This window comes from Dama dama, chromosome 17, assembly GCF_033118175.1.
Source record: "Dama dama isolate Ldn47 chromosome 17, ASM3311817v1, whole genome shotgun sequence".
NCBI classification, from domain to species: Eukaryota; Metazoa; Chordata; class Mammalia; order Artiodactyla; family Cervidae; genus Dama; species Dama dama.
Genome location: NC_083697.1, coordinates 56,685,343 through 56,829,521, shown reverse-complemented (window position 1 = coordinate 56,829,521; position 144,179 = coordinate 56,685,343).

Here is a 144,179-nt window from a genome sequence, read left to right as displayed (position 1 = left end):
TGCTCCGTCACTTCAGTCATTTCCTACTCTTCTGTGACCCCAGGGACTGTAGCCCGCCAGGCTCCTCTGTCCATGGGATTCTCCAGGCAAGAATACTGGAGTGAGTTGCTATGCCCTCCAGAGGTTATCTTCCCCACCCAAGGACTGAACCTGCGTCTCCTATGTCTCCTGCATTGTAGGCAGATTCTTTGCCCACTGAACCACATAGGAAGCAATTGAAATGGTATAAATATTTAATCAAATTCACATATCATTTTACTTACAATTTATTTTAAATTAATGATTACTCTCTTTAAGTGTCAACTTCTGTATTTGTAACCAAAAATAAACTTGAAGAAAAAAAAAAATCAAGTGGATATTGATAATGTTTTTGGTTTACAGTTACAAAGGGAGGTTATTTGTCGAAATAAGAATGGAAAATGTGTCTGTTGTTTATCCTTTTATTGTTTCAATTCTTTAACAAATATTTGAGCATTTGCTATTTTTCAAGTCCCTTTATACTCCCTGAAGAAACATTGTGTTACAGGCTTTAGTGACAAACACCCAGAGCAAGGGAGCCATAAGTTTTCAACAAATGTAAAAAAAAAGTTACAGTTGTAGAGGTTAGGAGAAAGCTTTGCTTTCTTCACTGAGATTGAAAAGGAGGTCACTAACCGGGACATGGTTTTAACGATTTATCATGAACTTTGGGGCTTCCCAGGTGGCTCAGTGAAGAATTTGCCTGAAATGCAGGAGATGCAGGAGACGTGGGTTTGATCCCTGGGTTGGGAAGATCCTCTGGAGGAGGGCATGGGAACCCACTCCAGTATTCTTGCCTGGAGAATCCTATGGACAGAGGAGCCTGGTGGGCTACAGTCCATGGGGTTGCAAAGAGTCGGACACGACTGAAGTGGCTGAGCGTGCACATGAGCTTTAAGTTGCATACGGTGGAAAGAAATGGACTGATACCTGTGGAAGGGTGGTAAGATCCATGCTTTCAGTTTCCAGTGTGTTGAATGACTATAGGAAATTGGGGTACTGAGGGAAAAACTGGAACACTGCAATGAGTTGGTCAGAGAGCAGAACATATGGGACTGAGATGATGAGGAGAGTACTGAAGCTACTGCAGAGAAAAATTGTGGGCCGTGAGCAAGTGGGTAGTTGAAGTGAAGGTAGAGACAACATCATTGAAGGAGAAATGGGAAGGAAAGTAAGAAGTCAGACTTTGGAACACCTGCCTCGTAGATTTTTAAATCATCAATATTTCCGTAGATCTCTTCATTACACTTAAATGCCGAATGCTAAAAATCCAATCGGTTGTCCCTAATTTTGATTGTATCTACTATTCATGTAGATCACCAACTCAATGGATTTGAGCCAACTCAGGGAGACAAGGAGGCCAGGGGAGCCTGATGTGCTGCAATCCATGGGGTTGCAAAAAGACAAACACAACTTTGTGACTAAACAACGATTCATTCACAATTCAAGCACATTATATAAAATTTTGAATTAGAATGCTACATACATATTTCCTTTTAGGTAACATCAAAACAATGTCTTATACAAAATATTGTCCATCAAATTGACTCTAGAATGACAAATGTTTTCAACTCTTTTAAATGTATACTTATATAATTAATATATCATGGTACTCTAAAGCAAAGATGTCCAGTAGAAATATAATGTGAACCACATATATAACTTAAATTTTTTGATTAGCCACAGTTAAAGATGTAAAATAAGATAGGTAATATATAACATACAATAAAATAATAATACATTTAACTCAATAGAGCCAAAATTTTATCCTTTCTTATGCAATCAATATAAAAATCACTAGTGATAGTTTACATTCATCTTTGATTATTTGCGTCCTTCTTGCATATCATATATTTTATATATTACCAGCATATCATAATTTAGACCAACACCCTTTCAAGGGTTTAATCTCCAAACGTGACAGTTGGCTATGGTAGTAAACAGAAACAGGTCCAAACATCATGTTTGATATTATTTTAAGTATAAATATAAATAATAAGTCATTACATAAGTTTTCTTTGATTCATTTGTATGTTCTAACTAATGTTGAAACACTTTATTTTTTCATGAAAAGGAAAGAGAGAGAAAGAAGAAACAAGGAAAAAATGACATCCTGTATGCATACTGCATCCAGGTGAATTAATCAAATAGGTTTATTTAAACCTTGATTACCTCCATTTTTACCAGACCTTAATTACATCAATAATCTATCCCACTAGACCTAGTTTTATTTACTCTTTCCTTTTCTAATCCATAGTGACAGAATAAAAATGGCTTTGTTTCTCTGCATCTTTTCATTCATAGCATTAGCTTTTTTTTTTTTTTTTTCTGATTCTGTGACTCAATTTAAAATAGAAAATACTATGAAGATTGTACTTCAGTACAAAATAACTAAGTCAGCTAGATGTGTTCCAATTTAGTAGTTGAATGCTGATTATTCTACTTAAAAGCCACCCTTGATTTTAAATCATTGAATGTTAATTTGCTGAGATTATTTTAGGACACATTGGCTTTATATATTTTAATTTGGTTGTGAATTGAAAAAATGGTCATTCAGCTTTTGCCTAAGTGTTTTAACATGAGAATCATATAATTGGTGAAAGCAAACTTCAGCCTCCTGAGAAATCTGTATGTAGGTCAAGAAGCAACAGTTAGAGCTGGACAAGGAACAACAGACTGGTTCCAAATCAGGAAAGGGGTATGTCAAAGCTGTATATTGTCACCCTGCTTGCTTAACTTATATGCAGAGTACATCATGAGAAACCCTAGCTTGGAAGAAGCACTAGCTGGAATCAAGTTTGCCAGGAGATATATCAATAACCTCAGATATGCAAATAACACCACCTGTATGGCAGAAAGCTGAGTGCCAAAGAATTGATGCTTTTGAACTGTGGTGTTGGGGAAGACTCTTGAGAGTCTCTTGGACTGCAAGGAGATCCAACCAGTCAACGCTAAAGTAAATTAGTCCTGAATATTCATTGGAAGGACTGATGCTGAAGCTGAAACTCCAATACTTTAGTCACCTGATGCGAAGAACTGACTTAGTGGAAAAGACTCTGATGCTGGGAAAGATTGAAGGTGGGAGGAGAAGGGGACCACAGAGGATGAGATGGTTGGATGGCATTACTGACTGGATGGATATGAGTTAAGCAAGCTCTGGGAGTTGGTGATGAACAAGTAAGCCTGGCGTGCTGCAGTCCATGGGGTCGCAAAGAGTCGGACACAACTCAGTGACTGAACTGAACTGAACTGAACTTTCAGCTCAGTCATCCTCTGTTATTTAAAGCATGTGTGGTAATATATTTCTCCAGTATACTTATTTCCAGTGTCCTAGATCCTTTTTTGAGACGTTATTCATGAAAAACCCTCTGTTAGGTTGATTGCTATCTCTATTATTTGAATATTTTCTGAATGTTTTCTTCCTAAGCCCATCAAATTGTTCTATTGCATTGTTTAGATGTTAGATATCTTTAGTAGGCATCCTAGATTTTTCAGTTTAGATGGCATTATTTACTAAAGGCTTTGTATCACTTCACTGTTCTCTTGTGTAATCTAAATATGAGTACTGCTAACAACTTAGAGTCCTGGCATCTTCCTCATGTCCGCCTTCTGTGCAGTGGTTCCAGAGTCACTCAAATTACAGCTTCCCTCCTTGTTATTCACCACTGTTTCCAAGGGAGGTGAACTGACCTCTGTAAGGTGTGGAGTTGAAGAAGGATGAATTCACATTGATGTAAGAGGCATGTGCTACATGAAGACCAAGACTGCTACAGCTTTAGATAAAGTCCTCTTAAAATATATATATATATATGAAAGGTTTACAGCACATGAATATTAGGTAGCTTTTCAGGAATTCAATATTAAGAGGTGATGTGTCAACCAAGTCTGAAGATACAAATAGACAGAATGCATGTTCTGTGGACTTCTCTGCCTGTGACATGGTATTTATTTCACACTTTTTCCTTTACATTCTTTCATCAGTATTTTAAAAATCTTTACATCTAAACAGTGCCTTTAAAAATTGTTTACAAAAAAAGGAAAAAAAAAAAAAAAAAGAAAAAAAATTGTTTACAATGTAACACTTCCATTTCTCCAGCTAAGAATAAGCACCTGCTCAACTGTTCACCAGATTTCTGAAACTTTTCCAGACTTTTGTGTGTGTGTGCAACATTCCTGAATGTTCCACATGAGAGAAAAGAAATGAATGAACTTAGAAATAAAACTAAGAAAACTACTCACACTACTCACATATGGTTCTTCATCCTAATTGTGTAAATGTTTTAGCTTCTTTCAGTTCAGTTCAGTTGCTCAGTAGTGTCCAATTCTTTGCGACCCCAAGGATTGCAGGCCTCCCCGTTCATCACCAACTCCTGGAGTCAATTCAACTCAATAAACAAAAACACTGTTAAAAACTGATGAAGACATGTCATGGGACTTAATAGACCTATAAGCAAACTAATGACCCCAAACAGTATTTTTTTCTTGTATATAATAAAATTATTATCTTAAACCATGGGTAAAAGCATAGCCATCTAAGGCTCAAAATTAACTTTCATATTAGTTAGGATTTTATTATGCTAAATTTGAGTGCTTTTGGACTAGCTACTCCAGAGTTTACTGGACCCTAATCATTCATAATAAAAATGTCACACCTGTAATCCACTTGGACATCAAAGATTTAGAGTAGGTACTAAAGTTAGAGAGGATTTACCTTCTTAGTAAAACTGAACAGGTTTAGGGAGGCAATCCTTCTGTTTTCGGCATCACCTCTAGCTACAGTGAAGCCATTAAGCAATCAAACGTTCATGTTTAAACTACTTAATCTCACCACACAGTATGAAATGATATTCATGTGGATGGCATCATAATGGTGTGTAAGTCTTGATACTCCTAAAATAGTTACAATGACTTGGCCTCACTCAACCACCTATAGTCAGAGTTGATTTGCCAATTCTGAGCACCTAGTAACATATTGTCAATGACAAACATAAATGGACACCCATTACTGTAATAGGAAAGAGGGTCCAGCATGATTTGAACTCGGAACTGTGAAACAAAAGGCTGGAAACTTTTAAGACTGTTCTCTGTAAGGGAGAGGCACTGTGACCTGGCTACCAGCTTTTGTTCACTGGTGCTTAGCCAGAGGAGAAACAAACTTCTCCTATCTTTATGACAAAATGAAGTTGAAACAAGGTGCCCATATCCTTCCCTAAGGACGGAGAGATTCTGAGAGTCATCTTCCTGAATGTTTGCTTAGGTTACAAGTAGCCAGTTCTCTAGGTCCTTGAGGAAGCAGTTTTGAGTAAAAGATTTACATCTGAAAGGACAGAGAAAGGATTTAAAATTTCAAGATTTCGAAAGTAACGGCTCCAAGAGGGAATTCAGAGATTGACCTCGTTATCACCAAGTTTTGGCTGGAACAAACAGCAAATTTTCCTGGGAGCACTGAGCTTTCTTGGGCAGGCAAGGAGGGGAGGGATTGGAGGAACCTGGGATCATCCTTGAGTCAATGCTTTAAGCTGTTGGAAACTCTGCTTGACTCTGGTTAGGGCTCTGTTTACAGAGGTTTGAACATAATCACTATCTGCTGGGAGTGTGCAGTCGTCAATATTTTAAGTATTTATTATGTATTTTTCCCATCATAACTTTGTATTTGATTGGCCTTTCTTGATGGCTCAGATGGTAAAGTGTCTGCCTGTAATGCTGGAGACCCCGGTTTGATCCCTGGGTCAGGAAGATCTCCTGGAGAAGGAAATGGCAACCCACTCCAGTACTCTTGCCTGGAAAATTCCTCCAGAGGAGCCTGGTAGGCTACAGTCCTTAGGGTCGCAAAGAGTCGGACCCAAGTGAGCGACTTTATTTACTTACTTACTAAGTATTTATTATGTATTTTTCCTATCATAACTTTGTATTTGACTGGTATATCTCAATTTTAGTTATGGATTATAACTACAATACACAAAGTGAAAGTGGTAATGGGTTCCATATAAGGTAATAAATTTGTCAATACATACACCAGACCAGGCTTCCCTGGTGGCTCAGTGGTTAATGCAGGAGACTTGCAGGAGACATGAGTTCAATCCTTCGGTCAGCAAGATTCCTTGAAGAAGGAAATCGCAACCCACTCCAGTATTCTTGCTTGGGAAATTCCATGAACAGCGAAGGTTGGCAGACTAGAGTTCATGGGGTTGCAGAGTGGGGCATGACTAAGGGACTAAACAACCACCACCAATATTTTTTCCATTTTTTTCTGCTTTATTTATTTGATTAAATAGTGTATTGATCAAATTTTCATTTTTAACTAAAATTGCAGATCAGTTTACGTATTTTTATCCTGCCAATGTGTATTTGTGTGTCCTTAAGGAAAACAGATTCATTATAGTGTAGGGACCAAAGATTGAGCGGGAATAGTGCAGGGTTCTAACCAAAACTCCTAATTAAGTCATTGTGTGAACTGAGGAAATATCGTTAAGTGTTTATTGCTCTGCTTTTTGACCCAACAGATGAGAGATTAGATTAAATGGTGTCTAGAATATACTTTTAGCCTCAAAACTCAGTGAATCTATGAGTCTAATTTAATGAGTTTATCAATCCTGTTTATATGCCATATGTATACTAAAAGTTGTGTAGCAGGCCAGAAGAGGCACTGTTTTCCCAAACTTTCAGAAGTAAAGCATTATGACCTTATGGACAATGCCTTCTGTGGTAATTTCTCACTTAAAAATAATTGAGGTCAGTCACAGGGTAACCTGAATTCCTTCAATTATTTGGAACATCTGTTCTGCACTACCCATACATGGCATAATTTATTTTCAAGTCAGGTATTAGCAACTAGAATACATTATTAATTTATTTGTACAGTCACTCAGTTCTTTATTTAGTCATTTTTATTCCACAACTTTTAAAAAATTTGTGATTTGTTCCACAAATTTTATTTTATTGAATAGAGATATAGAAACATTTCAACACTAATGACAGTCCATATTTTTCACAACTATATATACTCAGGAACACAAAAATTAATATTTGGGACATAAAATATGGACAATTGCCCAATTCAATCCACTTTTGGCTTGTTGTTTTTGTTTTCAATTAACCAAATAAGAAAGTTATTTTACTGATTTCATTTTCAGTATTTCCCTCATTTGTCAGGACTTAAAAAAAAAACATATATATATACTATTTTTTAGTAGCATGAATTATTTTGGATTTAAAAAGCCATACATGTTCATTGAAGAGCATTAGGAATATACGGCAAACATAAAACAAGGTTATTTCCAATAAAAATATTAACAAAAAGACATAGCATAGCATTAACCATTAAAATCTTTATATTAAGTCCATTACCAATATAATATTTTCAACTCAAGAGACACAATCTGCAGAACATTGATGTATTGTCAGCTAAAGAATGAGAACTAGAGTCATTTTAGTGAGACAGATCCAAATAGCAGGTCCTCTAAGGCACACATCTGTATGTCAATCCATTCTATATATGTGTGCCCAGATTTTAACACAGCTGTAAAACATTTTTTTACTTACATGAATTTTTCAGTGTCTAGATTCCAATCTCTAAGCATCCACATTTAAGCCCATCAAGTTGTAATACTCTCTCTTGGATATTTCCTTCAACTTGGCCCTGTCTGTATGTGTTGGGTATTGCTTGTCAATTACCATTCAGCTTTACTTGAATCACCATTGCTTCCTTCCTTATATATGATTTTCAGAACTGGACTATGGACAAGAGGTTTAATAAACATATTTTTCTGAGGGTCTAATGATGAAACTCTGTTTTCTGTAGAGGAGAAAGAGGTTGTGAAAAAACAAACAAACAAAAAAAAAACAGCAAAGAACTTTTTATTACCTGGGATAAGATGTAATTTCACCAGGAAATGAGTTCAACGAGCTTTAGAAAATCACGTAAAATGAAAAATAACAGTTTCATTGGCATATCTTCTTAACAAAAGTTTGGATAAGGTGATGGGTTTGTGATGCTGCCCATTTCATTTAGACAGATTTAAATTAATCAAAACCATGCATATATCATATTTTGTAATTACATTTATATATATGTTCATTTTTTCATTTTCTTTTTTAATCTTGGTGTTTTCTGAAGACCTGAGTGTGCCTTTGGAGGAAAAATCATAGAGTACGTGTTAGGAGATAAAATGCCAAAAAAAAAAAAAAAAAAAAAAGAAAGAAAAAATAACCCTCATAAGACACTCAAAATAATAAAGAAGGACATGGTTTGGACTGCATATTTCTTTTGGAATTATTACTATGGTTCACAGTAATTTAAGACTAAAGACAATATAAAAAACATTAAACTTTTAATTTGTTGGTGTTTTTGCTGAGAGGAGTTTGTGTTCTCTTATAATATTTGGTGCAAAATTATATTGATTATGTTGTATAACATAACTATGTTTCCAATAACTTTATTAGGTTGAGAGTATAAAAATTAATAACCGTGCTAAAATGGAGTCAGGAGGCCAGAAGGGGGCGCTCTCATTCAAGTACCACTTGACCTCCATACAGATCCCAACAAGAAGAGACACACACTGCATCTTTAGCAGGAAGTGACATTATTACCATCAGTAGGAGGAAGAAATATTTTTTTCTCCCCTGGCAACAGCTCAGCCAATCAGAGACTTTCACAACTCAGTCAATGAAAAGCTACTATGCTTTGAACTCCCAGTTTTCTTCAATGGGCTTTTTGTTATAAACCGCCCCTCCCAACTTCTGCTCCTCTATAAAAGAGTCACCTTAGTTTCACTGGAATTGCACATGTTTTGCCATCATGCCTCAAATTATAATTCTCTGCTCTCTAATAAGCCTATTTTGCTAATAAATTCAGTGATTGTTTCATTTTTTAAGGTTAACAGGAGCTTGTGTGTGGACCTCATTTACTTAAAAATAATATATAGACTATGACTATCATGAAATAGTGCATGCTAAGTCACTTCAGTTCTATCCGACTCTTTGTGATCCTATGCACTATAGCCCACCAGGCTCCACAGTCCATGGAATCTCCCGGCAAGAATACTGGAGTGGGTTGTCATGCCCTTCTCAAGGGGAAGATCCCCTTGAGATCTTCCCAGGAATCAGACCCAAGTCTCTTCCGTCTCCTGTATTGGCGGGCAGGTTCTTTACCATTAGCACCACCTGGGAAGCCCCTCATGAAATAGAGTCATGAACCAAATAGTTCTCTTCTGGTTGCAGCCACTGAGGCGATGGAACACCAATGGAATGGGAAATCAATATTGAATAATGGTAGCAGGTATGGGTTCTGCTACTTTCTAATCTTTCTCACCTATTGAACAATAATGTTTACATCATATGATATCCGTATCACAGGATTATAAAAATTTAAATTGTGTGTTTTAAAGCCAGTGCAAATTTCCTGACACTTAGCAAACATTCAGTAAAATTTGAGACAGTTTTCTGAATTACAAGTGTTCTGGAAACTTTTTCAAAAACTAAGAAACGGCAGTTTTAAGGACATAGAATAGATGCAGAGAAAACATTCATAGGAAACTGACAGCAGTGACAAACATTCGGCGGTGTTTTAAAGGGAATCAGATCTCTGCTGGTTCAATACAATTAAGACAGACAACTATGAATACCTATACATTCGATAGGGTCTCTATTTAAATCATGGTTTTATGATATTACAGAGACAAAAGACAAAATGTCTGCTATTGATGCTAAGTTCCTAAAAGAAGGATATGCCCATCCTGAGGCAGGTCTTTGTGGGTCGTGAAGAGAAATCAGCATTAAATGAAGGAGTAGATGGAGATTATATTAAACCTAGAAGACAAATGAGGTCAGGCAGATGCTTGTGGCTAATCAAATCACCATTTCCCTACTGACACAAGAATGCTTTTTAATGATTCTGCATTAGATTTCCTCTCTGCTTATAGATTTGTATAAAAGTTAGTGTGATTGAGTAACCCTTAGCTATTTAAATGTCTACATACACTTCCTTAAAGATTTTTCAGAAGTTGTACAGAATAATTATCTAGACATAGTGGACAGAATGTTAGTAAGAATTTGCAATTAACATTCTGAAGTTCCATTTTAGAGCAGATAATAATTCATTCTTTTTGCTTGTTTGTTTTGGCAGCTATTTCAAAACTTATCCTTCTCTGTATGGGCCAACTGTTAACTGTAAATATTCTGTTAATGATTGTATTAAGAGAATTATGGAATGTGACCAAAGTTAGAGAAACTACTATAATCATAAACAAAGCTATATACAGAAAAAAAAAAAAAAGTGTCTTGGGCTAACATCATTCAGGGACCCCTCATGATGACCACATATGTTTATAGAAAGATGAAAAGAAAACAAAAAAAAGCTGCAGTTACTTGGCCCTAAAGACCTATCTGGCTCAATTTACATCATTAGTCTGAGGTTTCTATATTCCTAAAATAAATTATCATTTTAATCATTGATTTTTTTAATGCAAAAAAAATTAAGCAAAGTTTACTTTTCCTTTTTAAATTAATGACCGGTTATGTAAACAAGACTCAATTTGCTAATTGTGTTACAGCCAATACCTATTTATCTCTTGTTTTATTGTTAATATTTTAAATTGTATTTTTACTTTAATCTTTCTGCCTTTCACATCTAACAACTTATTTTATTCTTTGAAGTATATGATAGAAAAAAAAATTGTGACACTAATGTTATGATGCATGTGGCAATGCAAAGTCTGCACCAAATGCAATTGAACAGGTAAGAAGGATTTTATTCAATGCTATTGAAACAGGAGAGAGAGAAAGTTTGAACTTAACTCCATTTAAATGAAAGGTTGGGAGAAATTTTAAGAGTTGGGCTTGAGGGAGATCACAAGCATCACAAGATCAAAAATCTTTGTTTGCTACCTAGCTTTGCTAAAAGAAGAAGTAAACTTCCTCTTCTTGATGGGAGGCAGTTTTACAATTTGCAATGAGCTGTTCTAGGAAGTTAGGAGTTAGGCTCCTACCCTCCTATAGAGACTAGAAGATGGGACACTGTTTTCCTTGATGATTTTATTTCAAAAGGCTAGCTCCTATGACTTTGAGAAAGATAGTCCTGGGCTGTAAACTGGCAAGACACTTTTTAAAGGGTTTAGATCCAAAGGGTCAGAGAAAGAATTTATAATTACAAGTTTTCTAAATTAAATGTTCTATGAAAAAATGGTGAGAATCCCAGAGTTGGGAAGAAAGATGCCTAAAGTTCAGTCAGGCTGAGGGGAAAGTTAAGGTTGTGTTAATCAAAAAATTAATGAACAATTGATCTAAGGCAGAAATGGAAAATTTTATTTGAGCCAACCTGAAGATTATAACTCAAGAGATAGTCTTTCAGGAAACTCTGAGGACTATTCTCATTAGAAGTCAAAGCACAGTTATACAAGTTTTTAAAACAAAGGATTATAACTCAAATTATATAATATTGACAGTTTACACAATCCAGATCTATGCAACAATCCTGTATATGACCCCTTACAGGATTAACAGGGAAGATTATCTTCTAAAGAGTTGTGACTGTTTAGGAGATTAAGAAGGAATGTTATCTCTGAAGGCTATCTGGTTAATGAGGTTATACAACACACACTAAAGAGGGGAGAGGAGGTCCAGATGGGCAAAGAAAAATTTTATACTGAAATTTTTCTTGTCTTGCCACAAATAGGAATTTTATGTCCTCAGTAATCTTGGTCATTGTTTTCCCAACAGAGAATACCTTCCTTAAGGGCAGTGAGAGACTGAATATACACAGGCACAAAGGCCAGACCATTTATTAAAATAGGACTCTGACTGAAAACTTCTGTAGCAGCAGATCAGGACTTGATGCTGGCAGCTTCCCTAAGTTTTGTCCCACTTCTGAAACGGGAATCCAAGTTCTTGTTCGTGGAGCCAAAGAATGAATTTTACAAATGTGCAAATACAGTAACAGGCAAGCAGAGTTTATTTTAGAGAGAGAGAGAGTGTAAAGGTCTCCGCATAGACATTGAGAGGGGTGACATGCCCAGTAGAGTGGGGATTTTATAGTGAAGGAGGAAACAGACAGAACAAGCTCCATCTTGAAAGCAGGACTCCATCTTGGCCATACTGTGGACTTTGAGCTATATGCCCAATATCTATGGAAACAACATACCAGCTGGAAAACCAGAACCCCCAGAAGGAAGAGCCCCAGGGCTCCTACCTAGACACTCAGCCGCCTAAAAGAATACCCTAATTATATGTGTAACCAAATAGAATCATAAATTCTATTATGCTTATTGGGATATGACCATAGGCCTATTGATAATCGTCCCACTGTTAACTACCTAGGCTTAAGGCATATGAATCACGGGTTAACTTTGTATCTTTCTTTTCTTTTTTCCGACTAATTTCAGGGAATCTGGGGAGGTGGGTTTAGGCACCGTACACTTAGGGTATATAAGGTTTTCACAAAAACTGGTCAGGGTTGTTGGCTAAGAGAAGACTGTGCCTTGGGCCACCTGGTGTAATAAACTGCACTCCACTATCTGCATTGTCCTTCTGAGTGAGTTTGTTTCCCGGAACTACAACAAATCCATCACAGGGAGTTAGTTCCTATGTGAAGAAAGACTTCGATATTAGCATGGTTTACTGGAGAAAGAAGTCAATAACATAGTTTAGTACTTAGCCTGAATCGCTTTCTTTAGACAATTTAACATGTAGGATCCTCAATTCTTACCTCATCTTTGGAATATTCATTAAATTTTGGAATTATTTGAATGTAAGTTAGATGATATTTGTGAACACTGTTTTTCTTTCTCTGTGAGGAAAGTGAAGTGTTTGGAAGGAGCCATGGACTTAATGCTAAAAAGATATAAATTAACCTTAAAGTACTGTTCAATAAATTGGTTAGTGATTCTTTGTTTCTATCTACAGAAGCTGTACCCAAAGTAGTTTAAATTCTTGTACCTTAGCTCAGAAAAGGCTCAAGGGAAAAATGGTCAAGAAAGAGGAAAAGACAAAAAACCCCCTCAGGCAGGCCACTGTTACGTAACTGAACCTGCAAAGGTGCAAATAGTATTCCTGGGCAATGATCAAAGCTGCCAAGTTGTCCTGCTGCTAAAGACCTGAAGCCACTGGGTCAGCTGTGCAGTTTGGGTTTTGGTTTTTTTTTTTGGTTTTTTCTTTTCTCTAAGCTATATTTTAATAGATACTGCAACCACCCAATTCACAAAGGCAAACAGGTAAAAAATATAAAGAACTCTTGTTCTCCGTCCTCTCTGGTCCTGACCCTCCATCTGGGAATACCACCAGAGATAAGCCCTTGTGTTAGTTTCTTATTGAATTTTACAGTTTTTTGTTTCTTTTTAAATATAATTTCTTTATTTGTAGCTGTGCTGAGTCTGCTTGGAGCTGCATGGGCTTTTCTCTAGTTGTGGCAAGCGGGGGGCTACCCTCTAGTTGTGGTGCGCAGGCTTATTGCAGTGGCTTCTCTTTGGGGAGCATGGGCTCTGGGCCGAGTGGGCTTCAGCAGTTGCGGCTCTCTAGCTCTAGAGCAGAGGCTCAGTAGCTGTACTTGAGATGCACTTCGTTGCTCCAAGTCTCATGAGATCTTCTCGGATCAGGGATCAAACCCATATTTCATGCATTGGCAGGCATATTCGTTTAACACTGAACCACCAGGGAAGCCCCTCCAGGGTATTTTTTAAATGATGAAAATATATATTTATGCCTTCACTTTTTTATGGAACATAGGATAGAATACCCTTGTTGGACACCTTGCTTTTACACTTAACAGTCTTTACTTATCTGTATCTAAAAATCCTCCTTCATCTTCACTTATTTGTGTATATGCGTGTGCATGTAGTGTTTAAAAAAAAAGATTGTAACTATGTACTACATTTTATGTTACAGATATCCATTCTTGTGCATTTAAGTTGTTTCCAGGCTTTTGTTACTGTGAGCAATGCTACTGTGAATAAAAATATCCATCAGTCATTTCAGTGCTGTGCACTCCTGTTCCTTCCTGAATGCATGAATATGTACCTAATATCTATAGGATCAATTCTCGGTGAGAGAATTGCTGAGTTAGAAGATAGAGACCACTTCTGGGCTTCCCTTGTGGCTCAGCTGGTAAAGAACCCGCCTGCAATGCAGGGGGCATGGGTTTGATCCCTGGGTTGAAAAGAACCCCTGAAGAAGGGAAAGGCTAGGCTACCCACTCCAGTATTCTGGCCTGGAGAATTCCATGGACTGTATATGGTCCATGGGATCGCAAAGAGTCAGACATGGCTGAGCGACTTTCACTCAAACCACTTCTGGTTTAGTGTTGCCCAATTTGATTCCATTTTTGCTCAAATATACTCAACATTTTTATATTCCTTTTTAGTTTATCTTGTAATAATAATTTTAAAGTATGTATTTTTTGTTTTCTTATTTTTATTTTCTCAAAGTTTGTTTTATTCTGAGAGATATTCAGTACTTGTTAATGTATTGCTATTTGAAACCTGTGTTTTCATAACTCTGTTAGTGTCTATTAAAAAAATCAATTTGTAGGGGGGGAGGGGAAAAATCAATTTGTAAAAGCTCCTTATGCACTAGGGATAATAACCTTTTGTATTAATAAGTGTAGTAACTTTTCTCTACCAATTTCTATAAATATATCTACATTTATCGCTATATATTGAATGAATATTTCAACCTTTTCTTTATGGCTTTAGGAATTTTTCCTCCCTTCATAAGTAAAAATGGAGTCTCCCACAGTTTCTTTACATTGTTATGTTTATTGTTTGAAATAATTGAGTAGTTTTGAAGTTTTGCTTCATCTTTTAAGTTATTGATATGAATAATTTTTTTCCACAATGCCAATTAGTCATCTCAAGCATATTTATTTCCACATACTGGGATAATACTTAAACATACTCTAAATTGGCAAATATATTTAAGTGTATTTATAAATTTTCTTTTTTCCCATTATTCTGTCTTTATATGCTAGTAATATACAGCTTTAAGTGATTGGTCCTATTTCATGTATTTAATTCTGCTATAAGAATTTTACTTTTTGATACTATTAGTCATATATTTATACTTAAATTGGCTCTTTATAATTATATGTGTCAAATATTTTAAAAATATGTATATTTTAAGCTAATAGAAACAAACTATAAACTCATGGATGCTTTCTGATTTAGGGAAAATAAAACTATGCTTTATAGCTCAAAAATGAGATACAGAGTCTGTTCACGCTGTTTCTCAAAATTGGTTTGGAAAGGAATAAAATTAAGAGTAAGTAAATTTAACTTAATATAATATATTCATTAAAGTAAATAATTCTGTCAAAGAAAAGTGCCTAAGTAAATCTCTCAGGTTACACAACCTTGGTTTCTGATTGGATATTACCTTGAAATGGAGGAGTTTATAAAAAAGGCATTTTTACTCTTATATAGACACTGATTCAGTGTCAACTAATATTGATTAATGCTTTCAGATTGATAGTGTGCTGATAAGCACTTCATATATTATACATTTAAATCTGACTGTGACTGTGTGACAAAGGGAATATTTTCAGTATGTTATGAATTATTAAAGTAAACTAGGGAAGTTAATCAGCAGCTCCCAAGTGGAGGAGCTAAGATTTTAATCATTGTTCTGGAATTTCAACCAAATAATTTCTCCATCACAACATTTCCTTATTTTTTGAGAGGTTAAAGTGATAGAAAACATCGCACTTTGTTCTTTCTCTAGTGATGTTTCAAGTGATTATCAGCATTGACAAGGAAAAATATTCTTTGTCTATTTGTTTTCTTAATCCAGGCATTCTGAAACTTAAATAACTGCATCTATTGTTTACTAGTCAAATAAACTGTCCATTTTCTAGCTCACAATGGAGACTAAAAATTTGCAACTGGTATCATTGTAGTGCCCAATTAATGGAATAAAATCTGTTCTCCTTTATCAATTCCACATTTAAAGTTAGGTTTTTTGTGAGGATATAGGTGTTGACAATTTTTTTTAATGTATCTTTTGCAGAGTGGCAAAATATGAGAAATTTCAAATACATTAGGATTTGTAACCATTCCATTAAAAGATTGTAACCTTTCAACATCTAAATTTCTTTCTTTGCATTCGAGCCTAAGATCTGAACTCAGTCGTGTCCAACTCTTTACACACAGACATAAATTAATAAATAACTTTAGATGTTGATCAGTTGTGTATGAATCTGTATATGATTTTATTTTTTATGAATTTGGTATTTGAGTAAGTTATATATTTACATAATTCAAATTTAAAATAAGAACTAAAATGTAATCAGTGAAGAGTGGAGTCTCTGCACCCCCACCCATGATGCCCAGTGAGCAATTAGAGCTCAATGAGAATTGAAAGGTAATCAGTGCAGAGCTGTGTCTTCCTCTCACTGTCTTCATGGAATCACTACCAATTTTCAATATATCTCTTTAGAAAATTAAAAGTAAATATATATTATTTCTGAAAAGGATAACTTTTCATATGCACTCTTTTTTTTTTTTTTAATAATCTGGCTCTTTGCAATTAACAATATATATTGGAAATGTAGCCATATCAATGCATAGGAACATTTTTTTTATGCTTAAGTTGATTGAATTTCATTGTGTCAATGTCACAATAATTGCACCTATTCCAATTGTAAACTTTTGCTATTACCAAAAATAAAAAAGATAGAAAACAAAGTCTCACCTAGAACATATATCAATTTACAAATATCTAATATATCATGGGATAATTAGAAGTATAATTGGTAGACATTGCTAGTTGCCTTCAACAGGGTTCTGTGCCAATTTATTATTATTTTTCTTTTTTTAATTTTTAATTTATTTTTTTGTTGAAGGATAATTGCTTTACAGAATTTTGTTGTCTTCTGTCAAACCTCAACATGAATCAGCCCTAAGTACACACATATCCCCTTTTGAACCTCCCGCCCATCTACCTCCCCATCCCACACCTCTAGGTCGATAGAGAGCCCTTACTGAGTTTCCTCAGCCATACAGAAAATGCCCATTGGCTGTCTATTTTACATGTGGTAATATAAGTTTCCATGTTACTCCTTCCATACATCTCACCCTCTCCTCCCCTCTCCCAATGTCCATAGGTCTATTCTCTATGTCTGTTTCTCCATTGCTTCCCTGTAAATAAATTCTTCAGTACAATTTTTCTAGATTCCATATATGTGTGTTAGAATGCTGTATTTATCTTTCTCGATCTGACTCACTTCACTCAGTATAATAGATTCTAGGCTCATCCAGTTCACCAGAACAGACTCAAATGCCTTCATTTTTATGGCTGAGTGCCTCTTGAGAAATCTATATTCACGTCAGGAAGCAACAGTTAGAACTGGGCAAGGAACAACAGACTGGTTCCCAATAGGAAAAGGAGTACATCAAGGCTATATATTGTCACCCTGCTTATTTAAATTATATACAGAGTACATCATGGGAAACGCTGGACTGGAGGAAGCACAAGCTGGAATCAAGATTGCTGGGAGAAATATCAATAACCTGGAGTAACAGGACTATTTGGCCTTAGAGTGCAGAATGAAGCAGGGCAAAGGCTAATAGAGTTTTGCCGAGAGAATGCACTTGTTATAACAAACGCCCACTTCCAACAACACAAGAGAAGACTGTACACATGGACATCACCAGATGGTCAACAACAGAATCAGATTGATTATATTCTTTGCAGCCAAAGATGGAGAAGATCTATACAGTCAGCAAAAACAAGACCGGGAGCTGACTGTGGCTCAGATCATGAACTCCTTATTGCCAAATTCAGACTTAAACTGAAGAAAGTAGGGAAAACCACTAGACCATTCAGGCATGACCTAAATCAAATCACTTATGATTTTACAGTGGAAGTGAGAAATAGATTTAAGGGACTATTCTGATAGAGTGTCTGATGAACTATAGATAAAGGTTCATGACATTGTACAGGAGACAGGAATCAAGACCATCCCCAAGAAAAAGAAATGAATAGAAGCAAAATGGCTGTCTGAGGAGGACTTACAAATAGCTGTGAAAATAAGGGAAGCAAAAGCAAAAGAGAAATTGAAAGATATTCCCATTTGAATTCAGCATTCCAAAGAATAGCCAGGAGAGATAAGAAAGACTTCCTCAGTGATCAGTGCAAAGAAATCGAGAAAAATAATAGAATGGGAAAGACTAGAAATCTCTTCAACAAATTATAGATACCAAGGGAACATTTCATGCAAAGATGGGCTCAGTAAAGGACAGAAATTGTATGAACCTAACAGAAGCAGAAGATATTAAGTAGAGTGGCAAGAATACACAGAAGAACTGTAAAAAAAAAAAAAAAAAAAAAAAAAAAACTTTATGACCCAGATAACCATGATGGTGTGATCACTCACCTATATCCAGACATCCTGGAATGTGAAGTCAAGTGGGCCTTAGAAAGCATCACTACAAACAAAGCTAGTGGAGGTGAGGGATTCCAGTTGAGCTATTTCAAATTATAAAAGATGATGCTGTGGTGCACTCAATATGCCAGCAAATTTGGAAAACGCAGCAGTGGCCACGAGACTGGAAAAATTAAGTTTTCATTTCAATTCCAAAGAAAGGCAATGCCAAAGAATACTCAAACTACCACAGAATTGCACTCATCTCACACCCTAGCAAACTAATACTAAAAATTTCCCAAACCAGCCTTCAGCAATAGGTGAACCGTGAACTTCCATATGTTCAACCTGGATTTAGAAAAGGCAGAGGAACCAGTGATCAAATTGCTAACATCCATTGGATCATCAAAAAAGCAAGGGAGTGCCAGAAAAGCAGCTATTTCTGCTTTATTGACTATGCCAAAGCCTTCAACTGTGTGGATCACAATAAACTGTGGAAAATTCTGAAAGAGATGGGAATACCAGACCACCTAACCTGCCTCTTGAGAAACCTGTGTGCAGGTCAGGAAGTAATAGTTAGAACTGGACATGGAACAACAGACTGGTTCCAAATAGGAAAAGGAGTACTTCAAGGCTGTATATTGTCACCCTGCTTATTTAACTTATGTGCAGAGTACATCATGAGAAACGCTGGGCTGGAAGAAGCACTCGTTGGAATCAAGTTTGCCAGTAGATATATCAATAACTTCAGATACGCAAATGACACCACCCTTATGGCAGAAAGTGAACAACTAAAGAGCCTTTTGATGAAAGTGAAAGAGGAGAGTGAAAAAGTTGGCTTAAAGCTCAACACTCAGAATACTAAGACATGTCATATGGTCCCATCACTTCATGGCAAATAGATGGGGAAACAATGGCTGACTTTATTTTGGGGGCTCCAAAATTACTGCAGATGGTGATTGCAGCCATGAAATTAAAATACGCTTACTCCTTAGAAGGAAAGTCATGACCAACCTTGACAGCATATTAAAAAGCAGAGGCATTATTTTGCCAACAAAGGTCCATCCCGCCAAAGCTATGGTTTTTCCAGTGGTCATGTATGGATGTGAGAGTTGGACTGTAAAGAAAGTTGAGCACGAAAGAATTGATGCTTTGAACTGTGGTGTTGGAGAAGACTCTTGAGAGTCCCTGGGACTTCAAGGAGATCCAATAAGTCCATCCTAAAGGAGAGCTGTCCTGGGTGTTCACTGGAAGGACTGATGTTGAAGCTGAAACTCCAGTACTTTGGCCACCTGGTGGGAAGAGGTGACTCATTTGAAAAGACCCTGATGCTGGGAAAGATTGAGGGCAGGAGGAGAAGGGGGCAACAGAGGATGACATGGTTGCCTGGCATCACAGACCCATTGGACTTGAGTTTGGGTGAACTCAGGGAGTTGGTGATGAACAGGGAGGCCTGGCGTGCTGCAGTCCATTGGGCCACAGAGTCAGACACGACTGAAAGACTGAACTGAACTGAACTGATTCTTCTCTTGTATTTCTTGACTATATAAGTCCCTTTAACATTTGTTGTAAAGCTGGTTTGGTGGTACTTAATTCTCTTAACTTTTGCTTTTCTGAAAAGCTGTTTATTTCTCTATCAATTTTGAATGCGATCCTTGCTGGGTACAGTAATCTTGATTGTAGAGTTTTCCCTTTCAATACTTTAAATATATCCTGCCATTCCCTTCTCGCCTGCAGAATTTCTGTTGAAAGATCGGCTGTTAAGCTTATGGGGTTTCCCTTGAATGTTACTTGTGGCTTTTCACTTGCTCCTTTTAATATTCTTTCTTTGTGTTTAGTCTTTGTTAGTTCGATTAATATGTGTCTTGACATGTTTCTCCTTGGGCTTACCTGTTTGGAACTCTCTGTGCCTCTTGGACTTGATGGACTATTTCCTTTTCCATATGGGGAAAAATGTCTCATACCCTTTCTTTTTCTCTTCATCTGGGACCCCTATAATTCAAATGTTGGTGGGTTTGATATTGTCCCAGAGGTCTCTAAGATTATCTTCAGTTCTTTTCATTCTTTTTACTTTATTCTGCACTTCAGAAATTATTTCCACCTTTTTATCTTCCAACTCACTGATTCATTCTTCTTCTTCAGGTATTCTGCTATGGACTCCTTCCAGAGTATTTTTAATTTCAGTAATTGTGTTGTTTGTCTATGTTTATTCTTTAATCCTTCTAGGTCTTTGTTAACTGATTCTTGCATTTTCTCCCTTTTGTTTTCAAGGTCTTTCATTATCTTTACTATCATTATTCTGAATTCTTTTTCAGGTAGTTTTCCTATTTCCTCTTCATTTATTTGGACTTCTGTGTTTATAGTTGTTCCTTCATTTGTGAAGTATTTCTCTGCATTTTCTTTTTCTTTTTTTAACTTATTGTGTTTGAGGTCTCTCTTTCCCAGGGTTAAGGGAAAGTTGAATTGTTTTTTTGATGAAGGTTGAATTCTTCTTCCCTTTTGGTTTCTGCCCTCCTAAGGTTGGTCCAGTGGTTTGTGTGAGCTTCATGTAGGGTGAGATTTGTGATGAGATTTGTGTTTGTTTGGTTTCAGTCTGATGGGCAAGGCTGAGTGAGGTGGTAATCCTGTCTGCTGATTATTGGATTTGTACTTTTCTTTTGTTTGTTGTTTAGATGAGGTGTCCTGCACAGTTTGCAACTGGTGGTTGGGTGATGCTGGATCTTACATTCAAGTGGTTTCCTTTGTGTGAGTTCTCACTCTCTGATACTCCCTAGGGTTAGTTCTCTGGTATTCTAGGTCTTGGAGTCAGTGCTCCCACTCCAAAGCCTCAGGGATTAATCCCTGGTCAGGAACGAAGATTCCACAAGTGGTTTGTTATGGCATTAAGTGAGATTAAAACAAATATCCAAAAGTGAGAAACCAAAGATGAACCTCAGATAAATGGCAGTAAAAAATCAGGCAATTAATAATAAAAATAGTGGAATATACAAATATACATATACACTCATGAGTAAAGTCAAAACAGTCCAACTAAAATAAAGTACAAGAGTTTGACCTGGTGAACAAAGGAAATCAAAAATTATATTTACCAGTTAAGAACAAAACTATCTAAAGAACAAACTGGAAAGCAAATCTAAAGCAAGATGCCAATTGGGGAATGAAGCAATTAAAAGAAAACTAACAAATATTTTGAGAGGAAAGAAAGGACAGATATGCAAAGTTAAATAGAGGTAGATGAAGATTTATATACAGTAAAGATTAACTGCAAGGGGAAAAGAACAGTTGGAAAGGCAAACAAAGGAATAAGTGTAGTAAAAATAAAATAGGTTTAAAAAATTAAAAATTAAAATTATAGAAAAAGAGAAGGAAAATAATTGGAGAAGAAAGAAAAAAGGAAAGCTCCACTGAACTGCAAAAGCACACCATAGAAGCAAAGGTTTATAACAAAAATAAAAAGTGTGACTGAATATACACATATACATAAACACCCATAAGTAGAATCAAAACAGCCCAACAAAAATGAAGTACAATACATTGACCTGGCAAACAAAGGAAACCAAAAATCATATCTATCAATTAAGAACAAAACTAACTAAAGCACAAACTGGAAAATGAAACTAAAGCAAGGTGCCAATTGGGGAATAAAGCAATAAAAATAAAATTAACAAATGCCTTGAGAAGAAAGGAAAGAAGGAAAAGAAAGAGTAGATATGCAAAGTGAAATAGAGGTAGATAAAGGAGATTTTTATATATTAAAGATGAACTGTAAGGGGATAAGAACAGGAGGAAAAGCAAATAAAGGAATAAATGAAGAAAAACAATAATAGGTTTTAAAAATTAAAATTAAAAGAAGAGAAAAGGAAAAAGAAAAAAGAGAGAGAGAGAGAGAGAACTACCAGAACTGCAAAAGCCCAACGTAGAGGCAGAGGTTTATAACAACAATTTAAAAACGTGACTGAGAAAAAAATGAAGAAAACAAACAAAAAATTCAAAAGCTTAATTAGATTTCATAGTGCCAATAAAATCGACAACTACAAAAGGGTGGGGGGTGGAGAAAAAAAGAAAGAAAGGAAGAAATCCAAAAGAATCTACAGTACAAGTCAAATAGTAACAGTGAATGTTTTTCTTGAGTCCCTGCTGTCAGAGTCCTTTCCCTCCCCAGGAGTCACAGCCCACCTCACCCCCCGAGGACGCCCTCCAACACTGTGCTGGTCTCTGGACCTGCTGTGGGGGCGGCTCAGATTCTAACCTGGCCCCACTCCTCTGTGTCCTTGCCTCCAGTGTCCACAGCTATCAGAACTAGTGCATTTTCTTTTGTGGGCTCTCTCTATGACCTTTTATATATAACATAGACACAGTCTGCCTAGTTGATCGTGTGGATTTATCTGCAGCTTGACTAGCTGGTGGGAAGGTTTGGGGTCTTCTTCCCTAGCCACACTGCCCCTGGGTCTCAACTGTGGTTTTATTTCCACCTCTGCATGTGTGTTTCCACTGGGGTTTGCCCCTGAGGCTGCCCTGGAGGACTGGGTTTGCCCCTGTGAGGGCCAGATGAGGGGGTGGTGCAGCTGCTTGGGTCGCAGGGGCTCTGGCAGCACCAGGTACTCAGGGGAGCTGGCGGCTCGGGCAGCAGGAAATACAGTGCTCTGGAAGGGGATGGCAACCAGTTTTGGCCAATACGCTCCAGTATGCTTGCCTGGAGAACCCCCTCCCTGACAGAGAAGCCTGGCGGGCCACAGTCTACAGGGTCGCAAAGAGTCAGACACGACCAAAGCGACCCTGTGCGCATAGACACAAGACCTTTTTTGCCCGCGGCAGCGCTGCCCCAGTGAGAGCTGAGCGTGAAGGTGGCTCAGCTGCTTGGCTTGCAGGGACCCTGGCAGCGCGGAGCGCGCAGGGACACGGGCTGCCTCTGCCGCAGGAGTTATGGCCCTGTCAGTCTTTCTTCCAGCCTCTTGTAGCTGGCGACCAGAAGGCCTCTGGCCAGTCTTTCTCCGCGGCTCTGGGCTCTGTCTGCACAGGCACTTAGAGGGCTCCCTTGCCTGGGGTCCTTCTCTGCCGTTCAGCACGTCCGGCACACAGAGGGGCCCCGTGGCCGGGGTCTTCCTCTGTAAATTGGCATATCAGGCGCTCAAAGGGGCACCTGAGTGGGTCCTACTCTAGGGTTAGGTCCCACACTCTCTATTGTTCCGCTTGCAACGCTGGCCTGTGGGGGAGAGAGGCTGTGGTGATGGCTCCACCCCCTAGGCGTGTCTCTGCTGTATCACCCTGTTTCCATGGCTGCCCAGCTTTCCTCCACAGGCGTTTCCCACCACGGCCTCCTTCCTCACATCCCCTTGATCTGGCTCTCCACCGTCAACAACAGCCCTCGCCCTGGGATCGCTCCACAGTCCCTAAACTCCAGCTCCCAGCCGCTGCACCTTCCAGGAGATCTAAATCCCTGTCCGGGGTGTGTATGGCTGCAGCAAGGACTGTCTGATTCTCACCCCATTTAGGCCGCCCCAGAGCAGCTGTTTCACTCTCAGCCTTAAATGTTTCTCCTCTGACTCAGACAATTGCCCCGATGTGGGGACCGGACGTCCCCCACCTGCCAAGGGTGAGTCCGGTCCTACTAACACTGCTTCCCCCGCCCTAGTTCATCCTAATGAGTTTTGCGTGGGTCTATATATTCTTTTCCACCGGTCAGGTACCCCTGTCCGCTCTCACCTGATGTTCTCCATGAACTTCCGTGTCTGAAGGTGTAATCTTGATGTAGCCGTGGAGAGGGATGTACTCCACGTCCACCTACTCCTCTGCCATCTTGTTCTCACTAATTTATTTTTGATCAACAGTTAAACTGACTATTTTTCCATGTGTGCATTTGTGCTAAGTCACTTCGGTTATCTGACTCTTTGTGACTCTATGGACTTTAGCCCCCCCAGGCTCCTCTGTGCCTGTGGATTCTATAGGCAAGAATACTGGAGTAGGTTCGCGTGCCCTCCTCCAGGGGATCTTCTGAACCAGGGATCGAACCCACACTTCTTACATCTCCTGCATTGGCAGGCAGGTTCTTTACCACTGGTGCTGCCGGGGAAGCCCCTATTTTTCCATAGTCTGGCCTATAAAAATATAATCTAGCTTTTAGAATACAGTAAGACTGACTGAACATATGTATGCATATATGTATGTATACATATATACATATATATATATATGCTATATATATAGTATACTTTTAGTTTGAATCTTAACTGACACATACTAATAAACTGAAAAATTGGTAAACTAAAATCTCTTTGTAATTAATGAAGCTGAATATATTTCACGTGTTTAAGGGCTACTTATTTTTCATTTTCTGTGAAATATGTATATAATTTGCTGATATTTTTCTGTGAAGTAGTGGGGGTTTTGTTTATTTGCTTTGTAGATATGCTTTAATTATTAAAGCAATTAATATTTATTTATGATTTGTGTTTGAAACCTATATTTCTAGTTGTTTCTTGCCTTTGATTTTGCTCATGATACTTCTTTGAGCTTGTAATAGTTCCTTCCTCATTCTTCATTGCATTGTCTCCTTTCTCTAATTTTTTCTATTTTCTGTGTTGTATTTTTTATGTGTATGTGTTTTGGGTCTGTGTATTATAAGTAAATTTTTTATATAGACAGATTGGCAAACTGTCTCATGGGACAAATCTGGTCCATTGCCTGTTTCTATAAATAAATTTTTATTGGAACACAACCATATATATTAGAATATGCATTATTATGCTGTAATAGCAGAGTTGAGTAGTTGCAGTAAAAGCTTTATGTCCTGCAAAGCCTAAAATATTTACTATCTGGTCCTTTCAGGAAAAAATTTTATCACCCTCTTCTTTATCCTCTCCCTGAACTACTTGTTATCTTTATCCATATTTTGCAGACACAAACCCTCAAACCAAGTGAGGCTAAGAAAAACTTTCATGAATTTGAAGAATTTTCAAACAAAAATTTTCCAAATGGGAGATCCTGGGTTTTAATCAAGTCTGTATGACTCCAGAACTGAACTTTCAATAACTGTGCACTTGTTCCAATTATCTAATGATGCATTTGTGCTGTTAAAGTACAAATAAACTCTCTTTGGATACACAAAATTCAAATCTGGTCACATAAGACAACATAAAATGGGGGCTTTTTGGAATATATACTTTTTTTTATAAGTGTATAAGCAATTTGAAAGTTATGGATATCTTTATGGAATTTCTGCATGTCCCAAAGATACCTAAAAATCCTTATGTATCATTCACAAAGAAATGATGTCTGCTATAACTACAGCATGTCAAAAATCTCAAGGCCATATAAATGCTTGAAATAATAACCAGTGCCATGGCTACAGGCTACAAGGCTACTTATCAGGAATACGACCTTAATAATGAAATGGAGAATGAAAAGAATTGAGTTTTCATACACAGTTCATAAAGATCAGCAAGAAAGACACTTTTTGATAAATTTTTAGTAAAATTGTGGTTGACTTTCATTATTTTTTGTAAAATGTACTTTGTAATAGAGAAACGCTTCTGACCTTCCTAGAAAAACACAATAAAACAGATCAACTAAACAACTGCAAAAACTGTTTTTTCCTTATCCTCTGATTTAGTTATAGCCTCTAATTAACAGTAAGGGAAATCAAAATGTTACTGATAATTCAATCTGTTAAATATTTCCCAGAATCCATTTAACTGAGCTTGTAAATCAAGCAGTCCCCATTATTCAATGTTACCATTGAATGGGAAAGTAATTATTTTTCAACATACAGTTTGGTTATACTTAACCTGACTAGTTTGTGTTTTCATCTTCCTTAATGAATGGAGACCATTATTTTCAATAAACTTAAATTGAAAAATAATAATGTTCATGGGACAACATTAGAATAAAAACATTTTGAAACATTTATTGGATTTTTTTATAGTGAAAATATACTTTATTTTTTAATACAATAGCTGCCAGCAATATACTGGTTCCAGAGAGAGAAAAGAAAATACAAGCATTCTATAATAAGCTTTCATTTTCGTTTTCAAATAATTTGATTGCCGAGTTTCAAGCTGCCTATGTGGAACTTGAATATCTGTACTTTGTAGCAAATAGCAACATTGTTGTTCAGTAGCCAAGTTGTTTCCAGCTCTCTCTGACCCCATGAACTGCTGCAAACCAGGCTTCCCTGTCCTTCACTATCTCCCTCAGTTTGTCAAACTCATGTCCATTGAGTCAGAGATGTCATCCAACGGTCTTATCCTCTGTCACCCCCTTCTCCTCTTGCCCTCACAGCATCAGCGTCTTTTCCAGTGAATCAGCTCTTTGCATCAGTTGACCAAAGTATTGGAGCTTCAGGTTTAGCATCAGTCCTTCCAATGAATATTCGGGGTTGATATCCTTTAGGATTGACAGTTTTGATCTCCTTGCTGTTCAAGGGACACTCAGGAGTCTTCTCCAGCGCCACAGTCCAAAAGTTTAAAAACATCAGTTCTTCGGTGCTCAGCCTTTATTATGGTCCAACTCTCACCTTCACACAATATTGAGGTGGAAATTTAGATTAAGACCACCTCTACTATATTATGGCCCTTGTACATTTGACAGTATTGGAGTTGATTATTTTTACTGTTTTCCTCAGCTGATTGCATTAACTTCAGTAATGATGAAGAAATTATAAACTATAAAACACTGAATAATTATATGGACGTGGCATTCCAAAAGAATTTGGCACAACTCGGAAATCTCTTGCATCAAAACATTAAAATTGAATGATGCGTTGCTTGCATCTGCCAAGTATTCTGCAGATAAGTAAAATAGTTAAGTAGTTAAGCAGTTAAGTAGGGAAAAACAAATGAAGTTACTTAGTTTTTGTTAAGGATATAGTAATCCCCACATATTTTTCTCTTATTTTTATTTTGCCCCATATTTTTAGAAAATGTTATTAAATATTTAAATGATTTCCAAGATCAAAATGAATTGTATGTTATCTTTGAAGCTGTTTATAAGTGTGTATATGTTTTGCCTTTTAAGGTGCCTTGCAATTTTTTTGTTGAAAGGTGGACATGATATATCAGGTAATAGAAACTGAGATAGATGGTCTTTCAATGACAAGTTTAATGTTTGTCCAAGAATTAGTCTAAGTTTACAGTTTGCTAGAACTGTAGGTTTCAGAGGTGCCTCTTTTCTTCAGAGTCCTTGTCTGGCTCCCTTGTTGTCTTAGTTTTCCCTAGGACTCCTTCTTAAGTGGCGTCTGGGCCTTGAATTATATCCAGCTATATCCCCATGTTATTATACCGAATCCCTGTTGATGTGTTCCTAAGATACTGATTAGGTTTCAGTCCTTTTAACTGATATGTGTCCACTCCAGGGAACTTTAGAAGTGCTTCTTAGCTTTTCTTTCCCTCCTTAGTTGAGGCAGAAAGGCTAGAAGGAGCTAAAGTTGGGTAATTTCCTTTCCCTTAAATTGAATCAGGCTTTGGTGAAGTCTTGTCTCTCTAGGTTGGCATTTGTTGTGAAGAACACTTTGAGCTTGTTTCAAAATGGTCATCTTTCCCATGGATATATTTCAAAGTAATTACTTTCCCCCTTTCCCTGGGCAAATAAAAGGGGATTTTTCTCAGATCTTCACTGGAAGAACTTGGTGGGGTTCTTGGAAGTTAAACCTCCCAGTATGTGGCATCTCCTTGGGCTGGGCAACTCCCAAGGAGTATTTAACTCTCAAACAAGTCCACATTCAGCTTTCAGCAATTCATTAAAATTACCATTCAGAGGTTTCAGTGACTTCTGCTTCAGATAAGCTGTTCTGTGTTCCCTGAATTCACCTGTCTACAGTTTTTACAGTGGCAGCATGTGCTGCGACCTCAATTCTCTGATGGATCAAAAAAACATGTTGTACTTCAATTTGTTTGGTTTTTACTCTTGTTGTGGGAGTAGAAATAACGATCTGCAAACTCTTTACATCTTGGAAGGGAAACTGGAATCCAACAGTGATGTTTTTAAATAACTTGCCAATTAAAATGATTACTTAGAAAATTTCAGAGTGAAATATGTATTTCAGTAAGGTATGTCAAGTATGCTCTCAGAATTTAGTATCTCTTTGCATTCTTCTCATTATCCAGAGAGTACTTGTATTCAAAGTGTCAGCCTTAAATTTAAGTACCTATAGTAATAGGTAAAAAATTATTGAAGCATTCCATACGTACAAGTTGCTTACTTGGGACCATTTAAGAGTAAGAGAATTTCCACGTTGGTTCTAGAGACCATTTCTGCCTTTGAATCCTTGAGTATTATATGTGAATTTGGGGTTTTTTATTGACTTTCAGAAAAGAGGAAATGGAATATGATGAATATAAGAGAAGATATTGTAATTCATAATGAAAACCCAAAAGTATTCCCTAAAGTGTGATAGTAAAAATGATGTTTGGTGACTTTAAAATATATGATTATAATACTAATACTTTACAGTGCTTAGGACATTTTGTTCCAAAGCATATATATATTTAGTTAATTCCACAGCAAGATAAATTTCTTCATGAATACTGGAAGTATAATTGTATAGTGGACCAGAAGAAAAAAAAATGAATATAAAGTTGCTTACTTACATTGCTGTATAAATTACCAATTAGATCTCACAAGTATGTTTCCTTAAAATTCAAACTCTTAGAGTCCAAAAGTCTATTCTATACATCTATCGGAGAAGGTGAGGGTGGGATGATCTGAGAGAATAGCATCAAAACATGTGTATTATCAAGTGTGAAACAGATCGCCAGTCCAGGTTGGATGCATGAGACACGTGCTCGGGGCTGGTGCACTGGGATGACTCAGAGGGATGGGATGGGGAGGGAGGTGGGAGGGGGGTTCAGGAAGGGGAACACATGTAAATCCATGGCTGATTCATGTCAATGTATGGCAAAAACCACTACAATATTGTAAAGTAATTAGCCTCCACCTAATAAAAATAAATGAAAAAAAAAAATCGAACTTGTGAATTTGCCTTAAGAGTTCAGAATTAATGAAGCCTTGAAAAACATTATTTACTACTTTCATAAATTATTTTCTGGAAAAAAATTGAATATTTCTAAGACCTGCTAAGAGTAACTAAGTAGTAAATTATTTCAGTTAAGTATAATCTTCCTCAAACTAGGTTGTGAGCCCAACTAGCGTATATAAGTTGTGGTAAAATATACCACCTACTCATAAATGATCTTCTGTTTTGTTAATAATTAATAATTCTTGAATTTTAAGTTTTACATGTGTCAAAAAATAAAACTTCCCTTTACTTTCTTGTGTTTTCTTATTAGAAAAGTTGCATTTACTTGGCAAAGATGACATTTATTGTAATCCTTAATACCTAGAAAATTCAGTTTTCTTGCAGGAATCACAAAAGTCAAGAAATGTTCATTTTCTTAATAAATGAAAACCAACAGACTTACAAAAGGCAATTTAAAACTCCTATGATTCTAGAATAAAACACCAAAACATGGAATAGTAATTACATTCTATTAGCATTGCAATGTATGTTAAAGTCTATCCTCAGAAGTAAGTTATTAAATTTTGAAAAAGAGATTTTACTTTATATTACAGAATACAAGGTGAATATTAATTTGTAGGCAGTTAAATTTTGATTATAAATTATTAGTGTCTTAAATTCCTATTTTAAATAGCTTCAAAGGAGAAAATAAATAGTGTATCTTCATTTTCTTTGTTTCCCAGTGGTTTGCAGAAATAGGATTAATAATATATAAGTTTAGATTTTTGATATCCATTTTGTATGTTGTTAATACAATACCTTATTCCAAATTTTCAGTTGGAATTTTCTCTGGTGTGCATTTGATTTTAGGTCAATTGATGGCCTCATTCTCTCATTCTTTTAAATTTCTACCAGATATTAAGTAACAGAGCAGATAGAAACTCTCAAGGTATTAAAGTTACAGATAAATCAGATAGAAAAAAACAACAGCAACCCAAAGCCTCTGAAATCAACCTTAAAGGAACAAGATCCACAATGCACGAAGTATGTCAGTTTTGCTGAGAAAAATAGCAAGAAATACAAACAGAAAAAAAAAAAAAAGGCCAAAATCATAAAATACTGCTGACTATGAAGATTCTTTGTTGACATTCCTCTATTTATAGAAATAACTTGTTGTGCAACTATTAATCATGGATCATTCTGATGCCTAATAAAACAGAAAGCAATATTTCAGTGTGCATTAAGACAATATTTCTTGAAAGGTTAAGAAAGGTATAGGACTTCTTTCCAATATTGTTTTGATGTATTTCAATTCAAAATATAGATATGGAAATCTAGCATATGTTCATAAGTATATGAAGATAATTAAATATTAGTGACCTCATAAAGGGATTTAATGGTGAGCTTTGGTAACAGTAGTGTTTCAGTGGTGATAACTGTTTCATTTTATGGTAAGACCATCCAAAACAAATCCAGAAATAAAACTCACAGATTATGTAAATAAAATCCAGAAATTTAAAATTTCACCATCTGAGGTAAAGGAAACATATTGGAGAATTAATTCAATTTGTTTCTATATTTGAGCCTTAAAGAATAACTTTGTGTTGTCTTCTGTGTTGAACTCTCTTTCCAGAAAGAGAACATATAGTTTTACAAATTATTATCCAAGATTATCTGGATTAGACTGATAATATAAATTCTAGGAACTGTTCAGCATAAGTTAAGAGTATATCCTTTAAAAAAAACAAAGAGTATATCCTTTTTTGTGAAGAAAATTTAAATTTTTTTTTCTTGTTTTTAGTTTTAAGAGTCCGAATGCTAAGTATAATGTTTAATTTTATGTGTCATCTTGTACATACCATCACCATGGTATGTACACCATGGTGTATGTACATGGTATGTACACCAATTTCTTGTCACACACCAGTCTAATTGCTGCTCTGAAGGTATATTTTAAATGTGATTGATGTTTAAGAATTCAAGTAAATGTGAATGAGCCTCATCCAGTCGGTTGGCCCTAGAAAAAAGACTAAGATCCCCCAAGAAAGAATGAAATCTGTCTCCAGACCCTGCTTTGAACTCAAGCATCAGTTCTTACCTGTATTTCAAAACCACCAGTCTGCTTTTACAGAGCTTGAACTTGACAGTCCCCACAATTGTGAACTAATACCTTAATTTGCCAATATTTTTTATATGTTAGCTTCATTTCCTCCTCTAATCTGCCTTGCTTTCTGGTTTCATTTGATGCTTTTTACTGTGATATGTTAGAGGATGAGATAGCTGGATGGCATCACCAACTCAGTGGACATGAGTTTGAGTAAACTCTGGTGTTTGGTGATGGACAGGGAGGCCTGGCGTGCTGCAATTCATGGGGTCTCAAAGAGTCGGACACGACTGAGCGACTGAACTGAACTGAACTGTGATATGTTATAGATGTGTCTTCATTTATTTCTTGATATTTTGTATCAAGTGTAAACTCATCTCTATGTTTAATTCTGAAAATATTTCAAGTATTATCATTCTTTTGAATATTACCTCTCTCTTTTTTTTTTTTTTTTACCTTCTTAAACACTAGTTAGTCATAGCATGGACATTATCATTCTCTTTTCTGGACTTTTTCAAGCTTTTTAGGCACTAATTCAAATCTTTAAAAAAAAAAACTAAACTAAGTTTTTCATTTCAGTTTTATTGATATATAATTGACATACAGCACTATGTAAGTTTCAAGTATACAGCATGATGATTTGACTTACAGTTACCATTAAATGATCACCGCAATTAGTTTAATCAACATCCATCATCTCATTCTTTCAGATCTTTAATCCTTCTGACCTCAAGGCAACATTTTCTCTTTCAGATCCTTCCAGTTGATTGATTTCCTCATCATCTGTGTCTAATTTACTTTTTAACCATGGACAGAGGAGCCTAGCAGGCTACAGTCCAAAGGGTCGCAAAGAGTCGAACACAACTGCTTGACTAAACACACACACACACATTATACTTTACTTTGATAACCAGAGATAACTTTAAATATGTCAGCCTACTGATATGCTGATCTTTCCTCTAAATGTATATTCTATTCCTAATTTTTCTCTTATGAATTTGAACACTTTAATGTAATATTGTTTAAATATCATATTTAATGTAGAAACTAATTCCTTTTCAATTTTCTCTCTCTTTGTCACTGATAATTCCTTTCATACTCAGTTATTTCTGTATGTATTATAATTTTAAGTTCTGAGCTCATCATTGTGGAGAGGTCATTTTCTGAATTGAAGTCATAACTCCTGTCCTGGGAAAGTGTCTCAAACAGCAATTTCATGTTTGTTTCTCCTGCAGCAATAGCAGTTCTAATGATCCTGGAATATTTGTATGGTAATTTCTTAATTAGGTTTATGTTCCATGCAGTTTCTGTAATTGGAAGGCATATAGATCTATGGTTTAATTTCCACAAGGAAGCTTTTTTAACATTGCTTTTGAAGGACTTTATTATTTATAATTAACTTTTACTCCATCATTTCTATTATGGTTTAGTTGGGATGGTGGATATATGTATCTCCTCAATTCACTATGTTATTGGAAGTTGACTTTAAACTATATATTTTATGATCTATAATACATTCTAAAATATCAGAATAATTCTGACATGTCTTGTTCATACTTTACTGTTTATAGGCAAAGAGTCTGTTTGCCTTTTTCTCTAATTTAATTATAATCTAATTGCATTTGTGTATATCAGATATATTAGGGGATTCCCTGGTGTCTCAGATAGTAAAGAATCAACCTGCAATGCTTAATACTAAGGTTCAGTCCCTAGGTCAGGAAGATCCCCTGCATAAAGGAATGGCTACCCACTCCAATGTTCTTGCCTAGAAAATTTTATGGACAGAGGAACCTAGCAGGCTACAGTCCATGGGGTTGCAAAGAGTCAGACATGACTGAGTAACTAACACATATCAAATATATTGCTATTTTGTGATATCACTTGACATACATCAAATCTATATTTTTCCCTTGACCAAGTTCCCATTGCTTTTGGAATATTATATATCAAAAAATGTAGTGTTTTCCATACAGAAGAAAGTCACATAAAAATAGAGACTTTATTTTATCCAATTTTCTATCTATGGCACTTACTGTAATGCCAGGCACACATAGTTCATATTTAATATAATTGTAAGTGGACAACAGAAGGTCAAGTTACCACAGAGCTTACTGTGGAAATTACATAACTTGCCTACAGGATGTGCTTGTGTTTCTAAGTATCCAAAGTTCTCTGTAGTCTTTTATGGTCCTCCTAAATTGAAAAATAAATAAATATAAACAAAATATTTTTAAAATTTTATTATATGCTTAATAGATCACCATTCTTCACTTAAAGTTGTAGTTCATTGCACTGTTTTAGTTTCATTTAAAGAGAGTACTTTTAGTATGTATATTTTACTCAGGTTTTTTTTGTACTCCAGAAAGAAAACAAAAAATTCTTAAAATGTTTCCATTAAAACATAGCCACATCAACATAACTTTAGTAATTCAGGATCTATTCAATTTAAAACATACAGTAATATACTATTTTTTCTAGCCTGAAAAAATAAAACCATGGTACTATTTAATATATTTTTATTATAATTTATATAATAAATTTTATAATAAATTTATATAATAAATTTATTTTTATTATAATTTAAAATATTATTCAATTCAGTTCAGTTCAGTCACTCAGTCATGTCCAACTCTTTATAACCCCATGAATCGCAGCACGCCAGGCCTCCCTGTCCATCACCAACTCCCAGAGTTTACCCAAACTCATGTCCATTGAGTCAGTGATGCCATCCAGCCATCTCATCCTCTGTCGTCTCCTTCTCCTCCTGCCCCCAATCCCTCCCAGCATCAGGGTCTTTTTCAATGAGCCAACTCTTCACACGAGGTAGCCAAATTATTGGAGTTTCAGCTTCAGCATCAGTTCTTCCAAAGGACTGATCTTTAGGATGGACTGGTTGGATCTCCTTGCAGTCCAAGGGACTCTCAAGAGTCTTCTCCAACACCACAGTTCAAAAGCATCAATTTCTCTGTGCTCAGCTTTCTTCACAGTCCAACTCTCACATCCATACATGACCACTGGAAAAACCATAGCCTTGACCAGATGGACCTTTGTTGGCAAAGTAATGTCTCTGCTTTTTAATATGCTGTCTAGGTTGGTCATAGACTACTGCTATTGAAAAGAGTGTTTGCTATATTCACAGATCCTGGAAGTATGGAGCACTCCACACCTTGGGAGGACCACATAGGGAAGCATTGAACTCAGTTAAAATTTAGAGGGAGGAATGTTAACTGTGGGAAGAACCTATACTGTGGTTTCCATGGAAAGAAATTAATGAGGCATGGTAAGCAGGTTTAGGATTGCCTAGTTTGAATAATTTCAGTGGACTCTGGGGTGTAGGTCCTTTGGCTGTTTTCAGCATGATTAGGGCAGGTAGAGTATGGCCCTGAGTGTGAAAGTTCAATAAAAGAGGTGGTTGGGAATAGAAGTGTTTGGTCATAGTGGCTCTGAGCTGGCTGGTTTGATTTGATTAATGTTCACTTGGCTTCCCTTGTAGCTCAGTTGGTAAAGAATCTGCCTATAGTGCAGCAGACCTGGGTTTGATCTCTGGGTCAGGAAGATCCCCTGGAGAAGGAAATGGCAACCCACTCAAGCGTTCTTGCCTGGAAAATCCCATGGGCAGAGGAGCCTGGTGGGCTGCAGTCCATGGGGTCAAAAAGAGTAGGAACGACTGAGCAACTAACCCTTATCTTACCTCTTGGCTAAGTTGTTTATTATTTCTAGGAATTTGTTAACCTATAAGGGGCAGTTCTTCCAGGGTCTTCAAGACCCCAAATGTTAAAGCATCAGTGCAGGAAATAAAAGACCTGGTAAATACAGATATATTCTAGAATATAGACATATTTTCTTCCCAAATAAAACATTGCAATTTACATTCTGCCTCATTTCAAGCAATCAGTTGGGTTTTGTGAGTCCTGCCACTGCATGGTAGCTGTTTTTTGTTTGTTTGTTTCATTTGTTAATAGCAAATTCAGCAACAAACATTTCTGAGTATTTATTAAGTCAAATGTCTTTGAGAGGTTAATGAAATGAGTGTAAATATGTATTTTGCATGTTGTAAAGATCAGTAAGCTGTGCTACCTTGCTGTCTTAAGTCACAATAAAATTTCAGGAGTCCACTGTTGAAAAATAATACATTTTAAATGATGCTGAATATAATTTGACCATGGTAAAAAAAAAAATACAACAAGCAACAACAATAAAAGACAACAACAACAACAAAAAAAACAGGTGAATAAAATCTGCCTACAGAAAGAAATATTATTTAGATAATAGTAGGTTTAATGTCTCTAAAATACTAGGGAGTTCTCCATCTAGGTCTTAACCGCCGTAGTAAGATCTAAAATTATGGACATCTTTAATTTCTTTTTCCTGAATATCTTTAGAGAAAAGGAAACATAGGTTATAGAATCCTATGAATTATAGATATGGTATATGTTTTATCTGTACTGAGTTTTCCTTTAGCCAGACACAACATCACTGCCAGTGTTATATATATATATATAGATAGATAGATAGATAGATATACTTTTATAAGTCACTCTCACAAACCATAGTTCCCTCTTTCTTTTCATGCTCCCAAAGCACATATGAGTATTTCCAGATCCGTTGGGTTTCTTTGTAGAAATTGTATTTAGTTTTACTATATTGTTTCCTTTAGGATGTGATAGTCAATTCTCTGAAATTAATGGCACCTTCTTAGTGTTTTCCACATTATAATATGATATTGTGGAAGAAAAGTGTAGATTTTAAAATGTTGACACAAAACACTAAGACTTAGGTGCAAATATATTTCATTTTCTTTGCATTTTACCCATGATATTAAATTATTTTATGCTATGTGTGTGTGTTAGTTGCTCAGTCATGTCCGACTCTTTGTGACCCCACGGACTGCAGCCCGCCAGGTTTCTCAGTCCATAGAATTCTCCAGGAAAGAATACTGGAGTGGATTGCCATTCCCTTCTCCAGAGGAACTTCCCAACCAAGGGATTGAACCCTGGTCTCCTGCATCACAGGCAGATTCTTTACCGTTTGAACTACAGGGAAATCTGTAAATTATTTTATAAAGTTAACTAAATCATTTGGTCCTTAAAGGCAAATAATTGTTCAATAAGAATTTATGGACTTCTGTGATCTGTAATGTGCTTCCCAAGTAGCTCAATGGGTAAAGAACCCACCTGCTAATGCAGGAGACATGTTTGATCCGTGGGTCAGAAAGGTTCCCTAGAGAAGGAAACAGCAACCCACTCCAACATTCTTACTTGGGAAATCCCATGGACAGAGGAGCCTGGTGGGCTATGGTCCATGGGACCACAAAAGAGTTGGACACAACTTAGCGACTGAACAACAATGGTCTTTAGTATCATTGACTATATATCTATCAGTGATAGATATATATTTGTGATAGCTTTTATTTAATTTTCTAGAGTTAAGAAAACGGACTAAATACTCTTAATTATCTCTTCCAAGCAAATAAATATAATTTAACAGCTAATTGATACTGCAGTAACACACATTTACATTTGGACATCTTGCTATTGTGAATTAATAAAATCAGTCAGAAGGCATCTTTTTTTGTAAAGATTGCTATTAAATCTGTGTTTCCCTGGTGACTCAGATGGTAAAGAATCCACCTGCAACAACATAGACCTAATTCAATATCTGGGTCAGGAAGATCCCCTGGAGAAGGGAATGGCTACTCACACCAGCTGGGCTGGATGAAGCACAAGCTGGAATCAAGATTGCCAGGAGAAATATCAGTAACCTCAGATATGCAGATGACACCACCCATATGGCAGAAAATGAAGAAGAACTAAAGAACCTCTTGAAAAAAGTGAAAGAGGTGATTGAAAAAGTTGGCTTAAAATTCAACATTCAGAAAACTAAGATCATGGCATTCAGTCTCATCACTTTACGGCAAAGATGGGGAAACAATGGAAACAGTGAGAGACTATATTTTGAGCTCCAAAAGCACTGCAGATGGTGACCGTAGCCATGAAATTAAAAGACACTTGCTCCTTGGAAGAAAAGCTATGACTAACTTAGACAGCATATTAAAAAACAGAGACATGACTTTGCCAACCAGCGTCTATATAGTCAAAGCTATGGTTTTTCCAGTAGTCATGTATGGATCTGAGAGTTGGATTATAAAGAAAGCAGAGTACTAAAGAATTGATGCTCTTGAACCGCGGTATTGGAGAAAACTTTTCAAAGTCCCTTGGGCTTCAAGGAGATCACCTGTCAATCCTAAAGGAAATCAGTCCTGAATATTCATTGGAAGGACTGATGCTGAAGCTGAAACTCCAATACTTTGGCAACCTGATGCGAAGAACTGACTCATTGGAAAATACCCCAGTTCTGTGAAAGCTTGAAGGCAGGAGGAGAAGGGGATGACAGAGGATGAGATGGTTGGATGGCATCACCAACTCAATGGACATGAGTTTGAGCAAGCTCCAGGAGTTGGCAACGGACAGGGAAGCCTGGCGTGCTGCAGTCCATGAGGTCACAAAGAGTGAGACACAGTTGAGTGACTGAACTGAACTAAATTGAACTGATTCTTGCCTGGAGAATTCCATGGACAGAGGAGCCACAGTCCATGGCATTGCAAAGAGTTGGACAGGACTGAGCAACTAGCACTTTCACTTCACTACTAAATTTAAACTTAGCTAAAGGCCTAACTTTCTTCTGCCTTCTCTATTTACAAATCTATATATTCAGAATATTATGTACTTTTTTTGTTGATGTATATTGCATGTTTGACAGCATAAATTTCACTTAAGCAATCAGTCAGCTCAGTTCAGTCACTCAGTCACGTCTGACTCTTTGAGACCCCATGGACTGTAGCACACCAGGCCTTCCTGTCCAATACTAACTCCCAGAGTTTACTCATCCATCTAATATGCTACTGGAGATCTGTGGAGAGATAACTCCAGAAAGAATGAAGAGATGGAGCCAAAGCAACAACAACACCCAGTTGTGGATGTGACTGGTGATGGAAGTAAAGTACAATGCTGTAAAGAGCAATATTGCATAGGAACCTGGAATGTTAGGTCTGTGAATCAAGGCAAATTGGAAGTGGTCAAATAGGAGATGACAAGAGTGAACATCGATGTGTTAGAAATCAGCACACTAAGATGGACTGGAATGGGTGAATGTAACTCAGATGACCATTGTATCAACTACTGTGGGCAGGAATCCCTGAGAAGAAATGGAGTAGCCATCATAGTCAACAAAAGAGTGCAAAACGCAGTACTTGGATGCAATCTCAAAAACGACAGAATGATCTCTGTTCGTTTCCAAGGCAAACAGTTCAATATCACGGTAATCCAAGTCTATGCCCCGACCAGTAATGCTGAAGAAGCTGAAGTTGAACAGTTCTATGAAGACTTACAAGACTTTCTAAGACTAACACCCAAAAAAGATGTCCTTTTCATTATAGGGGACTGGAATGCAAAAGTAGGAAGTCAAGAAACACATGGAATAATAGGCAAATTTGGCCTTGGAGTACGGAATGAAGCAGGGCAAAGGCTAATAGAGTTTTGCCAAGAGAACGCACTGGTCATAGCAAACACGCTCTTCCAATGACACAGGAGAAGACTCTACACATGGACATCACAGGTGGTCAACACTGAAATCAGATTGATTATATTCTTTTCAGCCAAAGATGGAGAAGCTCTATACAGTCAGCAAAAACAAGACCAGGAGCTGACTGTGGTTCAGCTCATGAACTCCTTATTGGCAAATTCAGACTTGAATTGAAGAAAGTAGGGAAAACCACTAGACCATTCAGGCATGACCTATATCAAATGCCTTATGATTATACAGTAGAAGTGAGAAATAGATTCAAGATATTAGATCTGATAGAGTGCCAGAAGAATCATGGACAGAGGTTCGTGACATTGTACTTAAGCTATAACCAACTTTAAATATCAGTCAGATTTTTGTCTACACTCTACTGGCATTCATCCACCCACTCTGGTTCTTCATATATGTATATTTTATGACAGACACCCTGGCATTTCTATACTTTCTTATGATTAAGTGACAGTCGTCCTTTTTCATTGATGAATACTGAGACATTAGTTGACAATCTTCTCATTTGTTAAGTGATATATAATAAATCTCAAAGTATGTTGTTGTAACCATCTTTGCTTTTAAATTATTTTTTCTTTACACAGAATAATTAAAAAATTTCCTTTGTATTTAATAATCTGTAGTGGTGAATTGGCATATAACAAATAACAAAATGGTATTCAAATCTTATTTTGATTTTATATATGGTTTCCTACTTATAATTCATAAAGATTACAGGGAAATATTTTATAAAGTTTGAAAATTTATAGAAATATTTTGAAGTCTTGGATTAAACTGTCTTGCACTCCCCATAGCATTTATAGTTTATTCAATGCCTATTTGAAACTTGTTTGGTAAGGGAAAGAGAGGCCCCTGGTGTTCAGAAAAAAGCTAGTTATATTTATTTGTTGCATAATATCAGCTAAGTATTTAATTTTTTTAACTTTGTTTTCCCATGAAATTTCTAACTGTTGCATAGAAATAATAGGCAAATTTCTCAAGGTTGTTTTAAGACAGATATGAGATAACAGTGCCTGTAAAATATAAATTTCTAAGTAAAGATTAAAAACTTGACATTCAATAAATAAAAGCTAATGTGTGTGTGTGTGTCATAGTCTTCATAGCCTGAAAAGTTATTTCATATACTTTGAATGTTATTTCCTCATTATTCTAGTGATTAATTCTTTATCATCTTTTACTTCCTTGATTTAAACATTACCTCCTCAGAGTTGGCTTCCTTAGCTTTCATATGTGAATAATTTTCAGTAATATCTCAGTCTCTTTATTACTTTATTTTTATTTAATTCCTTCATAGCACATATTACTAGATGGTAATGTATTTGTGAAGGAATTAAATAAAAATGTGGCTTGATTGTGTTACATTAAACTGACACCCCTTATTGAATTGAAGACTTGGTTTGCGTTGTTCATACAATAAAGATTTCTCAAAGCAGTGGATAAAAGAAGAAATGGTGTTACCCTCTTTTAAAAAAAATGAAACCTTAGGTTGTTCCTAGATTTCCCAGCATTCCATGCTGAACACATGAAAGCTAATCTTGTGAAATAAATTTACCATAGCATACCATTTTTCTTTTGAAGCAGGTGTTTCATGATGAATTTCTTTCTAACCCCCTCTAAAGCTATGCACCAAGCATTTTCTGGCTCTTTAAATATTTGTGAACCCATAGTTTCAACATTAGACCATTAAAGACTAGTGACAGTAGAACAGAATAGCTTCAGTATTATTTGAAGTGCTATGAAATTTCATCTTTTGAGAAGCTGTATTCTGTTTGAGAACTGAATTTTCAGGAGAGATTTTAGTACAACCTATCAATATCAAGAATGAATGAATCTCTATGGGACAGAGGAATCTTCAGTTTGAACTTGCAGTCAAAGGAGGAACTGCTTATCTATGTGTTCAAACATTTAAGACTTTTGAATTTTTTTCACCCAAGTGGAATCAAAGATGTCTTTTTTCCCCCATGTTCAACAGAATTCCGTCATTTGTTTGATTTCAAACAGGAAATTTCTTTGTTGTCCTTCAAACATTTCTCAGCCTTATTTTGGAAAACCCTTAGGCAGAATAGGGCAACTCCAATAAAAGTAAATGTTTCTATATTTATTCATGTTTTCTCATGTAAAATAGTCTTCTGAGATCTTTTTCAATGTTGGTATTAAGAATTGGCATGGGGTATGCTCGGAGGGGCTGACCTGGTGGGGAGGGGGCAGAACACATCACCCATGTGGAAAGAGAGAGAGAGAGAGGAAAAAAAAAAAAGAATTGGCATGAGAAATAAGAAATGGTTAACATAAATGACAAAATGAAAGAACAAATCCCCATATCTTCATAGATGGCCTTGCACTTTAGTGTGTTTTATCTTTAGATGATACATATTCTAATGTAATTTGACAATCATGTGCATTACAATTTCTCATGTGTGTTATAGAATGATATTCTCTGACACTATTTCATTTTTGTATTTTTAATTAATTGTCACAATTAGCAAATTCTCTTCAAACAAATGCAATGAGTTGTTAGGCAAAGCGATGACCGGTGGGGGGAGCGGGGAGAGCTCTTATTTAACATCATTAAAGAGTCCAGAAATCACCTACACTTAAAATTCTAGTCTTAGTTTTTACCTAGTTCAATTCGCCAAGCATTCAATTGATCAAAACACTGAAGTTTGACTTTTCCCTGCATTTTTGTCATTCATTTTAAGCCTCTTATTTTACCCCAAAACTGCTTTCACTGCAAAACAAGTAAAACAAATACTCTTAAATGTTTATCATGATTTCTGCTCACCAGGCTGAATGAGTGCAGGTTTGTAGAGGTATGATACAGTATAAAAAGAACTAGACTCATTTTTTTTCAAATGCTATATCATACATGCATATGTATCACGTGGGAAATATGTTCAAAGGCAGAATGTGATTCTGTATGCCTGAAATCTAAGATGTTGCATTTCCAAGGCATGCTATTGATCCAAAGACAGTATTTTGAAAAATCAGACTGCCAAATTTTCTTGATTTAATTTTTTATACCTTTTTTATGAAAGTCCCTTAAATTTTTGAGATTTACTTTGCTTAACTGTGAAATGGGAGTAACAGAATCAGACCTACTTTTGCAATATTCTTCTGAGCATCAAAAGCTACTATTCTCAAATATATTTTATAACCCATAAAGTTCTATATAAATTAGGGATACTGTTAGTGTTTTTTTTTTTCCTTTTAGTTTTATTATTTTTTTCTGTAATCTACTTAAAGCTATCCCTGATTGATTTGCATCCACCAGCAAATTCCTAAGAGTTTATTTTTGGATTTTGACCAGACTAATTGGTCTAAGAGCAAATATGTGGCTCCTGAGTCTTATTATACTGATATGGATTTTGGCTTGCCCAATATTATCAGTAGAAAATATTATTGGACAGTAGTGTCAAGCCATATTTTGTTTACAACTATGTATACATTTCCTAGTATAGCTCTCTGTTCTCAATAGTTTCTTAAAATATTTTCTGAGTAAAATGAATAACATATCAGTTTTTATTTCAATCATTTATCCATTTAGCAAATATTTATAGGCCTTAAGCTATATAAATATAGGTGATAGATGAGTAATGCAGTTTACTATTATTAAGTTGTAATAGGATGCAAGGTCATTCATAAGCATTATTACAATGCATTGTGAAGAGGCAAAATAGTCAATATTGAATACATATATAGGGTGATGTTGGTGCACAGAAGATCCTGTCCTGTTTTCATGGTTAGATTGTTCAATAAGATCAAGATAGACAACAAGTTGCCAGTCAAACTACAATCACTGAATTTCTCAATAGTGGTATTTGGCAGTCTTTTATAAAATGAATAAACAGTTAAACCCTTTTATTTTCAAGTTTTCTTTCAATCCTGTACTTCTATGAATTGAATTTGTTTTTTCTTTTTTGGTCAAGACATGAGAAACTCAGAGTAATAGCAGTTATGATGTCAGAAACTTTTGTATAACCCAAGAAAAGAATTTGATCAATGGGAAAAGACAAATTAATCATAAATGAGATATCTTATAAAGGATTAATTAATAAGATTAGACAATAATTTTGGGAAAGAAAGATAGAAAAGAGGTTAAGACATCATCCAAATAGACCCATTGGGACTACAAATAGGTATAATTGTCATAAATATGAATATAAAGATGACAGATATAATCACCATTAAAAGCATGATCATCTAACTTGTTGACCCTTTTATTCTGAGCGCTTCATAAAGTAGAATGATATTAAATCCTACCCCTTCAGGGAAGACAATAAATATAAACTGTCAATGATTTTCATAAGAACAGAGTGGTGTTTTCTCTGATCTCAGCCAAGGTATTATGAATAAGTCAAGAAGAGTTATTTTTATACCTATTGAAAACATTTGCTTAAAAAAAGAAAGGCTGTGTTCTGTTCTTGTTTTCTTTTTAGCTCAGTGGTTTAGTCAGATGAGATAGCTTTTTGTGTTTAATGCTACTGAGTTTGAAATGACACATATCTCCTCGGTAGTTGAACTCTTTTATAAGAAGTCAAATATCTTTGTCTAACTGCTATTCCTCCCTTGAATGTGAGTAATTTGAGTCTCAAAGATAGATTTGTAATATGAGAGAATATACCTGATTTCTGTGTAAATTGAAGCTTTTAATTCCCTTTTAGCTGTCACCATGTTCTTTAAGCAATTAAAAAAAAAAAAAAGGGACTACATTATTTTTCTGGGATAATGTTAAAGATATATTTATTTTCACACTTAAGTTCTGCAGCTTTTTCTTCAATTGAAAAAGTTAAGATTTTAGATCAAAGCATTATAAAAGTGTGTGTTGATAAACATAATTCTTTCCTCAAGGGAATTAACTTTTATAATTGACCTAGCAACAAGACACCAAATTAATTGTTTTTCATAAGGGCTGTTAATCATAATGTTGACAATTCCACACAATGAACCCACTAGTAATTGAATATCGCTGTTCGCTTTAAGTATAATTTAAATTACCCAGCATGTTTAAATGCTGCGGACGGAAGAGGTTCTAAGTGGTTGGGGATGATCCATAAGCTAATTGCTAGGCAGTGGTGGCATTTTCATTTATTATAGACCACTCAGCCATTAATTGTGTGTGGTGATACAGTTCACTGGAGTTTCTCATTGAACAACTTACAAAGGTTAACTGGAGCCAAGTTGAAAAGAAGTCAAAACTAAGGAAGAAACATGGATTCTATCTACTACCACACATAGAAACAATAGCAATTTTTAAAATCGCAGAAGCCAAGTAATGTTTTTACAATAAAAAATAAATTATCTACTTATTTTACAGTCCACAGGGTCGAAAGAGTTGAACACAACTTAGTGACTATGTACTCAAATTCCTTGAGATTAAAATGTATAATACCAGCTGTTATTTTTATATATATTTTCACTTGAGAGAATTTAAACTCTCCAATAAATTAACTCTTTTGAATAAAAAATGTGTGATTTAATACTTAGGCATTTCAGAACTGAATGTATTAAATAATTAACTATAAGATTAGAAAGAGCTGTATATCATTCTTAAGTATTTTGGCATTCTTTCTTGTTATTTTGATTGTCCTTTGTACATATATTGGAAAATATCTCATGGGTGGGCCTTCATTCCAAAGCCTTTACTCCATTTCTTCCATTGTGATTAATCAGACCGACATGAAAGTAAAAATATCACCAATGTTTCTTATGATCTCACATGTGATAAATCATTTGGAATTCCCTAGTTAGAAGAATATAGCACTTTAGATGAACTTCACTTGGCAGAACTTCTACTGGTGGAAAAATCAGTCATGATTATTTCTTCCTAAAAAGCATGCACACACATCACCAGACACCAGACTGCCCACACCTAAATCTTGAACTGCCTGACCTCCAGCACTCTGAGCAATAACTACTGTAGTATTTTCTTATAGCAGCCTGAACAGACTAAGAAAATCCCAAAGTCCATTGTGTTGTTATTACATAAAATCTATCTTCAGTATTTTTATACCTACTGGGATAGTTAATTTTACGTGCCAACTTAAAAGCTCATAAGTCTGTTTATTTCAGGATGTGTCTGTGAATTAGCGTTTCCAGAAGAGCCTAATATTTAAATCAGTAAAGTGAGTCAAACAATTAATAAAGTAGTAAACCTTGTTAGCCTCTTAGTCACTCTCACTAATCATATTTTATAATGGCCTCATGTATTTTTTCCCTTTGTTCAGATATTTCTTCAAATTTATTTCCAAGAATAAGGTGTCATTAAATTTCTGAACTGAATATGACCCTCAATATTTAATAAATTTATTTTTCATGATATTCAAATTACTCTACTGCATACAAAATTTCAGTTATTTTCTTTTGATATTTTGAAAATATTCCTTCAATGTCTTTTTCTAGTCCATATTTTCACTGAGAAGCATGTCAGTGTAATTCTTATTATTTATAGCTTACATTCTTCAGAAGATTTTTGGAATTTTGTCTTTGTCTAATTTTTTTTTATTTGATTCTGTTGTTTTACACTACGAATTCTTTCTTATTTATACTGTTTGACATGCCAATTATCTTTTCAGTATAAACCCTTACATTTTCCATTGTAATGATTTTTTAATATACAATATGTGCCTGAATATTTATATTTTTCATTTACTCTTAAATTTGTTTTGCATGTAAATGAATACATTTATTTATGTCCTTCCTATCTCCTTACTGTATATTTATATTTTCTCATCACTGGTGCACAGTACTTAACTATATTAAGAGCAGGATACTATGTTGATTAAGAGAATGGAGTCTGAGATTCACACTTAAGATTAGATCGGAGCTACATGTATACTGTGTGACTGATGCCTTAAGCTTGGCCCCTGCACCAGAGCCAAATCAAATCTTAGGGACAGATTTTTGGGTGAAGTAGGAATAAATAGCTATTGCTTTACCAGACAAATGGGAGACAGCAGGCTCTGCCCTCGAAAACTGTGTGTCCCAATCAGTGGGGTTTGGTGAGGAGTTTTATAACTAAGGTTCGAGTGGAGATGCTGATAATAGGGTACGTGCAGGGGCCTGTGCTCATTTAATCTCCTCTCAGGTGATCTTGATGATCTTCTCTGGTTCCTTTAGTCTGGCTTCAGGTGACCATATCCAGTAATACTGACATCTTCTGTTTGTTGGCTTTTAATTTTTATAGGGCTTATAGACATTATTTATCCCTTGAGGTGGAACCTTATGTATGGATGTGAGATTTGGGCTATAAAGACAGCTGAGCACTGAAGAATCAATGCTTTTGAACTGTGGTGTTGGAGAAGACTCTTGAGAGTCCGTTGGGCTGCAAGGAGATCCAATCTTGCATGAGTCCATCCTAAAGGAGATCATTCCTGAATATTCATTGGAAGGACTGATGCCGAAGCTAAACTCCAATACCTTGGCTACCTGATGTGAAGAGCTGACTCTTTTGAAAAGACCCTGATGCTGGGAAAGATTGAAGGCGGGAGGAGAAGGGGATGACAGAGGATGAGATAGCTGGATGGCATCACCGACTCAATGGACATGAGTTTGAGTAAACTCCGGAAGTTGGTGATGGACAGGGAGGCCTGGCGTGAACTGAACTGAGGTGGACCCAGTGCTCTACCCTCAAGGCCACACTATTGTTTCTTGGCTGCACCTCCCTTGACTTCGGGCTTTCCAGGTGGCCCGGCATAAAGAATCTTCCTGCAATGCAGGAGCCCTGGATTGGGAAGATGCCCTGGAGAAGGACATGGCTACCTACACCAATACTTTTGTCTGGAGAATTCCATGGACAGAAGGGCATGGTGGGCTACAGTCCATGGAGTCACAAAGAGTTGGACATGACTGAAGTAACTTAGCATGGGCAGCGTGGATCCTTGACTTTGTATTCCTTAGCTTCCTGAATCAGTATCTGTTCAGAATCAGTTCAGAATCTGCCCTTTGGAACTCAGGGAAGGTCATGCAGGCTGGAGGGGAACAGAAAAGCTTCATTGCTCAAGAGGCCCATCAGGTCCTGCTGGGTTTTCTCAACTACAAATTGGCACTTGCCAAAATCGTTGCTGACGACTGAACAAGGGCATTCACCATCTGCCTCTGCTGAGACAGCCCTGCACTGTTGCAGCTGCTGACCTTCAATACACCCTGAGGGAGTTCAGGGTGGAGTAAGGCGCTCTGTGCTCCAGATAATCTGGTGGGACAGGTCTTTAGACAGATGTTTTAGGAACAGATTTTATAATCACAATCTTTGCATCTCCTCATATCTAGAAAAGCAACGAATCCCTTCATGGTGACATCAGATCCTTGTGCTAGCAGAAAACGTTTTGTAAATGAATGCTTAGTGGTATTGAACTCCCCCCTTCACCAAAGTCAATAGGTAAGATTGACTTTCCCCTATTATCTCTTTTGAGCAGTCTCTCAGAGCTGAGGTGCTGCTTCCCAGGCTGCAGCCCTCGTTTTGCCTCAGATAAAACTCAACTCACAACTCTCAAGTTGTGCATCTTTTTAGCCGGCAGTTTCATGATCTTGTGAAATTTTTTCACTTCTCTGTACCTCAATTTCCTTACATGTAAAAACGAGGTTGTTAATATTTACCTTACTGAGTTGTAGGAGATAAATGAGTTATTATACTACAGCACTTAAAATAGTACCTGACAAAGTCACTGTCTGGGCAAGCGCTAGCTGCTATTAATATTGTCAGAAGCCAGAAGTTACTCTTTGAAAATTTAAAAATAATTTCTTAATAATATTTGTTCTTACCTGGAGCACAGCATTGTTATTTCCATCTCAGTAAGGAACATAATTTGTCTACTTTGTCAAAAATACATATAACACACAACTTGGACTCTAAGAATAAGGGTAGTAATCTGTTGGATGTGTGTGCTCAGTCACGTAGGACTCTTTGCAACACTATGGACTGTAGCCTGCCAGGCTCCTCTGTCCGTGGGATTTCCCAGTAAGAATACAGGAGTGGGTTGCTATTTCCTTCTCTAGAGTAATCTGTTAACTGGCAATAAAAGTGGAATTATTCCACTTGCTACACTGATATTTATGGTGATGAAAAATTTCCTAGATTTCTCAATGTTTTCTGTAAAAAGCCCAGCTCCTAAAGATCCTTCACAAAGTGTGAGAATTCTATCCATAGCCATTTGTCTAGCTAATTGTTTTTATCCAAAAGGATAATAAAACATATCTTATCTCTAGGAGACCATGGTTACAGAGTAGTCTCCTAGATGGAATTCTCAGAGTGTCAGGAAGACTGGAGCTGCTATTTTTCTGAGTATTTACATTCAAGGAGCAACAAAATCAGATTAGTTTGAGATATCTTAGGTGACAAAAACAGAAGAACTGAGGAATATTTGGCTCCTGGAAAGATTCTAATTTTATATCCAAGAGCTGGAGTAGGGAAGAGACTCTCAGGAAAGTAGCTTCTTTTTCTTCACAAGCAAAATTAAATCATTCTTCCTTATCTCTCACCTGCAGGTTGACCAGTTGTTTGCATAGGACCATCGACCTGACCCTTATTCCCCTGTTCCAAGGGTAAGGACAAGGATAAAAGAGGGTGGGGCTTGGCAGATACTTAACAGTCACTGTGAGATATTTAATGAGAATTACAGAATATTTCTGATACAGAACACCTCATATACTTTTAAGGTAAATTAATAAAGATGAATGTTAAAAACTCCAAAATAGGTCTATGGTGAAACACTCTATATCCCAAATCAAGCAATTAATTTTTACTTCTTTTAAAGTCAAGATATTATTAATTCTATTCCAATAAGATACAAATTCAAAATCTCAGTGGCTTAAGATTATAAATATTTATTTTTCTTTTATATAAAGCCTGATATTGTTCCAGATTTTCAGAAAGAAACTGTCCTTCATGCAGAGAAAATGATCTAATTGACAGAGTTTCCACCTTCCTGCAGCTGCACTGTTTGGAACAATTTCCTCCCATGTCATAAGAAAGAATAAGAAACAGTTGGAGTTTTGTGGGTGTGTGATCTTATCCCTTGTCCCACAAGTTTCATGTTATTTCTGCTCACAGTCTATTAGCCAAAATAAGTCACATGATCTTGTCTACCTCACTGAAAGAAGGCTGAGTTGTATAAATTTCCAGTGCAGCTAGTTCTTCCTAAAAATCATCATGCTATATAAAGTCATGAAACAAAAACCACAAGACTTACATAAAAAAATAAGATTAAGTTACTGGCACTCAAAAACTTCATCAGTGACACATAGCTTTTAAAAAAGAGACATCTGACGGTTGCTTGCAGAGGTGTGCATTAAAATTAACACATGTTGAGGATCTGACCTGCCTCTTGAGAAACCTGTATGCAGGTCAGGAAGCAACAGTTAGAACTAGACATGGAACAACAGACTGGTTGCAAATAGGAAAAGGAGTACGTCAAGGCTGTATATTGTCACCCTGCTTATTTAACTTATATGCAGAGTACATCATGAGAAATGCTGGGCTGGAAGAAGCATAAGCTGGAATCAAGATTGCCGCGAGAAATGTCAATAACCTGATATGCAGATGACACCACCCTTATGGCAGAAAGTGAAGAGGAGCTAAAAAGCCTCTTGATGAAAGTAAAAGAGGAGAGTGAAAAAGTTGGCCTAAAGCTTAACATGCAGGCCAAGATCATGGCATCTGGTCCCATTACCCCATGGGAAATAGATGGGGAGACAGTGGAAACACTGTCAGACTTTATTTTTTGGAGCTCCAAAATCACTGCAGATGGTGACTACAGCCATGAAATTAAGCGATGCTTACTCCTTGGAAGGAAAGTTATGACCAACCTAGATAGCATATTAAGAAGCAGAGACATTACTTTGCCAACAAAGGTCCATCTGGTCAAGGCTATGGTTTTTCCAGTAGTCATGTATGGATGTGAGAGTTGGACTGTGAAGAAAGCTGAGCACTGAAAAATTGATGCTTTTGAACTGTGGTGTTGGAGAAGACTCTTGAGAGTCACTTGGACTGCAAGGAGATCCAACCAGTCCATCCTAAAGGAGATCAGTCCTGGGTGTTCATTGGAAGGACTGATGCTGAAGCTGAAACTCCAGTACTTTGGCCACCTCATGCGAGGAGTTGACTCATTGGAAAAGACCCTGATGCCTGATGCTGGGAGGGATTGAGGGCAGGAGGAGAAGAGGACGACAGAGAATGAGATGGCTGGATGGCATCACCGACTCGATAGGCATGAATGTGAGTAAACTCCGGGAGTTGGTGATGGACAGGGAGGCCTGGTGTGCTGTGATTCATGGGGTCACAAAGAGTCGGACACGACTGAGCGACTGAACTGAACTGAACTGAGGTTTACTGGGAAGCGGTGAAAGGAGGATTCTCTGAAATAGGATGGAAAGTTCTAACACATTGGGAGCCAAGGAAGTTTGCAGAGATGTTAGAAGGAGTACAGTTTGTATAAGCCCTAGTGGCTTGATACAGCTAGCTAGTTTTCTGTGTTTACCTAGTGTTTCTCTTGATAAGTTTAAACATAAACAAATGCAAAATTTGCATTTTGTTCAAACAGTTCTCTAGTATATCAGTCAAATTGGAGCCAATTTGTATTTTCCAAACAAGTATTTTAGCACAACCAACTGTACCTTGAAAGAAAAGAGAACTGGTAGTGATTACTACCAATGGAGACTACAAAACCATTGTATTAAGTATTGGGTGGTTTAAATCTTAATAAAATACTGATTTTTGTTATTCATATTTTATCTTATTATTATATAACATTTCATCATTCCTATTAGTAAAGATCAATAAGAACAAGCATTAATTAAAACCTTGATGGTATTTTTTTTATTCCAGTCCTGCATTTATTTGCCATACTTGTCTCTCTTTAGGACTATGACAACCCTTAATAAATTAACAAAATATTATAATTTTTTAAGCTTTAAATCACTGCAAGATCTGTTAGTATTTCCAAATACCGATGATTCTAGTCACAGGAAAATGATCCACTTGATTTTAGATAACAATTTATTTTCTTTCACAAGAAGACCATTGACCAAAAAACACAAAAATCCTTATACTTACATAAACTAAATTTAATTATGATGCATATGACATTTTTATAGATTTACCTTCTGGCCTCAAGTATTATGCATGTGATTTATCTTCCAGGTTATATCTCCTTTTTTGTTTGTGTGTGTATGTAGCTAAGTGTGTAGCTTTGTGAGATTGAACTGTTAGCTGAACAAAGGGACAGAGCTCCAGAGAGAGCTGCGAAAAGATACAAAGTAACAATGAACTGCTCAACACTGATGAAATTAATTACTTCCCTAATATCTTCCCTCATTAACAAGACTCTCATCCTGAAATAACTCGGTAAATACCTCATCTGACTCAATCTGACTTCTCTGGACAATAATGAATCTTTTATTTGACTGTTTTTGACTGTATTTGACCATATATTCATGCTTTTCCACAGCAAAATTCCTTGTTTCTAGTGTTCCTTCACTACTTTGTTATAAAATCCTTACTGTGCTCTGAGGCTTCACTTTATTTTCAGCTAATGATAGCTGCTTTTTCTCTCAAATGGATCACTGCCTAAAGATTGAATAGGCATCTTCCTCACCTTCTTTGTCACTTACAAATGACCCTCTGCAGTCTATAAAACTCTTGAAAATCATAGTCATCCACAGTCTCCCAGTCTAATCCTCTATCACTTGAAGATATAGCCCCTGAAACTATTTCTCCTGTCAATAGTTCATACTTATTTCAACATTCTTGTAGAGGTTACTTCCAATATTTTCACCCCTAATGATCCTCTCCTTTACCCCATCTCTAATTGTCCTACCCAATTATAAGCCCTTTACTCCCTGACCACAGTTTCTGCATTTCTACTTCATTCCCTCTGGTCCCTGACTCAACAATTTTTTCTTTTTCTCAATTGGACCATCAATCTGTTGAACATATAATCTTTACGTTGTTACTCACAGAGTTTTTGTCTTTATTTGCTATTATTCCCTATTGAGCTTGGATTCCTATCAATTCTCTAATCACTCCTTTGTTTATTCCCATATTTCTGTTGCCTCCTTCATTCGAAACTTCCCAACAAAAGTCTAATGTATTTAAGTTCAACTCTTATCCTATTTACCCACAGACAGAAGCATCATAACCAAACTGATTATACTATCTTTAAAACCAGGACCATAACTTTAAGAACTAATATTAGACTATGCTAAATATACTCACTTTAAATCTATGAATCTCAAGGGAGACTTTCGTTCTGCTCAGCAGTTTTCCTATATCTAGTAATCTTTATTTTCTTAATGACTTACAATAATATGTCCCCTTAAATCTCTGACCTTACTCTAGCAAAGATAATCCAGATGCTCACTAAAGCCATTTCCTAGGCCTGGTTGTAGAACTTGGCCTTGTCACAGTTGAGCGAAACCAAGTGATTCATTCTTAATATTAAAACGTGAATACAAATTATGGGTCACTTGAGGATCAATGAACTAACAATTGTTCTTTCTCTACATTCCACCTACCTATTCCTTCTACAATCTGGATGAAGCCTCTTGTTGCAAGTCTATAGGAGCCAAATGTTGGACAGAGGCTGGATCAAAGAACCACTTGAAAATAGTCCACTCAGTAGATTAGCTTAAAGAAAATTATTCAGACAAACTGGTAAGAAGACCTTCCCTGTGTCCTTTTGTTAAGGCTCTGCAATTTGAACTTTAATTTTTAATGCTTCCATTAAGTACCCTTATTTTCACAACCTCCTCCCAGTCCTCACTCTCAGCTGGTAATTTTTTTTTTTTTTTCCACTGTGAAAAAATAAAAGCTTAACAAAAGAGAATTTTTACATATTACCAATACTATATCTATGGACATATCTGAGTCTGTACCTATCAACAGTCTTTCCTTCTTTAAAAATGATCAAACGTTTAAACTTTTGCTTTGTATGTATAGGATCAAATTCAATATTTCCTATTTAAATACTTCTTTATTGTATTAAAAATTAGCCTTGTAAAAAATTAATAATCTTTTCTTACACTGTCAGTATTTCTCTTTATATTTGATGTCAGCCTCAGCCCTCACTAGATGGTTCTTTTCTATCTCTTTGCTGAATTATTATCTTCCCAGATTCTGAATGATAGATGCTTCCAGTGATAACAAAGCTACAGTCAATTTCTAGATAATCTTCTCAAAAACCATGACTTTAGATACTCTGTATTTTTATGACACCCAAATAAATGATTCCTGGCTACAATTTGTTCCATGAATTCCAGTCTCATATATCTAGCTGCAAGTATTCAACACAAGGACAAGAGTGGAAAACTGGCAGAACTAAAAAGTCTATAATTTTTAAACAGTATTTTAATAATATTAAGTACATACTTTTAATAAATGTACTACAACTAATAACATATTAACACTGAGAAGAATGGAAAAAGGAATAGGACTTCTTTACTCTTTGCAGTGTTTCTGTAAGTTTAAAATTAATTTAAAATAAAATGTTAAGAAATTAAAAAGTAAAAGTAAAAAAATAAAAATTGAAGAGCTGAGGAAATGCTTCATGTAAGTGATGGCCTTTGTGATAATCTAAAAAAAAAAAAAAAAAAACTGGAGGAAAATGTTATGGAAAAAAGAGAGAGGCCATTTCAACAGTATGAAAAGCTATGAAAAGGCACAGAACAGATAAAACTGATTATGGTTCAGAAAGGGCAATATTTTTTGAGAGCTCCAGGTACACACTGGAGCATGTTTGTGATAAAAGCGATGTGTTAGGTTGGGATGATACTGAATTAAAATGAGGAAGAGCAAATCTTTACTTCTCAAAAGATTTCAAACTAGAGAAGAAGAACCATCCATCATTCTTGCTCTAAACAAGCTTTCATTGGGTGTGAGATGAACCTGATGGCCTTAGTAAATCTTTTGTGTTTTCAATTTTCGCGACTCTATGAACTTGCCTGGTGCCGTGTCTGCTGCAAATGTTCATGATATAAACAAAATTAATTTCTGTCACTATCACCTTTGATATTTTTACATTCAGTTGCAGTATGTCCTCCATCACTAAGAAGGGATTTCGCCATTTGCGATGTGCTTCTAAATTTAATTGCCAGTTGTGTGTGTGTTTGCTTGCTTTCTAAACCACTGCCTTCTGACCTTTAGTTAATCTTTGATCATCATTTTGGGTATAATACAAACACTGAATAACAATGGCATTTTAATTATGAACTCTTTTCAATAGCCCTAATTTCATCTCCCAGGTAATATAGAGAAAACAAATGGGTGAAGGAGTTCATTAGGAAAAGTCACACTGTTCAAAACCCAACCAGCATTGTTTTCTGAATAGTTTCCACTCACAGTGAATTTCAGAAATTGGCCTGACATGATTAGCAGGTTAATAAAGTTGTGAGCTGGTCAACTTCCTAGAAGTTAGAGGTTTCTAAGAAAGTAAGTCTTCTATTAAGTTATAAATGTAGTTCATCCTGATTTTAAAAATATATAAAATGCAAAGTGTTCATCCTGTATATAAATAAAATTTATCATATATTTCAAATACACACACAGACTTGAAATTCATCTAAAATGTTAAAGTATCAATTGTTGCCATTTTAAAGAAATATTATAAGATATAAGATTGAACACATAAGCCCACTGTGTGTTTCCTCATGTGGAAACACATTCATCCACCTAGGAAGAAGACATAAGTGTCTTAGGGAAAAGTTTTCAAATTATCAACATCAACAGTGCTGCACATTGGTCTATCAAGTGTATATTACATCACTGAATACTCAGAAATGTTAATAACAAATATATTATTTTAAACCTGATTTTTTAGATAACACTGTTAGAAAATGACAAAATTTGTAATTTTCCACCTAAGCATCAATGACCTACTGCACAGTAAATAGTTTAAGCTGTAAATCAGGTTACATATATCATTAGTTAAGCATTTCTTATTTTTTTAATCTGTAGTAAATTAAAAGTGCCTATCAAAGAATTATAAATATCCAGGAATAGCAGAAACTGTTTTGGTTCAAGAGATGAAATTACAGTAAGGAATTATGTATTTCATTCTTCCTAAGGATTAAGGTTAAATCACACATTAAGACAAGAGGCATAACACATTTCAAGGCTTGGTGTTTGCATGTTTCAACATGACAGGTTGACGTAGAGTGAATTTCTAATATACTCTTGGATTCCTTGGTCTTTAGGCTATATTTGTCAGTTTTTATTTCAGAATTTGAACATGAATTTAACAGTGCTCATTACAAAGAATAGACTTTAATTTCTTTCTACAATGAGTAAAGAAAATAATTGGTGAGGAATAATGGAAGTCTCACTGATTAAACCATTTGAAAGATTATCATTTTTAAATTAAATAAAGAAACTGACAAACAAAAACCCAAATGTCCATTTCTATTAATCTGGCAGGCTAGTTATCTGGATCACCCCTGAGCTGAAGCAGCTAATAATTCTGGATAAAATACAAAATATATCTCTTAAAAATCCTCAGTTATCTAATAAGAATGTCAAAGACCTGAGTAGAGAGGAAGTCAAGGCATAACAGTGTTTTCCTGAAGCAATGTTTCACCAGAGGTCTCCCAAACCCTTTGAGCTTGAATTCAGTTCTTTAAGGCATCATAGCTAGCAGATAAGGCCCAACACTAGACCATCCATGGGGGGGCACAGCAAAGGAGCTGCTGAATACCTAAGCCAGAATCTGTAATATTGGGGCTTTGAAATATACTCCGAGTATTATATGAAAAATTAATCCTTGTAACTTCCTGCCAATTGGAAAGACAATAACAATAAACAAAAATATGTAAAGTGTTATACTGACAATTTATATTCACACAGTTCATTATGAAAATCTGTAGCCAAAATCCACAATTTGTAAGAAGTCAAGAAGCAAAACAAACAAAAAAATCACAAATTGGAAATCTTGCAAGGTACCTCTGGGTGTTTGGCAGATAGAAAGGCAAAGCAACTTTGGAGGAACCCAATTTTACTCAAGGGTCATGAAGAATTTCTAAATTAAATTTCAAAGGAAAATGGAAAAAAGATATAATAAAAAGGAAGTATGAAGGGAGCTTGTACACACACACACATAAAAGCAGAAATAGATACACAAATAGTATATTTTTGCATTACTAGACAAAGATATTAAAAATGAGCACAGTAATATGTTTAGAACTTAAATATGTGCAGGGATTTATAAACAATAAAAATACTAAACAGAAAATAATAAAATGATGAATTAAAATATAATAGATGATTTTACTAATAATTATATAATATTAACTAATCAAGGATTAATGAACCAGAGACTATAGTGGAATATTGAAGACCTGAAGGAAATTGGTATTGGGGAGGGTCTTCAAAGTCATTTCATCTATTTTTTAACTTCGGTATTGAGTGCAATGGTGATTTTATTCTTATAAAAGCAAATATATATTTTCTGCATTTTTTTCTGGAAGAATTAAATATTTTACAATATAAACACACTATTAATGGTAAAGTCCTATTATCTTATACTAAACATTAAAATTTATTTGGAAAAATTTATCCTATATGTAAAATAAGTTACACTTATTAATTAAAGGCTATGAAAATATTGAAAAAATTTGCATAGTGTTCAACTGATAAAGTTTTTGTAATCATAGAGGTGGTCTTTTCTATATTATCAGTTTCATTAAGAAGCATTTTCCATATTCTTAATTAAAACGAATATACAAAAAAACCCACAGAATTAGAGGCTTTTATCTCAATTTTGCCTTGATATACAGTTAAATTTAGAATAAAATTGCATATTTTTGTAGTTTCTACACATTTCTGCTCATTGGTTGTGGAAAGGTAACACAATGTAATTCATTTATATTAAAGTTTACAAAATTTACTTCAATACTGAATAAAAATTGCCTTTGTTGTTGCCGTTCAGTTTCTCAGGTGTGTGCAACTCTCGTGCCACCCCAAGGACTGCAGCATGCCAGGCTTACCTGGGGCTTGCATTTACTGGAGCTTTCTCAAACTCATGTCCATTGAGTCCGTGATGTCATCAAATCACCTCATCCTCTGACATCCCCTTCTCCGGCCTTCAAGGTTTCCCAGCATCAGGGTCTTTTCTAATGAGTCAGTTCTTTGCATCAGGTGGCCAAACTATTGGAGCTTCAGCTTCAGTATCAGTCTTTCCGGTGAATATTCAGGGTTGATTTCTTTCCGGGTTGACTGGTTTGATCTCCTTGCAGTCCAAGGGACTCTCTAGAGTCTTCTCCAACACCAAAGTTCAAAAGAATCAATTATTTGATGCTCAACCTTCTTTATCATCCAAATTTCACATCCATACCTGACTGCTGGAAAAACCATAGCTTTGACTAGCTTTGTTGGTGAAGTAATGTGTCTTTAATATGCTGTCTAGGTTTGTCATAGTTTTTCTTCCAAAGAGCAAGCATCTTTTAATTTCATGGCTGCAGTCACCATCTGCAGTGATTTTGAAGCCTCAGAAAATACATCTAAGCCACCAGGGAAGCCCATGAATACTGGAGTGGGTATCTATTCCTTCTCCAGGGGATCTTCCCAACCCAGGAATTGAACCTGGGTCTCCTGCATTGCAGATGGCTTCTTTACCAGCTGAGCTACCAGGCTGTAGAAAAATTGCATAGTTACCTTTAATATCCACTACTCTTTTTCAGTGAGATGAAAAGGAATTGACATGCAGGTATTATTTAATTTTTCTAGTCATCATCAAAATCACAAAATAAATTTTAATTTAGAAAAAAAGTGCTTTGAGTGTATATTAGATATAAGCTAAGTATTGATTTGTACACTCACTCATCTTTCCCTGTTGTAAAAAGAGCATCAAAATTGTCATGAACAAAGACCATACTATTATTTTCAACATTACAGATCATTGGTATATAACTTTTAATTAGATAAATTTCCTATTGTTGCTTATGCTCTCTTTATGGGTGTATTGTTATCAGCCTTGTGATTGGATTTAAAAGAATCCCAGTGACACAATAAAGCATTCTTGTTTTCCCACACATGTTACAAATCTTAATTATTTCTTTGTGGTTTGAGCTTTTTTGTTTTTATAGATAACATTTATAAATTTCACAAAATACTTGTGCCAGAACATCCCTATTCATTTTTCCTAGTGGTTACTGTGCTCCTGTTGAACATAATGTGATTTAATTAATAAATAATACCATTTGATTATATCTCATAAAGAGAAAGAAACTGAGAGTCATTAGGTCATTGGTTCAATTGTGAGATATACATTATCATTCTCCATTTCAGCTACTTGTGCAAATCATTATACTTGTGGATTGTCTTGTTTTTTGCATATAGATTCACATTCTACAATAAAATCAGAGTTCAGTGTTTTAGGTTTATCTTATGTTTTTCTACAATCAAAATTATATAATCCTTTGATATTTCTTACCCCAGATACTCTTGAGAGTCCCTTGGACTGCAAGGAGGTCAACCAGTCCATCCTAAAGGAAATCAGTCCTGGGTGTTCATTGGAAGCACTGATGTTGAAGCTGAAACTCCAGTACTTTGACCACCTGATGTGAAGAACTGACTCATTTGAAAAGACCCTGATGCTGGGAAAGATTGAAGGTGGGAGGAAAAGGGGAGGACAGGGATGAGATGGTTGAATGGCATCACTGACTCAATGGACATGAGTTTGAGTAAATTTCAGGAGTTGGTGATGGACAGGGAGGGCTGGTGTGCTGCAGTCCATGGGGTCACAAAGAGTCGGACATGACTGAGTGACTGAACTGACTGACTGACCCCAGATACTGACATCATCTAGATTTATGTACAATCACATGATATTAATTTTGCAATATGTTCTGTTTATTGACCTATATTATAAATTAGACTATTTTAAACATGTTTTATTTGTTCAAACTTATACCTTTCATATTATCTCTATTATGTGAAACTCTTTTCAGCTGTCCTCGGCATCTTTTGTTACAACTTATTTCAATCTACATTAGACCTTTCCTTTAGAGGGATAAATCATTCAAATATATATATTTTTCCAAAAGTACTATTGTGTACTTTCTCAGCAAAATCATGAAAAATGGCATATTTCCTGGTATTCAAGCATATTTTGTATAATAATGACGCTCTGCCAGGTAATTTTTCTCTTTACACATTTGCTCAAATATCAGACTTTGAAGTAATAAAGTCTTTGTCAACTATAAATACTAGTTTTAAATCATCCTATTCATGCTTTCTGCTGAAAAAATTCATAAAGTTCTGAAAGTGTGCTTCTCTTTTTAAATTTTTTTTTTCTGCAAATATGCAGTGTGATCTGTCGCTCAATTGTGTCTGACCCTTTGTGACCCTATGGACTGTAGACTGCCAGGATTCTCTGTCCATGGAATTTTCCAGGCACAAATAATGGAGTAGGTTGCCATTTCCTACTATGGGGGAATCTTCCTAACCCTAACCCTAACCCAAACCCTACTCTTGTCTCTTGCATCTCCTGCATTGACAGGTGGGTTCTTTTACCACTGGGACAGCTGGGAAGCCACAGTGATATAGTAAGGATAGCCTTTAAAAACAACCTTTACTTTTCTTAGGAGAGAATAGCTTCTAATCTGAGCCATCCCTGAAAGAATGTATTGCACCTATTTCCTCATGTAACTTTAATTCTTTTTCAAAATTACTGATAGGTATTAATATACTGAAAGTTGGCCTTAGCATTAGAAAAAAATTTGTGAGTTTACTAAATATACAATTGTTTTGAAGAGAAAAGACTTGGGAATTGATTAGATTTCTCAATTCAGGGAAGCTTAAAACAGGCTACACACATACACATTCACATACAGATATTCTTTGCATTTTAACTACTGATCTTTCTCCCATATGAGCTGTATTGATATGGTCTCTGAATTATTCTGGATATTATCGAGAAATCAGAATTATTATTTCTAGTCTGTGCTTCTCTGCAAATATCAGCTTTATTCATTGCTCTAGCAGAGTCAGTCTCACAGCCTCTCTGGTCCTCATGATCAGTGATTGACTACACATTTATATGTCTCATCTCCAGTTCCATGTAGAAGCCATCTTTCAATCTCATCATCACAATTCCAGATTCTCAAGAGAGTATAATTAGTCTCTTAAGACTTACTCAGATATTCTTCTATTGTTCATACTTTCATTGAGAGGATAGCAATATTCACTCAATAAAAATTCCTGAGATCTACCACCATGGTTACTGACAAGGAATTGATTTCTCATTAAAAAAAAAAAAAGGTGTAAATTTTAAGTTTGGTTGAAACCAAAATGTAATTTATTCGATTAAAATATAATTCAGGAATTTCTGGCACAAGTCATGTAGCTTTGAACTGCAAATATCTGGAGAAATGGGTGAATGTTCATGAAGTTTTTGTTCTAATTCAAAATTGGATTGAATTTTATTTTAATGCAACTCTTATTCTTAATAAATCCCTGAGAAATATGTATTAGTTTTTTATGATACTTCAATCAATTAGAAAAAAAAAAAGTATACTAAGAAATGGTCCGATATCAAGGAATTATGCAAGCATGTTCTAAGAATTTGGTCTTGAATCATTGAATGAATGAATGTGGTCAAAACAGACAGTGAATAATTATACTCTAAGATAGTACCTGTCTCTGTCAGTTCCCAGCATTTTATTCATAAACCAAGTAAAACGTGAAAACACTGCTTTGCAATGGATGTGATATTGTATTTGGGTGAATTTAGGTAGGATAGTTGCTTGGGAATGTGATAGGGATTAGGTATTGAGATTTATATAGCTGAGAGAGATTATATTTTTTTTAATACCACCTCACTGGAAAAGAAACAGTTGAGAAACTGGTCTTGGAAAAATGATAGTCGATTTCTTGGAAAATAAACAGGTTGAAACCAGCTTGGTAGTTAAAAGCTCTGAGTGATTCCTCAGCTCAGGCCGCAGTCGGATGCTTCTCCATTCAGTGACTGGATGAACTCATCTGATGTGCACCACGTAATGCAATTTGAATTAGGAAATGTTTTGATTAGACAGGAGACGAGATGTAAAGGGATGAGAAGCCAGGCTATTCCTTTCTAGAAAGTTTCAATATATATGAGCATTAAGAGGTAGACTGACTTCTTTTCAGACTGGGGAAAAATTTTAACAGTTGATAAATTGCAGAGTCTCTGATAATGTCTGTCTCATTAGGGATAGCATTTTTAGTAATCATGTTTTTCTGGAAGCAAACTAAGATTTTAAGTAGGCCCAGACTAGTTTTTGATACAGTCCATCACACTATATTGTTGTCACCACAGATATGAAGCAATTTCTAACCAAGCATTTGTGTCTATGTGTGTGTACATATGCATGCGGTCAGTTGTGTCTGATTCTTCCTCTGTCCATGGGATTTTCCAGGCCAACAATACTGAAGTGGGTTGCAGTTTCCTTCTCCAGTGGATCTTCCCGACTCAGGGAAAGAAATTAACTCTCTTGGGTCTCCTGCATTGCCAGGTGGATTTTTCTTTCTTTCCTTTTTTTTTTTTTTTTACCACCACCAAGGCCACCTGGGAAGACTTAACCAAGTATTTAGTGATACTTAAAGGTGATAGCACAATATCCTGAGATAGAGATTATACTTGGTTATCTTTTATTCAAATTTAGTAATCCTTTATTCAAATTTAGTAATCCTTTATTCAAATAAAGTAAATTTGAATCCTACTATACACTATTGCAAAATAAACTTGTATTTTTGAGATATACAAATTTAAAATTATTATAGCTTCTTGGTGAATTTTACTATACCCTTGTCTGGTAAATCCAACCAATATTTATTAAACAGTTGTCACTTACTAATTCACCTTATAGTTGTACTTTGAAGTCATGGTAAGACTCTCCCTTTTTATGTGACTTTTACTGTGACAGTGCACTTGAGAAAATAACTTTTATATCCACTTTCTAATATTTCCATCATTATTTATTATTATTTTTATAAGAATAACTTACTTGACAGAATTCACAATTTTGTAGCTTTCTTATTCAATAAGATGCAATTACAAAAAAGAGAAGAAAAAAGCAAGGACAAAGACAAGAACATAAGACATGTAAAAGTAAAGAATGGTTATAGATGAAGCACAGAAATGAAGAAAAGCAGAAATGAAAAGAGGACCTTGTTTTTTTTCTTAAATGTATGGAAAATTATGAATAATATGTAAAACCACTCCTCCACTAGCTTTGTTTTTAGTGATGCTTCCTAAGGTCCACTTGACTTCACATTCCAGGATGTCTGGCTCTAGGTGAGTGATCACACTATCATGAATATCTGGGTCATGAAAATCTTTTTTTGTACAGTTCTTCTGTGTATTCTTGCCACCTCTTCTTAATATCTTCTGCTTCTGTTAGGTCCATACCATTCTGTCCTTTATTGTGCCCATCTTTGCATGAAGTGTTCGCTTGGTATCTCTAATTTTCTTGAAGAGATCTCTAGTCTTGCCAATTCTATTGTTTTCCTCTATATCTTTGCACTGATCACTGAGGAAAGCTTTCTTATCTCTCCTTGCTACTTACATCTATTTTGTCATACTTCTTTGGATTATTTTATCAGATTAAAATAATTTAGATATAATTTAATATGTTCAAGTATTTCCTCTCCATCCCAATTTACTTTATCCCTAACCAGAAGTGGTTACCTTCTAAAATCAAATATTTATTACTTTTCTGTACATTTTACTCTCACTTCTTGCAATTTATAGCAACATTGTAATGAATATAATAGTCCTTATCTCTTGATCATAGGATTATGGAATTCTTTCAGGAATTTACATAGAATTTGTTTTGCTAGGTAAGAAACATGTAACTTTAATTTTACTAGATCTTTCCAAATTCCTTACACTTTAAAATATTATTCAATAAATATATATTGAACATTTACTGTGGGCTAGGGACTTGTCATGGTTCTAGGTGTTTAACTGTAAATAAAAAAGAAAATTGTCTACAACTTCATGAAACTTACATCCATTGATTGAACTAATTTACACCCATCCTTAGTGCATCAAAGTTATTTTTATCTTTACTAATGTTTAGCACTGTCAAAATTTTATATCCATTTATTTTTTTACTAATGAGTGTGAAGTGGTATGTCATTATTTAATTTACATTTACAGATTTTTTTGACCATGAGACCTTTAATAAAGTTGTTGGCAACATGAGTTTCCTTTTTATGAATTATCTGTTAACTATTAAGGACATGGAAATGATTTATTTAATATATAAAGAAAAGTAAGTTGAGATAAAAGTTTGAAACCAATCTTGAAACCTCTGGTATTTAAAAGTAAAATGAAGTGTAGACAACAAAGAAAATTAGCACAAAACACTGTATAAAGGAGAAAATTTAGAAGAGTATAGCATCTTAGAAGTCTAGGGATGTGTTTTCCGAAAAGAAAAGACTGAACTATAACAAATATTGTTGAGAGGTTGAGGAAGAAATAGATTATAATGTGTTCCCCGGATTACGTATCTAAGTGAAAGTGAAAGTGAAATCGCTGTCATGTCTGACTCTTTGCGACCCCGTGGACTGTAGCCCATCATGCTCCTCCGTCCATAGGATTCTCCAGACAAGAATACTGGAGTGGGTTGCCATTTCCTTCTCCAGGGAATCTTCCCGACCCAGGGATCGAACCCAGGTCTCCTGCATTGCAGGCAGACTCTTTAATGTCTGAGCCACCTATCTAAGGGACCCATAAATATCATGGTTCCTAATTCCTTAAATATGCTTATTATGTATATTTTTTTTTATTACTCACCCTTTCTTAAATAGTTTTTAATAATAATTTTCTAAGTGTATCACTTCTTTTGTCTACACCTAATTATTTCCCAGTATACACAGAATACACAGAAGAACTACACAAAACAGACCTTCACGACCCAGATAGTCACGATGGTGTGATCAGTCACCTAGAGCCAGACGTCCTGGAATGCGAAGTCAAATGAGCTTTAGGAAGTATCACTACGAACAAAGCTAGTGGAGGTGATGGAATTCCAGTTGAGCTATTTCAAATCCTAAAAGATGAAGCTGTGAAAGTGCTGCACTCAATATGCCAGCAAATTTGGAAAACTCAGCAGTGGCCACAGGACTGGAAAAGGTCAGTTTTCATTCCAATCCCAAAGAAAGGCAATCCCAAAGAATGCTCAAACTACTACACAATTGCACTCATCTCATACGTTAGCAAAGTAATGCTCAAAAATCTCCAAGTCTGACTTCAACAGTATATGAACCGTGAAATTCCAGATGTTCAAGCTGGATTTAGAAAAGGCAAAGGAACCAGAGATCAAATTGCGAACATCCGCTGGATAATTGAAAAAGCAAGAGAGTTCCAGAAAAACATGTATTTGTGCTTTACTAACTACACCAAAGCCTTTGACTGTGTGGATCACAAAAAACTGTGGATAATTCTTTAAAAGATGGGAATATTAGACCACCTCACCTAGCTCCTGAGAAATCTGTATGCACGTCAAGAAGCAGCAGTTAGAACTGGACATGGAACAACAGACTGGTTCCTAATAGGGAAAGGAGTGCAGCAAGCTGTATATTGTCACCCTGCTTATTTAACTTATATGCAGAGTACATCATGCAAAATGCAGGCTGGATGAAGCACAAGCTGAAATCAAGATGGCCAGGAGAAATATCAATAACTTCAGATATGCAGATGACACCACCCTTATGGCAGAAAGTGAAGAACTAAAGAGCCTCTTAATGAATGTGAAAGAGGAGAGTGATAAAGCTGGCTTAAAACATTCAGAAAACTAAGATCATGGCATCTGGTCCCATCACTTCATGGGAAATAGATGGGGAAACTGGCTGACTTTATTTTTGGGGGCTCCAAAATCACTGCAGATGGTGACTGTAGCTATGAAATTAAAAGAAACTTGCTCCTTGGAAGAAGAGTTATGACCAATCTAGACAGCTTATTAAAACACAGAGTCATTGCTTTGCCAACAAAGGTCCATCTAGTCAAAGCAATGGTTTTCCATTAGTCATGTATGGATGTTAGAATTGAACTATAAAGAAAGCTGAGCACCAAAGAATTGATGCTTTTGAACTGTGGTGTAGGAGAAGACTCTTGAGAGTCTCTTGGACTGCAAGGAGATCCAACCAGTCCATCCTAAAGGAGATCAGTCCTGAATATTCATTGGAAGGACTGATGCTAAAGCTGAAACTCTAATACTTTGACCCCCTGATGCAAAGAACTGACTCATTGGAAAAAACCCTGTGCTGGGAAAGATAGAAGGTAGGAGGAGACGGGAATGACAGAGGATGAGATGGTTGGATGGCATCACCACCTCAATGGACATGAGTTTGAGTAACCTCAGGGAGTTGGTGATGAACAGGGAGGCCTGGCATGCTGCAACCCATGGGGTCACAAAGAGTCATACAAGACTGAGTTACTGAACTGAACTGAACTGAAGTGTATCACTTCTCTCATCTGCAGTTAATAATTTCTCAGTAGATACAGAATAAAACACAACTTCCTTATGTGGTGTATGATCTTCACTGTGATTTACTTCCTACATATCCATCACTTTTTAGATTCTTTAAGCTCTAACTAACTCTACTAAACTCCTTTTAATTCTTGCCATATGATCATGCTAGTATTCATGCTGCCATACATGTGATTTTTCCTTACTTGGAAAAACTTTTCCAACAAGGCATTCATGATTATGAATTCCTCTGAGGAACCTGCATAAATAGCCTGACTAATTCATTAGTCCCTCCTGGCTGTGGATTTGAGCTTGCCAACTTTACTAGCAATTATTCTTTCTTCCTAACTGTATATGTACCATAGTTCAGGCATTCTTCAAAACAGACATGCATTTAATTACTACAACTATTTTATCACCATGAAGAGCAGTGATAAAGAAATATTTCTTAGCAAGGTTGAATAACTTTTTCTAGCTCTGGTAGAATGACTTGTATTCAAACCAAGATCTCTGTGTTTACAAAATCCATGTCCATTATGACTGGGGATGTGTAATTATAAAGATGTATTACTTGTTGTCCCTCTGTAAGTAATTCCCACCACCTACATGTGAAAGAGGCCAGTTTAAAATTTTTATTTATCTGTTTCTTTAATTTTTATTGGCATATAGTTGATTTACAGTGTTGTGTTAGTTTCAGGTATATAGCAAAGTGAATCAGTTATACATGCATCCAATCTTTTTATAGATTATTTTCCCTCATAGGCTATTACAGAATATTGAGTAGAGTTCCATGTATAGTACAGTAGGTCCTTATTAGTTATCTATTTTATATATAGTAGTACACACATGTCAATATTAATCTTCCAATTTACCCCTCATTCCCTCACCCTTAAATTAAAAATTATATCACTACAACAGGAAAAAATGGTGCCCTTCTGCATGAGTCACTTCATGTTGCTAAACTGTTTCATAGATCAACTATATCCATCATCTGTTTAGGGCAGGACTCCTTTTTCCCCCCACATAAGCCACAAATTCATGGAATTGGCAATAGGAAATATTATAATATGCTAAATTACTAGATCATTCATGAACAGAAACACACATACAGACGCACACAGAAAAACATACACACAAATATGTCTAAGCTCCACAGTCAGGCTTTTATCTTTCACCTACCATTTCTATAATAATTTGCTTACTAGAGGCACATCTGGAGGTTTTACCTCTTTAATGCATTTGGCATGTGGCAGCCAGCTTGACCACTGCTTTCAAGTCACCATTTCCTTCCCCTTAATGATTCTTCATTGTAGGTGGAATAAAGTCTCAGCTCTTTAATGTGGATTAATGACTCTTCAAAACTGTTTGAGCCTGTCTTACATCTCTTACTGCTTCCATACTAAAGAAACACTGATTTGTTAACGCTCTTTAAAAAAATAGTCTTGAATCTTTCCACCTATTTGGATTCATTGAGGTAATTGTCACCCCTTAAAAATATAACCATTTATTTTCTTGCACACTACACCACAGATAAGTTTAAAACTTTCTCTTCTCTAAATTTTTTTCTTTTTAATCACTAACCACAGTGATGCCTCCCTTGTATAAACTTGTACATGTACTGATTGATTAGTGTTAAAGAAAATATTAAGTGAATTGAGATAAAAGAAATCTATTTGTATCATAACTGCTATGAATATAGTTGTGATTTTAAATTATTAAATAATTATTCAAATTATTTATGTAGATACATAGATACATAGATTTATTGAGAACCTATTCTGTGCCAGATAGAAAAATACCATATTTGATATATCGGCATAATTATTTGCAAAAACACACATATACACAAAGATACTAGTCCAATATGATAGTAATGAAAGTCTCTCCATTTTCAACCTCTCTGTGATACTGTCATATACACTTTCATTTGCCAGTAAATCAATTATTCCTTTCAATGTTGCTAGGTTGAAAGGAATTATCTTACTTTGGCATTTGTTTTCTACAGTACACTGACCTTATTATTATAGTAAATATCTGCTGTAATGCTTTAGTGCTAACAATTTCAACGTAGGAAAGTAAAATTTATTGTAGATGCCCCAAACCAATGATCTTTCATGGATGCAATTAGTGAAAACACAGACTATGAACAGAGTCAAATCTCAGTACACTTTAATTTAGCATTATTATTATTCTAGTTGAATTCTTTTAATGAGGGAAATATGTTTCAATATGAGTTTTCTATACTATATAGTATACCTTTATATATATATATATGTATATATATATATATCTCATATACTTGACTAGATGAAATTGATCACATATGATAATAATACAGAAAACATTTAAAGAATATTCAGACACTGGAACATCACCATTATGAAGAAACCACATTTAATTATTCAGATGAGAAAAAGTAATATGTAGAACAATTAAAAAAACTAGTAAGGTCCTTAATTTCATATAATAAAAATACTTACTAAGCAATGCTAGGTTTCTTAGGTAACAATTGGGTCAACTAGGGTAACACCATCTTCGCAAATTTGCAGAAAAATGTGATTGAATTATTAAGAGCTGAGAGCATCTCTGGAATAACCTAGGGCAGCTATTAATGACAGGTATACTTAACCCATAATATTAGATTTGAACAAATATATTTTAATAAATATTTAATATTTTAATAAATATGTACATCATGTGAAAAAATTAACTTGATTTTGCTATTCTTTCAAAGGAGTTAGAGCTCTTTTCATTGTGTTTCCTAAGCGACTTGAGTAGTTTTCATTTTATATATTAATAATAAACTTTTTTCATTCTAAGTGAATAATATAGCTTTCTATTTGAGTTAAAATGCCATGAAGATCATTTAAGAAGCAGGCTGCAAACTGGTGGACCACTGGCTATAACAGATTATTTCCCCCACATTATGGTCAATGGTAAAACTGAGGATATTTTTATATAAAGATCACCATCCTAATAAATTATCCTGGAAATATGAAACTGGCAACACTCTGTTTCATCACTGTCATAGTAACTATCACTTACAGAACTTCTATTTTTTTACTCTCAGCCTCATCACAGATATTGTTTATTTTTATCTATATTGCAGTCTTATCAGGTAGGGTAGTTATTATCACCTGAAGATAAAGAGAACTAACTTGCTCATGAATACACATGTGGCAGAGGACAGAGCCAGGTCTCAAACTAAGGCAAATGTTATGCATCAACCCTTTGGGCACAGGTGCATCCGGTTAGTTTGGAATCTGCCTGAGTCCTGCAGCTTGTCCCAGTTTGCCTTTGGTCTACACATGCTCAGCTTCCCTTATTATTACTATTGGCTGAACCATATGGACCTTTGAACTGATGAATGCTTAGGCTACTGAGACCCCTAGTTTTATGGAAAAAAAAACCTGAAGTCAAGGAAAGTTAACTATGTTGGATTGTAGAGATACCAAGGAAATGTGCCGCTTTCCATCCTTATATTAAACAACAGATCCAGAGACCAGAACAGTGATGTTTCTCAAATATGATCAATTGACTGCTTGAAAGGGCAGAGTTAATACTGGATTTGAGTGCACTGTCCTCTATATTTTTGGTGTCTTTATTTGTCAAATAATGAAACTAGTAAATTGTTAAGAAATAGCATTTTTTAATATCAATATACATTTGGAGTCATTTTTCTAAGTGCTTTATTTTGTAGTCTTATGAAACTTTAATAGTACAAACACAATCTGAGATAAATATTATTATCTGACAGATAAGTAAACTGATGTGCTGACAGGATAAGGAATTTAACTGAAGTCATATGTCTAGTGAGCGGCTTGACCAGGACTGTTTAAACCTGGTCACTATGGCTCCCCAAATGCTCATTTTGTTTCTTGTATTAGCTTTTTCATTCTGCCTAGAACAAGTTGTTGCTTATAATAGACATGGTTTGAGTAGACATTCTCATACATTGTTCATCAAAATTTATAGAAACTCTCCATGTTTATTCGTGGCTGTTTCTAATAAATTTAAGCAAAACTAGTAAGAGGGGAAAAAGTGAGTGAATTAGATTTAAATAAGATTTAAGTGAATGACATTACTATAAGAATTATGTATCAATCGTTCAGAAGCTAGATTGAAGAGTTACATGGTAGAAAAATAATGGAAAATTTTCAAGGCAGCCAAAGAATAAGTCAGCATAATGAGAATTTGCAGAATAATAGAAAAATGCAATGAAAAATATTATTAAAATGGAAAAAATAAATGTGAAATGAAGTGAAAAATGAAAAGTATTACATTATATATATGCATAAACATATGTATCAATACATGTATAATATAAATGTATATATAGAGAGATGGAAGAATTAGTCCAGACAAAGCACAGGGCCAGTTAGCCATGTAAGAGATTGATTCTGCAGAATAGACTTAATGTCAGGACTATCACGGTAATCATATTTTTAAAATGATGCTTTCTATACCCAGCCACGGTATCTTTTTTGTTATTAACTGTTAGGAAAAAAAAAAACATAAAAGGACCACGAAAGGTTAGCACACCAAAGAAAACCTCTAAACCCAAAGAAAATGAAGGTCCCAGAAAAGTATAACTCCCTAATTTCAAAATTGGGATGGAAAAGGAAACTATGGCCAAAAGAAAACATGATTAAATAAGTGTTGACCTAAAGAGGTCCATATAAGTTTCAGAAACTGTCTATGACAAAAAAGGAATGAAGATGTAGAAAAACAAAAGATAAAGATATGTGAGATAAGATAATATGTGAGTAAGCATGCTCTTACTTGAAAATATCTTTGGATGCAAAATATGAAAATATCAAGAATTCAAGGTGCAAAGGTAACAATTATATTCAGATTTTAAATAAACATCATAAAATGATTCAACTTGGTACCATATCTGGAAGATAAAACAGATTTTCTTTAGGCCTTGCTAAAGTGTGGGTAAAAAAAGATCACATTGTATTTTAGACCAAGTTTCTGCTGACTCTGCTCCTAACTACATTTTTTTTTTCCTTTTTAATTGCTTTGTCTTTCTTTTTTCCCTTTGCTGTATTACTTTTTAAAAATAGAAGATATTGTATCATATCAAACACATCTCTGTAGGCATCTAAAATATTATGCTTAATTTTTATTTTTTGTTTGCTTACATAACCAAGGTGACATTGTTACTAATAGAATTACCAGTAAGTCTTGTTGATAAACAGTGTAACTCTATAATCAGATTTTAGCATGTATGTCAAAAATATATATTAACTTTATTTTGATACTCAATTGGTCTAGAGCTTTGTTTAGAAAAATATATTCTCACCTAATTTTATATGTGTGCATGTTGAGTTGCTTCCTTCATGTCTGACTCTTTGTGACCCCATGTCCTGTAGTCCACCAGGCTCCTCTGTCCACGGGATTTTCCAGGCAAGAATACTGGAGTGCGTTGCCATGCCCTCCTCCAGGGGATCTTCCCAACCCAAGAATTGAATCTGTTTCTCTTTTGTCTCTTAAGTCTCCTGCATTAGTGGCAGGCAGGTTCTTTACCACTAGCACAACCTGGACATAGTGTAAAACAATTATTTTGCTTTTTAGGAACTCAGAAACTTTTTTAAATTAATTAAGCAAGGAGGCCATTACAGTGATGTGACTCTAATACCATGACAGTCTAAGTAAGCCAAGCAAAATCTAAGCCTGTAGATGCCTCAAGATTACAAAATTGAAACATAAGGATAACTGATCATAAACAGCCAATTAAGTTATAACCAGTCAATAAACTCCTTACTCTGCTTTCATCTATTCTCTGTAAAATCTCTCCCCAAGCTCCTATAGGTGGAGTGCCCCTAATCACTTCTGGCACCAGGTTCTAAATGATCTTTGCTCAAACTCCTAAAATTTGTAATATACCTCAGTTTATCTTTGATCAATATGCACACAAATGGTACTCTTTCTGTTAAACATGTCCTTCAAAATCTAATTCTACTTAATCTTCTAAAAATTAGAGGTATTTTCTGTTCTCCTTTAATTTCTTTTTTCAATTGTATTGAGATGTGAGAAATATTATTTAAACTGCCTCAATATGATCTCTAGTCCCTTAGCTTCTACTGTGGCATTTGCAGGTAATATTGGAGAAGTTTTATTCCTAAATAGATAATATAAGAAGTTTAAGAGTGCAACTGCCAAGTTTAGTTTCACTAGAACCCAATGTTTAGCAATCTCCTAGAAGACAGTAGAGTTTTCCAGATTGTTTACTACATCTTTTTTTAAAGCATGCACTAGATGAAATGATGGTTATCTGTTGCAAAAGGAATTTAATTCTAAAGATTTGAGTTTACATTTTAATAAACTTAAGGGCTTATGAAATATAATGTCAATTATATTTGTCAATAAAAGTAAGCTATAAACTAATAGACCTCAGTGTTAGGTCAGCAGAGATGTAACCTGAGAGCCTTTTAAGGTTCCAGACCCTTAAATAGATTTTTCAAATACTATTTATGGCTATTTATTTGAACTAAGTGACTGAATTAGTTCATTTGCCTGTGTTTGTTGACAGCAGCTTTGAATTTTTAAATGGACTTCTGTTATCATGACTGGATTTGCACTTTCAAACCTAACAACAAGAATGGAAGCCCATTTAAAAAATCAATGACACTATTTGACCATGACCATGTTTTACATTATACGTGAATTCAAATTAACATATTTTTTACAGTCTACTAGTTACAAATTCTTGGTCAAGGCCATAATCTCATGGAAAAACATAAATTTGGAAATAAATACAGCAATACTGATCATTAGAGAGTATAAACATTTTGGAGGAAAGTAGTCTATAAAATAAATATATCTACATAGGTAAATAGATCATAGGAAAAAAGCAAGAGAACTTCACGAAAACATCTCCTTCTGCTTCATTGACTACACTGAAGCCTTTGACTGTGTGGATCACACAAACTGTGGAAAATTCTTAAACAGATGGGAATGTGAGACCCCCTTGTTTGACTCCTGAGAATTCTGTTAGAGAAGGGCATGAAGACTCACTCCAGTATTGTTACCTGGAGAATCCCATGGACAGAAGAGCCTAGAAGGCTATTGAGAAACCTGTATGCATGTGAATTAACAACAGTCACAACTGGATATGGAACAACAGCCTGGTTCAAAATTGGGAAAGGAGTCCATCAAGGCTGTATATCATCACCCTGCTTATTTAACTTATATGCAGAGGACATCATGTGAAATATTGGGCTGGATGAAGCTCAAGCTGGAATCACGATTGCTGCGAGAAATACCAATAACCTAAGCTATACAGATGACAACACCCTTATGACAGAAAGCAAAGAGGAACTAAACAGCCTTTTGATGAAGGTGAAAGAGGAGAGAGAAAAGGCTGGCTTAAAACTTAACATTCGAAAGACTAAGATCATGGCATCCAGTCCTATTACTTCATAGCAATGGATGGGGAAACAATGACAGAATTTCTTTTTTTGGGCTCTGAAATCACTGCAAATGGTGACTGCAGCCATGAAATTAAAAGATGCTTGCTCCTTGGAAGAAAAGCTTTGACCAACCTAGACACCATATTAAAAAGCCCAGACATGACTTTAACAGCAAAGGTCCTTCTAACCAAACTATGGTTTTTCCAATAGTCATATATGGATGTAAGAGTTGGATCATAAAGAAGATTGAGTGCTGAAGAATTGATGCTTTTGAAATATGGTATTGAAGAAGACTCTTGAGTGTCCCTTGGACTGCAAGGAGACCAAACTGGTCAATCCTAAAGGAAATTAATCCTGAATATACATTGGAAGGACTGATGCTGAAGCAGAAGCTCCAATACTTTGGCCATGTGATGCAAAGAGCTGACTCATTAGAAAAGACTCTGATGCTGGGAAAGATTGCTGGCAGGAGAAGAGGAAAACAGAAGATGAGATTGTTGGGTAGCATCACTGACTCAATGGACATGAGTTTGAGCAAATTCTGGGAGGTGGTAAAGGACAAGAAAACCTGGCATGCTGCACTCCATGGGGTCTAAAAGAGTTGTACATGACTGAACTACCGAACAACAAAGTAAATCATCTCTTCTTTTGTAAGGAACCTTAAAATTTTACTTTAATATATTTTAATATTATAAGTGAGCACATGTTATTTTAATACTAGAATTGCTTCAATTGTCACTTAGCAGTTGTGAAAGTATTTCTGGAAGAAATTTATTTGGAATTTTAAGTTAAAAATTAGATATTAGGAAAATACTAAAAATTAATTAAAATATTAAAACAAAAATAATTTGATGCTGTGAGGACATTTCATTAACAAATGAATCTTCCAATTATGCTTATTATTCACTAGACTTAAATTGGAAGAGATAATCCCAGATTATTGAATTAAAACTAAAATGCTTCAACAATGACAGAATAACATTCAAAAGGTCATTACATAAATCCAAATATATATCATGAAATTGTGTTAAAATTCCATCATTTGTGATTGCCTTATAGAAAAGCATTAATATAGCTATAGGCATATAATTTATTCTGAAATAAAAGTTTCAAATGGTAAAACTGAAATAAAAACTGGAAATAGTGTGTGACTGTTGTTCATTCTGTTTGTAATACAATATAAAGCATTGGGAGATAAAGATAATCTGGATTATCAACATATCTTTTAACAATATGCAAATAAATCATGCTTAAGACATTTTATACTATTTATGATCCCATTAGTAAATCACATAAAATAAAATGCTATAAGGCAATGACCTACAAATTTTAATATGATTTTATCTTTTTTTACCAGTGATATTTAAGGGCACCAAAAATGAATGCAGAAATTAAAAAAAAAATTACAGTAAAACATATATGTAGATTTAACAGTAGCAGCAATTTATTTTTATTTGAAACAATTAAAAATAGATATGTTTTACAGACAATTGAGTATTCACTTTCAATAATTTTATTTTTGAAGCAAAGATTAAATGACTCAATACTTACATTCTAAAAAGTAAAAATGGACTTTTAAATACATAAATTGTTAAAAATCCTCTTTAGCTACCACCTTTTTTTCAGTTTCTGTTTAAGAAGAACATGAAAGAATGGAAGGTCACTGTGTAGTTCACACAAAGTAGTGGGAGCTAGTCTCCCCCTCATTAGGGCTGGAATATGCACATATATCTTTGGAATTCTGCATGAGGAATTCGTTATTTGTCCACCATTTGGTTATTTATGTATTCAGTATTTTTATATTAATACAATTTCATCAGTGTTTATCTTATATTTTGAGGTATAATCCAATAACACTTTATTTTGTTGCTAAATTGTACCAGCTCTGGCCATTTGGAGCTCTTTAACTGGCTCTTGAGTTCCCTTGACATGGTCCCATCATTGTGTGGATGTGTGTGTGTTAAGCATCTCTTTATGTTTTGGCCCAACAGCCATTTTTCCAAAAATGTCTGATTCCACTTTTGAAGAATAGTAGTAAACGAAAATTTGCTTCTGCTTATTTTTGTAAACGAAAGTTTTGGAGCCACAGTTAGCTCTTTTGTTTATGGTTTTTATGCTTGGTTGAAAAGAGACTTTATAATCCACAGACCCCCAAATAGTTACAATCTAACTGTTTACAGAACAAATTTTCTGACTGTTCTTGTATTACACAATCACTGACTTAACATAAAAACCTCAATCAATTAACCAAATGAGCTGGTCTTTAGAAAGTCAAGAGCTGATTGAAAACTATTGTTATCAAATTTCTGCAAAACTAATTTTTAGCATTATATTGGTAATATTAAGTATGTCTATCATACAAGTCATGAAGGCTTTTATTGTGAATATAAATTTTAAAGATTATTAAAAGAAAACTGTCAGTTTACTCTTTAAGTAAAATATATTGCCTTATTTTAATGCTATAACTAGCTGATACCATATTTTGAACTTATGAAAAGAAAGCTTTTACAAGCAAATAGTTAGATAACTGGCATTTTTAAATTTAATTTTTAAATAACATCTTTATTTTTATTAACTTTATAACTGTGGTGACAATATCATGCTTTGAACCAAAAAAAAATTCAAGAGCCAGTAATGAATTCTTCCAGTTTAGATATCAATTTAGCTTTCTAGAATTTAACTCCAAATTCTATAAATAGATAGTGATTAAATCTGATTACCTGACTTTTGTCTACCTATTTTCATATACACACTATTCCTGATTTGTAAACTGACAATTGCCAACAGAAACAATGTAAATAAACTTCTTAATTACTTTAATAAACAGTTTCTTCTAATAAACAGTCTAGTTTTATTTTTTCTATTTCTGAAATCACTTAAAATTTTCTTAATAACCCTATGCAGCCAATTAATCATCTGTTTTCTTCTCAGTTTTTCCCTAGCTAGTTTGTTAAAGGTGGCATGTATTGAATTATATGTCTAAAATTTCTAAATAATTAAAAATATGTTATAAAACAGATAATTTTTACAAGGTTCAGAACTTCTTAAACATAATTCAGCATATAAAGGGAAAATGTTTTAAAATAATTATTTAATTTTAATAACAATCTATAGTTCCTTAGAAATGATGTTTTAAAATCATTTCTTGGCTCACTATTTGCTAGAATATGAGATTCATAGACAAAAATAATTTGAGGTTCACATTTTTCATCAGTTCTATTTGCTATTACTCATGATATACACTAGCAGAAAAAAATAATATTCATCAGTAGAGGGTCCATCTTAAATATTAGTGATACATGGCTAGTATTTCAGGAAAGTCTAGTTCAATGATCACAGATTTATTTTTCTATTATTTATAGAAAGAAAAGGAAAGCATATTTAACAACCCAGTTTCTTTCTTGCTATAGCATGTATTTCATATCTAAGTGGCTTCATGTGTATAGACTGTAGTCCACCAGACTCCTCTGTAAATTGAATTTTCCAGGCAAGAATATTGGAATGGGTTGCCATTTCCTATTCCAGGGGATCTTTCAGACCCAGGGATTGAAACCATGTCTCTTGCATCTCCTGTGTTGGCAGGCAAATACTTTACCACTGAGTCACCTGAGAAGCCTAAGTGGGTCTATGGTAGCAAATAAAATATTGCTCTGTGAATATATTGGATTTGGCTTTTCCAACTATAAAAGCTTCCTTCTCAGATGTTTAGGGAGTCTGAAAGTTTGATATTCTGAAAATTATCTTTTTAATTAATTTATTTTAAATTGGAAGATAGTTATTTTACAGTACTCTGTTAGTTTCTGCAATACATCAACATGAATCAGTCATAGGTATACATATGTACCCTCCTTCTTGGACCTCCCTCCTACCTCTCATCAAGAAAAGTAGGGAGGAGACTGAAATCAATATAATTAGAATTGGAAAAGGAGATATTACAACAGATAACACAGAAACACAAGGCTCATAGGAGACTACTATGAACAACACACAACCTGGAAGAAATGGATAAATTCTTACAAAAGTATAACCTTCCAAAACTGAAACAGTAACAAATAGAAAATATGAACAGACCAATCATAAGCATGGACATCATAACTGTAATCAAAAATCTTCTGACAAACAAAAGCCCAGGTCCAGATGGCTTCACGGGCAAATTCTACCAAAAGTTTGAGAAGAGCTCACACCCATTCTGCTCAAACTCTTTTAGAGAATTGCAGAGGAAAGAAAACTCCCAAACTCATTCTAGGAGGACACCATCATTATGATACAAAATGAAAACATGCCACAAAAAAATAAAGTTACAGGCTGATATCACTGATGAACAAAGATGCCAAAATCCTCAACAAAATTCTACCAAACAGAATCCAACAACACATTAAAAGGATCATACATCATGATCAAGTGGGTTTTATCCCAGAGATGTAAAGATTCTTCAGTATATGCAAATCAGTCAATGTGATACACCATATTAACAAATTGATTTTTTTAAATTTAAGTAGAGTTGATTTACAATCTTTCAGATGCACAGAAAATGTGATTCAGCTATATATACATGGTGGTGGTGGTTTAGTCATTAAGTTGTGTCCAACTCATGTGACCCCATGGACTGTAGCCCATCAGACTCCTCTGTCCATGGGATTTCCCAGGCAAGAATATTGGAGTGAGTTGCCATTTCCTTCTCCAGGGGATCTTCCCAACTCAGGGATCAAACCCAGGACTCTTGTGTCTCCTGGATTGGAGGTGGATTCTTTACTACTGAGCCACCTGGGAAGTACAGTGGGTCAGATTTTTGTGTATCAAAATGCTCAGTTAATTAATCTTTTGAAATTTCATGTTAATTTTTGCAAATAGATTACTTTCTGAGTGCATGAAAAATGATTAAGCTCATTTTTAAAAAAATATCTGTATGTCTAAAGTTCATTTTGACTAAATATTGGAATCCTGAGAGTTAATTGACATGTATTTGAAAAAAATAGCTCTATGAAAAATTGTTTTAGTGAAACAATCAGACATTGTTTGGTCTCAAATAATTTACTAAATAGGTTAAAGGAAAGGTATATTTTAGAGTATGTTTGCTAGAATGATGCAAAAGGGGGAAAAAAAAAAAAAGAAAGAACTATTATTTTAGTACTTAAAAAAAAAAAAAAAAGCACCAGATAACAGCAATCTGTATGCAGGTCAAGAAGCTGCAATTAGCACCAGACATAGAGCAATGGACTGGTTCAAAATTGGGAAAGGGTATGTTAAGGTTGTATATTGTCACCCTGTTTACTTAACTTATATGCAGAGTACATCATGTGAAATGTTGGGTTGGGTGACTCACAAGCTGTAATCAAGACTGCTGGGAGAAATATCAACAACCTCAAATATGCAGATGACACCACTTTAATGGCAGAAAGTGAAGACAGAATCTCTTGATGAAGATGAAAGAGGGGAGTGAAAAAGCTGGCTTAAAACAGCATTCACAAAAACAAAGATCATGGCATCTGGTCCCATCACTTCAAGGAAAACAGATGGATAAAAAGTGGAAACTGTGACTGATTTTCATTTCTTGGGCTTCAAAATCACTGCAAACTGCAGGTCACAAAATTAAAAGACACTTGCTCCTTGGAAGAAGAGCTATGACAAACCTAGACAGCATATTAAAAAGCAGAGACATCGCTTTGCTGACAAAGGCCTGCATAGTCAAAGCTATGGTTTCTCCAGTAGTCATGTACTGATGTAAGAATTGGACCATGAAGAAGGCGGAGAGTCGAAGAATTGATGCTTTTTAATTGTGGTGTTGGAAAAGACACTTGTGAGTCCCTTGGACAGCAAGGAGCTCAAACCAGTCCATCCTAAAGGAAATCAGTCCTGAATACTCATTGGAGGGACTGACACTGTAGCTGAAGCTCCAATACTTTGACTACCTGATGTGAAGAGTGGACACATTGGAAAAGACTCTGATGCTGGGAAAGACTGAGGGCAGAAGAAGGGGCAACAGAGTATGAGATGGCTGGATGGCATCACTGACTCAACAGACGTGAGTTTGAGGGAACTTCGGGAGATGGTGAAGGACAGGGAAGCCTGGCATGCTGCTGCCCATAGGGTTGCCAAAAGTCAGGCACGACTTGGTGACTGAACAACAACAACAAAAAACAACAACAAACTTCAGAAACTGGAAAGTCGGATTTTGCCAGGTATCATTTTAGGCAGTGGAATTAAAGAAGTAGATGCCCAACCTTGTGGAATTTATATTCTAGAGGAGAAACATACAATTCATGAAGAAACAATTAAACACATGTTATATAGTTTGATAGTTATAAGTGCTACATTAAAAATATGTCAGAATAATTAATATAACCCATTGTAGTAACGGGAAGGGGAAAGAAGCAAGAAAATGAAGCATCTAAACCACAGGAGCTGCATGCATGCTCAGCTGTGTCTGACTCTTTGGAACTCCATGGACTGTAGCCTGTGAGACTCCTCTGTTCATGGAATTTTCCAGGCAAGAATATTGGAGCAGATTGCCATCTCCTACTCCAGGGGATCTTCCCAATCCAAGGATCAAATCCTCGTCTCCTCTCCGCATATCCTGCGCCACCTGGAAAGCCCACGGGAGTTGCAGTCACATTTTCTGTTTAGCTGATCTGGTAGCTTAGGGTTATAAATTCAGTGCCTCTTGCCTCCACTAATTCCATTTTCTCTTTACCTTGGATGACATTCTTTACTCAATAGATGGGTACAAACTTTTATGTCTGTTAGGTCTGAGTTCTTGGTATAGGGCTCCTGTTAATGTATAATTTCACTTTTTCTTCTCAAACATTAAATTTGGTTCAATTCTAAATTATTTAAATAGCTGAGTTTAAAGTGTTTATGTAAAAACCTTTTAGACGTATGGCTTAATATATTATTTTCCAGAAATACAGCCTCTACTCAAATTTTTCCCCCAATTTACTTGTGATTAATTGAGACTTGTTAAAATGTTTTACATGTACACATACCTACATATTTACATATAGACACATATATATACACATACACCATTTATAAATTATATGTACAACATTTTAAATTACATGAAATATATATCACATTGTTTCACTTTAAATATTACACAAATATGTGTGCATAAAAATTAGGATAAAGTGATTGCCAAATATGTGTCAGCTACTTTTCCACATATTCAAGTATTAACTCATTTCTAAAACTGTGAGGCAGGTATTATTAACAGGTTAATTTTACAGGTGAGAAAACAAGTGGTTAAATAATAGAGCAATATTTTTCCAAAAAAAGCCAAGATTTGAATTAAAGAATCTATGCTTATAAGCACTCTTCTATGCTATTTATTGAGAGGGTTGTACTCAGAAGGATTCCCATCACTTGGAAGAGAGCAGGTGTTCTTTCTTTACATTTTTCTGTAATACTGGGGACTATTTTTGTAATGCTGCTGCTGCTGCTGCTCAATTGCTTCAGCGTCATGTCCGACTCTGCTACCTCATGGACTTTAGGCTTCCAGGCTCCTCTGTCCATGGGACTGTCAGGGCAAGACTACTGGAGTGGGTTGTCATGCCCTCCTCCAGGGGATCTTCCCAAATCAGGGACTGAACCCAGGTTTCCTGCATTTCCTGCCTTGTAGTTGGATTCTTACCACTTTTTTGTAATACGTACAATAAGTATGTACAGCCCATTTTTGTAATACATACAATAAGTAAAGAAACAGATGATCTTAGAAAATTAACTTATAATGTTTGGATTTTAGATTATGTTTAATACTTCTAATTATAATGTTCAATAAAATATTCCTGCTCTATATTTTGACAATTTTTAAAATAAATTGCAGATTTTTAAGTTTAGTCAAAAAAATAAGCTATCTCACCCAAATTCATACCTTATTTTTATAAATATAAAATATGTTGCTTTAAAATTTGCCTTAATGTTTGATGCAAAATAAAAATATGAGCAATATTAATATAATATCATCATCTTGCACCCTCTCTGGCCATTTTTTAGAAGTTGTATCGCATTGAGTTGCATTAGCACAAATTTCTGTTTGTTCCACCCTCAAATTAATTAAAAATAATAATATATAGTCTTCCTTAATCTTTTAAAACTTGATAACTAACTTTTTCATCAGAAGTTTAAAGATTTGCAGAAGTAGTTAATGTCTGTAGCATTATATTTCCATTTCACTTTCACAAGTTCATCCTGATGTATATTGTGCATTTCATTTCATGTATTTCATTCATGAAAGTATTTACTGTACTCTACAATACAAAACTAATATAATATGAACTAGTTGAAAAAATTTTCTGTGACTAAAAGGTTATAATGATTAAAAATACATTCTCAAGTTTAATCAGTAAAAGTAATAGTACACCCTTCTTTAAAATTTTTTTTTTAACTTATCTATTTTGATGAGCAGTTAGTTATTAGACATAAAATATTAAAATTTTGGAAATGTGTGTTAATAAATTAGATAGGGATTTTTAAAGGTTACTTTTTTATAAATGAAGATAACTACAATTTACTGCAAAAATGAGACAGGCTGTAGGATCAATCATAAGCCTATTTTTTAACTTCAAGCATATATTTATATAACATACATATTTTAGTAGTTTAGCCTGAGCTATTAGATGGAAATATGATTACATTTTATTTTAATTTCACACAGCTTTAAGTAGAATTTTAATACTAATAAATTCTATTTAATATAATTCTGGTGACAAGTGTTATCTATGTGTTCATGCTAAGTCACTTCAGTTGTGGCCTGTTCTTTGTGACCCTATGGACTGTAGCCTGCCAGGCTTCTCCATCCTTGGGGATTTTCCAGGCAAGAATACTGTTGGGTTGCTGTATCCTCCTCCAGAGAACCTTCCCAACCCAGGGGTCAAAATGGCATCTCTTACATCTCTTGCTTTGGTGGGTGGGTTCTTTACCACTAGAGCCACCTAGGAAGACATCTAAGTGTTGAGTTACTGTCAATTATTCCTTATACCATCCACTTACTCACACAGCTAAGCTGTTATCTCTAACCCAGACATAATCTCAACTTTTCTGCCAGTGAATGAGAGGATGCAGCAGAAAATGCTGTTTTTTTCTTTCTCCATAGCAATAATAAAGTAGAAATGTTATATATTTTGGGCGTGTCTTTCAGTCCAAAGCTAGCAAATGCAGACTTTGTTTGACTAGTCATATTCCCAGTTAAAATTTCCAACACCATTGAAAGGAAAATCTTGCTTCAGAATTCTTATTGTTCTGTACAAAGTTGTTCAAATATTACTGTAAATATAATTTTAAATGAGAAAAGGCGCCATAGATTTCAGTGAAAATGTGTGTGTTTGAGAGAGAGATAGAAAAAGAGAAAGGTGCTGGGGGAGAGGGGAGGGAGAGTGAAAAGGGAGAGAGAGAGACAGAGAAAATGAGAGGACAATTCATTTACTGAACTACTATTAATAAAAGATAAAGTGGTCCCAAGGCACAGATATTGAAGCAATTTACATGACACCTTATGTGAATTTGAAGAGTTCAGTATTAACTTTAAAAATATCTTGTCCTATGTAATTGATCTAACAAACAAATAGCAAGAACAAAAATGAGATCTAAAATTCATTGGAAACAGTTGGTCACGACAGAGACTAAGCACAAAGCAACACTTAGATCTTTTATACTCTTACCTTGAAGTGATTTGAGATGTAGAGAATGCTGGCAAAGATAGTACAGTGAGTTTCTATATAAATTTCACCTGCCCCCCCCCCTTCTCCATGATGATAACTTTCATAGTGCACAGTTGTTGCTGAACCACAAAAAGATGCCGGGGTCTTGGCCTCCGGAAGAGAAAAATTCAATCCGGGGCCAGAGATGAGGCTTGATCGCTCAGAGCTTTTGTGTAATAAAGTTTTATTAAAATATAAAGGAGATAGAGAAAACTTCTGATATAGGGATCAGAAGAGGGCAGAAAAAATACCCCCCCCCTGCTAGTTTTTAGCTGGATGTTATATAGTTACTAGCAGTCTGTAAATGAAAAAAAGGAATATCTTAAAACTCGGAGAATGGCACCAAGCCCCTCATCCATTTGATGTATTTTGGGATGATCTTGGCACCAGATGAGTCATCCAGGACCAAAAAATGACTGACTTGAATCTTGTATAGAGGCAGGTTACCATACAAATAGTTTCATTTACATAGATTAGGGGAACAATGTCTGAGTATAACATACTGGTTTGTCAAGTCAGTTCTGAGCCTTCAGGCAAAACCGACTTGAAGACAGAGTCTGGGGTAAATTTATAGTACATTAACATAGCTTAAGACAAACATTTCCATTAAGAAAAATGCATTGATTAACTCAAGGTTTGAGAAAAGTTAACTTCAGGTGGAACCAGATGTCATTATGGCAACACAGTATTTTAAGAGAAACCTCCTTTTAAATTTGTATAGAGAAGGGAAAATATATATATATATATATATATATCACTAGTTTGTTTACTCACACCGATTAAGAGAGATAAAAAATGTCTGACACTTGCAGCCTATTTCCTCTGTTTGGAGACCCCTGGCCTTCCTGCCTGTTACCCTCTCAATGGCTTGGTACCACTGGTTTGACAATTGGCCCTTGCAAACAGAGGGAAGTAGAGACCAAAGAAGGAGACAGCCCACCCCAAACTGGTGGTGTCAAGTTTAAAAATCAAGAGAATTTATTAACATACACAAGACTTGTCTTAGGCAGCTAAAGACAAGTAGATCTCTGCATCCATCCACCAGAATCTTAGGTTTGTATAGAGACTGTACCTGGGTCTGTTGCTCATGAAATTTGGCAGATGTAAGTGATAATATTTAGTGCTTAGGGAAATCCTGACTATTTTTTACACTATGTCTATAGATAGGATTTGCTGGAAAGCACTGTGGCAAATCTTTTGAAGAGTATTTACATAGTCATATACTTTATAACAGTACTTCCAGTCACATGAACAGAAATTAAGAGAACCATTTTGTTAGGGGAAGCACACTGACTGAAACTGCCCACGCTGACCAGGCAGCATAGAAACCATTTGCCTGAGTTGTTTTACAACAGGAGGTCCTAGTAAGGAGCAGGGAACTAATAAGCCTCCACCAACCAGAAAGTTCGGGAAAGGTCAAAAGGAGACACCACCTGTCCAACCACCTCCCAGAATCCTTCTCTCCAGCATCCATCTTGACTGAACAAGGTGTGTACCGCCAGGAAGGACTCTGAGTCAGAATGATTGGCTAAAGACAACCCGAAACTAATCCCATCACCATAAAACCCAAGACTGCCATTTGACAGAGCTGCTCTCCTGGGTTCCCTTACCCTCATGCTCTCCACCGAGTGTCCTTTCCCAGTAAAATCTCTTGCTTTGTCAGCATATGTGTCTCCTCAGACAACTCATTTCTGAGTGTTAGACAAGAGCCCAGTTTCGGGCCCTGGAAGGGGTCCCCCTTCCAGCAACAATTTTAGACTAAGAAGTTTATTCTAAGCACAAGATAAACTGAATATTTGGTAGTAAGTAAAAAGTAGCTTAGCAAGAATTTATCTTGAAACTTATTAATATAATGGAGCATTTTTAAAGTAGTTACAAAGTTTGATATTTTTGGTGAGGATAACAGATATAATTTTTTATTTATTAAGTGTTTATTTCTGAGTTTTTGAATTTTGGGGCAATATTTTAATCCTACATATTTTTGCTCTAATTTCCAAAGACACACTTAATAGCTAAAAACAAATAAACAGACATATAAACAACTTAAAACTACAGTAACACTATAAAAATAAAAATAATTTTCTCATGTCTTGCATTAGTAATTCTCTGGTAGCTAAAGTTGGTTATAGTTAAAAAGTGGCAGATGAGCTTGCTATGAAACATGGTTCATAGAACTCTCAAAGGAACACACTCTTTGCAAGGAATTTATGTATAGTTATGTTTATTTACCTACTAAATAGCTGAAACAAATTTATTTACTAATCACTATTGATTATCTTTCATATAAGACAATTTGCTTCAGTTATCTACATCTTAGTTCTAGTAATAGTGACTACAGAGCACATAGGAATGGAAGCAGCAAAAAATGTAAGTTATTAGGAAACTAGTATATTGACTGTTGCTAATGCTGCTAAATCACTTCAGTTGCGTCCAACTCTGTGCGACCCTGCAGACTGCAGCCTGCCAGACTCCTCTGTCCATGGGGAATCTGCAGGCAAGAATACTGGAGTGCCTTGCCACAACCTCCTCTAGGGGATCTTCCCAACCCAAGAGAAATCATTACCAGCTACAAGAACATTGTTGTAGTCAGCATTATAACTTATCCTGTCCTTGAATTTTATAACTAGTTTATACACAGCTCTATTACTTCTTTGCTTATCCTAGTTGGTCTAGAAGTTAAACTCATTTCAAAATGTCAGATAAAACTTGATTATTTAATGTGAAACATTGGAAATAACTTTACATCTATCCTAGAGGAAATAATTTTTATATAGAATTTTTATAGAGAAAAGTGTTCATTGACACTTTTGGAATAGTGTGGAAATATCACTGCAACTGGTCATGAAAAATATACTTTTAAAATTTTATAAACACAATATATTTACTACATATTTCATATAAAATGGAATGTATATTTTATACCACTTATTTAGCACCTTGTAGCTAAATTTCAATTATTCTATTTGGAAATTAAGATGTTTATAATAATAAAATAAGCTATTATTTATGAACATTTTAATTAATTTTATTTATAGACATAATATTTAAATTTTACTCAGTTGCTCTTAGAGTTCATTAAAATCACTAAAGGTCGTATAGCTATAGTTCCCAAAGGCAGGTGGCTTTGTTTAGTTTTTCTAAGAAAAATCTTAAGTGAATGGAGAACATAGTAAAATGATAATTTATTTGACAAAGAAGGTCACTGTGGTAGTTGGAAGAGGCTGCTAAAATCCACCCCTTGTTTTGGTTATCTAGTCATTTTAGGACTGCCACATTTCACTTCTTATTTTCCTATTGCTAACACCTCTTATTTATCTTAAACCTCTTCATTTTCTTCATTTTTTGTTGAAACACAGATTCAGGATTGGCAATATATATATAAATTTTATGAATTTTGGTTCTTCATACTGGAGTCAGTTGTTAACACATGAAATAAAATAGAAAAGAGAGTTATTCAGATGGCCAAAATCCCAACGTTTCAAGCTTTGAAATGGTTTATTAGTAGATTTTAGCATCAAAGTCTTGCTTATGACACGAAAGACAGTGCTTCATTTGTACACTGAGAGTTTATGCTCCTTACTGAAACATCTGGCTTTATTTCAATTTTTGTTGTAAAACCTTTATGTATTTGTAACACAAGATCTATTGATTCTGTGTTGATCTTTGAGGTCATGCTTATTCATTGAAGGTAAAATTTGTCAATAGTAGCACCCTTGAGTTAAGAGAACACATTTTTTGGGAAAAAAAATTACCATATCTTCTGTAACAAAAGCATCTGTTAGAAAATTAAAATTTTCAAAAGGGGTTTGTTTTTCAGCTCAGATGTCACATTTATAATATCAAAATATTAAAACTGAGAGATTTTCAGAGGATATCCAATTACTCACCAACTTTTCCTGTAACAAAATTATTTAAAGGTGTTAACCTAGAAATTGTCTTGCCTAAAGTTTCTGTTACATTACTTTTTCCAGAGAAACGTAGCTAAAATGATCTCTCTTATGATACGTGCTTTGACCCATTTTTGAGTAAGTCAACATTTCTACCTTGACAGATTTCCTAAGAAGTTTATGTGCAAGTCAAAGACAATTGACAAAGACAATTGGAACCCCAAAGACCCCAGTTGTATCTCAGGTGGTTTGGCACAGGACTCTGCCAAGTAGAGGAGATCTGATTATGTTTGAGAAGGACAGTGGCAATGTCTGGACTGAATGAAGAACTTTAGTAATTTTATGCCTTTGAAAAATTATATATTGGATATTTGAAATGAAGATAGCATTACATCATAAAATAAATGTAAAACTTAGTAAAGCTTATCCAAAACATATATAGACATACACATGGATATCTAACTTGCACTTCCGAACTAAAATGAGAGCCCTGTCAAAAATCTGATTAATTGATTTTATATATATATATATATATATATAATTTAAAATTATATAATTTTATATAATCTCCTGCCTGTAATACAGGAGACCTGGGCTCAATCCCTGGGTCAGAAAGATCCCCTGGAGAAGGGACTGGCTACCTACTCCAGTGTTCTTGCACGAAGAATTCTATGGACAGAGGAGCTTGGTGGGCTACAGTATATGGGGTTGCAAAGAGTTGGAGACATTGAGCAACAAATGCTTTTGCTTTCTCTCTGTCTCTGTCTCTGTCTCTGTCTCTCTCTCTCTCTCTCTCACACACACACACACACACACACACACACATATATATATATACACATATATGTCCTAAATCCTAGATTTAAAACCTGTTTGGTATAATTCAGGTGCCATTAAAGAAATAGGTTCCAGATTGAGAGGTTTTAGGGATAGTGCTGGACTACTTACTTCCAGCCTTGCTCACAGCTGTCTAGTACTTGTCCAGGATGCAGGTGCTTTTTTTTAGGCTCTCTAGGTGACATCCATAATTTTGCTGATTGGTGGTGATTCATTATAATTTCTCATTCTGAAAGGAAATCAAACTGAAATCAACTAAGCAATGGCTGACAATTCTCCTCTAAAAGTTAGTCATCCTCAGAAACCTGTGATTGTCATTTCCACATTTTCTAAAACAGTGTAAGATCTGTCATGTAGCAAAGACCATTTAGAATAAACTCTGAAATATTTTAACTCTAGAGCAAGTTTCTTTTTTATAGGTATGATTCTTACTTTATAGCCATCAGCAAGCATTTATTTTCTATTACCTACAGATTCATACTGATTAAAAGTATATTTACATATAGTGATGAAATTATATGTACAAAAGATTGAAAACTGAAAAACATTATGCAAATATCAAAATTGCTATTAAAACACACAAGTGGAACATGTCAGGCAGATTGTATATATTTTGACTTCAGGAGCATCAATAGGGCTGTACTTTTATTTCTAAAATGTCTCATTTTCATCTCTAAAATGTCACATTCTGTTCAGTTGAAATAAACACTCTTAGATGAATTCTTCCATATTTATAAGTCATATTTGCCTGTTTACACCTGATAAAATTCTTGAGGGAAGAGACTCTCTAGCTCACTTTCATGTCCATAGCATCTCACTCCATTTCTGACTAATAGCTGAATCTCAATAGATAACTGTTGAATAGTAAATCATTTGTGATTTTTTTCTTCCCCAGTGGCTCAGATGGTAAAGAATATGCCTGCAGTGCTAAAGACCCAGGTCCTATCCCTGGGTCGGGAAGATCCCCTGGAGAAGGCAAACCACTCCAGTATTCTTGCATGGAGAATTCCATGGACAGAGAAGCCTGGCAGGCTACAGTCCATGGGGTCGCAAAGAGTTAGACATGACTGAGTGACTAACACTTTTTCACTTTCTGTTCAACAGCTTTGCAGTTTTTTACATTTTCATTTGCAAGGAGTTATTTTATATTAGATTGACTTGCTTTATGGGCAGAAATGAGCCTCTGACTCATAGTTTTTTCCAAAGGACTACCTGGAAAGCTCTTTGAGAAAACTCAGATCACATAGGTGCAAAAGGATCAACCATGAGTTGCTTGGGGCAACTCACAAAGCTGTAACCACCACCGGAAAAGTGGCAGATAGGGAGTGAGGACAATAAATGTTTCGTGACATCCAAGTTCTGAAAATACTGATAGTAGCTGATGGTGTATTTCACTGTGCAGAATAATCAGTACTAATAAGGCTTTACAAACCCATGTCCTTTTGATGAAAGACTGGCTCAGCTGAGGTAGCTTCCTTAATCTACTGTTTGCATTATTTTTAACCAATCAGAGTCAATATTCCCACTGCTATCTTATATTATCCATAGTTCAACATGGGTATTGATGCTATTTCACACCTAAGAATATGAATAGATACTATGTCATTGATGTCAGTTATCTTGCCATTTGACCTGGTTTCCTTGACAATTTCATTAGTCCTAGTTCCCTCTACTTGGAAATGTTTCTAGATCAATACATTTCTTTGTGTATTTATCATTCCATCTGCCTCTCTAACTTATTGCTGCTCTCCAAGTGATTCAGCCCCTAGTCTGAACTTAAACTACTGAGAGCATAAACATATGGGCCAGTCATTTCTTCATTCTCAGTCTGGTGTGACACTACCAATTTTCCTGTCTTCACCTTGACCTTTGGTTCACAGTCATGGTTTGAGAGTGGAACTTTAATCTTAGTAACTCAATCTGCTAGTGATAAAATAATGGAGTTTTAGAGTGAAAATTTCTTGTTTAGAAGGAAAGTCTTTCTTAAGCTACTTATCTTTCTCTAATGATTTTGTTCTTGTACTGATATTTCATTGTATCTATACCTTATTTTCTCATTTTTCTGATATCTTCTTTCTCATGAAATTACTTGCTAAGTTTCCTTCCCTATGCTATCAGTGTTCTGAGAGAAATTATTTTCAATTCTTAAACGACCTGGTAACTCTAGCTGGGGACACTTTGGCCAAGGTCTACTTTAGTTTATCTTATTTAACTAGATTGCAATTATGACATCTTTAATTCTGTTGATATAATTTAGTAAAACTATTTGCAATGAATGATTAGCAAATGAACAAATACAAGACATAGACAATTATAGCACAAGATACTATTGTCATTTAGATACCCTTTTATGTGTGTAAGTTCCAAATATAAATGTTATTTTAACACATCAGAAACACTGTGTGCATTTTTTTGAACAGCATATCTTCAAGAATTTTGTCTTGAACTTTTATAAATATAGAAATAGTTCACCCAATATGAGGTAAGTGATTTATTTTCATTGAAGGTGAGCAAAATGATTTAAAAGTGTAGTATTTTACTTTGATTTTCCCCTTCCAGGGAGAAAAATAGTCTAAGATAACATAATAAATTTCTTTAAAATTATTCTTACCAAAATTTCCTTCAAAATAATGCTTCCTGGGAATTCAGAGGTTGTTTAAACTTTACCATTAGCAGTCTTTGAGAGATTGTCTGTATTTTGCCTTTAATCTTTCTCCTTTTAAGATGTTATTCTTCCTTTGTGATTTTACCTTCCTATTTTAACTTGAATTGGTTATGTAGTTGGCAATTTTTATATGTAAGGGCAATGAGAGAGAAGTTAGAAATTCAGAGAAGTGGGAAAAGATAATACAAATAAAGTTGGGTATGCTATATTGGCTTTAAACTTAAGACTATAGAGTCGAACATATTAGAGACTTCTAATTTTATAATCATGATATTTCTATTCCCATGTTTAGATAGTTGCCCGCCTTGCATGGTATCCAATTTCCCCTTTAATTTTATTAAGATATAACTGACATATGACATTGCATAAGTTTAAAGTGGATACCTGATGATTTGATATGCTTATCTGTCCTAAAATGATCACCATGGTAAAGTAGCACATACATCACCTCACATAATTAAAATGTGTGTGTGTGTGTGTGTGTGTGTGGCGAGAACTAATGTGATGAGATCTATTCTCACAGCAATTTTCAAGACTATAATACAGTATTATTAACTACAGTCCACAGAGAATTAAATGCCCAGAATTTATTCATTTTATTCCTGGAAGTTTGTATCTTTTGACCAATGTCTATTTCCCTCAACTACCAGTCACTGGAAAACACTGTTCTACCCTATTTCTGTATGTGTCTTTTTTGTTTTAATTACAGATATAAGTGAAAGTGGGGCTTCCCAGGTGGTGCTAACGGAATAAAGAGCCCACCTGCCAATGCTAGAGACACAGGAGACTTGGATTCCATCCCCGGGTGAGGAAGACCCCCTGGAGGAGGGCATGGCAACCCACTGCAGTATTCTTGCCTGGAGAATCCCATGGACAGAGGAGCCTGGCGGGCTACAGTCTATGGGGTCGCAAAGTGTTGGACAGGACTGAAATAACAGCACAGCACGGAAGCGAAATCGATGGTATTTGCTTTTCTCTGACTGACGTTTCACTTAGCATGTTACTCTCAAGGTTCATGTTATCACAAATGGCAGGTTTTTCTTATTTTTAAGGCTGAATGATATTCCATTGTGTATATCTGGCTACATTTTCTTAGTTCATTTATTTGTTGATGGACATTTAGGTAGTTTTGGTAACTTGACTATTATGAAAAATGCTACATTATACATTGGTGTGCAGATAACTTTAAGATAGGTATTTCATTTTCTTCAGATATTTACTCAGATGTGGAATTTCTGGATTATTTGGTAGCTCTAATTTTATTTTTTTAAAGATATTTCATACTGTTTTCCACAATGACTGTGCCAATGTACATACCTACCAACAGTGCACAAGGATTCCTTTTTGTCTACATCTTCAACCAACACTTGTTACTTCTTGTCTTTTTGATAATAGCCATTATAACAAGTGTGATGTGATACCTCATTATGGTTTTGATTTGAATTTCCCTGATGATTAGTAATGTTGAGCATATTTTCATGTATTTATTGGCCATTGTATTTGTTCTTTGGAAAAATGTTTATTCAGTCCCTTTGCTGATTTTTTAATTGAATTTTTTCTTGTTATTGAGTTGTATGAGTTTTACATATATCTTAGCTATTTGTGCTCTATCAGGTATATGGTCTGTGAATATTTTTCTCCCTTTCCATAGGCTGATTTTTCATGCTCTTGATTATTTTTTGCTGTGAGAAACTTTTTAGTTTAATGTTATCCCACTTATTTATTTTTGCTTGTATTGTTTGTTTTTGGTTTCCTATCCAAAAAACCATTGCTAAGATCAATGCCAAAGAACTTTTATGCTATATTTTCTTCTAGAAGTTTTATCATTTCAGGTATTACATTTAAGTCTTTAGTTTATTTCAAACTAATTTTGTGAGTGGTATACAATAGGAGAAGAAGTTCATTTTTTGCCTGTGGATATACATTGCATCCACCTTGAGTCATGATTAATGTCTTAATAACTTTTCAATCTCTGTATGGTTTTTCTTTGAATATTTAAATTTGAGATAATATAGAACCGTTCTTCATTTGATTCTTAGATACATTGAGATAGAGAAAATTCATCACAATTCCTGTTTTGTATATTGTTTTGTTTAATGAAACAGTTTGACCTGTATTTTTGAAGGATAATTGCTATCAAGTAGAGAATTTTTTTGACTTAAAGAAGTAGTATGAAGGAAAGAAAAAGAAAAGAGGAAAGGAGACTCGGGACAGTGTATGGTGTTGTGTTCATTGGTATCCAGTTCTGCCTTTCTCCATGCTGCAAATGTTTCTAACAATTATGCATTAAGTAAAACTATTTTTATGAAATTATACACATAGTGAGAAGAAATAATTCATACTTTAATTATTTATATTAATATGTAATATGTTACTCTCTATTAAACATTCAAATATTTTCATCAATATGTACTATGTATTCATATGGTATTATGCATTATTTGAGTTTTGGATATTGATTAAAATATCATCAAATATTACAGTTTAACATCGGTGGTGAAATTGAACCAAATATAGCTAAAACTATTATAAAACATAGTGAATTTATTTACTTTAGAATTAATTAAAAAGGAATTAGAAACAAAATCTTGACCATAATTGTCCATCATTTGCAGAGCCCTGAGTAAGGGGCTGAACTTTATTTTAACTTTTGGCTACCTGATGCGAGGAACTGACTCCTTAGAAAAGATCCTGATGTTCGGAAACATTGAAAGCAAGAGAAGGGGACAACAGAGGATGAGATGGTTGGATAGCATCACTGATTTGATAGGCATGAGATTGAGCAAGCTCCAGGAGTTGGTGAAGGACAGGGAAGCCTGACATGCTGCAGCCCATGGGGTCACAAAGAGTCAGACAGGACTGAGTGACTGAACTGAACTGATAACAGAGAGGGGAAGAACCAGGAAGTGAGGTTAGACTAATGAAACCAACTTGCTTATAGGAAACTGCAGGTGGAATATAAATGAAAGAGTTTCTTCCTAGGTGAGGAGATGGCATGTCTGGTTGAAATTTTTCTGCAACTTTATTTCAGGAAAACAGTACTGTCAGTAGGATGTATACTGGTAATCTTAGGCATGACAATTCTGCATAATGAACCAAAAAATAAAACCAACTTATTTACGTAACTTTTTGACTGTGGATTTGGCAAATTACAGTGGAGTTGGCTGGGTGACTCTGTGGCCTTGAATGTGCATGCATGGCAACTGTCCTGCTTATTAGCTGGATTGAAGGGAGGGGTATGACTGGCCCATGTGTCTTCTATACATCGTCAAGTTACCCTGGACATGCTCTCATGGCAAAAGCGGAGAAGCATGAGAGAAGGTGTGGAAATCCAAGTCCTCTTGAAAAATGAAAGTGAAAGTCACTAAGTCATGTATGACTCTTTGCGACCCCATGAACTATAGCTCACCAGGCTCCTCTGTCCATAGGGATTCTCCAGGCGAGAATACCAGAGTGGGTTGCCATGACTTCCTCCAGGAGATCTTCCCAACCCAGGGATTGAACCCAGGTCTCCCGCATTGCTGGTGGATTCTTTACCAGCTGAGCCACTAGGGAAGCCCATAGGCTCAGGTAACTACACTGTATCATTTGCTGCATTATGCTGGTCAAAGCAAGTCACGAGGCCTACCAGGATACAAAGTGTGGGGAGATGGACTCTACCTTTCGATAAGTGGAGCTATAAAGACACATTTTAATGGGTGTTTATTCAGAGAAGGAAGGATTGGGATTTTTTTCTCTCTTTTATTTTTTGGCGATCAGCTTAACCGTGGGAGCAAGACATTTACCATTCCTCAAGCTTCCTATAGAGAGATGCTATCAGGAATGATTCCTTTAGGTCTTTACTAACTCCTCTCTCAGGTGGAAGGAGTAATGATCAGTTTTGACTATGGTAGGCAGAATAATGGTGCATCAAATATACTCATGTTTTAATCCCTGGAACCTGTGAATATGATACCTTTCATAGCTAGGGGAATTACAGCAGCATTAAATTTGCTAATCAGCTAACCTTAAAATAGACTATTTTGGATTATTTGGGTAGAAAAAAATGGATCCTTAAAAGTGAAAGAAGACTGAAGAGTTCAGAGACAATTTGTTGTGAAAAAGATTCAACCTGCCACTGCTCAATTTGAGTTAGGGCCAGGAGACACTGAACGCAGGCAACTCAGAGAAGCTGGAAAAGGCAAAGAAATTGCCTCTCTCCAGAGTCTTCAGAAGAGGATACAGCATTGCCAACAGTTTGATTTTGGCTCAGTGAGACCTGTGGTGGTGGCTTAGTTGCTGAGTTGCATCCAACTCTTGCGACCCAATGGACTGTAGCCCTCCAGGCTCCTCTGTCATGGGATTCTCCAGGCAAGAACCCTGGAGTGGGTTGCCATTTCCTTCTCCACAGTGAGACCTGGAGAAGATGTCTCATTGACTAATCTGGAAGATGATAACTTTGTCCTGTTTTAGGTCACAAAGTTTGTGGAAATATTTTAGAGTGATGATGGGAAACTAATAAAATGAATCTGGGGAGAAAGTTCAGTTTCTTTCCCTTCCTCATCCTGCCTGCAGAAAAGGTTCTTCATGGTCTGCTCCTTAATATGTTTTGTTTTAGCCAAGCAGGATCTGCCCCACAAAACAGAATGCTCTTTACTTAAGATGAGGTAAACCTCTTCAACTCACTGTCAGGAAGTTAGAAAGCTATTTTGACCAGATAGTTAAAGCTACCTTCACTAAGCAACAGAAAAGCTAGGAAGTTGTGTTTTGTTTTTTGTTTTGTTTTTTAATACTCACTTGTCTATATATATATATATATATATATATTTTTTTTTTTTTCAGCTTAGTGTAAGAAGTGCAGCATACTCCATGGCTTCAGTCATGTCAGACTCTTTACAACCCCATGGAATGTTGCCCATTAGGTTCCTTTGTCTATGGAATTTTTCTAGGCAAAAATACTGGAGTGGATTGCCATTTCCTCCTCTAGGGGATCTTCCCCACCCAGGGATTGAACCCTCGTCTCCTGCAGTGGCTGGCAGGTTCTTTTCCACTAAGCCACCTGGGAGGCCAAAGATGTAAGAGATGTCATTTATTAATCCTTTAAATTTAAGAAAAAAAATCTTTTTTTCCCTTGTATTTCACATGAGGGGCTTTTACGCTCATAGTTTCTCTATCACTATTAGTGTTGATACTAGTAAGACTGAGAGAGGTGCAGTTCCACATTAAGGAAGGAATATAAGCTAAAGAAGAGGAGGGAGTGAGTTTAGATGGTTTTTCACAAAGTTCACTTATGCAGAAATTAAAGATCAGTAATTTGTACATGGATGAATCAAGCTAAGAAAGAATAAAATCAAATTCACTATAAATATGTAAATAAGCTATTTGAAAATTTCAACAAGCAGTAAGAAGTTTAAAAAACAGTTAATGTTGGAAATTAATTGTAGCCTAATTTTAAATGTTTAATAATAACAAGTTGCTACTTTGTATGCCAAGGTCAAATGGTCCCCTGTAGTTAATGTTTATGGGTTGACTTGAGTTAAAAGCTTAAAATCTAAATGACTTTCTCACTAAAGGATTCTTCCTTATGACATTTCTTGTGTTTAAGTCAATATCCTCCAACAATAAATTAAATTAGCACTTCCTTTATCATAGTAACCTACTAGTGTGACATGCAATGGTGCAGCTTCTTGAACAATACTCAGGAGGAGAAGTAATTAACTGGTGAAATGTCTATGTGTGTAGAAGCCAGGCAGGGGCAGACTAGCCTGACCTAGAAACAGCAGGATGGGAATTAGCTTGCTCCAATCCCAGCAAGCAGAAAGGAATCCAACAGTGCAGGAGAGCTAGGTGAGAAAGGACACTGCTTGCTTTTCAGATGTAGTGTTGTGCTTTCCTTAGAGGGCTGTGCTTATGGTAACCTGGTCTAAGGAATGCTCTCTGCAGATTCTGGAAATATTCCACATCCCCTTTGGTGCCACTCGTTAGATATCTAGTTGACTGAGAAAATCATTAGTTTCACACATTTAGTCTTTAAGTGACAAAATATTATTCTCCTTGAGCAGGGAAATGTATGGTTAAAGGTTTGGTTTTTGTTTCTTTTTTAAGAGTGCAATGGAAAAATGAGGACAAGCATAGTTGTTATTGTAATGAGTTTTCATAATGAGTAATTGTTCAACTAAACCAAACACTTTTTTTTTTTTAAAAGCATCAGATTGTTTCATATGGTTGGAAAGCAAGACACATTTTAAATAATTGTTCACAACCACTACCCTCTGGTGAATAACGCTTTAAGTCATGTAGTAAAGCATGTCTGATATAAAGTATTTGACTACTTCTGTACTTTCTGTTAGGAGAATGGGTTATAAAACATTTTTATCATATAGTAAATTTGGGGTATTTTATTTACAAGGTTGTTTTCAATCATGTGGCTACTCTAACAGGATAAAATAACCCAAAGCAGGAAACCAGATCCTGTTCTTGGCATACGGAAAGAAAATTGCATGGGGGGTCTAATAGCTTCCTGAGTAGATAAGAATTCAGTGTTTCATTTGTATTTTGAAATGAGGCATAAGAAGACATTATAGGAAGCAAATGCAAAAGCAAATGACTGTGGCACATCCTGCTCCGTGTTATCATCCATATATTATGAAGAAAGAAATGCACTCGGTAAAGGAGAAACAGCCCTTTTTTCTGTTCTCTCTATATTTCAATGCAAATGAGATATCTCATTTACTTCTGACTTGACAAGCCTTTCTCTTCTTTTCTGAGAAAAGTCATGGGAGGCACAGTCTAAAGAGGACATCAGTATAACTTTACAGCTGTGTGAACTCAGGACATTAATCAATGCAGATGCACAGAGAAAAGAACATGTGTTTAATAGCTTGAATTTCTTCTTTTCCTTTTCAGGGGCATTATGTTTCCTAAGTATGAAAGGAAAGGCCCTGAGATATACAATTGTGATATCTAAATGTAGACAGCTTTTATTCTGGTTCTTTAAAATACACACTGTTCTTCCCTTTTCATTATTTGCTTATGTGACTGAATGGAAATGTACTTTAAAAAAAATTTCCTATGACTGATTATTTGACCTTTAGGAATGGGTGGGAAAGATAATTTATGTCTAATATAGAGTCAGAAATAAGGTAACATTTAGCATTCAAGGTCAAGCCTTTCCATTTCTATCTTTTTATAAAGACAAGCTATCTAGGTGACCATACAATAATCTAAAAATTGCATTTTCATCATCATTAATTCAAACAGAATAGTAAGAAATGTCAGTGTTTCCAGTGTAATGAATGCTTCTTCTCCTGACCCCTCCTTTTGTTTCTCAGGTCTCAGACAGGAAACAATATTGTCAAAGCAGTAATCACTGCAGATTCTTTAGCTATTCGTATGTGATTGATGTTGTCAGCTTTTAACTGGTGATAGGATGTGTGTTGATGCAGTAAACAATCACAGCATTTTTAACTGCTGGTAACTATTGTGCAAATACTTTCCAGAAAGATGTTAAAAAAAATTACTACCAGGGTCAGTTAACTACCTGCCAATTGTCATTAACCCCCCCTTTGCTAAGAGGACCCCTCGCTGTGTTCCAAGTCACAAAAACTAATTTTCTCAGTTTTCCTTGTGGTAGGGTTGGCCATGGCACTGAAGGATTCAATGGTATATAAGGGAAAAGGAAATGATATATTTTGGGGAAAGTTTATTCTTACTCGATGAAAGTGGTAGATGCAATGCGTTCCAACTTGTCTTTTCCCCTTCTTCCTTCTAAGAATGTTTGTGTGATATTTGCGGAGTGACAAGTATGATATGCAATTTAAAACTCCAAGAATGATAAAAATGTAATTGTTGAAAAAAAAATTAGTGTAATAGGGTCTGACTCTGATTTTAATATTTGACTACTGATAGCTTTTGAGTCCCTCTGTTCTTTCTTCTCCTTCAGCCTAAGTCTGGGAAAGATGATAGGAAACCCCAAATGCTCCCCACTTTGTCACTAAAGAGCAGTTCAGGTCACTTAAGCCATGGCACATGCATACACAGGAAATCTCACTCTAGCCCCATTCTTCATCCATCAGAAATACAATCCACTATTACCTTATTCTCTCTAGATTAGCCGGGAGCCTGCCTTGCTGTCCTCAGAAAGCCTCGTAAAGCGTTATATACCCTCTTAACACGTGTAAGATGTCATCAGTCTCAAAATCCAGTCCAAATTTTGGATGAGATGTCCATTTCACTTCTAGAAGGGGGAAACTGTAACCACTGGCACTGTGAGCAGGGTATCCAGTTGATGATCACAACCACCAGGGATCTTTCTTCTCTTGCTTCAGCTTTCTAATTTTCTCTGCTGCATGCTGTCTAGCATGCTCTTTGAGCTTTGTTCCTGACTGCTGGCCAGCTTGAGCTTTGAGCTGCTGCCTGCTGGAAATCCTGCTTTTCTTGCTCTGTGCTGCGTTTATTCAGTTCTACAGAACCTCTGTTGTAGATTTAACTGAGTTAGGTTGGTTTTAATAACAGATGTTTAGGGACAGAGGTATGGGTTAGGCCATCGTAAAGTGTCTTTGGGCTTCCCAGGTGACTCAGTGGTAAAGAATCTGCCTGCCAAGCAAGAGACCTGGGTTCAGTCCCTGGATTGGGAAGATCCCCAGGAGAATAAAATGGGAACCCACTCCAGTATTCTTGCCTGGAGACTCCTGTGGACAGAGGAGCCTGGTGGGCTACAGTCCATGGGGTTACAAAGAGTTGGATACAACTTACTGACTAAACAGCAGCAGCAGCAGAGTATTTTAAGGTCTTGTGTCTCTTCCCCGACTTATCTATGTATGTTTGAGTGATGTGACTTGATTCTAGCAAAAACCACCATGCATCCTAGGCACAGGGTAACAACTCCCACCCAGTGACCATGAATGACTTCTGTGTCTCGGCCAGGTGTTAGCCCTGATCTATAGCAAGTGCAGGAGAAAGTCTAACGCCTGTATGACATAAAGGCCCATTGAATGGCCTCTAAAAGCAGATGGCTCACTGGGATCCTACAAAATGCCTCATCTGCTGCTGCCTATAACTTTGTCATGAAAAATATCTGATTTTTAGAATTTTAGGGGAAAATAAAATGCACTCCCAGTGCAGAGCCAAGGGGTTAATTCAAACCGAGCTTAAGCCTAAAGTTTAAGCCTATAACTTAAACCCTATAAAGTGACTGTTGTCACAGAGGAGGCCCCAAATCTTAATGATACTGATTTGAGGAGCTCTAGAGGAAGAAACTCACAAACACAAATGAGATAGAAAGGACTGCCTTGAGGTATATCCATAAACCACCAAAACAAACGAACAAGCAAAAATCATGGGTATATGGGCAGAAACAAATCCTGAAACAGAGGTGCACAATTTGATCCAATTGGAAATCCAAATATTTGCAAAAATAATTTCTGACGAAGATTAAAAGTGGGGTTATTGACTTGCACCTCTAGAACATAGGCTCTAAATTAACTTTAACATCTGCTGAAAAGCACCAATTAGGAAATTTTAATAGGCTTAATCAATACTAAATCTCAATTCAGAGTTAAACTTGAGGATTCCATTATATTTAAACTAGTTATTCCCTATACTCATAGGAGATTTAGCAAACGTAAAATACAGGACAAAAACAGGTATGCATTATCTTATTCATGAGAACTATTGCCTTATCTAGATTCTCCATACCATAATGCCTATTGCCCTAAAATATACCATAGTAGGCATGACTACTGTTACTCAAGGGACAATAAATTAGCATTAATGTTGTTTGTACTTATAATTAGCCTGACAAAAAATTCCTTCATAAACCTCTATTCCTGATTAAGATGGTTAATATAGTTGAATATAAATTAAAACAGAATATTCAGGGATTTTAACACAACATATATATGTAAAAGAGGTGATTATACACACTGCTTCCCCCTTTAACAAGTATATTTGACTTGCTCATAAATTTGGAAAGAAAGATCACCACAACTTTAATGCTCTGGTCCCAACCATTAAAGCCCTCATACCCAATATTATTCAAATTACTGCCTTCATCCAATCAGCAAACTAAATCCTTTACAGTCATAGTTTTAGTGAATTTATTATGTTCAGTGCCTATTTTAATAGCCTCTCAGCTTCCATTTGCCTTTATCTTTTAAAAAGCACAGTATGCCTTTACTCGGCTAGGTTATCTCCATAGTCCTGCATCACCTATAATTTTTGCAGGCAACATCTTAATTACATCCAATTTCTCCTAGACCACTGGTATAATATTATGTTGATGATCTCCTCCTCCAAGGAGATTCACTTGACTTACTCATTAAGAACCTGCAGATACTCACAAGCATTCACATAAAGGAGATGTGTCATTGTCCAATACACAGTTCGCATGGTAAAAGGTCCCAACACTCCAGTTAAATTTGTAAAAATTGTTTGCTCCACAGAGGACCACTGCATCTCTGACACTATAAAGACACAGCTATTGACCTCAATACTCACCACATGAAAGCAAGGCCAACACATTTTAGGACTCCTTGAGTTCTAAAGGTAGCATATTCCTTGCTTACAAATTTTACTTAAGGCTGTTATGGGTGGCTTAGATGGTAAAGAATCTGCCTGCCATGCTGAAGACACAGGTTTAATCCCTGGGTCAGGAAGATCCCCTGGAGAAGGGTATGGCAACACACTCCAGTATTCTTGCCTGGAGAAGAGAATCCCAAGGATAGAGGAGCCTGGCGGGATATCATCCATAAGGTCACAAAGAGTCGGGCACGACAGAAGTTCCTTAGCGTGCATTTTATGATGTTACTTGCAAATTAGCCACACTGGATGGGACGCCAATGACAAAAGTCCCTAGAGTCTGTCCAAATCACAGTACAACAGGTACTCCCGTTAATGATCCCAGACACTCTTTCACAATATAGGCTTTAGCAACCTACTACCCTTCCTCGTGGAGTCTCTCAGCTATCCATGATAGTAATAAATGTCCATGAACTTCTGATACAAGAAACTGTCCTCCTTCATACCACATTACATACAACTATATTGATTGCTGGCTGCACACTGGATTCTCCTGGACATAAAGTATCGCATTGGTCCTGAGTCCATGACCCTTGTTTCATAGTTTCCTATTATGTCTTGGCTTACAGCAGAAGTACCTTCAAGCTTGGCATAGCCACCAAAGTCTCCTTGCTAAGACAGAAATAGAATCTACAGAATAGAGCCAAAACCAGATCCCCTGGCATATCCTAACTGCAGGAGGGATTGGCCTTCCCTGTTCTCAGTCCCTAACTAGATCCCACAGTGATGAAGGAGGTCACACTTCTCCTGGACTACTAGCCTACCTGGGAAACTTCATGGGATCAAGTGAATGAGCAGCAAAAGGAATTACTTTGATTTACAGTCAGTAGAGCCACCATGGTGTGTAATGAAGCTCACCAGAGAGCTGCTGATTTTCATCTCTTAGCTAGGTGTCACTGAGCAGTGACAAGACTCAGGATAAACAAAACTGGGCCACGCTCATCATTTTATCACTGGATGCCTTCGCCAACAATCTGCTCCACTTGCACATTTTTAGACTTGGGACATTGCCATTGGTCTGGTTGTCTGATCTAGGCAATGGTGGCAACAATTATATATCCAAGGCTGTCTGCCTTGGAATAAATAGTTACTCAAGCTATAAATTAAGGTCGTACATATCTCTGTACACTAAAGACACATTACAAAATCTCATCAAGACATTGTTGACTTCAGAAATCCAGCCACAATTATAGTGGCCAAGGCGCATTGTATATTTTTTGCCTCAGAAAATATACAATGCATGCAGTTCTCTTGAACAGAGCATTCAAGAAAATTTTCATCTTTTAGTGAATTCAAGTTACTTGCCTCACAGTGCTTGCTTAAATGACTTTGCAGGCATGCATGCTAAGTTGCTTCAGTCCTGTCCTACTCTTTGTGACCCCATGGACTGTAGCCTCCAGGCTCCTCTGTCTATGGAATTCTCCAGGCAAGAATACTGGAGTGGGTTGCCATGCTCTTCTCCAAAGGATCTTTCTGACCCAGGGATGGAACTCATGTCACATAAGTCTCCTGCATTATCAGGCGGGTTCTTTTACCACTAACGCCACTTGGGAAGCCCAATTTGATTAAATAAAACACAATATATTTCAGTCTTTAGATAAACATAAACAGTGAGTTGTTATGAAGAATCCGACTTCATTTTTTTGATATCTGACTAATGACAGCTTTCAAACTTAGCAAATTCCTCTTCTCCTGCTGCCTCATATCTTAGGAAAGCTGATAAGAAAGCCAGGTGTCCCCTTCTTGGACTCTGACAAGAAATTCAAAACATGCAAGCCATTACCTCTTTGTGCATGGAAACTCTTACCTCAGTCCAATGGCCTAACTACAATCAAATCCAAGCCATCTCCTTTTCCTGCTCTCTCAAACCCTCTTTGGACTGGCTTTGGAGTCTTCTTTGTTCTCCCAGAAAGAACTATTATGTGAGGAATAAATATCTTCATACTTGCTTGATATATGTATGACATCAGTCTCAACATTAGAAACACATATGGGATTGAGAAGGTCATCCTGTTTCTATAGGCTGTCCTCAGAAATTGCACTGCATTCTATTTCTTACAGAAATCTTATGTTAGGTACCATTATTATACTTATTATTGAGATGAGGAAAATAAAGCAAATGAAGAGATTAAGTAAATTGCCCAAGGTCATAGGGCAATTTTGTAAATGAACCCAAGAGATCTGACCCCAGATCTGTGCTCCAATGCACTAACTAAAATGCTTTCAAAAGTTAGTGAGCAGAGGTATGAATACTTCAGACCCTGATGGTGCTGGTAGGCCTTGTACTACCCTAGACTCTAAACATCTTTGTTTTTCTTAAAAAAATTCCTGTATTTTGAGCTGCTTTATTTGAAGTTTACATTACTTTTTCTGGAAAGACATTCTAATTATACATTGTAGATTCTGTAAAATTTAAATTTGAATCCATGTTCAGCAACTGATTAGATGTAACAGAGAAAATTGACTTAGCTTCTCTATGCCTCACTGTCCATGAATGTAAAATGGGAAGAATACTATTTCCATTAAAAATGTTATTATGATTGAATAAAATGATATATGTTATTAATAATCACCTTGGATAAAGCCTCTCACATATCTGAGGCTCAATAAATGAAAGTTAATATCTTGTATTAGCCCTTGTAAATATTTTGGGAGAAACTTGACACACAGATTAGGCGTTGTGGCATAGTCAAAATTTGTCTTTTGGTTTGTGAACTCACTTTGGGAAGTTTTAGAGGGGACACAATCACTCTTATTTGTTTTCGAATTATAAAAATTATACTCTGAAGAGATACTTAAGCAAGAACAAGTTCATTATGACATGATTACATAGACGTGTGCACCCTCACATTAGCAAACACTCCTGTAAATCCATGAGAAGAAGGTAACATAAGATAGTGTCGTAAGCTTGAGAGTAGAAATCCCTTGGACATGAAAGTTGTGGGTGAAGGCAAACTGCTTTTGGTAGAGTAATGGATGCTGAGAAAAATGTGTTGACAGATTAAAGGATTTGTATACCAAATTAATGCAGTACATTATTCTAGTAGGGTATGGAATGCATACGTAAGTGTTAGCTAGAATTGAACTTACTGTCTAATTAAAGTTAGACCGATCAATCACTCATCAGTCTTCAATATCGATCAGTCTTTTGACACTACTGAAGGTTGATTGGGGATATTGATAGGAGTCAATATATCCACCTAATTCATGCCTTTGATGGTGACTTAAAATTTTGAAGCTTCTGCTACAAACAGAGATTGTAAAGGGAATCCACTCCAATGTATTCTACCTGTCCTTGCATATGATAATAACATAACTCGTGGAATGGGGAGCCAAAGAATATGATCTGCCAATATATCCACCTCAGTGGTTTGTTTTTAAATAGCAGGAGTTTACTCCAGTTTGCTTAAATAGTGTAACAAATAATAAAGGTGGGGGATAAGGTGAGAGTAGGCAAAATTATTAAAGGAATACTGAACTATATCATGGCATACAAGGAGGAGTATTACAAGCTAAGTAGAAGGTATTGTTGGAGTCTCCTTTGAGAATATCATTAACATGACTAAGTTCCCAAAGAACAGTTCCACATTTATAATTACTGTGGCTCTACTTTCACTGGGCCAATTTACACTGGAAACTCTGGCCTTGATCAATCGACTGTGAGTGGTGGTCCCATTGTCAGTCCTTATAACTGCATGGATGCTGGCTGTGTGGATAGTTTTAGGATAATGGGACTAAAAGTGCAAATTCTAGAAGGTATCTAGGAGGTGAATAAAACAAGAAATATACCCTGCAAATGCTGTAACTTATGGGTCTTTAATATATGACATTTAAGTTAAAAAACAAAGAATTACTAAGGAGTAAGTTACATCAGGAACTAATTTCCTTTTTTCTAAGTTTCCCTATAGTAAGGGCTCAGATATAATGATTAACATTTGTAGAGACTTAACATGATTAATTTATTTTGATCCATTAAATTAAGCTGGCATTAACCAATGAAATGAAGAAATTAAAACCACCAAATGGTAAACCATTTATCTTCATTTCTACATATTTTTTCCTATAGAATTGCTTCATAGTTACAAGTTTGAATTTAGAATTTCAAAAATAATTTACACTGAACTTACAATATATTTGTCTTTCTGTAAATTTGCCAATCAAAATTTATTTTTCTGAAAATGAGAAAAAGATCAAAAGAAATTTTCCAATTTTCAGTGAGAGAAATTACATTTTAAATATGTTCTATGGTATATTTCTAATGTCCTCTATTTTGTTTTATATTCTGTTTTTAAATTTGAGTTTTATAATATTGGAAACCACGCAATTTAAAATGAATAATAGTAATATTTGTATACTAAAACCAATTGTGAATTAATAATGCTATATATAACATGACAGTAGGGTAGTGATACTAACAATATACAGTTATTGATCATTTGTCAAAAGTGAGAAACCAAGATATTTAAATTATCACAATTCAATCTTCAGATAACTTTATGAAGGAAGCATTACCCCATATTGTACATGGAGAGACCCACTCACTAAGAGGTAAGTTACTACCATCTTATAATCAATGTCAGAACTGAAATTCAAATTTATAGCTATTCAACTTCAAATCTTGGTTTTTCTTTCACCTTGTATTAATATACTAAAAAGTTCCACATTCTTATCAGAATAATTGAAGTCCAAAGAATCTCAGAAATTTTCAGAAATACTGAATTAACATGGATGTTTTCTTAAATTTGTTCTAAGCATTTAATTAACCCTAACATCAAAGCAGAGATCATGAGACCATCTATTAGGAAAAATCATTAAGAAATTACACATGAAATATTTTTATTTCAGGACAGCAGATAAGGTTAAAAGCAAAAAATTATCAGAATATGTTTTCTACCTATCCCAAAGCTTACAAAATCTATAATATATTGTAAAACAATGTATAGTTAAACAATGTATAGTTATGATAAATACTGTATAACTAAGTTTATCAAAAGTATTAAGAATCATTAAATACTATCAGATTAAACAGTAAAAAATGTAAAGAACATAAATCAACCAATTCCTTTCCTCTTGCTTAATTTGAGCTTTCAGTGAGTGTATTGGACAAAGGTAATACAATCTTAAGATGCACAATAGAAGTTAATTGCCTAGATAATGAGAAATAATATTCCCATTGGACTGTGCTGGTCAGGACACATATGGAATAATAGAATCAATTTTGTGTTCTCTAGGACTTAACTTACACCCATATTACGGCAATTAATAACTTGGCTTATAGTTTTTCTATGTAACTTTTACCGTCGACTGTAAATTACATGCATGCAAGGACCATGACTTATCTAATTTTATGTCATTGGCTCCTAGCAGAAAATGTGGCTATTAGTATTTGCTTAATAAAGCATTATATTCATTAAAGCACTCATCTCATCTCCTTAGACTCTTGCCATAATATCATAACTGTTTTCTTTGCCTTTCTATCTCTCTGAGTTCTGTTCCCCAAATAATTGCTCAAACAGTAAAGTAACCTTTCCAAGGTTACAGGACTAGTAAATGACAGACATTGGATTAAACCTAGGAAAACTGACTGTAAAGCCTCATTTTTAAAGTACTATTCTCTGACAAAATCTCCCTTCAAATATAGGCTAAACAAAACAAAAATAAAAGTGTTTGAAAACAAATTCAGTGTCCTGACAGTGCAGTCTCTGTAAGTTAAGATGTGATGCTTACCTCATTTAAAGAGAGATTTTGATGAACAGAATTTAAAGTAAAAAGTCCTATGAGCTGGCTGAAGACAGTCTTTTATAAGAAGAGTTGAAAGAATGAAGTTTTTAACTGAAAAATAATCTTGCTTGAGTGTACATATGTTTGAATTAAAGTATTAAGGTCTGTCGCGACTAAAAAGTATTCTGCTCTTTCCCAGAACTTCTCTGGCACAAAATAGGTACTTAATAACTATTTGTTTTCTTAATTAACTCATGGTAAGTGGATACGGGTAACACAGAAACCAAGTAAAATGTAATAAGACAAGAATCTTTGAAAGTTGTAGGACATTCCAATGACAATAAGGCTACGAAGAGAATCACAGGCAATCGATCAACTACCGGCAGAGAAGTTTGGGCTATTAGCCTGTTTGTAAACTATCTATATTTCAATCAAAATTCACCACTGTTTAGCAAGATAAACTATTAAAATGTGGCACAAAGATGGTATGTGCTTTAGGGTCATATGTGTATATATATAATAATGTAATTTGCAAACAGTATATATATATAAATAATCATGTAATTTATAATGAGTGGCAGTTTTACTTTTTCCTTTCCAATTTGGATGATACTTATTTTTCTTGCCTAATATTCTGGCTGGGATTTCCAATAATATGTTGACTGTAAGTGCCAGGAGTTGTCTTGTTCCTGATCTCTGATGAAAAGCTTTTCGCATTCACTCTTGAGAGTAGTTGTGTTTGTTTGTGTCATATATGGCCTTTATTATGTATATTCCTGTATACTCACTTTGTTGAGAGTTTGTCACAAATGGATGTTGAACTTGTCAAATGCGTTTTCTGCAATTACTGAGATAATCATATAGTTTTTATTCATTTTCTTAGAGTTGTATCACATTGACTGATTTGTGGTTGTTGAGTATATTTTCTTTTCTTCATTCCATGTTCTACTCTCCATGCTCTCTAGTCTTCGCACTAGCTCCTTGTAGCAAATTTGTGTACCTGAGTCACTTTATCAGGTTCTGGTTTTCTGTGAAACACAAACTAAGACATGAGTAATTTGATAATTTGGCATAATCAACTTGTCTTCTTGAATATTGGTGACATTGTAGGAATACAAATTCTTGTCCTGTATTTACCTCCATCTTCTTTCCAACACCTAACTTTTCAGTTTCTGTGTATTCTGGATGATTACTTCATGTATGTATGTATATATGCATGTGTGTGTGTATATATTCATATATTGGCAGCAACTGAAAACTGAGATTTCTGATCATGTTTTCCTCACACACCCTGAATATAGGAAATATACTGTGCACAGTAAAATAAGTTTCATTGTCCTTTAAATTCTTGTTATTTATATCTACAAGCTGGAGAGGGCATCTCCTAATTATGATGCCCATCTGGCTAGTTATCCAAGTTTCAATGGCTGTGTCTGGATTGACCATAAATAGGCAAAATATAAAAGAGAAGAAAAGCACATTTTTAGTCTTAGAAAACTGTGTTTGTTTTGAGAACTCATACATTTTTAAATGATGCATTTATACTCAAGATAAATCAAGCAAACTCTGTAATAGTTATCTGTTTTGACTTTAGAAATTGACTGCATTATGAACACTTTTATTGAAAGGTGACTACAAGAGTACCCAGAGGCCTTTTCAATGGAGCTACAATTAGATGAAACCATATTATTCTTCAGCATGCTGTGTTCCCCATTACTTGGTGATCAAAAGAAAAACTCCAGAGAAGATCCGTAGGATGCAAGATTGATTACAGACTGATTCAGCAGTCTAATCACTAGCTAGTGCAATCTCAGCATGAATGGAGTCCCCAGAGAGCTAGTTGCTATCTGATAGCACTACAGAGGGGAGAAATCAAATGACTTCTAGAATGTAGATTGGTTTGGGTTGCATTAAACAGGAAAGGATTATATCTCACACTGTCATCCATCCTGGCATCTGAGAACAGTGCATCTAAAACATCTCATTTCCACAGAAGGTATACATCAACTTTGCTGCATCGCCTGAATCAGCAACTCCTGGGAAGGAAGGGAAGCTACGCAATTGCAGTGTGAAAACAGCTGCAATTAATTATGGTGTGCTTTTGGTGCTTCTTGCCAAGGACACAAGACTAATTTTTCATTATTATTCAATTTACATCCCTTATGTTGATCATTCTCTCTTAACATTATAAATCCAAAACATAGTATTTCCTGTCTATAACAATAATTAAAATAACTGTTGAAGGGCATTGGGAATAAGGAAAAGAACAATGAAAGGGAAGACTGAATTATTGGAATCTAGTTCTAGTTCTGCTGAAATCTGTCTATGAGTTGTGAGTAAACGGTTTAACTTGTTTGTGTATCAATAGACTCATCTAATACTGGAATAATTATATTTGGAATTCCTGAATTCAAGAGGTCTGGATTTTACAACACTGTTGAACCAAAATAACTGTGGTGAATGATTCATATTTATATTTTAAATTCCTCTTGTCCATTCATTTAAAAACTTAATAGTTTAGTGTAAGGGACAGATTAACAAAACACTTGTAGAAAGTAATCACATAGAAAGCATATCACTGAAACATCAAATCTGTGTAGGTTAATACCACGGGGAAATGAGGGAGAATTTATCTAGCCTTTTCTTTTTCTTTTTTTGATAAGGACTTTTTTCAGGTTCCAAGTAAGATACAGTTTATAGAAAATTCTTAGTATTTCTTGATTCACTTGATCATCATCCCAGATTAACAAGAGAACCAGAAGGGGGTTAGTAAGAGGACACTGATGATGCATCAAAAGATCTATCTTGGATACAAAGGCAACAAATTGAACCTGGCAAATTGTGTGGCAGGGGAGATGGTTTCAGTCTAACTGAAACAGGCTCTTTATAACAATGAACAAATGGCAATCAGTGTTATTCTAGGAAATCATCCTTTGAACACTGTCTGTAAGGAGGAATTTAGGATTGTTTACATAAATTTTATATCTAGGCTCCATGCTTATTCTAGTTCTGCTATACATATTCAGTGGCTCATATGATGTATCTTCAGGTGTTTTATCTTTTTCCTATTTCTTTTTTTTATTAACGTTTGTCAACGTTCTTTAGACCAGCAAACCTTAACCTTTTTGGCATCAGGGACCAGCTTTGTGGAAGACAGTTTTTCCACAGACCTGGAGGTAGAAGGATGGTTTTGAGATGATCCAAATGCTTTGTATTTACTTTATTTCTGATCTATGCTGCTGCTGATCTGACCAGAGGTACCACTCTACAGTTCAGAGGTTGGGGACCCCTACTTTAGACTACAGGAAAATAGAACTTGAGTAATTTTATGCCTCTGTTTTATTCCTGGGTTATATTGAAATCTTATGTGTTTCTTTAGTTATAATATTTCTATTGTTATTCTTCTATCTCTTTATCACCACAGTTAACTCAAACCACAGATATGGCTTCCTAACTGATGTTTTGTCCTTAAACTGTTATTTCTGCCAATCCATTTAATATAAAACTGCCAAATTAATCTTGCTAAAATACAAATTTCACTCTGCCATTCCATTCTTCAAAATTCTTCAAAGAACCTTCAGTAATATGATACATCCTAAAGACACACTTCCTAGACTGGCATTAAAAGCAATTTAAAATCTAGTCTTGACACCCTTTCTTAAACCTACACTCAAATTCTGTTTGTAATAGATGATCACTTAAGCTTCTTTTACTTTTGCTGCTTCTCAGAGAAATTAATTAGGACTTTTTCCCCTATATCAATATTAGATATATTGATCAATATTAGATCAATATTCCCAATATCAAATTAGACCTATACAGATGTGTAAAATCACAGGATTTTAGAGCACATAGACTCTGTATGCAGTCTTTTTTTTAAATTAATTTATTTTTTATTGAAAGATAATTGCTTTACAGAATTTTGCTGTTTCCTGTCAAACCAAAACATGAATCCTCCATCAGTCTTCTTTTTTTTTTTTTGTTTAATTATATTGTGTTTTGCCTAATCTAAAAAGTATAAACTGTTAAATATAACATGAAAACATTTCCCATTACTTGTTTAAGGAATTCTCTCAAGTCAAGTCAAGTGAAGTCACTCAGTCATGTTCAACTCTTTGCAACCCATGGACTGGAGCCTACCAGATCTTCCATCCATGGGATTTTCCAGGCAAAAGTACTGGAGTGGGTTGCCGTTTCCTTCTCCAGGGGATCTTTCCAACCCAGGAATCAAATCCAGGTTTCCCACATTACAGGCAGACGCTTTACCATCTGAGCCACCAGGGAAGCCCAAGAAATACTCTAAGTTTGTAGAAATTTTCCTTTCAGAATTTATCTAGTTATGTTTATTTAGCTTAAATAAAAGATATTTTGTACTTTGTAAGTTATGTAGCATTTAAAATAGAAACACAAAAGCAATTGCAATTGGCCAGACTTATGTTGATATATAGAGTAGATTTCATATTTATTAGAATCAAAAGATGCAAACTACTAGAACACACACCCACATATACATACCACACTCATGCACACATTCGTCCTCTAATAGAAACAAATAACCAAAAATCAGCAGATGTTGAAATAATTTTTTAGCAGTACAGATCAACAAGATAAAGTGATTATCTATTGAATAAATTAAAATGCTTTGGAAAATTTTGAAAATTAAATAAAGTTTTCATTATGTTTTACAGAAATATAAAAGTTCATGTAATTAGCAGATTTGAACTCTACATTTTTGGTAAGTTGCACTTTGGAATACTACGGTTTTTCCCTACTTAACATTTGATTAAGAGTGTCTAGCTCTAAGGGCAATGTTTCTCAAAATAAATTGTATCTGTTGTCCATGCTAAATCTCTAGAGGTTATGATATAATTGGAAAATCAATATTTTAAAGAAAAATTCCTCATATGATTCAACATAGCACTCAGTGATGAAAGTCCCTTTCTATCTAGAGTCACATATGGGTGACATCTTCTTTATCCACTCTTTAATTGATGGTAGCTTAGGTTGTTTCTGTATCTTGGCTATTGTGAGTAATGTTGCAGCAACATAGAAAGAAAGTGAAGTTGCTCAGTCATGTCTGACTCTTTGTGACCCCCATGGACTGTAGCCTACCAGGCTCCTCCATCCATTCGTGGGATTTTCCAAGTTAAGAGTCTTGGAGTGGGTTGACATTTCCTTCTCCAGAGGATCTTCCCAACCCAGGGATTGAACCTGGGTCTCTTGCATTGTAGGCAGATGTTTTTACCATCTGAGCCACCAGGGAAGTCACCTGCAATAACATAGGAGTGTGTAAATCTCTTCAGTATTCTGTTTTGATTTCCTTTAGATGTTTAAGCTGATGTGAAAATGCTGGATCATATGGTAGTTTATTTTTAATTTATTGATGAAACTTTATATTGCTTTCCATAATGACTTCATCAATTTACATTTACACCAAGAGTGAATGAGTTCTCTTTTCTCCAAATCCTCGAGAACACTTTTAATGTCTTGTGTTTGATGAAAGCCATTCTAACATGCATAAGATGATATCTCATAGCAGTTTTGATTTGTATTTCCCTTACGATCAGCAATGTTGTAAACCTTTTTGTGTTATTGGGTATTTTTATATTTTCTTTAGAAAATTGTTTATTCAGTTCCTCCACCTATTTTTAGATTATTTATTTTTCTGTTATTGAGTTTTATAAATTATTTATATATATTTGATACTAATCCTATATCAGATACATGGTTTGCAAACATTTCCTCCTATTTTGTAGATTGCCTTTTCATTTTGTTGATGGTTTCTTTTGCTGTGGAAAAGATTTTTAATCAATGTAGTCCTCATTGATTTTTGCTTTTATTGCTTGTACTTTTGGTGTCATATTCAAAAGATTGTTGTCAAAACCATTGACAAAGAGGTTTTCCCCTATTTTTTCTTCTAGGAAATTTTAAGGTTGCAGTTATGTTCTTTTTTTTTTTTCCATTTATTTTTATTAGTTGGAGGCTAATTACTTTACAATATTGTAGTGGTTTTTGTCATACATTGATACGAATCAGCCATGGATTTACATGTATTCCCCATCCCGATCCCCCCTCCCACCTCCCTCTCCACCCGATTCCTCTGGGTTTTCCCAGTGCACCAGGCCCGAGCACTTGTCTCATGCATCCAGCCTGGGCTGGTGATCTGTTTCACCCTTGGTAATATACATGTTTCAATGCTGTTCTCTCAAACCATCCCACCCTCGCCTTCTCCCACAGAGTCCAAAAGTCTGTTCTGTACATCTGTGTCTCTTTTTCTGTCTTGCATATAGGGTTATCATTACCATCTTTCTAAATTCCATATATATGCGTTAGTATACTGTATTGGTCTTTATCTTTCTGGCTTACTTCACTCTGTATAATAGGCTCCAGTTTCATCCATCTCATTAGAACTGATTCAAATGAATTCAATTCTTTAATCCATTTCAAGCTAATTTTTCTAAGTGTTGTAAAATAAGGATTCAACTTTATTTTTCTGCATGTGCTTTTCTAGTTTTCCAAGCACCACTTACTGAGGAGACTATCCTTTCCCCACTGAGTACTCGGCTTCTATGTTAAATATTAGTTGACCAAATATATAAGTTTTCACTTCTAAGCTCTCTGTTCTGTTGTATCAGTTTATGCGTCTGCTTTTATTCCACCACTGTAATGTTTTGCTTATTGTATCTTTATAATGTAGTTTGAAGTGTGATGCCTAAGACTTCCTTTTTCTTCTCTCTTTCTCAGAATGGCTTTGGATATTCAGGGTCTTTTGTAATTTCATACAAATTTTAGGATTTTCTTTCTCTTACTATGAAAAATGCCTTTAGAATTTTGATAAAAATTTCACTGAATCTACAGATTGTTTTTAGTGGCATTAAAATTTTAACAATACTAATTCTTTCATTAATGAACACAAATATATTTTCATTTGTATTGTCTTCAGTTTCTTTCATCAATATCTTATCCTTTCACATATAAGATTTTCACCTCCTTGGTCAAATTCATTCCCAACTATTTTTCTTTTGATGCTATTGTAGATGGGATTATTTTGTTTCTTTTTCAGATTTTTTTGTTTCTCATGTCTAGAAACATAGCTGACTTCTCAGTGTTAATTTGTATCCCACAATTTTGTTAAATGTGTTGATTAATTCTAGAATTTTTGGACAGAGTATTCAGAGTTTTCTATACATAATGTCATATCATCTCCAAACACAATATTACCTCTTCCTGATGGTTCTATTGATAGTTAGCACTTCCAGCACTATTGACTGAGAGTGATGAGATGGTCACCTTTGTCTTGTTTCTGACCTTAAAGGAAAAATTTTCAATCTTTCACTGCTGAGTTTGGTTTAGCTGTGAGTTTGTGAGTTTGCTTCCCTGGTGGCTCAGATGGTAAAGAATCTGACTGCAATGCAGGAGACCTGAGTTTGATCCCTGGGCCAAGGATATTAGCTGGAGTAGGAAATATCAACCCACTCCAGTATTCTTGCCTGGAGAATTCCATGGACAGAGGAGCCTGGTGGGATACAGTCCATGGGGTCGCAAAGAGTCAGACATGACTGAGTGGCTAACACACTTTGTCATATATTGAGGTATGTTTCTTGTATATCCAATTTGTTGACAATGTTTTTTTATTATGAATGAATGTATTGTATTAAATGCTTTTTCTGTACCTTTTAAGATGATCATATAATCTTGATCCTGTATTTCATTACATTGGTATATTATAGTTGTTTATTTGGGTAATTGTCCTTGCATCCTAGTGATAAATTACACTTGATCGTGAAATATGATCCTTTAATGTGCCTTTCAGTTTCTTTTGTTAATGTTACACTGGGAATCTTTGCATCTATGTTCATAGGGATATTTGTCTGTAGTGTATTTTTTTTTCGTAGTCTCCTTATCTGTCTTTGATATCAGAATAATGTTGGTCTCATAAAATGGGGGACTTTTCCTTCATCTTCAGTTTTTGGAAGATATTAAGAAGGTTTGTCAATAATTCTTTTTTAATGTTTGTTAGAGTTTACCAGTAAGACCATGGTGGTCCTGGGCTTTTCTTTTGGGGAGGTTTTTGATTACTAATTGAATCTCCTTATTCATTACTGGGGGCTTCCCAGGTGGTGCTAGCAGTAAAGAATCCTCCTGGGATCGCAGGAGACATAAGAGACATGTGTTTGATCCCTGGGTCAGGAAGATTCCATGGAGGACAGCATGGCAACCCGCTCCAGTATTCTTGTCACAAAGAGTAAGACATGACTGAGGCGACTTAGCATACATGCATTCATTATTGGTCTCTTTATATTTTTGTATTTCTTCATGACTCAGCCTTGTTAAGTTCTCTGATCTAAGAGTGTATCCAGTTTCTCTAGATTATAAAGTTTGTTGAAATTCTAATTTTCATACTAATCATAATCCTTTGTATTTCTGTAGTTATCAATTGGAGTGTCTCTACTTTCATTTATGATTTTATTTACCTGAGTTTTCTCTATTTATACTTAGTCAATCTAGTTAAGTGTTTGTCGATTTTGTTTTCTTTTCAGAATATCAGCTTTTAGTTTTATTGATCTTTTCCATTGTTTTCCTGGTCTCTATTTCACACATTTCTGAATTGATTTTTGTTATTTCCTTTCTTCTGCTGACTTTAAGCTTATTTTGTTGTTCTTTTTCTAGTTGGTATAAAGTGATAGTTAAGTTGTTTATTTGCAATCTTCTTTTTTCTTAATATAATGATAGAATGCTATATACTTTTCCTCTTAAAACTGCTTTTGTAACATCCTATAGGTTTGTTTTATTTTTTTCATCCATTTTTATTTGCTTTAAGATATGCCTTGATGTCCTCTTTTATTTCTTTTTTGACCCATGTGACCCAGGAGTAGGTTTAATTTGTACATATTTGTAAATTGTCCAGTTTTCCTTCCATTATTGATTTATAGTTTTCTATTTTATGATCAGAGCAGATACCAGTATGATTTCAATCTTCTTACATTTCCTAAGATTTGCTTTGCAGCACAGCCTATAAACTGTTCTGAAGAATGTTGTGTGTACTTGAGAGGAGTGTGCACTCTGCTGCGGTTGGATGGGATGTTCCATAATTGTCTGTTAGTTCCATTTGCTCTAAAGTGTGATTCAAGTCCAGCATTTCTTCATTCATCTTCTCTCTGGATAATCTACCCACTGCTGAAAGTAGGGTATTGAAGTCCTTTACCTTTGCTTTGCTGTCTATTTTCCTCTTTATATCTGTTAGTATTTGCTTAATAAATTCAGCTGTTCCAATGTTGTGTGCATATATATTTATATTTTTTGATTAATTGAGCACTTTGTCATCATATAATACCTTCATTGTCTTTTGTTACTGTTTTTTGCTTAAAGACTATTTTATCTGATATAAGCTACCCTTGCTCTTTTTTATTCTTCTAGTATGAAATATCTTTTTTCACCACTTTACTTTGAGCCTGTGCATCATTAAAACTGAAGTGAGTCTCTTGTAGGCAGCACATCGTTGAGTTTTTATTCAATCTACATAACCATTTGATATGCTTTTTTATTAGAAATTTCAATTCATTTATATCTTTATTCGTTGTTGCTAGGTAAGATCTTACGAGGGTTTCTGCAGTGGCTCAGCAGGATAGAATACACCTGCAATGCAGGAACCGCAGAAGACGCTGGTTCAATCCCTGGGTCAGGAAGATCCTCTGGAGGAGAGCACAACAATCCACTCCAGTATTCTTGCCTGGAGAATCCCGTGGACAGAAGATCCTGATGGGTCCATAGGGTCGCAAAGAGTCAGACATGCCTGAAGCTGCTTAGTGTGCACACATGCACAAGATCTTACTAATGCCATGTTTTAATTTTTTCTGGCTTTTTTTTTTTTTTGGTCCTATTTTATTTTTGATGTTCTTGATGCCTTCCTTTGTGAAGTGGTGATTTTCTGTATTGGTATATTCTAATTCTCTTTTCTTTATCTTTTGCAAATCTGCTACAAACTTTTGCTTTGTGTTTTGAGGTTTATGTAAAACTGTGTTGATATTGATTTAGAGTACAGTACATCTTGAGCATATTGGACACCCAATATAGTTTCTATTTTCTTTATCATATTGCTTTTATTATTTCTTATAAAGTTGATAATCATTTCTAGAATAATTTTAAATGAACTATCATTATCTAATTAGAATGTAACAGTCATAACATTATATAAGATAAGATCTTGCCTATCAGAAATGACCCCAAGAAAATGCACTGTGAGATCCATTAAACCTTAATTCACTGAGGATAATATTTATATACATTCTATGGAGTACCTAATAGAATGCCTTAACAAAATAATTGTTTACTTTTCTCCTGTTCTCTAATATATCCAGAGATAGTATTTTAGAATGGGACAAAAACATGATGACATCAAGGAACCAAACATTTTTTAATTATCATGTGGACGTTCTCATATTTTAAGGGTGCATTCTATCCTTTTGGTCTCAAGATGGCTGCTGCATTTGCCAGTCACTGCATCTGTTTTCCAGTCTGAATGAAAATGGTATCCAATGGAGAAGGATATGGCCTATAATAAGGAAAGCACAATAACTTCTGATATGACTCATTTAATACATCATCCTGGGCTACAAAGAGATGGAGCTGATAATCAGCTCCAATCCTAGTTTGTGTAGCATCAAGGGTTCTAATGTTATGAAGGAGGAAAGTATACTCTGTGGAGAAGTAAATAGCAGAATCCTCCACAAATATATAATTAGTACCTACTGTATAAAATGTATGGCTTTGTATTCTTGGATAAGTATTATGTTATTTAATATTTATCCTAAGTGGTAGCTTTTGATTTCATATTTTTTTCTTCTTTAATAAAACCAGTAGGGGCCTACTGTATAGCACAGGGAACTGTACTCACAATCTTGTAATAACTATTATTGAAAAGGATGTATATAAATGTTATTGTTTAGTTGCTAAGTTGTATCTGATTCTTTTGTGACCCCAAGGACTGTAGCCTCCTAGGCTCCTCTGTCCGTGGGGTTTTCCAGGCAAGGATACTGGAGTGGGCTGCCACTTCCTCCTCCATAGGATCTTCCGGACCCAGGGACTAAACACTTTTCTCTTGCATTTTCTACATCAGCAGGCAGATTCTTTACTGTGCATCTGAATCAACTATACTTAAATAAAAATGTTTTAAAAAGAAAAAAATTAGAAAACTAATAGAGTGGTATAAGTAACTTGCCTATGGACATTTAACTAGTAAGTAGAAATATTCAGATTTGAAGTATAGTTTTTCTGAATCAAAGCCTTTTTGTTATACACAAAGATGCATCTATTTTATTTTGTCACCTTAATATGAGAAAAATGATAGTGAAAGAGGAAAAGAAAGTTGATTATAGAGAAATTCTCTGGCTTTGGTTAACAGAATTTTTTCAGAACAGCATGAACTTTTGAAAACAACCTTGACATTAATTTGATACAAATGTGAGACTTCAACTGATGCCTCTGTAGAATAGCATTCCAAAGGCAATGTGAAATCTTTATCCATTAGATTGAACTTCAGCATTCTGCAAAAATTTTGCCCCTAAAGTAGATTCCAATAAACAAGAGTGATTTAGTCAGCAAGGACAATGTAACATGGATACTACCACCATCCTTCAAAACTATGCACAACTGTGCATTATTATTTTCTGTACCCGGCTTTCAACATAAGTCTTAAGACCCTGTGTCAGCATAATATAAGAATTGCATCACTAGCCTAGCTACAAATTTTCTTCATAGGGATATAAATGGTGTTTATCTTTTCTGTTATTTTTGACCTCTCAGTGCTTGGCCTCTATATTGCATTTTGTTCTAAAGAAGATTCAGACCTTGAAAGAGAGTAGGTGTGTATTTGATAACAATAGACTCTGTTACTGTTTTCCTTTTCCCCCTTGGTCATAATTTTAAACAAAATGAGCATAGATTTTTATTTAATTATTGTAAATTTAGAATACTTTCATACTTTGTGGGTTTGATAAATTTAATTTTGTAATCAGTTACTTTAATTTTAATTCAAAGTTATACAAGTAGAATTTTATTCTGTATTACAGACTTGTTAGGAATGGCACCTTTAAAATTTTACTTCATGTTTAAATTCTCCTTAGAGACTCTAATATATAATTTTATCATTATCCTCTATGGTTTGATTACTTTAATACAGATATTTTTCTTTGATAATTCTTTGCCAGTTTAATTTGTGTAATGATTTAGTAGAAAGAATACAAACTTGGATTTAGTAAACCTGGGTAATATCCAAATGTCTTTAGAAGTTGGGCATTTTTGAAAAAAAAAATGACAAGATTTTAGTCTTTTACTTTTCTACTCTGAAACAGAAAGATAATATTTCCAGTCCTACCTCTTATATATGGATATTTCAAGAATCAAACATGTATATGATATGTATGCTATAAAAGCTCCTTACATATATAATATTTTAGTAGTATATCTTCATCTTACCTAATACAATATGTGCCCTAAAATTCTAGATAATTTCTGAAAATTATACCCCATCTTGACAGAGGAAATTTTAGCACTTTCTTCCAGAAATATTTAAATATAACTGGTGGCTATAGCTTTCTTTTGACTAGTATTTCAACCTAAGCTGCTTAGCATCTTTGAAAATTAATTTGCCATTTGTTGTACTGGATGAAAAATTTATTCAAACAAAATATATTGAAATCTTATTAAATATAGTTACTGGAGATTAAAAAATAATCCTTCCCATTGCAGAGCTTCTTGGAGGAGACAGAATAATCACAACAGTGAGACAATTGCTATAATGAAGGGGTAAAGAAAACATTATAGGAATACAGATGGGAAATGAATGATGGTTAAATTAGTTCCAAGTTAGTGTGAAATTAAAAATAAACAACTATAATCATAGTTAACTAAGTAGAAACTTTTCTCATAATGTAATTGAGCTTATTTTGGAAGTTTTCTTAAGCAAATGGCAGCATTTTGTCACTTCAGGAGTTATTGAAAGTGATTACATTAGTCATCCCTCAGAATTGCTTAGAACACTGTGATAAAAGTGGAGGCATTACAAAATAAGTTAGTATAGTAAATTTGGAGCAGATTCAGAGTAGCATCATAAAGATGATTATAACTTTAAAGATAAGCATTAAGGTAAAACATCAAAAGGTTTAATATGACCATATTGAAATGTTTTTTCTAACTGTAGCTGCAACACATCCTTTTAATTAGCAGAAAACATCAAAAACACTTTGAAGCTTGATACATATTGGAAAGTTTTTCCATATATTTTTGGTTACTTCTATCTTACAGACTCATTAAATAGTCTCTTCCTTTTTTAAGTGGTTGACATCCCTCTTTCCTTTAAAAAAAAAAAAGCACAATTGTTCTTACGTCTACTGTGCACAGTGGGCTAAACAGCTCAAGGACAAAACTTACACAAGACTTCGGCAGGTCTGGCAAATAAAATACTTGGTAATTTTAAAACCAAATCAAACATTCACTCAACAGGCAGATGTTTATTACCTAAAATAAATCTATGCTATATTCATCAAATACATAAATAAATGATACATGATTTTTTCCCTTGAGTGGTTTATAATCTACATGGAAAGACAGATTAAACAATTATAGCACTTAAAAATACCACATATTATGAGATGCTTTACAAATATGAACTATAGTTTCTGATGAGAACTCAGAGGTGAAAAGTCTATTCATTTTGGTCCCCAGATCGTTTTAGAAAGTGGTATGCTTTTGTATTAGTTTAAGGTTTGTATTAGTTTCCTAGGGTTGCGGAAACAAAATATCATAAACTTGTTTGCTTAAACAACAGAAGTTTATTTCCCCCCAGTTCTGGAGACTGGGAGTCCAAGATCATGGTGTTGGTAGGTTTGGTTTCTTTAGAGGCCTCTCTCCTTGGCTTGCAGATGGCCATCTTACCCTGTGTCCTTACACAGGTCCTTATCCTGTGTCTTATCCTGTGGTCTTTGCTAAATGCAAACATGTCCATGGTGTCTTCTTTTTTTCATCTTATAAAGAAACCAGTCAGATTGAATTGAGATCCACTCTAATAGTGTCATTTTTAACCTGCATGCTAGTGTGTTAAATCACTTTAGTCGTGTCTACCTGTTTGTGACCCTATAGACTGTAGCCTACCAGACTCCTCTGTCCATGGGATTCTCCAGGCAAGAATACTAGAGTGGGTTGCTATGCCCTCCTGCAGGGGATCTTGCCAACTCATGGATTGAACCTGTGTCTCTTATGTCTCCTGCGTTGGCAGGTGGGTTCTTTATCACTAGCTCCATCAATTACCTATTTAAAAGACCTAATTTGCAAATATGTATCCTGAAATACTAGTGTCTAGGGTTTCAACATATTAATTCAGAGGGACAAAGTTCAGTCTATAGTAAATTTCTTCTAGGCTATTCTAAAACTATTGCATGATCTTTATATATATATATATAATATGCAATAATTTTGGAATATATATATAATATATATACATATATTATATATATGCTTCCACTTCACCTTCCAGAGTAGTTTGCCTATAGTAGTCAAATTAAAATTAACTAATTTATTGGAATAATAAATGCTTAAGTACCAGTGTTTTCAAAAGAAGCTGTCTAACATGGCTCTCTACATTGATAATATTAATTTTATATAAGCTTTTCTTTACTCAAATATCTTAAAAGAGAAATGTCATTTGTTTTTTTCCAAGTATTATTCAACAATTATTATTAAGCCCATTTGGGCTTCCCTGGTGGCTCAGTGGTAAAGAATCTGCCTGCATTGCAGGAGACCCGGGTTGGATCCCTGGGTCAGGAAAGTCCCCTGGAGAAGGAAATGGCAACCCACTGCAGTATTCTTGCCTGGAGAATCCCATGGACAGAGAAGCCTGGCAGGCTGCTGTCCACACTGTCACAAAAGGTCGGACATGACTGAGCAACTAACCCTAACAATTATAAATCCCTTCAATATATATATACATGTACAGCAAAAATAATCAAATGTGGAATTATCTTCTTAGATTTTCTGGCAGGTCCTGGATGAATTCCAAGAATATCTGAATAATCTTTTTTGTAAATAATTGACATCCACAAGGAGATTTTCTGACTAAAATCCTAGAGTAGTCGAGATTTTATGTTCCAAACAAAACCATATAGCTTTGGGTTTTAAAACTTATGTAGAGGTTTATTGTATTTTTTGTTTTTCTGCTATATTTTATGTTGATACATTAAATAAATAATACATGAAACTTTTTGACATTTTTAATTTCAGAGACTCATTAGTACTATTGAACTTCTCAATTATGTACAAATGTTTTATTTTTTAACTAGATTTGTTTTTAAGTTATTTTCATTAAGTGAACTAAAATATAAATATTGCTTGTGGGTAAATTTTAATTATAAATGATGTTAAGTTGTAGAGTTACATTGAAAATTGCTCTATCATCAAATTAGATAAGCAGGAAATATAAATCAAACAACTCCAAGTGCACATCAATGGAGTTAGCATTTAGTGAATAGTTAATAAGAATTAAACACTCTTCCAAGTTCTTTATAAATATTAAACATTTACTCCTCTAGCAACAACATGAAATAGATGGTATTACTACTGTTATTGTTATTATTTATTGCATTTTTTTTACATGTGGAACTGAGATTCTTACAGATCAACTATTTTGTCTGAAGTTACATAGTTTTTAAGCTGAAAAACCAAGATTCAGTTTTAAAGTACATTCTCTTTAGCAATAAACAATCTATTGCCACAAATACTCTTTTGTTCTCATCAAGCTCATCACCTGTTTCACAAGACTGCATGTGTGAAACAGAACAATTAAAGATAAAATTTAGAATGTTATCAAGTGGCATTATATCTGGACACATTACACCTTGAACTAGCAATCCATAAACTGCAGGCCAGCCTTTCCTGGAAAAACTTAATTAAATGTATGGATTAAAAAGAAGAATCCTTCATGGGACTCATGACAACCCGGTGTATGTACTGTCTCTGTGATTTTGTATTTACCACAATATTTTCCTCAACACAGTAAGCAAAGTGTTTTCCTGACCCATACAAAAAAAAATAAATAAATAAGGCTCTCTTCTGCCTATACAGCCCTTCAGCGGACTTGATTCCAAGGTCCCATCCTCCCTCCATGACAATTAAAACAGTATTTCTCTGTTTTTCCATTTTCTACTATAGACAGAATATGTTTTTCTTTCCCAAACCCCCAAATTCATATGTTAAAACATAATATCCAATGTGACAGTATTAAGAAATCAGGCCTTTTGGAAACAGATTAAGTCATGAGGGCGGAATCCTGATAAAGAGAACTCAGTGACCTTATAAAAGAAACCCCAGGTAACCTATCTGCCATGTGAGGGCATGGGAAAAAGGACAGCCATCTATGAACCAGGAAAAAGGCCTTCACTAGACACTGAAGCTGCCAGCACCGTGATCTTAAATTTGCCAGTTTCCAGAACTGTGAGAAATAAATATCTGCTGTTTATAAGCCCCCAAGCTTATGATATTTTGTTATAGCAGCCCGAACAAATAAACTACCAGTGTGGTACTTTCATGCCCTGATCTTTTAATATTTCCCCCAAATTATTTCTGCAATTACCCCAAAACATATATGTGTGTGGGGGGAGGGGTATGTATGTTTCCAAAAATAGCAATTTCAGCTGCAACATGCCATTCACCTTCTCTTTCGTTAGCCACTTAAGTTCTGAACTGTCTTGTTATCATCCAGTACCTATGAGTCCTGTGCAGATACACAAACTCACTACAATGGTGTGCTGACACACCACTGGGGGTTGATGTGACACTCACAGCAGTGGCTTAGGTACCATCTCCTCCTGAGACCTCGTGCTGTGCAGAAAGTGCTCCCTCTGGAACACCACACTACAGATGTCGTCCAGGTTGTGGGTTTAGTTAATGCTCTGTGTTCTCTGAGGCAGCAAGAGAGAATCACCTCCACAAACCTTTTGGAACAATTCATCCTGCTACATTCAGTCCAAACAGCACTACTTTTAATCCCAGTGTATCACAGAGATTTTTCTGATGATAGACTTTATTATTTTTTTCCAGGGAGATTGCTTCTTTTATGGACAAGTACAAATCCACGGTATCTTGGCTCTTTTCCTAACAGTCTCTTTTCCTCTATTCTGCAGTAATGCTTTTAGAGCGGGCCTTGTGGTTTTCTTCCTAGAATGAGTTTCTTCTTAGGAAATTCTTCATATCTCATGCAAACTGCATCCCCTGAAATTCATTCCACCAATCCTACAGACGTGATGTGAGATGACTAAATTCTAGGTGAACACAGCTTAGAGTAAAAATTGGAATCCTTAAACTTCTTGGGCCATCTGATGATCCACATTTTATAAAAGCATCGTGGTAAAGCTACTTAACACTGATCTTTCCCTTTCCAATTATACCAAAATCTCAAAGGGATGTTCCCTATTGGCTTATATTATATACTGACTTTATTCAATAATTATTTTGTGTATTCAAATATTAGATTTGATTCAATATCTTAAAGTCTTAAGGGAGTGAAACTGTATCATATCCTTCTTCTTGTTTACTTGTTTCTTACAGGGCCACCACTGTGGAGATAACAGAGAATGTACTTTATAAATGTTTGTTTGCATAATCAAATTTTAGAAAATTCATGGTGATCTTATCAATATTTTATAATGTTTTTCCAAATGAGAGCAAAATATGGTACAAAAATATTTAACTGAGCAATAAAGCTAACATTTACAATGTTTGTCTATCTCACCTTTCATTTTATTTACAATAATACTGTATGCACCTTGTCAGCAAAAAAAATCAAAATTTCAAGAAGTCCAATAACAAGAATAAATAGAATTTCCTCCCAGGCTAGTGTAATTGTTATATAGATGATGATTTATATTTAAAGCCACGGCTCAAGCAAATTTAGCATGATATTCCATAAAAGCTCTCAAAATTAAAATTGGGTATTTTACCACACAGGGTAAACTGGCAGATGTTTTAGAGAGTGGCTTTAAATCTGTCATTTCCTATCCTTCTTCTCTTATTTCACATCTTCTTTCCTTCTTGCTTGGTGTGCCTCCATTCATCACAGACACCACAATAACAGAAGCACTAGCCTTCACTTTTAAATCATGGGCTGTCTCTGTCACTGTCATGGCCAGTCTTTGAAACAGGAAAAAGAAAACCCAGAAGAGCATTTGCAATAGCACAAGCATCATAAATGTCCCCCAGGACTCCCATCACACAATCTATTTGTGCCAAGTCTAGGTACAGATCTTCTCATGCTACCGACTAGCAAGTCATACAAGAGCTCTAATTGTGGGGTAGATGACTGTCACACGGCAAGCCTTCCCTGTGAAGGTGGGGAGGGATTTAGAGCTATGGCTTCTGAATGTAAATGCATTGTGACATCCTTTTTAAATAGATCATCCACACCAGATCAGCTCGGTAAAATTGGTTAGAAAAAGCTTTAATTATGCTGAAGTTTAAGAGTTTGAATATGACACATGACAATAGATTTATTTATTTATTTATTTATTTTTTTGTTGTTATTTAACTTTTTATTTTATTTTATTTTTTTTTATTAGTTGGAGGCTAATTACTTCACAACATTTCAGTGGGTTTTGTCATACACTGATATGAATCAGCCATAGATTTACACATGACAATAGATTTAAACAAGGAAAAGCCTTATTTCCAGGTCACTATCTAATCACTTCCATGTGTCACTGGGCTCTGGAAGAATTAAGAAAAAGAGACAAATGATAGACCTCACCTCTCCCTAATAATCTAAGCATTAATTTGCTCATGACATCTTTTTTTTTTATCAAATATTGATGGCATGATAGCCCTAAATATAAAATCATCAATGATTTTGATGAATGAATGAAAACAACTACAAGCATATAAGTGGAAGATATAAAAGTGACATTATTTTTAAAACTTTTGAAAGATTCACTTTTATTAATAAGACATTCATAAACAGCTTTAGGATAAAGTAGAAGGCCATTTCATACAGTTTTTGGCAGCAACCAAATGACCAAATTTCACTCATTTATTTATTTATTACATTGTCAATACTTTAACATTTTTATATTTTAATATTTTGAAATTGTCAGCACTTTTTTGTGATCATTAGATGAACAAAATTGTGTTGGTTTGTTTTCTACTTGTTGCAACAGAGGAGAAAGCACATGATGGAAAGCTAAAGTGTCTTAGTAATAGAGCAATAAAAAATGCTTAGAGGATTTGGGGATTTTGTTCTAAATTGTATGCTTTCAGAACATGAAGATAATTCTACAATTTGGCACCTTAATAGATCTTATCTAGACAGTGGGAGGAAATGAGACAAGTCTAAAGCTATAATTCATAAAGAAGCACCAAGTCACTTGTATTAGCCAGAACAGTAAGAAGTTTGATCATTTTTGTGAATGGGTAGATGTTCTGTTTCTTCCTTATGTGAGTTTATCAATTATTAAGAATGGGCATATTTTCATGTGGATCCATCATGTTATTGAGGGACCCTGTCTGAAGGTATTATGTGAAATAGTTTATGCTCCATAGCAAAATACCTGGGCCTAGCTGTGAGAGACTAGTTAGCTGGGAGCAACCCCAACGGATAGGTCAGTACCTGACTGTCACAGATTGCTATTCTCTTTCTCAAAATGTATCAGTGTCCTGGCAATTTAGAAAAGTATTCATAGAAATGAAAAAATTAAACCTGCATAATGGTGAATGAAAAAAAAGGAGAAACAGGCAAAAACCTACTGTATGCCTTCATGTATATAAAGTTGATAAAGCAAGTGTTATAAATACAAGGTGTTAAAAGTCAGGTTAGTCATTACTTTCGGAGAAAAACTGTGATCTGGGAAGTGACCCATGGGTGACCTATTGGTTTATTTTTTCAGCTGGGTATGGGGTACACATATTCTTTAGAAAAAGAGTAGCCTGATATAAGCAGTACTTCCTCTTTCTTTCTCTTTTTCTCCATTTGGGGATGGTAAATCAAATAATGTGCTGTGCTTAGTCATTCAGTCGTGTCCAACTCTCTGTGACCCCATGGACTTTAGCCTGCCAGGCTCCTCTGACCATGGGATTCTCCAGGCAAGAATACTGGAGTGGGGTGGCATGTCCTCCTCCAGGGGTCTTCGCAATCCAGGGATCGAACCCAGGTCTCCCACATTGCAGGTGGATTCTTTATCATCTGAGCCACCAGGGAATCCCCAGTCAAATAATGTTTAATTTTAAATGATGAATCTGTATCATCTTATAATCTACTGGGCAAGGAAGATATATAGAAGTAATCAGTGGTGTAATAACAAACATGCCCCATCTCTCCTCTTCTACAAACCCATCAATAGAATAATATCATTTTTGCAATTTTTTTTTGTAATGGGAACTTTAGTTTTACTTGCTTAACAACTTTCAAATAGGTAAAATATAGTAGTATTATTTTCACCATGCTGTTTATCACATCCCCATGACTTATTTTATAATTGAAAATTCTTGTTTGTCATAAAGAATGCATAACATTTATCATTTTCACCATTTTTAAGAATATAATTTAGTGTCAGTAAATATTTTTTTTCTGTAACTGTTTTCAGTAAATATTTTTAGTGTCAGTAAAAAATTGTTGTGCAATTATCATCACAAACCATCTCCAGAACTGTTCCATCTTCCCAAAGTGAAACGCCATACCCATTAAACAACAATTTCCTATTATTACTTCCTCCCATCCCTGAAAGCCACCATCCTACTACAACCTCATATAAGTGGGATCCTACATTTGTCCTTTTGTGTCTGACTTACTTCACTTAGCAAAATATCTTCAAGTTTCACCCATGTTGTTGCATGAATCAAAATTTAACTCCCTTTTAAGACTGAAAAACCTTGCATTGTTTGTGTATGCCAGAGAATTTTAGAAAGTTCGAAGACATACTCCTATCATCATACTGGACTGTGATAGAGATGGAGAACTTTTGACAGTGACTGTGAAAAAACCTAAGGTGCCAGGAGTAATTCATCAGAAGTTTGGAATTAATATGTTCAAATTTAGGCACAAGTAAGCTGCATGAAAAATCATCCCCCTCTAATGTCATCAACCTTGTTACAATAATTCTGTTCAAAGTTCATCAACCCTGTTACAATTCTGTTCAAAGTTAAGGGGGCTTAGAGTTCTTTACAGCCTGTTGAGGAGAAGGAGGAGAAAGAAAATGAATGTTGGCCCATATGCGAGTAAATTTGGTAATTGGGAAGCTCAAAAATGAATTCATTTTTTAAATTGAAGTATAGTTGATTTAGAGTATTGTGTTAGTTTTAGGTGTACAGCAAAGTGATTCAGTTATATATGTTAATATATATATCTTTTTTCCAGATTCTTTTCTGTTAAAGTTATTATAAGATATTGAATGTAGCTCCCTGTGCTATACAGTAAATTCTTGGTGATTTTCTATTTTATGGGCAGTCATTTTTATCTGCTAATCCAGTCCTCCTAATTTACCCCTCCCTTTTCCTTTCCCCTTTGGTAATCATAAGTTTGGTTTCTATGTCTATCTGTTGTATGTCTATGTTGTATGTATGCTCTGTGTATGTTGTATGTTCTATGTATGATCTGTGTATGTTGTGTGTATGTTCTATGTCTATCTGTTGTATACAGATTCATTTGTATTGTTTTTCAGATTCCATCTATAAGTGATACCACATAATATTGTCTTTCTCTGTTTATCTTATTTCACTTAGTGGGATATTCTCTAGGTCCATACGTATTGTTACAAAATGGCATTATTTCATTACTCTTTATAGCTGAGTAATATTTATATATATATATATATATATATATATATCTTCTTAAACCAATCATTTTTTGGTGGGCACATGGTTATTTCTATATCTTGGCTCTAAAAATATGAACTGTTTAAAAACTAAAATTTAATCATACCTAACCCATACTCAGAGGTAGCACTGAAAGATAATATGAGTAAAAATCCTACCCAAAGGCAGGCCACCCAGTGGTATGCCTCTCTACCTTCTGAGTGAAAAAGAAGTGTCTGAAGTGAGACTGTTTACAGGTTCCCAGGAAAGTGAATGATGCAACTGGTTGTTGAGAATCCTAGAAAGAAACAGACTGGAAAGCCAGTGAAAAAGAAGTCTGGGGGGAAGCATGTGGATAACCTATAGAAAAGGGTACAATGTATAGAGATTACTTCTTGTATATTAACACCAGCTACAGGGGCACTGAACAGTCAACAAGTATGCTAGTGAGTTGACATTATTAGATCATGTCATTGGCCATGCAATGCGTGCACATGTTTAATATGAATAGAGTAGCCACAGTGTCAGAGATGGAGGTATCCATGACCCTAACAACACACATATCAACAGACAGATTTAGGTTCTGCCCCAGCCTAATCTTTAAATTGTCATCAGGATAGTTATTTTAACTCTCTTGGAGACCAGCCAGCCATTTGGTTTCACATGACTTCTGTATGTCTCAGAAGAGGCAGCTATTTGTCTTGACAGTACTCAATGTATGTTTCAGGTATTAGTTTTATTTTCTATTTGCAGGACCTCAGTCATCACTTTTACTTACAGACTTACAGAGTACTTGATCCACTGATACGGGATCTGCTATGACATTGCACTTGACCAAATGATCCATTTCACAGGAAAGGAGGTATATCAGGAGACACAAAACCATAGGATCTATTGATTATATTATTTACTGCACTACCCAAAAGCTTTCAACATGAAAGAATGATGGAATGACATTTTGAAAGAATACCAGAGGCAATAATTCAGAGATGTTCTTTGTGTGAGTGTAGAGTGCTATCCTTCAGGGCAAACTAAACTTATAACCATTCTCTGTTGATAAACTGATAACCAAAAGGTAAAATACATAGGTCTTGGGACCAAGGGGTAAATGTAGGAGTGACTACCTATCATTACTCCCTGTAATGCCCTTGGGAAAGTTGTACTTCCTGTCTCCACAACCCTGGGTACTAAAGACCTAAACATTCAGGTTCCCAGAAAGATGAGCTGTCACCAGAGGACACCAGATGCCACTTTATCATTTTGTGTTCTTACTGGCAAGAGACCAGCATGGCAGTAGTAACTAATCCTGATCATTAAGATGAGGATGTTGTATACTGGGGGCAAGACATAAATCCTTTTCACCCTCGTGATTATTGGGGCATCTCTTTGTCTTCTCTTGATTAATTTTGATGATAAATCAACAAATGTAACAGCTCTGATATGAAAAGGCTGTGATGAGCTATGGTTCAGAACTCAGAAATGAGGGTCTGGGTGACCATATGAGACAAGCCACTTAGTCCATCTGAGGTGTTTGTTGAGTGTGAGGAAAATCTAGAATGATTTGATAAGGTTAGAAATGAAGCAATGTGACAGGTTTATTTGTGGCTCTATCAACTGCAAAGGTAGTGTTTATAGTTCATTCTATTTATCAATAGGTGAATTAAGTTACCATGGGGGGAGTGGGGAAAGGGGCAGGAAACACAGGAAGTTGGATGGAGCTGTGTTCAGATGGGATAAAATCATCACAGGAAGAAGCTGATCTGAGCAGTGCCAAGAGTTAACTTTGCAAGCTTCAGTGAAATGCCAGATATCCACTTCAGGAAAGAGCCACATATCTCCTACCTGTTGAGTGTTGCCTACTGACCACTCAATGAATTCATTCCCAATGTGGTCCTCAGCTGAAGGAGGATATCTTGCCCAAAATAATAGCTTCTTCTCAGGGGCAGCCCACATCAGGCAACTTGTCCTTTCTTTCACGATGCAAAATCCAAACTTCTTGTCTCAATGTGACATTTCTCCAAAAGGCATTCTGGTTCAGAACTTGCCCATGGGATCAGTTTAGCTGATTGCAAACACTGTAGCACTTTGACTTCCCTGCTCTATTCTACTTTCCTCATTTTCTTAGGTGTTTCTCATTTGCTTTTGTCTTGTTATTTTTCTCTATGCAAACACTCTCCAGTAAAATCCCTGCTTGCAAATCTGTCTCTGAGACTATTTTAGGCAATGTGTCTCCGGACAGCTACTAATGACTTAAAATTTATTGGAGAAGATGGACAAGCAAAGATTTCACCAGAATACAAAGTGAAATTATACAGCATATAGAGCTCTAGAGCAGTGATCTGAGCATACTACTAAAGGTCCAAAACATCCAGAGAAGCAAACACATTACCTCTCTGCCAGGGAGAAGAGGGCACAATTTTTTAAAAACTGTATTCTTTACAGTTGGCATTACTACTCTAACTCCTATTTATAAAGCTGATGTCAGCAGTTTGAGGTCCAAATGAATTCTCTGTTGTGGGACTCCCTACCTAGGAGCACATATAGACCAGTTGGTTCTTTGGAAGGAGATTAGGGTATGCTTATTTTTTAAAATTTCAGGTCATCATAGTCCATCTTTTTTTAATTAAGAGATGCATATGTTCATTTATTTGGCTGTGCCAAGTCTCAGCTGTAGCTCTCTGACCCTTCGTTGTGGTGTGAAGGCTTCTCTTCAGCTGGCAGTGCTTGGGCTCCAAGCACGTGAGCTTAGGAGTTGGGGACAAGAGCTTAGTTGTCCCGAGGCACGTGGGATACTAGTCCTCAACCAGGGGTCAAAGCCATGTCCCCTGCATTGGAAGGCAGATTCTTAATCGCTGGACCTCCAGGGAAGTCCTGGCCAATGACTATTAGAATGAGAATTGGGGGGATACACTTCTAACCCTCATTTCTCATATGTATCACCACCAAGGCCGAAGACCTGAATCTCCTTCAGCTTTCACACTTCTGAGGATTGACAACATTAGCCGGGTCAATCTTCTGGGTTTCTTCAGACTGGGAATGAGAATGGAATACCCTGTCCCTTGTCTAGTGGTTTTGAAGTAAAGACCTGTCTTACTCCAACACACATTTAGGACAGCAAAAGTACATTTTTCTCCTTTCAGCTTCACAGAGCCAAACTCTAGATTTATATTCCTATTATAATGCTAAATATACCACTGGATTTACATTTTAAAGTTGTCCTTACAGTGCTGTTTTCTTATAGCTTGACTCTGGGGAAAAGATAAATGTGTGTAATTTTGGATATGTCTTATTTGCATGTCAACCTTAAATAATGGATGGAAGGGCAGTTAGAAAACCCTGCCACACTCCTCTAAGATTTCTGAGGTACCATCATATCTGACCCTAAGAGCCAGGACATAATCCTTTGAATTAATAGCTGATGTGAAAAAGAAACAAAAAAGTTGGATTTGAGGAGGTCAAAGAGCTTTGTGGAAGTGAATAATAGATGTGTGTTGTCCCATAGTGTAACCATGAGCCACAATGCTTACTTAGTTTACAATGAGTAAAATAAATTAAATTGAAAAATTCAGGCCCTTAGTCACACTAGCCACTTCATAAATATTTAATAGCCACATGTGGCCCATGGCTACTGTATTAGAAAGTGTGAATTTAAAAGAATTTTCATCATCAAGGAATATTTTATTGAATGACATGAAATAAACTTAGTTTATGAAATAATTCCATGATTTTAGGTGGTAAAGTCATAACCTATGTACCATCTTTAATGGAGAAATAAAACTGAGAGGGATAATTAATTCTTTTCAGGAGAAGTTTGGCCTCTTTGACCGAATTGACCTATTTTCAAGATTAAATCAGTGAAGTATTGGAGTGATATACCAGTGTTCATACCAAGTATGAATCTGTATTTTAGGCTTTAAATATACTACCTCTTGTTTTTAAGGCTTCTGTTTCTATATTTCCATGTTAGCAGACTACACCATCTTAGAATATTTGGAACCATCAGAGTCGTCCTTAGCTGTAAGACAACACAAACCCACTGACTAAGACACTCTATATTAAGCAGCTAAGGTATATGAGTTTTAAGTTTTGAGGTCCTTGTACTATATGAATACAAATTCAGCTGCTTTATCAGAATCAGGTTCAAAAACCGGAAGCATGTCTGATCTCATTTAGCAATATTTCTGACATTGAAGTATGATGAACTGACAGCACAGGAAACAGAAGTCATATTTCAGCATTGGATAAGAAAGCACTTGAGGAAAAGACACTGGTTGCCTTTAACATTCTTTAATTTCTTTTAACTCTTTGAACATTTTGAGTTCTACATAATCTTCTAAGAGAAAAGTAATCAAAATCCTAAAATTTTGGATTTACTTCAACTTGTAGAGACTAAATAGTGTAAAGGAGTGAAGAGAAAAGAAAGTGACTAATTATTCCAGAATTACATTTCCAGTGCTGTATCCAGTGCTCTTTAAAATAGCAGGCAGACATCTGATTGAGAGGAAAATAAATTTTTCCTCGTAAACTTCAACATTTGATGTCCAGTGAAACGACAAAGTAGGTTAACATCTCAGTCTTCTTCGAATGACTAATGACAATGTCAGATCCATTTTAGAAGGAGATATCACTGTCGCTGAAGTATCTTGAGCCCTTTTATTGGAAATACACAAAGAGGAAATACACAAAGAAAAGCAGTGATCAAGGTCACCATTTACTGTGAACACCAAACAACATAATGACATGGGCTATTGGAAGCTTCAAACGTATTATCAAGCAGGAAAAACTGAATTATTGAGAACAAGAATACTGAGAAGCATCAGAAACCAAGAAGAATAAGTTTAAAATGCTAGACTAGCATATTTCAAGCATCAAAATCTTCTTCCTTTTGGCCAAGCAGATAGGTAGGAGTAGTAAATTAATCACAAGCACACTGTGCATTAGTTGGTTTTAAAACTGGTTAGTGTCTGATAATCTTAAGTAACATTTTTGGTTAGACGCCTAAAATGAACACAATGTAACCTGCGGTACACATCACGTGTTCACTGGACAGTGAAGTCTCAGGCTAAGGATAATCTCTTACATTGAAGAGGGGAAAGTACTAATAGAAGTTTAAGGGAAAGAACAAAATTATATCAATAAGCATAAGCATCAGATAGGGTAAAGTGAGAGAATCTTTGCAAATAATTTATTAATAGAAAAAGAAAGGACATAGATTCACATTTTTTGAGGTATAACTTTCATATTAAAGTATATTTGCTATTATTCAAGTTTTAGACCTAGATTTATGAACAGTCTTAACTGTTTTAGGGATTAACAATTTTGACAAGTTTGTTTAAAAATGCTTTACTGAAATTTAATTAGCTATTTATTTTATATTGTTGATGTTCAGTCACTCAGTTGTGTCCAATTCTTTGCGACCTCATGGGACTGCAGCATGCCAGGCTTTCCTGTCCTTCACTGTCTCACGGAGTTTGCTCAAATTCATGTCTTTTGAGTCAGTGATGCTATCTAGCCATCTCATTCTCTGGCACCCTCATCTCCTTTTGCTTTCAATCTTCCCAATATCAGGGTCTTTTCTGATGAGTTGTTTAAGAAACTGATAAAATAAATCCAAAAATATTTAAGAAAAATTTAATTTCCATGTTTTAATTATAATAGCTCCATTTCATTTAATTATTTGACATTTATGCAGAGATATTTAAATTTGTATAATAAATAGATTATGATAGCTTAAGGTTTTCTACTGCTTAATTTTGCTATATTTCAATTTAATTTCTTTATGGAGGAATACTATATATTTTTATTTCTTTTCATTTTTTCTCCACTATTCTTTTAAATTTTTAAAATAATATTAATATAAATGGGTGTACTTTTTGAAATTAATCTAATATGTAGTTTACATTTATCTATTTTATTTTACTTAATCTATTTAATTTCTTTACACTTACATTTTTAGATAAATCCACAATGAATATATACTAATACTTCATAAGATTTCAACAATCCAGTTTTTTAACTCAGTTAAAATTACCTCTTTAGGTCTTTATTATTAAAAGAAAAAAATCCTTCAGAAAGATGCATCTAGTTTTAAACTGTAAAAATTGTGCTGTAAAAAACAGCACACCAGGCCTCCCTGTCCATCACCAACTCCCGTAGTCTACCCAAACCCATCTTCTATCCATGCCTATCGAGTCGGTGATGCCATCCAGCCATCTCATCCTCTGTCGTTCCCTTCTCCTCCTGGCTCCAACCCCTCCCAGCATCAGGGTCTTTTCCAATGAGTCAACTCTTCACATGAGGTGGCCAAAGTACTGGAGCTTCAGCCTCAGTATCAGTCCTTCCAATGAACACCCAGGACTGACCTCCTTTAGGATGGACTGGTTGGATCTCCTTGCAGTCCAAGGGACTCTCAAGAGTCTTCTCCAACACCACAGTTCAAAAGCACCCAGCTTTCTTCACAGTCCAACTCTCACATCCATACTTGACCACTGGAAAAACCATAGTCTTAAAGATCTTTTTAGTTGTATGAATTTGACCCGGTAATGCACATAAAAATCTATTAATAACATACATGTACAGATGAAAATTTTTTCATGTTGTTGTTGTCTCTCTTTCCTTGCAGCATACCAAAACTTTAAAAGCTATTCAATGATTGTATTTTAATATTTTTGATATTATGTGTTCTTGAGATTTTACTCTTATCAAAATTGCACATGTATAAAAAACTGTTCATCCCATAATGCAAATTATCTTAATTGACAAATTCATGATAAATAATCATATATCATTTAAAAGATGTTGTTATTAATTTCTTTGCAGTGGGGACCCTTGAGTTTCTCCTGGTTAGAATAAGCTATGCTAACTGTGCTAACAAACATAAATGTTTAGCAAAACACATGGTTATTTATCTCTGTTGTAAATTCTCCCCTGGATCCAAGCAATTCTCTAGGGCAAATCCTTCACTCAAAGACTCAGCAACCCAAATTGAGCAACTCCATGGTTTCCTCCTTGGGTATCCTTCACAATACCCTTGACAGGAGAAGCAAAAACCTGAATAATTGAGCCTTTTACTGCCTTAACTCACAATGATGTACATTTCTCACCTTCACTGATCTACATTTGGTGACCTTTTATTGGTCAGTATTTCCCATAATTTTGTATAGCTTATAGTAGGGTTGAAAATATAGCTACTTTGTTTTTTCATCTGTTTTGGGAAACTAATTTTCAATTAGATTGTGGAGCCTAATAAAATTAATATAATCAGAAATTGCTAGATTTATATCTACCAGTTCATTTGTTTCCTGTCTTGTTTCTCCCCTCCCCCCTCCTTTTTTTGATTATTTGAATATTTTTTGAAGGTATACCTCATTTATTGGCTCTGTAACTATATCTCTTTAAATTATTTTTCAGAGGTTTTTATATTTTTAAATTTTCCCAGTCTTCTTAGAATTCAGTAAGTAAATTTGAAACCACAGAGGCCCATTTGGCATCCCTAACTCTATCCCATTCCATCCTTTATGCTTTAGACGTGATGAAAATAAACTTAATAAAAAAGTTTTCTGGTTTTGTAGAATCATAGATGTAATAATGAAATCCAGAGGAAATTTGATTTTAAAATTTACCAGATACTGGTCAGAGCTGATACTCCTTCATGAATATCAAAATCTCTCATTGGGATCATTTCCTTTCAACTTGAAAAACTGTCTTTTGTGTTTCTTGCATTGTAGGTCTCCTGGTTACACATCCTCTTTATTTTGTTTACCTGAAAATATATTTATTTATTTGTCCATTCCTGAAGAATATATATATATATATATATATATATATATATATATATAGTGTGTGTGTGTGTGTGTGTGTATGTGTGTGCTGGATATAAAATTTTGAATTTACAGTGTTTTTCTTTAATACTTTAAAGATGCTGTTTGTTTTCTGGCCTCTCTTGTTCTTGAGAAATAATGGTCATTAGGATTGTGGTTCCCCAGCATATAAAATTATTGCTCTCAACTAATTTAAAGACATTATCTTTGGTTTCCAGTATTTTGACCATGATGGGCCTACACATGGTTTTCTTTATATTTACCTTTTTTGGTATCTGCTGAACTTGTTCAATATATAGATTTATTTCTTTCACAAACTTGTGAAAATTTAGGGTCATCAATTCTGACATGCTCTTTTTTCTCCCTTATTGTTGTTCAGTTGCTAAGTTGTGACTCTTTGTGACCCCATGGACTGCAGCCAGTCAGGCTCCTCTGTCCATGGGATTCTGCAGGCAAGAATACTGGAGTGGGTTGCCATTTCCTTCTCCAGGAGTCTTCCTGACCCAGTGATCAAACCCAGGTCTCCCACATTGCAGGCAGACACTTTACCCTCTGAGCCACGAGGGATGCCCCCATTCTGCTATTAACCCTATCTAATAATGTTTAAATTTCAAGTATTATGTTTTAGAATTCCTTTCTTATTCATTTTTAAGTGTGACTTTTGTGCTAATACTTCCTATCTTCTTATTCACTATAACCAGATTTTCTTTCATCTCAATGAGCATAGTTATAATAGATGCTTTTACAAATCATTCTCTGATCATTTAAAATATCAGGATTGATTTTATTTTCTCTTAAGAAGGCTAAATTTACCGAGTTCTTCATATACCTCTGTATTGTATACAAAATGCTGTGTTGTGTAAGCTTTGATCCTACTCAATGTCTCCCATGGTTGCTCCTATTATGGTTTTATCTGGCTATTAACTTGGTTGTGCAAAACCGAAAATTCTGTGTTGTGCAGGAGCTTACATCTAAGTCTGCTTTTTCCCTTTAGCTGAGTTTTTTATAGTCTGCCCATGCATAATGGCACTGGGGTCAGCAAGAGATTTGCACACTGCATGTATGTAAAAGTTAGGCTCCTCTTTGGTTCTCCATAGCAGTATTTGCTCTAATATTTGCCCTCTTGCCTTTAAATCCCCAAAGACTGTCATCAAAGTTATAACCAATCAGTAAGAGATGACTGCAGCAAGCCTACAGATGTAGAAAAAAAAAAGATGGATGGAGAAGGGGGCTGGTGGTGGAGTATGCCACATTCCACATTGCTGGTCATCCAAGATTTTCCTTCCTTCCATAATCTGCCTACTTTTGTTTAGATTTCAAAATCTTTAAGTGGTTCAGTGTACATTGCACATAGTTTATAGTTGTTATCTGCAAGACTTTTGGCCTGTTAGGAACTTGGCCACATTTAAAGTGGAAACCAGGGTAGACTTTGTTCACAGAAAGGAAGGCAAACTGAATATTGATGTAAACTGAATATTGGTGACACTCTTCCAAAGCTTGATTCTGTTTACCCCAAAATCTTTTAGTAGAAGAACAGCAGTAGACATTCCGATTTAAGATAAATTGCAAGATAAAGTAGTTTTTTTCCACTTAAATAACATTTGGTGAAGTGCGCAGAAATAGATGTCAAAGAAACCCTTGTTACATTAATACTCCATAAGGACTGAATAAAACCTAGTAATTTTTATCTAAAAATTGACAGATATTTCTTGAATTTTCTAATTGAATTCACTAAGTATAAGTATCTAAAATATTAAATCAATACCACATTTTAATGTGGCAATTAATGTACTAAAATATGAGATAACTTTACTATGTAATTGCTTGAGAGCTCATTTTGATGTCTTTTACTGCAGATTTAGAGCTAAAGAATATGAATAGATCTTTCTGGTAGTAAGCCAGAGCTCAAAGCAAACATGACACCTCTTGGAATGAAATAGTGAGAATATTTTTCTGAAGACATAATAATTTCTCAGAGACAAGGAATTTTATTCAGTCAAATATAACTGATTAAAGAGATAATCACATTTTTTTGCTAGTTTTTAAATATATAAAGAATTTATTTTGTGGAAATTAAGTTGATCATGAAGCAATATTCCATGAGGTGATATTAAAAGAAAAATTAACTTCTTATTGAAAATAAGATACATGTGACTTAATGTAACAAATACCTTCCAAGTTGCCTCAATTTCTTTGTTCTGACAAAATAAACAAATTTGTTTTGTTTGTTTATACTAAAGCTCTATAGAATACCCTTAATAGGGAATACAATTCACTGAAAAGAGCTAAAGTAAATCAAATTGGGAGACAAAGTAAAATGACATATTTGCTATAGAGAATTTCAATATGTATTGAATCTAAAAGTTAGGTTTTTAAGGATATTAAACATATTTATGGGCTTCCCTGGTAGCTCAGATGGTAAAAAAATCTGCCTGCAATGCAGGAGACCTGGCTTCAATACCTCGGTTGGGAAGATCCCCTGGAGGAGGGCATGGCAACCCACTCTAATATTCGTGCCTGGAGAATCCCCATGGACAGTGGAGCCTGGGGGGCTACAATCCATGGGATTGCAAAGAGTTGGACATGACTGAGTGACAAAACACACAGCATACCAAACTTATTTATAGGGAAAGGAATACTTTTTTATTACAAAGATCAAATTTGCATTAAAAAATAAACAAGATTTTTTATATTTTAAATCACTTTCTTTTTTCCCAGGTTTCCCAGGGTCAATATGTATTGATTATTGTTTTGAAATATAATTTATTGTAGCTGTAAACTATTCACAAAAGAGTGTTTTGTAGTATATAGTCACAACCTAAGAATTAAATATAGCCATGAAGGGATGTGTTTACATTCTGGAGTTTAACATCTACTAATACTTTATTACTGAAAGTGGTTTAATAGAAGTAATAGTCCTTTTCTATGCTACTTGGCTTCAATTTACCTTTTTTAGTTCATGGGATATTAAGTCAGTCAGCTGTCTCAAGAAATTTATCCTAAGAAATTTGTGAAGCCCACCTAAGACAACTATAACACTGTATAACTGACACACATATTATTGATGCACACACACACACACACACACAATGGCAGAATAATTCTGAGATGTTTCTCAATGATCCCTACATTTTTGTGTTCCAAAACAGGAGCAATGGCAGCCTAGGCCACAACAAATACTTGCTTGTGATGCTCATATCCTAACGGTTCTCAGAACCATTGGGTTTTGACCTAAAACTTAGGGCTCCTACTCATCTTTTCTTTATCGTTGTGGTTGATAGAGTAATGTCCATATCTTAATCCCCAGGAACTTTGATATGTTTATTGTGTGGAAACTGGGACTTTGCAGATGTGGCTAAGGGCTTAATCTGGATAGGTCCAATGTCAACACAAACATTCTCATATGAGGGAAGTTGGTTAGGGCGTCAAAGTGAGTAGTAGACTACAATAGTGATGGATAAAAGAAGTTGGTGTTATATGAAGAAGGGATCATGAATCAAGAAATGCAAGCAGCCTCTAGAAGCTGGAAAAGATCAGGACATAATTCTTCCTTGAAGCCTTTGGAGGTAATACAGCCTTACAACACCTTGATTTTAGAGTTTTGATTTCCAGAGCTCTAAAAGAACAATTTTGTGTTATCTTATACCACTAAGTTTAAAGTAACTTGTTACCACCACAACAGGAAACTAATAACAAGCAGCAACAACTCTTGCTGAATGTAATTATAATCTGTGGACTAGAAAGTCTACTCATAATTATATATCCACCAGATGTTTTACTGAAAAACATGTATCAGAAATTTTATATCAGTAATATGTAAATATCAAAACTATAGATACATTGTAGGTCCATCAAGAAATCATGGGTTAACTCAGGAATATGCATAAAATGAAATGCTACAAATCAAAGAGAAAAACTATACTACCGATACATTCAACAACATGGGTGATTCTTACAAAAACCACATTAAAAGATGTCAGGTCAAGGTGAATAATGTATGATTTCATTTATTTAAAAAACAACTTTAGAAATAAAAATAATCAGTGGTATTAGAGGCAAGGATAATGGCTTCTTTAGTGAGTTATTAGTGATGAGGAAAAATCATAAAGGAACTTCTTAGGTGTTGAGAATATTCCATTTTATAATCTGGGTGGTGGTAACAAAAGTTGGTTTACTCTGAAAATTTAACAAGCTGCAAACATATGATTCATGTCATTTTCTGTATACGTTACACTTCAGTAGGGAGCTTACTTAAAACAAAAAAATGTAAGAGTACTTATACAAAATGGCACTCTCTAATCCTTGAGTAAAAGAGTTGAAGGAGAATGCAAAACCAGATTGTCTCAGCTTGGGCACAGCATTATGTAGCAGGCTGTTCCATAGCTATGTGAAAGTCACTCAGTCGTGTCTGACTCTTTGCAACCTCATGGAGTATACAGTCTGTGGAATTCTCCAGGCCAGAATACTGGAGTGGGTAGCCTTTCCCTTCTCCAGGGGATCTTCCAAACATGGGGATCGGACCCAGGTATCCTACACTGTAGGAGGATTCTTTACCAACTGAGCCACAAGGGAAACTCAAGAATAAACTAGTCTATGAATCATGGTGCTTGGTTCAGTTGCCCTGTTCTGGTTCAGTCAGCTATAAACTGTTGTTTCATAGTTGTTTCATCAGCTATGATGATGTTTCACTACAAGAATCTTATATAGTCACAATATATCGAAGCACTCAAACTTGATGATCTGAGCTTTTGAAAGGAACCTTTTAAAGTCTTTGCAACCCTAATTAAGGTGATTTGGAAGCAATAACTTTAATGTTGATCATTAAGCGTGACAGTAGATGGTAAACAAGAGATGCTGAGAAGACCAGAAGTTCCTGCTGTTATTTCAAAAGCAATATGTTTGAAATAAAGTCATTGGGACTAAGGTTCTTGTGACAGGACAAGGTGATCTGGGAGGCAGGTAATATAGCCTGTCAGAATAATTGGTCTTGTTTCCCCAGGTGTATCTTAATAATTAATTGGGGCTCAACATTTATTGTTTCTTCTGCATTTTCCTAGGTCTCAGTTATCATGACATATAAAGTTTACTAGAGTAAAATAGAATTAATTGGAAAAACAAAGCAATAAATTTCAAATAATGTGATTAAATCAATTGATCATAAAGTCACCAAATTATGTCTTGTTTACCAAGAAATAGCTGTTTTAAATTAGTTGAACTGAAGTTTTTGTGGCCTAAGATAAACTAAAAGCTTGTTTGTTTGTTTGTTTTTAATGGAATACAAAATTAAATTGTTTTCATGCTCTTTAAATAAAAGAAGTTTGGTGCTTTTAAAATGACTGGAATGTCTAAAAGGAATTATTGTTCACTTCCCATACTTTTCTTATGAGAAAAACTATAAGGAGTTACATAGGCTTTGTTTTATTTTGCTTTTTAATAATATTTTAAGACAAAAATCCATCTTCCATTAGGGTTTTAAGATAGAATTAATGTTTGGAACTTGTACTTTATGATTGAAAGTTGTACCATAGCTACCAGATTCCAATAACTTACTTTGGAGATAAGTTTGATTTTGTGAACTCTTTGGAAAGGAAGATTCTGTAGGAAAAATATCCAAGTTGTGAGCTAAAAGTTCATTAAACTAATTGTTTCAGAACCTTTGAACCCTATTTAAGCAGACAGATTATGCCGATATATGATTGATATGTTCATTCAGTCAACAGATATGTACTGAAGTTGTATTATATCCATTTGTAAATCCTAAATTTTCATTAATTTATTCATTTGACAAAGAACACTTTAAGCATCCTTTAGGCCATGACAAAATACTTAGTATTGGATCAGCCCTTCACCATGAGCAGTTATAATAAAAACATAAAAGGCCACTATTTTCAAATATTTTTAGGGATTAAGCAAATGACAGTGAAAAGCTACAGTCCTTGACAGAAAGGAAACATTGAATGCAGGTTCTGCATTTTCTCTGGCTTCCTTCCTGCAGTGATGCACTTGACTATGGCACGTGAAAGTGGGGAGCAAGCATACCAAGAGGCAGTGCTCTGAGTAAGGAAAGTAGAAACCAGAATTCTGTTTCTTATGCTACTTGAATTTATGGAGTATAAAGGAAAGAGCTGGTTAGAAGGGAGGACTGTGCTTATGCAAGATGAATTTTCGTAAAACCTAGCAGAGTAGCTGCTGTAGCTTTAAGAGCAGAATAGAGACACTACACAGTAAGCAGGACTGGGAAATGGAATTCTGGCCTGATCAGGGTGGGTATATTTCATTGAGGAGTTCAGTTATTTAGTTGAGAACTCAGAAAAAAATCAGTAAGAATTATTACTCTAGAGTAAATAATACACTCCAGGACTAAGGTAAAATCGAAACTCTATCAACTCTAACAAATAATAAATCAAGTCTTAAAGGGTCAAGATGGTATGCCATAAATTTAGCTTTTTACCAAAACACAACTCAAAGCTGTTAAATGAAATTGCAGATCTTTTCAGTGTATCATGCAAATGTACAGCATAAAAAAAATTGTAAGTCATGTGAAGATGCAGAAAAATGTGAAATATAAATGATGCTTTCTTTTTTTTTTTTCCAAGTTCAATTGATCCAGACAGTACAATGACCTAGATGTTCATATTAATGATCAGGAGCTTTGAGTTCAGTTCAATTCAGTCACTCAATCATGTCTGACTCTTTGTGACCCCATGGACTACAGCATGCCAGACTTCCCTGTCCATCAGGAACTTTAGGCATTTTAAATATATCCAAAATTCTTAATGAAAAGATGGATAAAGAGAGTGAACAGATAGAAAATTTCAGAAAAGAAAATGAAAAAAATTATAAGAAACACATGTAAATTCAAGAAGTAAATACAATATCTGAAAAGAAATATATATTTGGTAAAGCTTAGTAGTAGAATGTAATTTGAAGAAAAAGGTGAAAAACAGCAAATACTAACTTTTGTAAAATGATAGCTGAACATTTTCTAAATCGTCAAAAAAATTCAATGCATTTTTATGAAACTCAGTGAAATCCAAGTAGGATACAAACAAACAAAATCATATATTGTTGGTACCTTACAAAACAGGTATAAAGAGGGAAGTTTAAAAGTATAAGGGAAAAAAGTCACCAAGAGAGAAACATGCAAGTGATAGAGGTATACTTAGAAACAAGAGTCCAGAATAGATGGGGAATTTTCTAAATGGCAAAAGGAAAATAAAAAGTAACAAAATCACAGTTAATCTAGAAGTCATTACCCAGCATGAATATTCTTTTAAAAGCAGGAAAAACTAGCACCTTTTTTTTTTTTTTTCCCTGATGATTGAAAAATGAATTCATCTCCAGTAAATCTAGACTTAAGGTAAAGCAATACACAAATGAAGTCTTTGGTCTGAAGGAAAATGTTGTATATTCTTACAATTTACCAATTTAAATGAAGTGAAGAAAATTTAATATTAAGCAATATTAGTAAGTTATTGATATTGTATCCCAGAATTAATCTTATAAACTTGCAGAAGTGACATATATCAACTCTAGGAATGGATTATAGAACTATGCAGATTATATCTTTTGAGATCTCTATCTGCTGCAACCTCTATCTACTGGGAAAGACCAATCACCACACTTAGGCAGTTTTTGGGGAGACCTAGGCTTCTGACTGACAGAAATCTCTGGTCAGTGAGAAACTGAGGTCTGCTAACCGTCTTACAATTGAACTTGAAAGCAGATTATCCAACTCCATTTAAGCTTTCCAGTTATTGCAGTCCTGTCTGAAACCTTGAAGACACTACTCAGCAGTGGTCACAGGACTGGAAAAGGTCAGTTTTCCTTCCAATCCCTAAGAAAGGCAATGAAAAGAATGTTCAAACCATGGTACAATTGCACTCATCTCACACACTAGCAAAGTAATGCTCAAAATTCTCCAAGCAAGGCTTCAACGGTATGTGAACTATGAACTTCCAGATGTTTAAGCTGGATTTAGAAAAGGCAGAGGAACCAGGAATCAAATTGCCAACATCTGTTGGATCAGCGAAAAAGCAAGAGTTCCAGAAAAACATCTACTTCTGCTGAATTGACTACACCATAGCCTTTGGCTGTGTAGATCAAAGCAAACCAGAAAATTCTTCAAGAGATGGGGGAATAACAAACCACCTTTCCTGCCACTTGAGATATCTGTATGCAGGTCAAGAAGCAACAGTTAGGATTGGACATGGAACAAACTGGTTCCAAATTGGGCAAGGAATACGTCAAGGCTGTGTATTGCCATTCTGCATATTTAACTTATATGCAGAGTACATCATGCAAAATGT